This window comes from Alosa sapidissima, chromosome 23 (genome assembly GCF_018492685.1).
Source record: "Alosa sapidissima isolate fAloSap1 chromosome 23, fAloSap1.pri, whole genome shotgun sequence".
Taxonomy (NCBI): Eukaryota; Metazoa; Chordata; class Actinopteri; order Clupeiformes; family Clupeidae; genus Alosa; species Alosa sapidissima.
The window spans coordinates 770,169-883,971 of record NC_055979.1 but is presented as its reverse complement, the minus strand read 5'-3'; the positions used below and the strand labels follow the sequence as shown (position 1 = coordinate 883,971).

The 113,803-nt window shown below is 41.2% G+C and overlaps 3 protein-coding genes across 7 annotated transcripts; all 3 read left to right on the top strand.

Annotated features, from left to right (window-relative positions):
• Positions 1-23,564: 23,564 nt before the first annotated feature.
• Positions 23,565-41,984, top strand: psmd14 (proteasome 26S subunit, non-ATPase 14). The gene is made up of 11 exons (XM_042080145.1): positions 23,565-23,712; positions 27,399-27,450; positions 29,377-29,448; positions 30,164-30,283; positions 30,524-30,594; positions 32,821-32,971; positions 38,995-39,102; positions 39,317-39,391; positions 39,955-40,080; positions 40,877-40,939; positions 41,803-41,984. The coding sequence occupies exons 2-11, from the start codon at positions 27,403-27,405 to the stop codon at positions 41,899-41,901; spliced, it is 933 nt and encodes a 310-aa protein (XP_041936079.1). The 5' UTR covers positions 23,565-23,712; positions 27,399-27,402; the 3' UTR covers positions 41,902-41,984.
• Positions 41,985-42,907: 923 nt separating this feature from the next.
• tbr1a (T-box brain transcription factor 1a) lies at positions 42,908-46,676 on the top strand. The gene is made up of 6 exons (XM_042080132.1): positions 42,908-43,593; positions 43,764-43,918; positions 44,108-44,226; positions 44,505-44,663; positions 44,780-44,841; positions 45,813-46,676. Exons 1-6 carry the CDS (start codon positions 42,908-42,910, stop codon positions 46,609-46,611), a joined length of 1,980 nt encoding a protein of 659 aa, XP_041936066.1. The 3' UTR covers positions 46,612-46,676.
• Positions 46,677-48,851: 2,175 nt separating this feature from the next.
• Positions 48,852-110,890, top strand: slc4a10a (solute carrier family 4 member 10a). Of its 5 annotated transcripts, XM_042080123.1 has the most exons (27): positions 48,853-49,398; positions 55,983-56,012; positions 78,916-78,997; positions 86,657-86,800; positions 87,383-87,524; positions 89,059-89,219; positions 89,702-89,893; positions 90,005-90,093; positions 90,440-90,597; positions 92,766-92,853; positions 94,915-95,061; positions 96,365-96,465; positions 97,403-97,577; positions 99,780-99,913; positions 100,816-101,061; positions 103,004-103,109; positions 104,054-104,215; positions 104,505-104,618; positions 104,707-104,868; positions 104,963-105,214; positions 105,549-105,617; positions 105,917-106,090; positions 106,261-106,383; positions 106,636-106,700; positions 106,817-106,927; positions 107,510-107,548; positions 109,235-110,890. In XM_042080123.1, the coding sequence occupies exons 1-26, from the start codon at positions 49,351-49,353 to the stop codon at positions 107,520-107,522; spliced, it is 3,288 nt and encodes a 1,095-aa protein (XP_041936057.1). In that variant the 5' UTR covers positions 48,853-49,350; the 3' UTR covers positions 107,523-107,548; positions 109,235-110,890. The 5 variants fall into 5 exon arrangements, with proteins under 5 accessions (XP_041936053.1, XP_041936055.1, XP_041936057.1 ...); XM_042080119.1 differs by lacking the exon at positions 107,510-107,548 and having other exon boundaries at positions 48,852-49,398; XM_042080124.1 differs by lacking the exons at positions 48,853-49,398; positions 55,983-56,012; positions 107,510-107,548 and adding exons at positions 57,728-57,731; positions 70,245-70,254.
• Positions 110,891-113,803: the final 2,913 nt, after the last annotated feature.

Genomic DNA, 113,803 nt, shown 5'->3' with positions numbered 1-113,803 from the left:
TAATAGAACAGCTCTATAAAGGCCAAATCTCTCACGGCAATAACACACATTAGCCCGGGCTATCAGAGTTCTTAATTATGTAACTACAGATATATAAAGTCAGAAAATAACCGTGAGAAGGATTTTTAGTCAACATCAGAGGTATCAATTTGAATACCAGTCACTATCCCTCACGGGATCAAAAGAGCAGAGACAGACAGAGTACACAGCTTCATTACTTGAGTAAAAGTACAGATACCCTTTGCTAAATTTTTACTCAAGTACAAGTAAAAGTACAACAGTCAGATGTCTACTTAAGTAAAGGTACTGAAGTACTTGTTTTTAAAGGGAAACTTTAAAATTTCCCCCTCTGGAGAAATTGCACATTATGCTATTTCAAACTGTGTGAAAAGGTAATGATAAAGCACATGGATTTGTTTACAAGCTAGCGAACTGTTAGCATAAGTTTGGCAGAACTATGTGGATGTTACAAGGTAAGAAACACGATTTAAAACGAGTTTCTTGTTTCTCACTTCTCTTTCCGGGACGGTAGTCTCAATGTTGCAAGGTTGGTTTTCCGCCTGGGGACGCTAGGCGCAGCGGGGAAAGTCACCATTTTCACCGGAACAGGTCATTTAACCATCCAAATGATTTCTAAACGGGTTTATTAAGTTGAAATAGTTGCCAAGTTCCCCTTTAAAAGTACTTGAGTATCAAGAGTACAAGAGTAGCCTACATTTTCTAAATATTGCATTACTACTGCCACAGTGCTTACATTTATGTACAGAAATGTCCTTGTTAATGTTAATACCTTGGAGAATGTAAAAGGAATTGAAAGTGAAATCAAGTCATTTTCATCTTTTTACCATGTTGCCAGGGATGGGCAGTATTTCTAATGTATTTAAAATACGTATTTCAAATACAAAATACTATTTTGTAATTGAAACACTTGAAGCGAAAACTATCATTAACTTGTTCATAAAATTGAAATAGTCTGGCGAGGTGGGGCCACAGGTTGGCACATTCCCAGGATGGACCTGCTGCGTCTTCATCCATTGTTTCGTCCATGGTTTCATCTCTTATCTAAATCTGACCATGGAGTTGACTTTGGCGGAAAGCTGAAGGTGATTGCTGATAGGCTGTCCCAATCAGTGGCGCCTGCACAATCCAATCACGTTTGAGAGGGAAACAACAAATTGAGGGTTTCCGAGATTTTTCTTTTTTTTTCTTTTTTCTTTTAGAAGTAGTAACGGGTACTCACGGTTATGAATAGAAATGTAGTGGAGTAAAGAGTACAATATTTGCCTCTCAAATGTACTTGAGTAAAGTCATGAGTACTCCTCAAAAATGATAGTACAGATCCCTCAAAATTATACTCAAGTACTGTACTCAAGTAAATGTACTCCGTTACTGTCCGGCTCTGCAAAAGAGTACTATACTCTTACTTAATGAATACTTAAGGATGCATGATCTCTTGTCATAATAGATAGACTTGAAATGAAACGTGACGTGAAAATGACGCAGCTATGGACTATTACAGTGTGTACAGATTTGGAGGATGATTCCAGCACTGATCTTTGTCTTTCTGACTGGCCAATATCAGAATTGTGTTGGGCTGTCACCCTGATCACATCCTTCTTCCAGCCAGCCACAAAGCACGTGCAGCACTCACGCTCAGCACTGAGGAGTTTAGTAGGGCAGCAGCGGTCACAAGCCGGAAGAGAATGGGGCAAAAGGGCAGTATTAAGGCAGGGCCAGAGGACATGCCAGAGTGTGGGAATGACCTTTGGTGTTCTCTGTTGAAGAACAATAAAATGTTTTCACTTGGAACCCTCTCATAAGTCACTATGCTATTTGTCAATTTTGTATTAACAAAAAACAGCCTTGACCACTTTCTGATAACTTTGTAGCAAATATGGCTCTGTAAATAGGGGAGGATCTTCACAGGACCTTTGCATTCTAAAGAACCCAATAAGAATTCTTCCTTCAGTCATCTGTCAGGGAGAAGGAGTTAGTAGAGAAGCAGGGGAGAGAGCAGAGCTCAGAACAAATCTCTGTGCTGCTACTGCTTTGCTGTACTAGCTTTACCCAGTTACATCCCCCACCCCAGCCTAACACATCCTGCTGCATGCTTTGACTTCAGCCGATTAAGCCGATTTTATTCACTGTTAATGTAATTAATTAGGTTTAATTACATGAGCCGGGAATGGGATGCCTGTGTTTGCTTCCGGTGTTGTACATGAAAAAAACATGTAGTGTGTATGTATTAATTATAGCATCTCTGGAGTAGTGCTTTATAAGACAATGGCAAATGAAAACTGCAAACTAAAATACATGTCAGAATGAATACAGAGGTAAATGCATTTCAAAATTGAAATAAAAATGAATGGAGAGATAAATTTGACAGTAAAACACCCATTAGTAAAAAGAACTGAGACAAACAAAAATATTTTCAGAGAACCAATGTTGCAAACATTACACAGAAGTGATTAGACAGAGCTATAGAAGTTTTGATTGCAAAGGCATGTCTAGAAATTGATGAAAGTTTTTTTGTAGCAAAACACAATCACATTTCCCTGTTAATTCCCGGGACTGCCAAAAAGTTTGTATTTCTTAAAATATAACTGAGAGGCTCTCAGGTTGGTCTACACTTATACTTTAGCTGAGCAGCAATTCACATTCTCACATTCACATTCACAAAGATCAGTTCATTGTCATGACTAGAGGAATTCACAGGAATAAAAAAGCCACTGCTATCAACAAGGCTACCATGGGCATGACAGATCTGCCCGGTTGCAAACTAAGCTAGAATGAAAACAAGTCCATGGGGGGCCTCCGGGAAGGTATTGAGAAACACAGGAGGAGATAGCAGGGTAACAACCTCATGGTCACACACCATACGGCTCTACTGACACATAACAGCGACAGGCTACTCAATAAACCACAGCCACTGGCTAGCTACAACAACTTCACAAAATATATGATCTTTTGGATTAAGAAGGAATAAACATTCTTAGTAGCATATTCCACTGAACAGAAAGAACAGGCAAACAAGTAAAATGTATTCTGTATGCTGATTTCAAGCTATTCATGGGTTTCATCAGGTCCCTTTGCACAGGTGTATTAATTAAGCACCATGCAGTCTGCATTCATAATCTAGGTGTTAGATTTTACACCTATGGAAAGGGACCTGATGAAACCATAGGCTACATATCCAAACTTCAGTGCATACTAATGTTAGAAATGAATCTTAACAGATTAAAGCTCATTTGGGTATGTGATCTATAGATAAAGAGAGAGGTGAATATTCAACTTTCTTTTGTTCATTACCCATTTCACTGGGTTAATTTAGCTTATCTGGGACATGGGTGGGGCACTGAGTCACACTTTAGGATTACAATACATTGATGACCTGTTGCCTGTTGGGTCAAAAGACACAAAGCCAAATGGTCAACAACAGAGAGTGAAAGAGAGCAGGGGGTGAGAAAGGGGAGAGAGAGATTTGAGAGCAAGTGGGGTGTTGGACAGAAAAACCAGGATACAACACAAGCAAAGATAGAAAGCCATGAAAAAGTAAGAAAGGGACCTGATTCAGCAGGGTCATTGAGTGCACTGGCAGTCCCTTTGAGACCCCTGTGAGGCAAACAGGCCCCTTTTTGAATGAAAAAAAAAAAAACTGTCAAAGGAGTGACTTGTCCAATGGGCATTTTCTTCCTCAAACCCTGCTTCCTGCGTTGCTTTTGTTGTTCTTTTTGTTGCTCTGCTCATTCATGGCACACTTCAGAGTATATAAAACGGGCGAACAATTGATAATTTTTACAAACAAATTTTGGGAAGTTTGTATCATTGCACTTCAGGCTTTATTCTCAACATATCTCACTTCATAGTGTGCTCCCCTAAAATGTAAAAACTTCCCGATATTGTAGTAACTTCCAATAATGTCATAAAATATGATGGCACTAAGCAAAAGCAATAATGTAATTCAATTCAATTCAATTCCAAAAGCATTATTGTCCAACATGTTGCCATGTTATATATGTTTTGTGTGTGTATTGCCTTGGGTATGAAGGATTTTGTGTATAGTGACTTTTTGGCCAGAGGCACTCTATCTTCTGCCTGATGGTAGCAGCTCAAAACATCGGTAGAGGGGTGGGATGGATCCGAGAATGGAATTTGATTTTCTTTCCACGGCCTGAATGTACAGATCTGACAGCTGTTTTTGTATGATGCTGATGATCTTACCCGCCTGCTAGATTATCCTAGCCAGCTTTCCCTTGCATATGTTTGTTAGGAAGCAGTACCAAGATGTAATGTTGAAGAAGATGACAGATTCTATCAGTCTCTGACATACGGTTGATAAAATGTCCTGTCTGACATCAAATCCTTTGAGCTTCCTCAGGAGACACATGTGTTGCTTTGCTTTTTCTTAAACTCTGTCTACATGCTGAGTGAAGGACAGGCGATGGTCAATCTGAGTACCAAGGTACTTAAAGGGAAACTTGGCAGGATTTCCCCCTCTGCTGGAGAAATTGCACATTATGCTATTTCAAACTGTGTGAAAAGGTAATGATAAAGCACATGGATTTGTTTACAAGCTAGCGAACTGTTAGCATAAGTTTGGCAGAACTATGTGGATGTTACAAGGTAAGAAACACGATTTAAAACGAGTTTCTTGTTTCTCACTTCTCTTTCCGGGACGGTAGTCTCAATGTTGCAAGGTTGGTTTTCCACCTGGGGACGCTAGGCGCAGCGGGGAAAGTCACCATTTTCACCGGAACAGGTCATTTAACCATCCAAACGATTTATAAACGGGTTTATTAAGTTGAAATAGTTGCCAAGTTCCCCTTTAAAGTACTCCACCTGTTGCCACCACTACTTGCCACTCCAGTCTTAAAGGAGCGGAGAGTGGATGTGGGATTTTCAGACACCCGGCGTAAAGTTGGGTTTACTTGTAGCTGCTGGAGGTGATGCAGAAGTGTGTGTTGATGTATTACATGTAATGTATTAAACCCCATCTTGGTTTGTAAGATTACTGCAGCGGATCCAGATTATAATAATCTCTGTACTGATAGTATTGTATATATTGTGATAAAAAAAAATTATTAACCTTCACCATGACACTCACTCTCTTGAGCACCTTACCATGCACACCGAACTACAGGACTATACTGTTGGACTACTTTTTGCACCTTCACCATGACACTCACTCTCTTGAGCACCTTACCATGCACACAGAACTACAGGCCAGTCCCGGCCCTGTCACTGCAAGCGTCTCATGCTTGATCACCCTCAAGCACACTGTGGATTTTTTCATTTAATTTATATAGTATATTTAGTATTTAGTTTTGTTAGTTTTTCTTATCTTCTACTGTCTCTATTGTACAGTGGAGTTTTGTTATATGTTTATACTTATATTACCATTTCTGCTGTAAGTGCATATTATGTTGTGTGTGATGTCTGTATGCTACTGAGACCTTGAATTTCCCCTTGGGGATCAATAAAGTATCTATCTATCTATCTATCTATCTATCTAACAGAATATTATTACATTATTGGGTATAACCTTATTTTTTAACACACTTTTTTGTGTTTTGAAACAAAACTGTCACAATTGCCCTATATTGTAATAACTGGAGGCAGAGCAGAAAGCTAACAGACAGTATTTCTTCCTTCTCTCATTGGGGACCAAGCAGAGAATCTGTCTAGAGACCTTGTGTTTCCTTTTTTTTTATTGGGGGGCCAAGTAGCATAGGAAACCAGTTGTATATCTTCCCATTCTTATGATTCATCTTCTTTCCTGTTGTGGCATTGAAGTCTATCAGGTCATTTCCAAACAGAAGGCGCTGTCCTCTTGCCTCACTGCTGTGATAGAGAAGTGCTTGTTGGTTGGATATGGTTGGATTTTAAGTTTTTCACAGACCACAGATTTTGACCAGTTATCACAATATTGATTACCATTTAATCAGTAGCAAAGCCAGTAAACAGAAAGTGAAATCATATTTCAGTAGGTGCTTCATAAAATGGCACCAATGGACTCCATATTTGTGTCAGTAAATCAATTGTGTCAGTTCATTTTCAATTTCCAAGGAGGTCAAGCAGCCCAGATGGGCAAAGTTGTCATGGAAATATGATGCCACTAAGCACTAAGACCAAGTTTTGTGCTAACTGACCAAAGATTATCCCAGATATGAGGCCATTATCGGTTGCAGCTGTTAAATGAAACTTTAGTTGGTGCATTAAACTCTTACTGAATCCTTTTGGAAGTACTGAAAACACCTCTTTCTTGTCAATAAAGATTTTAAATACTGCCAGACCCACATGGGTAAAGTTACCAAACCGATAATGGCCTCATATCTGGGATAATCTTTGGTCAGTTAGCACAAAACTTGGTCTTAGTGCTTAGTGGCATCATATTTCCATGACAACTTTGCCCATCTGGGCTGCTTGACCTCCTTTTCGCTGCTTGCACTTGTCTGGGACTTTAAAACTTCCAAAAAGATGGTTCTAGAGAACTCAAGGCAGACATGATGCTTGGTGAAAAGATGGGGTCCTTTCCCAGTGAGCCAAATTTCAGTATTATGTACCAAGCATTTTTAGAGGCAACTATAAACTCCAATAGAAGGAGACAGGTGATCATAATGATAAAACAAGAAAAGAAAAAGTAGCAATCATCTTTAAAAATGGCGTTCAACATGTGTTCACTTAGGAGCTAGTTAGGAACCACATTTCAATGGCCACAAATGATCTGAATGTCTTGAAATTATCTGAAAATCTTGAATTTCCCCTTGGGGATCAATAAAGTATCTATTTATCCATTCATCTATCTATCTATCAAATTATGACATCCATTGTGATTGGCTGATCCTTCCAGCAAGAAATTGCCAGCCCAACCACCAGTCTGCATCAAAAACTTACCATTGCACTCTACATTGTCTGTAAAGTGGTACCTAATTGGCTGACTCAAGCTGGTGCCGGTGTTACATGTCAACTGCCTCCCGTGTTAACTTGCTGCATTGATGACATTTTATGATGGATGATGGATGATGTTTCTTCAACAGATGTGGCTGCTTGCAGATTGGTCAATTTCTGATATAAACTGGAGACGAACAAGTACAAATATGCTTGACATATTTAAATCTCAAACATGTCCTTGTAGCACAACACAATATCCTGGCCACGTGAGCTGATGTATGAAAATAAGAGAGAACAAACAAAAATCACACAGGAATTGAACCCATGACACGCAGAGCAAGACAGGGGTCTGGTCTGCAGCTTTGCATTCTACCCACTGCACTACATTGATCTTAAATTGTGAAGAGATGCTATTTGACCTAATAAAATCAATTAATCAATCCGTACAGCAGAGTTGTGTCATTAACTTTATACGCCAGTTTGGTTATTGTGATTTGGGTTAGCCAAGCTATGTTAAGTGTAACTGGCAAAGTCTCCAATATGGTCAGAAAGCTCCTACAAACACGCTAAATCAAGTAAACAGGATCTGTGAAGATCCAACAAAACACATGCCTACCCAGAATAATCACAATAATCAATTTACCAGCACGATGCATGCCTAATAATGTGTTGCAGTAGGAATATCCAAGGAGCTTTAAGTTGTCTTAACGTAGGCTACAGAGCCCATATAAGCTATGTGTAATATGCTATAGGTTATGTTAAAACTGGATCATAGCATGTTGAAATGTATCCTCAAAACTAGTAGACATGGGTGCTATTAGTTGAAATTGTGTCTTATGACATTATTGGGATTTATTATTATTGGAAAATTATTACATTACATATTACATAATTGGATTCTACAAATCTAAACAAACAGTCTAGATTCTACAATCTTCCCACCATATACCGTCTTTTTCTCTGTCTTTTTCTGGTCTCTCTATCTCTCTCTATGCCACAATGGGGCAGAAGAATGCCACGCGTATACTGAATATCTTTGTTGTGCCTTGTTGCCCGGTAACCCATCTACAATTTTGTCTTTTATAGCCAGGGCATGGTGCCACCACTGAGGCCATTGTCTAGCTAATCGCTCAACGACTTCTGGTCCACTTGTGTTAATTGAGGAAAGGCATGGACGAGGAAAATACAGCGCAAGGTATGCTTGTTTGGGTGAGGTGAGGTGTGGCCCAGTGGCGATGGTTGAAATAAAATCACATGGTTATAATGAGAGTGTTTATCCTGGTTTTGTAAGAACATGAACATATAGTCTCTTGGTTTTTGCTTTTGTGGTTATGTGGTTCTCTCTCTCTCTCTCTTTCTCTCTCTTTCTATCTCTCCTTTTCTCTCTCTCTCTCCCTCTCTCTCTCTTCTCTCCCTCTGTGAGTGTGTGTGTGTTTGTGTTATGTCCTCATACAAACACTCTTATAATGTAGCTCACGTGTAGACTTGTAGTGCGCGTACACACACCAATATGAAGACCTACCACTACAGGCATATGCACACACACACAAACAGAAACACACACACACACACTAATAACATACTAACATGCACACACTCACAGATGTGCAAAGTAGACTCACAGGCAGCAGAGCTAGCATACAATGGGCCATTTAAAAGCCCACAGCCTGTTTGGCTCCTCCCTCTGCCATTGAGAGAGGGATCAAAGCTGCTGGCCCTCTGCCCGCTCTAAGCGAGAGCCTCACCAGGCACACGCTTCCCTCTCACCCATTGTTCATGCCAACACAAAGACCAGGCGTGACACAAGTTCGGGGAATTGGCAACAACATACACCAAGCACCCACTGACCTTATTGTTTGCGCTCAGCGACTAAATGACATTTTATTCTAAACCTAACCCCTCTTTTATGGACTGCATATGGGGAACAATGCTGAGGTAATTAAGTGAAGAAGTTTTCCCTCCCAGACTGCCTTGGGAGTATAGATTCGTTTGGTTTTCATTTTAGACAGGTTTGCAGAAATCTGGTAAATACAGAACTACTTTCTTTTCTTTGTCCGTAGGTTGTAAAGTTGGTGGACCACAAGCTTTTCAACCATAAGTCACTGTGAGACAGTGACAACAACATTCTCAATTTTTTCCCATGAAAAACATGCATGTTGTATTACTGAACACTGAAATAACACAAAACCACATTTTCAAGGCAATTTCATCAAAACTACTATCATATGTGGTTGCTGCACATATGCCACTCAACAATGAGCTCTCATCGCTGAGAGTGCACAGGCTTTTTAGGATTGGTAGCATCTTTTCCAATCAATATGATTTAAACAGAGAGCAATTTATCCATCTCTTATCTTGATTGCCGAGCCTTGCACCCTGCCCATGTGGCGGCGGAGGTGAAGGTGGATCGGAGGCACATCTCTCCCTCCTCTAGCCTGGTTAATAACTAAAGAGGAGAAATGAGCCATATGCTTAGAGAGTTTGAGTAGAGCTCTAATAACTTGCCATATATTACATGATATTGACACAAATTAAGGGCTGAAGGAATGTGTGCACCAGCTTGAATAGAATGTTTGTTGGGGGGATGGAGTTGGAGTGGTGTTGCTGACCTAAATATTCTTGAAAGATTGGAGTCTTTTGAGTAAAGCTTGAATGGGGGGCATTAGTTAAAAGACTACAAGACTGGGGGCAGTCGTGGCCTACCGGTTAGGGCTTCGGGCTTGTAACCGGAGGCTTGCCCGTTCGATCCCCGACCAGTAGGAATGGCTGAAGTGCCCTTGAGCAAGGCAACTAACTCCTCACTGCTCCCTAAGCGCCACTGTAGCAAGGCAGTTCACTGCTTCGGGTTAGTGTGTGCTTCAGAACTGGTTTAAAGATAACTTTTTGGAGTGGTCGGTTCAAAGCCCAGATCTCAATTCTATAGAAACTCTGTGGCTGGACTTAAAAAGGGCTGTTCACACCCAATCCCCTTCCAACCTGGCAGAGCTTGAGCAGTTTTGCAAAGAAAAATGGAGTAAAATTGCAGTATCCAGATATGCAAGCCTAATTGAGACCTACAGTATCTATGCAGACTCCAGGCTTTAATTGCGACCAATACTTTTTATAGGCACTGCACAGGTAATGTACTAAAACGATAGAAACTGTGGCTAAAATCAGACCCTACATCAATCCCAGTAATCACCAAAAACATTTGAACAGATGTGAGTATGCCTGATGCCTCACTGCTTCCAGTGTGATGTATAAAGACAGATGTCCATCATCATCATCATCATCAACAGATATTGTGCCACAATGTGAAAGAGTATGCATTAATGCAACTCAATCCATTCACAGATGTATAATACATTTGTCACATCTATGGAAGTAAAACTTTTGATTTGTCTATATTTGTAATCTTGTATGTCTGACTTAACCATGTTTATAGCTCAAGTTTAAGTAGTTTATTGTCATGTACTCATAAAAGGAATTATAAGTAATATCTAAATTCCTAGCCTGGATGCCAGCCGTACTTAGCCCCGCCCACAACATTTGAGGTCGGGACTTGTTCCATTGTGGAGCAACTATTCGTGTGTTCCCGATCCATTGCAACAACCCGTAACTTATGAAATGATGTCACTTCCTCGTAAGAAGCGTTCCGGTTTGCGTTTATGTTCATCCCAACACATGAGTCAGAGAGCATGGTATTCACCTCGAGTAACGTGCGTTGTCTAGCATTTGTTTTTATTAGCAACACAGCAACATTGCTAGCCACTTTTACCAAGTTTGGACCAGAACTCTTGAACAGTTTTGTTTAGAGCTGAAAATGCAGTGTTTGACAGAGGACAGACGTCAAAACAGATGATAGATGACAAAATATTAGCTTTCAGTATGGTACGATGTCTTTGTAAGTGACATTTAAATAAAAAGTTTCATTCTTCCCGGTTCTTCCTAACAAAAACGCTGTTGCTAAAAGGTAGACATGTAGCTTCGCTATCATGTCTGTTGTACAATATACTGAGAGCACAATAACCAGAAAACAATGTTAAGGCATTTGTGGAGATGAAGAAGGCATTTGTGGAGAAGAACCCCTGTATCGGCTGAAACACACACCATAATCACATCCCAATTGTGCAGTATCAGACTCTAATTCTGACTAATTGAGTATGACAACATCAGGCTACTGAATTCCAGTCAGGCTTCTGAATTCAGTGCTTCACCCAGGGTAAGTGCAGACAGTGTAGTGCTTCTCAAAAGTTACTCTTTTTTTAATCTAACTTAGAAAACTTCAACCTCTTTTTGTGCTCTTTTTGTGTGAAATAGTTCTGTTTGATTTACTGAGATCAAAGTTGTTCCAGTGAATAGGCTGTGTGACACAGTTACCCCATGAAGATAGATTAGCTACTTTCAGGATCTTTGTCAAACGGAGGTCTGACCCTTTGGGTGATTCAGATATGACGGTGGCTGAACAGGTTGAACGTGGTTGAACACACATATGAACAGATTCTCTGCATGTTCTTTGCTTCGTTCAGACACAAGCTCATTTACATAATGTCCGTCGGAAATAGGGGAGTTGTGTAAGAGCCGGCTAAGTTCTAATTCGAAATGTCCAGTTATGCTGTTTGGCCCAAACACTTGACATCCGCAGAACATGCAGACGTACACCTACTGTAGGTCTGAAAACAGCTATTGTCTTTGGATGAATTGAAAAAGATTATTCTATTCTCTGACATACAGTAGGTGGCACTTGCAAACTTGTATTTTTTGATTTTCCATGTTTTAGCTTTCATTTTATTCCCTCATTGAATATAAATGTATATTTCACAAACAACACAGCAATCATGTAGTAAAAAGTTCTCAGTGAGACACATGAGTTTTAAGTGTGGCTCACTAAAAGCCGTTATAATTCATTGCGAAGTGATCCCCCCATGATCTGAGCGCACCCTACACACATGCATGCTGAATTATATATGGACTCTTCTGTAGTACAGGCCCATTGGGAGTCAGCAGAGCCTAAGGGCAGCCATGATTGACTCATTGCATCCCCCCCCTCCCCTTTATGGTTCAGTTATTGGATTTCAATTGGATTTCAGTCATGTTTCAGCTGACTTTTTGGAGCTCTCTCCAGTCAGTTCAGACCTAACTGCATTGATAAGGGGTAAGTGCTCCTGACTTGTGTGTTGAGGCAACCCTACCATCCCTGGTGAGCCTCTGGGAGATCACTAGAGATAACATCGTGCTGCCATACTATCAATGTAATGATCTTTTCCAGAAGTGAATGCTTGAATTCATTCTCTCTGCCATCAAATGCCTTTTTCGTTTTCCATATTGAATATAGGAGGAATTGTATGGTTGGGGAATACAATGCTTGGACTACATTGCAGAATGGGGGGGGGTGGGGGGGGGGGGTGGATACATTATGTCTAGGAAATCTGGCATCTGATGAGATTTGTCAAATTCTCCCAAGCTTACACAAGCCTCTTAGCGCCCACCCACTATTCTCCAACTCCAACATGCAAACCCCCCACTCAATCTCTCGCCACGTCCTCCAGGGAAGGGACTTGTAATGGAGTGCCATCCTTATCAACTGCTCTTTCACGCCTTAATCCTTATCTGCCTGTCATCTCCAGGCTGCCATTCTCTCTAATGCATGCTCAAATGTCTGCATTCACACGCCCAGATTCCTCAAGATTTCAAAATGAGTCAGTTGCTTAGCACGTACAGGAATGATCAATTGTGTTTTTTCTCTCTTTTTTTCTCTCTTGCACTCTTTCTCTGACACTCGTTAGATTTGTCAATGTCTGTGGCTTACTTACTGTATCATACACTGGTTTCATTTAGATTGTTTAAAGGCATTTCCTGTATGAATTAGCATGTTTCCTTGTCATAAGTGCTAAATGTAAACTTTGAACACTTGATATCCATCATTGTTTCTGTTGCCATCCCATGTGGCTGCAGGGAAGTGCTTAAAGCTGAATGCCTGTGTGTGCAGTCTGCTAGTGTCCTGTGTGGACGTATGAGGCTGAGCTATTTTGTTTGGAGCAGATCTATAGGCTTATCTCTACTCTTTGATCTAAAGCGGCAGCGGAGACTGAAACAGAGATGCAGGAGCCAGAGTGGGTGGCTGAGTGGGGGGTCTGGTATCAAGGATGCCATAAAAGCCCTGTGTGCGCGCACACACACACACACACACACACTTTCAAGCAAAAGGATAGACAGGAAGGAGCTTTGCATTGCTTGCATACCTTGTTGTGTGTGTGTGTGTGTGTGTGTGTGTGTGAGTGTGTGTGTGTGTGTGTATGTGTGTCTGTGTGTGTGTTTAGGCTACGGCATGGCTTTCACATCTTTCACAGCTATACTCTGTCACCGAGGAAATGCCTGCTAGTTGACAACAGCATTTCCCCTGGTCTCTGGTGGAAGTCCCCTGTCCAGGGCGATGGGGACCAGTTCTTTCCAGGCATAGATGACAAAGAGTTTCAATCTCACAAAAAGGCTCAAATTACTAAGAAATTGTAGTAAGTTGAAGTTGAATAAAGGTGAATACATATTTAGAATTGCTTTTAAATCTCTCTTCAGTAAAGGTTTCTGAATAGACAATACAAATGTTCATGTTCTTGACACTGGAAAGTTCTGGTAAATATTTCCTCAAAGAAAATGCCTATATCATCCAGTGTTGGTAGAGGCTGTTAAGGGGAGTTGAAGTAGTGATTTGTGGGTGAAGGAGCTCTGGTTAGGCTGTGCGAGTGAGCCTGGCAGTGTCTGGCTGAGGGCAAGCAACACAGACACACAGATGGGACAGCAGTTTTGCAGTGTCGAGTTCCTCCAGCGTCTACCCCGACCAAGGCAGGGGGAGGAGGGAGGCAGGTTTCATAGCGGTATCAGGTCTCAGCTTGCCCTCTGAAAACCCTGTTGGAGGTTCAGCGTGTGGGGGATAATTTGGATGGGGAGTATGTGAATTGGAGGCTGTGGGCAAACGAGATGCTTATCTGGGTGAAGGGTAACTCCATATCAAGGGTGAGTTTAGTGAAAATGGCAAGTATAGCAGGCCTCATCAAATTACTACTAATATTGATCATGAAAGCATAAAAAGATAGTGTCTTTCACAATGTATTGATTGTCAAATGGCTGGCTATTCCACCGGAAACTCTAATGGGGAGCTATCAGGTAATGACAGCTGAACAGAAGTCCCCGACAGAAGGAAAAGTCTTCAAGCAGGCAGTGGAACTCCACTATTGACTGAAGAGGTTTAATGTGTGCTGTGTGTATAACTAGCACAAAAAGGCTTTATCTTCCTGCACAGCCTGAAGATTCTCCACCACATTAATTATTGATAAGTCAGTTGTACTCATTCAATACTCAGTGTTTTCATAACCATTGATATAATAATGTTAACCCTATTACCTAAATTATGCATACTTCATTACACCACCTACATATACTAAACATACGCCTCAACTGGCCATGTCCATCCATACACTAGGACAGCTGACACAGAAGCCAGTGCCAGTGCCAGTGGGATTGGACACATGGTCTGGGGGATGGGAAGCCTTTTAATCTAATTCATGCATTACGATATTACAACCAGTACACCCACAATGTGTTGCCATGGTACCATGCACCGTGTGTGTGTGTGTGTGTGTGTGTGTGTGTGTGTGTGTGTGTGTGTGTGTGTGTGTGTGTGTGTGTGTGTAGTGTGTGTGTGTGTGTAGGAGAGAGTGAGAGAGAGAGAGAGAGGAGAGAGAGAGATCATGCATGATATGTGTGCGGTTGTAGTATTTAGGTGCATGTGTGTGTGTGTGTGTGTGTGTGTGTGTGTGTGTAGGAGAGAACGAGAGAGAGAGAGAGAGAGAGAGAGGAGAGAGAGATCATGCATGATATATGTGTGCGGTTGCATGCATTTGTATTTAAGTGCATGTGTGTGTGTGTGTAGTGTGTGTGTGTGTGTGTGTGTGTGTGTGTGTGTGTGTGTGTGTGTGTGTGTGTGTGTGTGTGTGTGTGTGTGTGCATGTGCAAGACTGTACATGGCTGCTTGCCAGTGTTTGTGTGTGCAACATTAACATCATTAATGGTATACACTCTAACCCTGTTCTTTTCCTAATGATTTCCCTGATGACACTCGACTTGATTTTTTGAGAAGCCATTGCAAATAAAAAAAACATTCAGCATCTCCATCTATAGCATTTCCCATCAATGTGTGCATGGCAGCAAGAAGCTCATGTTTCACAGTGAAAGCTCTCTCCCAACCCATTATGCCTCTTGACAGAGAAATTAAGCTCAATTGGATAGAGGCAGTGGGCGAGGGAGAATTGTGGTTTTAATCATCACATGCCCTGACACCAGGAGAGAGAGTTAGGGCAAGCAAGGGTGGCCAGGGGCCACAAGTGTTGTAGACCACTAGTGAAACATGTTTCATTTGTCAAGGATGAGAGGGTCAGCGCTGAACTTTAACCCCAGGGGTCACAGATGACCCCTGCCTCTAAAGACATGGCTGTCCCTGGGGAAGTAATTAAAAGCAATGTGACTCTTGTAGCCATGGAAACCGTGGCCATGCCTGCAATGATGACCAGAGTTGCTTGAGGTTGGAACTGAATTGGTTTAAGTGAGATATTTTTCAATTGAAGTATTTTGGATTACAGGTTTGGAGAGATCTTTGTAATTAATGTCTCCATTTCTAATAAGATAAATTAGTTTAGACCAATTGTGAGTGACATTCCTCGTTGAAATGAGAGAATTGACAAAAATTACAGTTAATTATTATTTTCAATGCAAATCACGATGCTACTTTGGTACTCTATTCTAGTTGAACGTTTAGTACATTGTATACAGTATGGTCAAGTCAGTTGATTAAGTGAGTACAGTATTATTAATCATCATTCAATTATCAAAATTATTCAGTTAATTATCAATTAATCATTATCAAAAGAGTAATTTGTAGAAACTTCCAGTGGGAGTTCCAATGCGCTGCTTCATTTCAGAGCTGAAAACTGCAATATAATGCCATTAGACAACCTGACATTACCTCCACAATGAAAAGTAATAGTCCTGCAAAAGTCTGACAGTAAGAATAAACACACATATATTCTATTTGTTAGGTCAAAAGTTAAGCCTGAAAATGTGTGTTGGAGTGACATCTACTGGTCATACCTACACACTTAACCATGTAACACAGTTCACTAGAGCACACTGTTGGGTGTGTGTCTTTGCTTGGTTATGTGTATGTGAATGTGTGTGCATGTGTCTGTGGGTGAATGTGCATGCATAAATGTAACTCTGTAGCTGTCTAGCTGCTCCCAAACTTATTCTCCTGGTCAGGCTAGGCTACACTACGCTTCAACTGATGTTTGTCAATTCTTTTATTAGGCCTACATTTCTTCGCAACTTCAAGCACTTTCAATCACTGTGAAACACCGTGAAAAACTGAAATAAAGTACACTACTGGTCAAAAGCTATTCAATACTCTGAAGAACATGCTTAGGTAGGCCTACAATATCTTTATGTAAGAATGTATTTTATACACTACCGTCAAAAGTTTGGGGTCACTTTCCATTCCACTCCATTATAGACAGACTACCAGCTGAGATCAGTTGCATTGTTTTTTTGTTTTTTTATCAGGGCAACAGTTTTCAGATTACATTATGTACTTACAAGCAAAAGGGTTCTTGACTGTTTTAGAAAGAAATGGCTGATCTTTAATGCAATATGTACATTGCCCATTATCAGCAACCATTCATCCAATGTTCCAAAGGCACATTCTGTTTACTAATCTGATGTCATTTTAAAAGGCTAGCTGAGAAAACATTGGAGAACCCTTTTGCAATTGGCTTAGTCAGAGTTTTTTTTCTTCTGGATTTCTTTTTTCTTCAGTAATTTTGTGTCAGCTATTCCCGGGACACTGAAAGATTGGGGTGTACTAAACTTGGTGGCACAGAACCATTGTTCCACTCCCCTGCCGGACTGGACCCCCAAAAGGAATTAATCACACATATATAAACAATCACACACACACACAAGCACAGACACACACACACACACACACAGGTACACACACACTCACACACAAGCACGCATGCACACACACACACACACACACACACACACACACACACACACACACACATAAACACACACGCATAAACACACACACACACACATAAGGACACCCGCACACACATACACACACAGTAGACATGCAGGCATACCCACGCATGCACAGACTCACACGCACAAATACACACAAATGCATGCATACAAGCATACGCATGCACACACACACCTAAACACAAACATGTACACGCATGCACGCACACACACACACATAAACATACCCACACACATACACAAACACGCACACACACATAAACACATACATGCAGGCAAACAGGCACTTGCACACATAAACACACACACAAGCGAACACACACACACACACACGCAACATGCAGGCAAGTAGACCCACGCACCCCCCCCCCCCCCCACACACACACACACACACAAGCGAAAACACACACACAGAGAAGCACATAGGCCTACCTACTGTACACAAAAGCAAACACACACATGCACACACTTATTTAGTTGCAAGGGTAGGGGATGGAGTGGGAGATGGAGACAAATTGACAAGCGTGATTTACTTTTCCGGCGGTCATATTTTGTATCGCTTTACGGTACATCTAGTTATTAACATTTACATTACATTATTATAATAACAACAACATAACAAACACATACCAAATATCTTAAAGGCTTAAAGACAGAAAAAGACCCATGTTTTCCGCAACAGCTAGTCTCTCCCTCTCTGTATGTGTGTGTGTCTGTGCGTACAGGGGGAGGGTGTGGAAGTGGATTGAGTGCATGGAGGTCTGTGTTGCATTAATCATAATGATTATGAAGACCTGTTGATATTGTGTTTTGCTCATAAACCACATCTTGAACAGATGGTGCTACAGCAAACTCCTATGCTCATGGAGAAGGAAGGGAAGAGGCCAGAAGGAAGGGAGGACCTCAGAGAGGCTGACACACTTTCTCTCCATCTTTCACTCAACCAAGCAAGGAAAGACAAAGAGAGAAATGTGAAGAAATGGTAGTTTTGGTAGAATTCACGGGTGTGAATGTGAAGACATTTCAATTAAAAGGACAAAAGAAAGATAGGCAAAAAATAAATCATATGAGCATTAAACCTAGTAAAAAAGGACTGCAACAAAATAAAAGACAATAGACAGGTGAAGATTGAGGGACCAACCTCAGCAAATGGCTAAAAATAGAGATGGTGTTCAGAGGAGCGCATCTCAATTAAATGAATGATTGACAGTGATGCAGACATTTGTGAGACAGGAGAGCCAGAGGGATGGGTTGGAAGGTGTTTTAATGTGGAGACAGATGGCTTCGCATCACATGCCTTGTTGCTATAGTCATAAAGCTACTGGGGCACACCCCATTACTCAAATCACACCATTTTGATTTCTTGAATGCCTGCTGTGTGCATGATTTGTGGTAGATACATTGTGCTATGTCCATGTCCTTTGTTTAGTCCACTAATAAGCCTAAAGTTTGTTTGAGAGGTCAAATCAATCTGTTTATTACCTGTTTTACCTGACAGGTCATAGCATGCCATTTATTTTTCACTGGCAGCACAAACAGTTTACTTGTTACTCTTTATATTTCCTAAATTGTCTTCTGGTATATTCGGTATGCATCCAAGTAGGATAAAAACATTTTTTAACTGTTTTTGATATGTATGAAAATGCATCTGTATTTTTAAAGAAATGTGAGTATGCCCAACTGTCAAAATGTCTTTTGTTTGTTTTAGTCAATAGGGGGCGATGTCTGTCCATATTCTCCAGAGCTGTTAGGCTTTATTTTGATATGCAAACTAGAAAGTTGAGTAGACAATCATGCAGGACTACAGTCTATACAGTATGTCCCAACCACCTGAAATAGGCAGGCAGGCTATAGTGAAACCAATTATGCCAGCAATGTCAGTCAAACAAACCATGCCATATTATCAATACAACATAAGTGTATTTTACATGACACTCTAAGGAGGGATGTCAGTAAGCCCCTGATGTCAGTGATGTCTGTCAGCCCCTCACCATTTGATTAGCCTTTCTTTATGCTAAGAACAAATACAGTGTGCCCTTTCATAAAAATGTGGGATTGCACATACAGTGTATATGGAAAATATTTACAAACATGACACTCAAATGAAAGCTAAAGCAGAAAATCTGTTCATTTGACTGCTGTTATTCTGTAAACTATACAAGTCAACATCTGAGTACTTCTGAGACTCTTTACCGAAGCAGAAATGACAACACACTACCGATTCACGACTGATTTGCCTTTTTTGGTACAGTTCTTATCTTTTATCTTGCAAGACTGAATATTGTTAGTCTTTTGTGTGTGATGAAGTCACAGGAATTCTTGTGTGGTAGTGATGATATAGAATAATGAAGCAAATGCAAGGGTAGCATTTCATTCACTTTACTGCGCCATATAAAAAGTACAGATAAATGAGCATGCATGTCTTACAATCCTTCAACAAAACTGAATTCCCAAAGGTCCAGGCAAACATATTTATGTGATCAATATACCACAATACTGACAGTGAACATTTTTAATGATCATTTTCATTTTTGATTATCATTTTGATATGGTGACTGTTGTAAAACACCAAATGCACATCTGTTAAATTAACTGTTAACTGTTATCATAGGCCATTGCACAGGCCAGATATTTCTGTTTTTCATTTACAAGCATTAATTGCTAGCTATTGTCTATTAATAGATAATTCATAGAACATTAATAGAACCGTTTTACTGTGCTAATCACCGAACACAATCTGCATATTTCCATAAATCTCATATAGGCTAATCCAATGAAATTTAAGCACAGACAAAATGTGGTGGTCATACTTTTATGAACAATTATTGAACATTCCTGAATAGACAACATAGATTATTGCTTGGGGCCTACATACACTTCCCCCACCCAGCCCAGAATGCCGTGATAGTTGAGGTTGCACACCAAACTGTGACTGTTTATCAGATAAGACAATTGCTATTCATCAGGTTATCAGTAATAGCCTGCTTGATTAAGTCACTAATATTTTCCAGTAGGCTATTTTTACCATTTATGTTTTTGTTACACTTAAAAAATAAGATATAAAACCAGAATAATAATAAAAGCAATAAAATGTGTAAAAAATATATATGAGAAGAAATGTATACACACATACACATGCATACAGAACAAACACATCAAGACGGTCAAGGATTTAAGAGAAGGCAAGGCTAAAAAGGTATGTCTTAAAGGAATTATCCGGAGTAAAATGCACTTTAGATCAATTTACGGATGATTGGGAGTACATACATTGAGTTGACATCAAAATCATGTCATTTAAAAAAAAAAAAACATAGTCCAGTATTTATTTTGAAATTGAAATGAAGTTGTATGGACTGGACTATGTTTTAAAAAAAAAAAAAAAAAAACGGCAACGAAATTGTGAATTTCCAGAGCGTGTTACTCCACACTCGGCAATCGACTCCTACTGACTTTCCCCTAAAGACGCCAGCTGCAGCAGCAACATTTCTGGAAAGGTACTGGCTTGATGAAATTCATTCTGGACTCTCTATCCGACCACATAAAGACCTCGGGATACTTCGGTTTGGCTTTAGGGACCCTCACTACAACGTAAGTGTAATGTTGTTTGGAACTGTAGAAGATGTATAAAAATAGCGTTTTGTAGCGGCGAAATTACTTGCCCTGGTCACTTCCAGGCTAACGAGTTTTGACTAAAAACGGTAAAATCGAACTTTCTCAAAACACATCCGAATGACATGATTTTGATGTCAACTCAACGTATGTACTCCCAATCATCCGTAAATTGATCTAAAGTGCATTTTACTCCGGATAATTCCTTTAAGATGTTTCTTAAAAAGTTCAATTGACTGGACCATCCTCAGCTCAATCAAGTATGAATATGTATTGTAGTGTCTGTTTCTGAATTGGTGTCAGTGCAATCTAACAGAGCCTCGTCATATTTGTTACAGAGACAGAAGGGAATAGAAAGACCTTTATAATGTCATGTCTGTTTCATCTGTAGCATATAGGCTTGAAAAAACTGATCTTCATATAGACCAATATTGTAAGATATAGCTTATCTTATAAGAAGATGAATCTTACACAAAAAACTGTCTGTCTCCAGTATTACATTTGGCAGATTCAAGGAAAAAAAAACAGAAATAAAAATCAAATAACTGACAAGTGCTTGTATATAATGACACTGTCATTGTTGAATAGCCTTGGAATATGAACCTTGCATTAACAAATCATGAGCCCCTGCATTTATATCACATTATCATTGAGTGGCAGTAATGGATGCAGAGAGAACATAGAGACAGAGGAAAGCTTAGCCTACTGAAGGGAATTTGGAGTTTCACACATTTTGGAATTTCACACATTCTAATTCACCATAGCACCTGTTTTTTGTGAAGAAGGTAACCTATTTTAGAATGGGATAAATTAGCATGATATGAGACACACAAAACATGGGATAGAGAAGAGATGGAGCAGATGACTGATCTGGAGGTGTTAGATTTGCCTGCAGCAAGTAGAAAAAAGAGGTGAGAGTAATAGCGGGTGAGAAGTGCTAGGCATCAGAATGGAGTGCCTCATTATCCTACATTTGACTTGTGCTGTATGCGGAACTCAGATAACATGACAGATTGTGTAGTAGAAGAGTAGATGAAGCTTTTGAAAAATGAACCAAATTCCACGTAATACAAAACATGCAGCAGCCAAGGCTTCACCTCTTGATGTAGGTATAGTTCTACATGTGATATGGCTCATATGACGGCATATTTCACATTTAAGTATGGACCCTTTCAAGAGAGTTCCATTATCAGCATCATAGTTGGCCCCACAAGACTTCCTTTTTAACATTCCATATGTTATCTTAATGCAGAGGAAGTAGATTGGGGCCCAAATAGAACGTTCAAGCATTGTTTTTGTTTTTATTGTTGAAAGGGTCTATATATACTCTTTTGAGGGAAATTTGGTCTCTGCATTTATCCCAATCCATGAATTAGTGAAACAAACTCAGCACACAGTGAAGTGAAGCACACACTAATCACGGCGCAGAGAGCTGCCTGCAACAACAGCAGCGCTCGGGGAGCAGTGAGGGGTTAGGTGCCTTGCTCAAGAACACTTCAGCCGTGCCTACTGGTCAGGGTTCGAACTGGCAACCCTCCGGTTACAAGTCCGAAGTTCTAACCAGTAGGCCACGGCTGTGATTTATGACACATTTCCAATTCTGCCCCCACTTGTGTGTGTGGCATTGGGCTAGCCAGCTACATTAGCCTATGAAAATCATTGGCCACCATCTCTGACATCACTGCATGACAAGGTGACATTAAGGAAAGCCAACTGCATCTAGAAGACTCTACCCATGTCCTACATATTTTGAATGGCTGCCCTCTGGCAGGCGTCTGCGCTGTCCTCTGGCTAGGACTAACAGGAGGAAGGCTACCTTTACTTTTGAGGCTATTAGCCTTTGAACTTGAATATACTCCCAGCCTCCTCCTGGGACTAACAACCCCACCCCCCTCCCCTTACACTCCTGTCTGTCCTGTTCTTTCTTTTGCCCTGTCTTATATGTTGTGTTATGTCTTATAGTGGGGCTGTTAAGCTCAACGATCTTGCTTTTTATGAAAGAAGCATGAAACTTTCAGGGTTTGTTCTTGATGACCTAAGCTTTAATTTAAGATCTGGAGGCATTCTCAGTTTGACCTCTGAGGTCAGGTAGAGGTCATTGACCTCTGTAATATGTTGTGACACTACAGGTGAATGGGGTAAAAAAATTAAATAATACATATCACCATGAAACTTTCTCAGTTGATTACTCATGTTAAACTAAGAAAAAAATGTATTGAAAGTTTTTTATATTTTAATGTTTAAATATGCAAATTAGGCCTTATCTCATTAAAAATTCCTAATTTGCATACATTTAAAAAAAAAAATAATTAGATTGTCTGATAAAGCCAGGCTCAAAATATTTTTGGTTGTCGTATGAGATGGGAAAAGAATTACTGAGGGGTTTATGGACATCTACTTCTATTATCCTGTAACTCACCTGTACCACTGTGATATGAAATTTCTAGGCCCGAAATTTAAAATGGGTGTATCTAAGGATCTAAATGTGATAGAAATGTAAACTAAACATGTGGGAAGCCGTGGCCCACTGGTTAGCACTCTGGAGTTGTAACCGGAGGGTTGCCGGTTTGAGCCCCGACCAGTGGGCCCCGGCTGAAGTGCCCTTAGAGAGGCACCTAACCCCTCACTGCTCCCCGAGCGCTGCCGTTGAAGCAGGCAGCTCACTGCGCCGGGATTAGTGTGTGCTTCACCTCACTGTGTGTTCACTGTGTGCTGTTTGTGTTTCACTAATTCACCGATTGGGTTAAATGCAGAGACCAAATTTCCCTCACGGGATCAAAAAAGGTCTATATACTTATACTATACTTAAATAAAGTATTTTGAATTGAATTGAATAACTCTGTGGCCTAAGAGAATAAATTAAATGCAGCCTAAGGTGAACAGATGAGTCTCTAAACCTCTCTTGAAAGACTCCAAACTATTGCAAGAAATATATTTTGGTTCAATCATATATTTGTTGTGTGTGTTTGTGTTGGATAAGCGACGACAACAACAGCTGGTCGGAAGTAATTATTCATGATCCGGAAGCACATCGGTTAGCTAGTTGTTTTGAATGAATTCGGGCTGATTCATTGCACACGAGAAAATAGTCGTTGTTCAGAAGGAGCTTGCCGAATATATTATACAATATAACAACAGGTAATGTGAACATATTTTTTCCTTTTTAAGTTAATGACTGATATGGTGTTGTCTGCAACGTTGTGAGACGTAGATATCTCTTTATCTGAACCCCTTAGTTACTTTAGCGTCTTGTGCTAGCTGCAGATGAAGCGGCTAGTTTAGCTAACTAGCTGTGTCAGGCTACGTACAGCAAGAAGAAAGCTAGATGCTAGCTATGATGGGCGCTATAATGTGGCTCATAATTCTCTGTCTACCGTGGCATGTTAACCGGTTTTGCAAGTGGTTAGTAAACTTAACGTTAACGATCATATAATCTAATTAAGTTAAATGTTGTCTTGGAGTTGTTCGCTAAGTCTAGCTGGCTAGGATACCTAGAAGCTAGCTTGCACCCCGAAAGTGTTCAACGGCACCGGTAACGTTATGAACTAATGAATAAGATAGCAAACCGTTGTATCGATACGGGTGATGAAATTTATTCGGTATTTGCTACTTCGCTTTCCCTAATTCGAGGGATTGAGATGATGTTTATATGAATATAATACGTTTTCCGTAACGTTAGAAGCTAATGATTAGACATACAAGGTAGTTAGCTGTCAAGCTAATTTAGGTTTGCCAGTAGGCCAATAACTATGCTAACAAGTTGTCAAGTCATGCTTTTCTACTGAAGAATTGACAGATCTGAAATAATATCGCTTTAACCATTTTGGTGTACCGGCTTGCCCGTCACGCAATGATGATCCTCCTCTTCAGTTAGAATAATATAACGTTGCTCCTAATGGTGAAACATCTTATTAACACGCATGAATCGTTTGAATAATGTGGTAACGTTATTATTGTCTTTGGACGTCATACTGTTAAAAAATAGTAGAATTTGAAATGATTTAGTGGTGTATTGCGTTAATGTGAACCTAGTCGCAAACTTCGCAAAGACTCAGGCTGTGCTAAAACACCTGGCAGTATTATTGATCCTAACCCTCCTGTTGTGTTCGAGGTCAAATGTGACCGATTCACAATTCTTTTCTCTCAAAAATATTGTTTACCTATTCTGACTACCATGAGGCTCCTTGACTTTGTTAACACAGGGCATCTGTCAAGTCAAGTCGGCTTTTATTGTCAATTTCTTTACATGCCCTGGTCATACAAAGAATTGAAATTTCGTTTCTTACTTTCCCATGCAGACATAGACATGCTTTAAATACAGACATAGACATACTATAGACATAGCCATAGACAATAAACATTAAATTAAAGTGCAAGACTGAAATATAGAACATGTATGTATCAAAATAGAAATATATATTAGGATATATATATATATATATATATATATATATATATATATATATATATAAAAAGAGGTAGTTGTGTTGTATATTTATATAGTCTTAACAGTTACATGAAGTTTAAACTTGTGCTTGTGTGACCTGTATATTTACATTGATATGCAGTAATTTCAAGTATATCAGGCTTGATGTGAAGCAGCAACACGTTAGGCTGCGCAGTCACAGTGCAGTTCCACAGGGCGGTGTTGGGTGGGCGGTTAGGGTAGACAGGATCCTAGTTTCCTAGGTTCCTGGCTGGCTGGTGGGTGGGGGGAGGGGGGGGGGGGGGCTGTCGGTGATGGGAGAGTGGGTAGAGTGTTCAGCATCCTGATTGCTTGGTGGATGAAGCTACTTGCCAGTCTGGTGGTGCGGGAGCGGAGGCTGGACACACAAAACAAATTTTGAGCATTTTGTATAACAATTTGAGTGTTTTATTTAACTTTAGAACACCCATGTGTATTTCTAGTCAAAAATGACCGGCCATTACATCACCGAAGCACTTCAAGTTTAAGCTATAATCTACAAGCTAAACATTGTTTACACTCCTACACTGTTACACGTGAACTGAACATAGTTAATGGACTAGGCTATTTCTGTTAGCACTTCATTGAAATGTGCTGTAGGCCTACGCTATATTTTGCACATGCAGTTTTGCATATTTCTCAATATGAAAAGTTCTTTATTTTTAACTTAACTCTAAAGATAATGAATATAAGATATATGGAGTATTTTTAAAAATATGCATATGCTACCACAGGTTACTCTATACAACCACAGGTGGCAGTGTGGTGACTATATAAAACATATTGATGTCAATGGGGCATTTAGCCCATGTTCAGGGTGGAAAATAAAAAAGAAAGATTTGCATAAGACAAGTCAAATTGGTGTTTTCAAAAAGAAGGGATCATGGAGAATAAGGAAAAACGTATTTAAAAATTCTTTGTATATTCCCACAAGGTGTTTGGGTGCTCTGAAAATGATAACCAAAATGATTTTTCAGACTTGTGAGGTCTGCTGTTCAGACCCTGAAGGGATTTATTTTCTGTTCATTGCTTTTTGTGAGAGTGTTTCTACTTATCTCAGTAAGGAAAATAAATCAAGAGCCTATGTTGAGTACAAATATGTCTTCTAAAGGCTTAAACAGAGCCCTGCCCAAAACTCCAATAAAATTTGTATCAACTTTGAGGGACCGCTATGACCATGCAGGATTATCCAGACCAAACGTGACGATTTTGCTACATACTATTCCTATTTATGTACCAGCATGCAAAATTTGAGCCTCCTACATGGTTTAGTTCTTGAGCTGTGGGCTTGTGAACTTTGACAAAAAAAAGAGGCCGGACAAAATCGACACCCCCCTCCCCCTGTAAAACTGGCTGTATCTTGGAAAGTATTGATCTTACATAACAGTAATTTTACAGTGTGTCTCCTGGGTAACATAGGTACACCTGGTAATTTTTTCAGATTTTTTTTGAGACCTAAGTGCGTGGGCCCTGGTTGAACTGACGTGGAATGACCCCATAAAATATGCAAGTAATCGCGAATAACTATAGAAATTCAGTGATTAATCGTGAGTTTAAAAAAAAAAAAATCGTTTCACAGCCCTAGTTTGCAGTCATCCTGAAATATGTGTAGCAGTGACACCTGATTTCAAAGATATAACAAGCCCACGATTTGCACCGTGGTAATTAAGATAATTAAAATCAAAACATTAATTGTTATCGATGAGAATTTTATCGTGGTTTATTGTCACACCGGTAAACATTCCTAGTTGTATTTTCTGTTTAGTAGCAAAATACGGTTTCAAAACAGAACTCGAAATTAGGCCATAAAAGTAAACAACATGAGAATTGCATTAAATATTAATAATGATAAACAATATTTTAATATGCAAAAATATTGGAGGGGTCGCAAAATGGTTTGCAGTCTGGATTAAAGACATTATTGTAAAGGTTTTTAATGAAAGGCTGCCATTGACATAATGCCTTTGATGTTGACAATGAGAGAAGACATTTTCTGCCTCCAATGCCCATCTCACAGCATTTCAAAACCAAATTCTGCCGGTTAGAGAGAAGGGGGTCACGAGACTTCGCACATGTTTTTTGGGGGGTTGGCAGACAAAAAGTTTAAGAACCAAGGTCGGAGGAACTCTGTCCGAATGCGCATTAAATGGGGTTCTACGAACTGTATGTTCTAGGAACTGCAAAAAGTTCCTACAGTGCGAAAGGGACTTTAGTCCTTGCTAAGGTCTCTTCTGCACTGTAGCTTGAATGTTCTCTTGCTGCAAGTCACTTTGGATAAAAGCATCTGCTGAATTAATAAAAGTAAATGTAAATGTATTACTTTGGCAGAATAATGATAACTGATCTCATTATTCAACAGAATCATGGACCGGCTGTTGAGACTGGGAGGTGGAATGCCAGGGCTTGGACAGGTAGGTTCACACACAAACTACATTCATGGAAGTAGTATGTCACATTCACATGTAGCTTGGTACTGACTGATGTGGAATGTAGCCTCTTACCTCTATGCTGCTTTCTTTGTAGATTTAAATGGTATTCATAAGGTTAATGAGAAAGTCTTTTTATAAGTATTAGCTGTGTCAGTTTTCTGCCGCTGCATGTAACGAAAGAAGACCATATAATATAAAATAGAAGCCTAATGAGGGAACACTTGTTTTCAAGGCTGAAAGTTCAACAAATATACTAGCTTACTGTGAATTTAAAATAAAAAATATAATTCATATTAATTCAATCACCTATCACCTAATGTCATCAAAACATATGCCTGGCCTCCAGGAAAGAACAGTTTATGTTTAATTTAGGCTGTTTAATATGATTTTGGTCATACTATAGAATTATTTCTTGCTGTCTGTTAATACAGAAGATAGGGAGTTAAAAAAAAAACACAAATTAAATCACAATCGCAATATTGATAAAAAAAATAAATAGATTATTTTCCAAAATCGTTCAGCCTAACTAGCTAGCTATAGGTATAGGGCAGCCGTGCAAAGTGTTGCTCTGATTAATCATAAAAGCATTACATTTGTCTGTCTGAGGTCAGGTACTTGGGGTCAAACACACAGAAGCTGGGCTCATGTCTGTAGCCAATTAACACCTCTGCTAGCAGTCTGCCTTGGCTTCACACTGAACAAAAGGGTGGGAGAACAAGATGGAAAGAATAGAGGTGATGGAGAGGAGGGATAATAGAGGTGGAGAACAGGCTGATCTGTTTTATTTGTTCCCAACCTCTCTTTTTGAATGTGTTGGCTCTGTTAAGCTACAACTGAGTGCATTATCCAATATTACCGTAATAATGAGATTGGTTAATTTAACTTTGCAATGTGACCTGAATAACATATAGAATTTTGATAGTCCAAATTTGGGACTATCAAATTCTAGTGGGACACTGGAATTGGGAGTATTCAAAGTTTAGGGTGACCAACTGCTAAGACAATTAAACCATAACGCTCTTCCATCAATAGATTTACCTTTACTCTGATTAAACCTACCCAGGTTTGTCACTAAACCATATACTTGAATAGTGAGGACAGCTGACTGCATCCTAATCTACCCTGTCTTTCAATATAAAGCCACACTAACCCTTGATCCTTAGATCTCTACTGTATATCTCACAATAGAAAATGTTTTGTGAAAGATTGACATGGCTGTAGTAAAGAAAAATACATCTATATCAAAGTTTAGATGATGCACCAGATGCAACTATTTAAAGAAGGCTGAGATTGTGTGTTCATAAGCGTGTCTATTGTTATGCTCAACTAAACACCTCTCTGCTTTCTCATGTCACAATTCTCTACCAACTTTTTGTCATTTTGCTTTTCTTGGCTTTCCTGAATTCTGATTTTAATTTTACTTTGGCAACCTTGGTACAATTGGATTCTCCTTTTATGGCTTATTCTGTGTGGCTTACACAGCCATACCTCTGTAATCATTTCAAGGCTGAAAATTGTTGAATTTGATTGAAATGGCTGACGGATATGTCATTAAAGGAAGCATCTCCAGAAATGGGCAGAGTTCAGGGTTATCCTTATGTCAGAGTTACATTTTAATTTTTTCCACTGCAACCTTTCATTTTTAACTTTTACTCAATGATAAAAAATTGTAGCACATAGCTGCAGTATAGGTTCTGGTATGAAACTTTTAGTTTGTTTTTATTTGTTTTCATTGTTTTTGATTCCATTTTTTTTGGTCATTTGGCACTGTACATGTATTCTACATTGATTGTTGTAAGTTGCTTTGGATAAAAGTGTCAGCTAAATGACTACCGGTAAATGTAAATGAATCTGAGTCTGTTGAGAAGAGATACTGACAGAGATTCTGTTTGCTGTACCTCATTCCAGGGTCCTCCAACAGACGCACCCGCTGTTGATACAGCAGAACAGGTGTACATTTCATCACTTGCCCTTCTGAAGGTGAGAGGAATATATACATACACACATTAGTGGTTAAAAAATTGCGGTTTGGGTACGTTTAGCGATTGGCCCTTAGTACTTGCACTAGCATGTAGGCTTAAAGCACTAAAGCCGGTCAAACTCGGTACTCCTTCAATCAATGCAATTTAGCTCTGGAGGGGGCGTTTGACTCATTGTCATGGTGAAAATGACCCTGGGTTCAAATTACTCCAGAATAACACTTTAAGTGTTCATCTGTAATGCTGGTTTGGCTATTCAATGATTCATTCATCTGCCAAAATTAACTTGAATTGAAATTAGGGGTTTACAATTATCGCAATCGCGATATAGACCAACACAATTACCTAATCGCAAAAGCTACAAATAATTGTGCACAGTTACATTTTGTCACATTTATGACCTTTATATTCATGTCCTCCTCCTTGGCTGTGCCACTTCTGGTTGGTTGGTTGGTTGGTAGGTGTGCACTATGCGTGAGGTGCACAGAAATTCTGTTGAGCTTCACAGTCGGTCAAGGGTGCTGTGCACCGGACATGCTCACCAATCAGGGGTCATTGAATCATCAATTCACTGATATTCAAAAATCAAATCACAATCGCAGCATCTGTCAGAAAAATCAGAATTTGATATTTTCTTAGATATTTTCCCCAAATCGTGCGTTGAAGTTATTATCGTTATTGATATATAATGTGTGTGTATTTGTGTGTGTGTATAGATGCTGAAACATGGTCGTGCTGGTGTACCCATGGAGGTCATGGGTCTCATGTTGGGGGAGTTTGTTGATGACTACACTGTGCGTGTCATTGATGTGTTTGCCATGCCCCAGTCAGGAACGGTGAGTGATACACACACGCGCAGCCTCAACACCCAACACTTGGCATACATAGGAAATGTCTCGGCATAGTTGTCTGAGACATGTTCTCGCTTTGTTCTGTTAGACAGTCACTCTCACACACATACAGATGCACACGCTTGGTTGTCTATATTTCTATGGAATCATATTATGCTTAGAGCCTGAATTTGTTTCCGCTTGTTTGAGCCGGGCATTCTGACATCAGCATGTTTCTCCACACAGGGTGTTAGTGTGGAAGCTGTGGACCCAGTCTTTCAGGCCAAGATGTTGGACATGCTCAAACAGACTGGAAGGTAAAGGCCAAGAGGGTGAACTGTCCGAGTTACAGCGCAGTTGCATGAGAAATGACAGGGCGTTATGTGCATTGGATTTAGATTGACTTAACTGATTTCGACCTTATAGAGACCTTGGAATACAGGTCTGATCTATCTAGCATTTTGAAATGTTAAAAAAGGATAAAGGAGTAGGGCTGCCACTTTTGTGAAAAAATCCTGTTCGATCTTTGAGACAAAAGTGTTCATTGAATCGATTGTAAAATCGATTTTCCATGTCTAAAGAAGTTTCCATTTTTAACACCAAATATAGACCAATACACGGACAACTAACAGGCATTAGGACGCACGTAAGGAGGGCGCTTGAGACGTAGCCTGACGAGCCAGACCCACATTAAAATGTATGGTCTGGGCACTCACCGTTCGCAGTGCTCAGTCCAAGGGGCGGGATAATCGGTTGTCTTTCAAATTCCCTCTGCACGCAATAGGACAGCGGCAGCGCTATGAGTCCCATGCATTTCCCACCAGCGGAGCTAGTTGGCTAGTTCAAACGTTTGCCAACTTAATAAAAGCTTAACTCGTGTCACACTGTTCGCCAACAGCAACATCCATCTTATTTGTTTTCAAGTAGCAGGGAATTCAAGCCAAACCGTTGCAACTCTGCCATCAATCACTAGGCGAGTTCGACTTCGACTGAGTCTGACTTGGTCTGGCTTTCTACGTAAACGTGATCTTCAGAGGCTAGCCGGGAGGAGTTACAACAGAGGGCAGCTCATCCCGGACAGGCAGGCTACAGTCTGGCTGACGTGACTCGCGGGAGATATCGCGGAATCTTGTTTGCAATAAACACAGCAGAACTTTCATTCTTACTCATTAAAATGAGAATGATGACTGACGAAATAAATTATTATGATGTAGTTTAAATAAACCACTGTTGTCATGCAGTTAACAGGCCTGCATTGTAGCACATAAATTCAATATCAAGTGTTTCCCCTATATGTGTGTCTATCTATTTAGCCAACAGCAGAAAATAACAGAATATCTAAACGTTTTCAGTAGGCTAGCCTACCATTGTTGCAGAAATCACATATTAGAAGGTATCCCTTCGATTTCTGTTTATTTTCGCATATTCCAACATAAGGAAGCAGCATGAGACTCCCGTCATAATCATCATGAGGACATTCCTCCCAAATGGCCCTATCACGTCTTTGAACTGACGTCATGAGGGCGTGTTTCAGCTTGTGCAGCTCGTGGAAGGCAACTGCAAGATCTGTCTGCAGGCTAAGACTCCCGCGATATTTTAAGGCCATGTGACATGGTGTCACGGTGGTAAGTCCCTCCCCGGCTGACAGAATTCGGACAGAATTTCTAACCAGCAAGCATTGCGTCCATCCCAGTATGCATTGTGTTCAACCCAGCATGCATCACATCAAGTCAGATCTGCACAGATCTGCCTGAAGTCGAACTCGCCTATTATGTTAAGCCCACCTAACGACTCTATACACAATTTCATTGGCCTGATTGAGTTCGATTTCTGGAGCTCACAAGCCAACGGAGAGTTGCTAGACTAGCCCTGGCAGCAAATGTAATTTGCCGCCGCTAGGGGCACGTCTAGATTTCTAGGCTACTTGAGACGCACAAGTCAGCAATATTTCTTTCTAGTAACAGTAAAAAAACAGTAAGCAGATTGGGCTTTCATAACATCAATGAAAAACATTACTGCAGTCTTCAACATGGCTATGTTTACGATTAGAAATGTCAATCGAAATGAAAAATTTCGCCTACGTAGGAATTCACGATCTCAGTTTGCATACCACCTTGTCCTTCTCCATAGTTTGATCTACAGTCCAAAACCCTGTTTCCAGTACGTAAAATTGGTGGGAATTTTCTTTTTAGCTTTCGCCAACTGCACTTTTGGAATTCTTTATTTTCTTTTTCTGCTTGTTTGTGAGTTTTGTTCAGTCTATGGTTTTGTTACATCTATCTTTTTTATCTGTTTAAATTGTTTAAAATTAATAGTGTACATATTTGGTTTAAATCGATTCCCTATTTTAGTTTTCGAAACTTGTGTTGGTTGGTCCAATCGATTGTGCAATTGATTTTCGAACGTAAAGTGACAGCCCTATAAAGGAGTAATAAGTATTTCTTGATAAAAGAAACGTAGCATCTGGAGAATTTGTGAATGTTGGAATACCGTTGCTCTGTTGATTACTCTTGAAACATATATATTGTGTGTGTCTGTTTCAGGCCAGAGATGGTGGTGGGCTGGTACCACAGTCACCCTGGGTTTGGGTGCTGGTTGTCTGGCGTTGACATAAACACACAGCAGAGCTTCGAGGCACTGTCAGAGCGAGCGGTAGCTGTGGTGGTTGACCCCATCCAGAGCGTCAAGGGAAAGGTACTCACTCACTCACTCACTTGTTTGTGACCCATCCAATATGCTACCAATAAGACTGGCTGCAAGTGTAGTAAATGCTTTCACAACCGTTTCTCTGTGCCCCTTACCTTGTTAGGAAGGTTTAGGCATAGGCAAACTTGACAGACAAACTTGATCTCAGTATGATTGGAAAAGTGCCTACATTCATCATTTCATAAGTCTCAGACCTCTCACAACTCAATGTGCTGACATTCATATTCTATGCTTCAGTGTATTTTGTTGACACAGAGATTTGTAATGGTATCTTTCAATACACTATGATCATTTAAGATGGGATGTTATGTCTTTAAAAGTGTGTGGTTAGACATTAATCTACTCACATTGCTGTGTGTTTACTGTAGCAATGACCAATGTCAGTTCCTTTGATCCATGGTCAAAGACCCATGTACATCAATACAAAGCCAGTAGACTTCCTTTTGACATCTTGTCCTACGGAAAGTGTTAAGAAAGAAGATGGTTTTTAGTAGATGTTTCTCTTCTCCTTTCTCTCATCTCGAGTCCTTTTCTGCTTAATTTTCGTTCCCACTATACATTTTTCCCGCCCCCTCACTTCCTCCACTCTGTGCTTCATGTTTTGTTCTCCGTGTCTGTGCTTGTACCCCACCCCCCTTGCGTGCCGGGAGCCCTGAGAGCGCCAGCGGGAGGCAGCAGGGCGCTACTCTATTAACACCTCCCTTGAGCTGTGAGTGGAGGTGTCATGCGATTTCATCTAGCCCTCCAAGGCAGGGGTAGGAGCGGGAGGGGTGGAGGTTTGGGGGTGCGAGTAAGGCTGTGCCACGAATAGGATGGATGGGGAAAGAGTAAGCGCTTTCAGACATACGTGTAAGACCGGAGGTTCTGCCGATGTTAAACCGTATATCTGAACGACATAACCGGTCATATGGAAGTCCGAATTTAGCCGGCTACATTATGTAAATGTGCTGTGTCTGAACGAGGCGTAGAACATGCGGTTAAAATTAACACCTAGTGAGAGGGCGTGTTGGTGACCTTTCGTGCGTCCATGTGGTTAGATCTGACTTAAATGCCAGTGTTATGATGGAGTGGCATAGTGCTGTCCAGAAAATCTCTGACGTGGAAAGATGCAGACATCACGGAGCTACTGTCCATGAGGGCATAAAACATTTTGATAGAACACATGAAGGGAACGTCACGTTGTAGCCTACAACTGCATAAGGCCAAACGAATTCAAAAGACTGAATCATAAGCAGAAGGCGCTGAAAAGGCAGTAGCCTAGCTACAGCGACGTTGTTGACGACAAAAACAGGAGTATTTAATAAATTGTTAGCCAACACGGTTTTCTGTTAATTGATAGCCTTCTCATGACCTCAGAGCTGAGCTCGCTGATATTTGTTGAGCATAAATATGGCTAGAGAAAATGAAAACGAAGAAAACGCAACTTTGTTCCAAGCTCCTTACGTAAATGCAATAGACACGAGCGGAGAGGATGCTTTTGGAAAAAATAAACCATGAGAAAACGAACAACTTCACTGTTATGTTAGTATTTTGTTTGTTGCTTAAAAACGTTGTATGATGGCCTTGAAGTCTTGAGTTAGCCTACTGAATTGGCTGGTAGCCTACCATAAAGTTTGTGCATGCTCTCTCTCCAACGCAAACCAGATTTGGGGTTCTATAGCCAAGTAATTCTGGTACATAACGTTGAAAACAGATAAATGTGTTTATTCGAAGCACACATACAAATACTGTAGGTCAATTTCAAGTGCGCACTTACGTGACTAGCCTACTTCAAGTATTAGCCTACGTACAATATATTTCTCTTCTTTAGCCTACATAATGCATGTAGCCTATGTTTTACTTTGTAAACAAAAAGCAGCTGTGACAGGCAGCGGCCGCATATATTCTGCGTCATATCTCTCATCTTGTGAACTCTACAAGCCCCCACCCCTCACTCGACAACCACACGGAGATTCTGTAATGTGCGTGTATGTCATTCACACATACATCAGTATAAGGTCCGCAGGTTAGCATCATATCTGAATCATCCGAAGGATAGGACCTCCGCTTGACAAACCTCCGCATATACTCCGGAGGTTATATCTGAAAGCGCTAAGTGTAAGAAGGGAGGGGAGCATGGAGAAAAAATAGTGGAAAGTGTAAGGTGGAGAGAAATGTGCAAGGCTGGGTGAGAAGAGAGCGCATGAAAGAGATGAGTGCATGAGTGCGGGAAAGAAACCCTTATGATCTAGTAAAAGGATTAGTGATAAGAGTGAGGAAGATGGTAAGAAATTCAGGAGAGAGGGGAAAAATACTCCCGATATGACTTTCTATTAGAGATGGACAGATTGAACAGCTGCTGACCGGAATTGGCCAATTTTCACGTGATAGGCCATGACCAGCGACCGGCCGGTCAGTCTGAGATGCCGATTTTATGCCGGTCAAATGCACTCGTGCGCCGCATGATTAACATTGCACAACATCAGCAGCACAGGTGCAGCATGCACATGTAGGAAGACTCGCGGATTACCCTGCAACACGTCAGCTTTATGGAAATCCTTCAGCGTGTGTGAAGAAGACAAGGAAAAGTAGGGCATGGAGGGACGACACAAAAAACCTTTTGCAGATAAAATCTGATAAGACACTTGAAACATCACCCAGCTGAGTTCGCAAAGTTTGAAGAAGCTAGCAAAGGCCAACACTCAGGGCTGGATGTACAAAGAAAGTGTTTCTTATGCACAGAAAGCAAACGCTGTGCTTTGCTATATTGCCTGGAATTTACTAAGATGTCACTTCATTATAAACAGCGCTCATCACCACCCGTCCCTACCCCCTTTATAACGCAAATTGCGTGTCCACAGCTGAACCACAAGTGCAGTTAAATGGAGTTAACCGATTGCGGCATTAAAAAGAATCAAAGTTTAGCGATCATACATGATAATAAGGTGTCAACAAGCAGCAACATACACAGTAGGCCAAGTAGTTCTACTCCTTGAAATACTCAAACTATTTACTGCATGTAGACCTAATACCGTAGTCTAGCAGATTGGGAAGTGGATGTTGTGAAAGTGAAAATACGATATTAGAAAGGCAAATAAAAGTTAAAGTTGCTTTTGACATGGTAGCCTACAAAGAAGAAAAACTGATCTGAATACTGATTCAGCTGTCTCTGGAAGTTTCTGTACTTGACACATTTAACCGGAATATGGTGGAGTACCTAATCAATCGCTATTAGCACTTCTCCCCTGTGTTTGTGTGTCACTCCCACTTTTCCCTCGCCCTCACATAAATGCATATGCATCAGTGCATATAAAAATATTTTCCATGTCAGCAAGTTCAAATGTATCATGAAAATAGTTTTTGTATTTTACAACAGCTAAGGGGCTGCTGCGTGGTGCCTAACAATGCCCATTAGCTTTTCTGAAATCAGTGGAACCAAGGCCTATTGGGGCTTATATAAGTATAAGTATATATACTTTTTTGATCCCGTGAGGGAAATTTGGTCTCTGCATTTAACCCAATCGGTGAATTAGTGAAACACAAACAGCACACAGTGAACCCACAGTGAGGTGAAGCGCACACTAATCCCGGCGCAGTGAGCTGCCTGCTACAACGGCGGTGCTCGGGGAGCAGTGAGGGGTTAGGTGCCTTGCCCAAGGGCACTTCAGTCGCGGCCCACTGGTTGGGGCTCGAACCGGCAACCCTCCGGTTACAAGTCCAGAGTGCTAACCAGTGGGCCACGGCTTATTGCTTAAATAGAGTTGTCATACTGCATAATTACAGTTTAGAAAGAGCATCTTTGCATATTGTCCAATGAAGTGTCTGATAATTTCAGGTGTATCATCAGATTTCTTGATTCCATTGATATACTTAGACCAATAAATAATCACTTCAATGAGATGAAGTTATACATCAGGATGTTTGATTTACTCCTGGGCCTGTTGTAATTCCATAGTATCTAAACAACAACACTGCTTGCTGGGTGTTTGGGCTGGAACATTTCCCTGTACATGTAGTGGTAGCACTCTGTGTGTGTGTGTGTGGGGGGGGGGTTGGTGCTGGTGTGTGAATGCCTTGCTCTTAATGGTAAAATATGGCTGTTTACCATGTAACCTTCAGCTCATGTTAGTCTTGTCACACATGTACTGTATGTGTCTATGAAGTGGTACTGATGGTGCACTGTAAAGGGCCACATGTTGAGAAGCATTTTTCCCTAAAACATGGTGTCTATGCGACCATCTTTTACCTGGTTGCCCTGGGAGGTTGTGATGTGTGTGTTCTGTCTGTAAAGCATCACTTTGAGGCAAATGGTAAGTGTCATGTACATGACTTAAGTGACCAACACCGAGGCAGTGGCCATGATCAGTATACCAGCTGTAAAGAATCAAACTGAGTACTTTGCATGTGAATTCTCCATTCAAATGCTTTCTCGCCCTGTTATTGTCTGAAAGGTCCTTTGTGTTTTTTTCATGCAGAAAATAAAGGGTGCTACCCTGTTACTCTATTATGTGTGCTAAACTCATCTCACCCTGTACCTTTCAGTACAAGTACAATTCTGTTGTACTCAGATAAAAAGGTTATGCAGATTGTCCCTATCAAGAATTCTAATGAATTCTTATTATAACTCTTGGCCTATAGAAGGACTGACACATATTTTGCTAGACCCTTTTCGACCGTAGTACTTTCTTTACTTTGTTTTAGTAGGATTATCAATCTATTTCAGACATCCATCTTGCTTGCTATTGCTATTTCGAACATTTATTGATCTAGAAGGCACCTTTTTAAATAAACGTTCTACATGAACCTCATAGTCTGTTAGGGATCTTTCACAAGATGTCGCCCTAAAGATCTCCTCAAGCAATCTTTGACCTGATCATCTAAGAATGCCTCATGCTAAAACTGGTGTGACTGTGACATGCTTGTGGTTTGAGTGGCACAGTAGTACCCCATGTAGTGGGGCTGCACTGTACGCTGGGCTCTGAATCTTATTTTAGGCGCTCTTGGCACAAGAGCGGGGGGAGGAGTCATATAGATGGAGATGCAGCCAACAGCCTCAGCTAAGAGCAGGACTGAGGAATAAGACTATGAATATGGTTGGCAAAAATCCATATTGTATGAAAGGTGCTATACAAATAAAGCTTATTATTATTATTATTATAAATTATGTAAATGGATACATGTTTGTGTGCCTCAATCTTACCTTTGGAAACATTCTACGTTGACTATACAAACTATATTGATATGAAATAAGATGTAATTCATTATTTTAATATTTCCTCAATCAAGTACAGGTTAAAATAGAGAAAAAAAAGGGGGGGGGGGTAGTTATTGATTTACATGCACATATTCCAAAGTGACATCTGGTAAACAACTTCAGGGAACAATGAATAACTTAGGGCTACCTTAAATGCATTCTCATGCAATTTTTATGGCTCCCTGTAACTGTCAGAAATTCACAAATGCATAAAGCACTGGATCACTGCTCTTCTTTTGTTCTCTCTGTCTGGCCATATCTCTGTCCTTCCACCCAGTTTTTATAGGCACTTTCTCAATGTACTCTTTTTCCAGCTGAGCTGTAAAGTAGTCTGGTACTCAGTTAGCTATTTCTGTTACCACAATATTTCAACCTATATCAGGAGCTCAGTCTGACCAGTAGTCACTCACTCTTCCCCCACCCCCTCTCCATGAGTCAAACTGGCCTGGAAATTGCTTCTTTCTTGCTTTTTTGGCCTTTGCCCTAAACCAGTTGATAATGTCTGACTGCCTCCATTGCAATCAGACAGTCCCCAAACTGGTTCTCACCTTCTAGTTCTTCTTCCCTCCCTCTTCTCTAGCTCGGCCTTTCTTTCATTTGTTCATTTGTCCTCCTTGATATCGGTCTCTCCAGTTTCTCATCCTTTTTGCCTATCTGATAAATATATTTGCAAATAGATTTATTTTTGTTGGTCTTCTAAGTCTAGAATAGTTCTCGTGAAGTGTATGTCTTTTCTTGCAAATCATGTTTGTCTCACACTGCTGTTTTTCCCATTCAGGTGGTGATTGATGCCTTCAGACTGATCAATGCCAACATGATGGTTCTGGGTCACGAGCCACGGCAAACCACCTCCAACCTGGGCCACCTGAACAAGCCGTCTATTCAGGTGATGACTAAGACCAGTTTCAGACCTGTGATGTACAGTACATTTGAAATGTTTGAATGGATGCATGCTCCTTGATATTTGTCAGGATAATTGAGCTGTAGTAATTGTGAGGGAAGTTGATTTGTAATTTACTATATTTGTACATTTTGATGTGGTCTGTTTCATATACACATCTTAAAAAATAATTTTTTGTGCTTTTTATGACCATTTTCAGGCATTGATTCATGGCTTGAATAGGCATTACTACTCCATTACAATCAACTACAGAAAGAATGAGTTGGAGCAGAAGGTTTGCAAGATCTCTTTCTTAGACATAACACATTCTCTGTTCACTATGTGAGAAAATATGCTGGAGTCATTCCTTGTCCAATCAGACTGAATCCAGGGAAATACTGTAGTTGCCACACCGTCTCAGCTTTAGAATGTTTAGGTCCCAAATTCAGACCTGTAAAATATTTGTGTTAAATCCCAATATTTTCATACATGATTTTTTTTTTTTTTTTTTTTTTTTTTTTTTTTTTTTTGGAAACATGAAAGCATTGCTTTTCAGATATTGTATTTTTCAGGTTGTAAAACTCAAGTAATATCAAGGGCTGAAACCAATATAAAGTTGTAGGATTTGAGCAGATCTTTTATAGGCCTTGGTTTTGGGACCCAGAAACGACATTATCTGATTTGACACAGAATGCCGTGCTTATTTTCCAAGCTATTACTAGAGTGGCACACAAGACCACGGATTTGTCTGTTCTGCCCTTTTCTCCCTTGTTACTTGTTAAGACATGTTACTGCAGCTGCATTATCAGTGCCAATTCATTGTTTGTGTGTGTGTGTGTGATTTTTAAATGTGTGCAGATGTTACTGAACCTGCATAAAAAGAGCTGGATGGAGGGACTGACTCTACAGGACTACAGTGAGCACTGCAAACTCAATGAGACCATTGTCAAGGAGATGTTGGAGCTCGCCAAAAACTACAACAAGGTAGTGACTACAAATCATACAGAAAGGGGGGTGGGGGTGGTTGTGGGAAACACAGTCTGTGAGCGCTGAGAGAGGGCAATCTAGTTTTAGCATTCGATGAGATGGGTTGGGATATGGGGGGATCGTTTTTGTAAGATTGTTTTATGACCAAATGTACATGTTAGTATCTTTTTATTGTTCCACCTACCTGCCCAGGGACTATGGGTGGAAATTAGCAGTATTTGCTATAACTTGTCACAATACATATCTCCCTGTTTTGTACAATTTTGTGCTCTGTCCCTGATGAAATAAATAAATGTGTTTATGGCAAAAATCCAAATCAGTATGTTGGTCAATAGAGATGATCTTAATTATTTAATATACCAGTAATTATTCAATGCTTTTGAAAACACCAGCCATTTTCTAAAGAAATAAACAGAAATTAAAAAAAAAAAAAAATGTAAGAATATGTTCATACAACAGTTACCACTGTAAAACAAAGGGATATGCTGGATTTATAACTCAAAATAAAACAAGAGTATCGTTGTAAATCATTGTATCATAATCTTTGGAAGTCAAAACTAAAATTACATTTCAATGAATTAGAATCATGGGTTTCCATGAAACTTTCATGTTTGTTCAAATTCAGTAATGCCCAAGCATGAACATGATGATGGCAGCGCATGTGATACAAAGACAATCCATTTCTGAAAAGAAAAAAAAGGGGGGTGGGTCTTTACCACCCTACCCTGCGCAATAAATCCTAAATCTAACCTTTGTGGTGATTTGATGTTGATTTTGTTGTGGTTTCTTTCAGGCAGTAGAGGAGGAGGACAAAATGACCCCAGAGCAGCTGGCTATCAAGAATGTCGGCAAACAGGTACGATACATACCCATCGTAGGCTGGGGTGTTTTTGGCTCCCCTGTTTTCTTTGCCGGTTTGGAGAGATGGGGCTGTCCCTAAAAAATCAAGTTATTAAAATAGGCTTAACATAGACCTAATAGTAACAGCTGTTTTGACTTTAGGCTATATCATTCTGAACTGTAATCTGAAAAAGTGCAAAATGGTTGAATTATGTTTATCATAAGCATTATTGAATGCTTAACTGGAATGGTGTTTTCCCGTATTATCCTATTTTTAAAGAAGACCTACCTGCGGGCATGTAATTGGACTACATTTTTTCTACAGAAATAGCATTTTTGCATGGGCACTGCAAAACATAGCAATAATAAGAATATCAACAATGAAAATATTGAGCTTTCACTACAAAGAACATACAAGCTATAACTGATCTGTGTATGATTTGTTCATTTGATATTCGATTGAGAATCCAAATGACTTAAATGGAAAAAATGGTTATTTCATTAATTGTTTATGAATGTGATACAAATAAGGCTTTGTTTGTCAGACTTTTGATTTTATGGTCAGATCAAAAGTAGAACATTTAAAAAACGGCCTCAGGGCAGAAACTGATTTTGATATTTAATTCTTCCGATTAGTCTTATTGATTCACTATTTTATTATATTAATCTAATTGACTGTATTGATATCAACTAATTGATTGAACACAAACACACAAAACTAGTGAAAAGGGCTAAAGGTGTAAAGTTGAAATTATTTTGCAATTTTATACAGCTGGACAATATTTAAGTATGCTTATGTTTTTTGTGGATGTTGATTGTATTATTGCCATTGCAGAATTGTCTCACTCCTGCTGTCTCTTCCCCTTTCTCTCATTGCAGGATCCCAAAAGGCATTTGGAAGAACATGTTGATGTCTTGATGACGTCCAATATTGTGCAGTGCTTGGCAGCCATGTTGGATACTGTGGTCTTTCAGTAAATCCTTTATCTGCCTGTCATTATTGTCAAATTCCAGTTCTTGTTTTGTCTTTTTAAAAAATAAACGTATATAAAAAGGGGTAAGATGGGTCTTCAGTTTCTATGTTCTGTAATAATTAATGATTAAATGTCAGACTTTCCACTGAAATCTGAAGCAGAGATATTTTATAATTCGGGTCTATGTTTTAGTATTAAGGTATACAAGTTATTTTAATCCAATGCTGGGGAAGTCCACATGCATTTGGAAACTAGGCTACTGTATAATCAATAGGAAAGTTGTGCTGGGTGTACTAATGGCGCATTGCCGGTATGGGGTGAAAGGCCGGTGTCTGGGGGAAAGCCTCAAGATTTCCTGAAAAAATACCTGCAGTAACATTTCTATACGAAATGCGTGCAATACAGCATGTTTACGAGCTTAATACAGTGCAATGTGAAGTTTATTTACACGTGTTTTTGCACCTAATGCAAAAGCATTTCACGAGTGGATACATTAAGCCGACATTTTAGAAATGTGATGAAGGGTGAACGTTGGCCTAACACTACTAGATATAAACAGTTTTTAAAGAATGAAATTATCTTGATGGCCTTTAATGTAAAAATATCGTTATCTTACGGCCCTAGATGTAGGAGTTTTCTTTCATTTTCGACACCCTTTCCCTCACGCATATGAGAGAAATATTGCAGGATTTAATCAACCTATCGATATGATCTAATTTAAGAAACTAAACATCTCGTCTGAAATAGCCATGTCTATCTTAAACGTAGCCTATAGCATATCGTAAATATCGCACCGCAACAGTATTTAATAATAGCCTATCGAATGTTGATGGAAGTTGAATTAATCAAAATTATCCAATTACGTGGGCTTTCGGCAAAACGACAAAAAAGGAAAACTGCAGCAATTGCGAATCTGAAGTGGCCAATAAGCCTCATGTGTGTAGCATGAAGGCGTCCCTTCTGCGCTCTGGGGTTGCTGCACATCAGAAGCCGCTAGATGTCAAGGAGGAATGCCGCTAAAGGTGTGTGTCTCGCCCTCTGTCATGCTCTCCGACGGACTAATGAAAATTGGCAGTGGTTACCTGAGTTATAACGATTCTGAATTGGTCAATGGGGACCATTACCATCCCATAATGTCATCTATTGACAGCTTTGAGAGAAACTCGCCTCTCAAGAGTTCCTCTAGTGAGCTGACGGATCATTCGCTTGTCGTCTCTTTATCTGATGTGAAGGACTCGCAGGGGGGTGAGAAGGGAAGCAAGCGGCCCACAGCGAAAGACGAGATCCCTGAAGATAGCCAATCTATAGATGGATCGAACGCCGAGAACTACTTCTCATCTCTGCTCTGCCACGCGCAGTCCCTCTCATCTTCTCCAGGTGCCATGTTTCCATACCCGGGCCATCATGGGCCAACTCACCCAGCGTTCTCTATTAGTCCGAACCCCTACATGTCGCATCACCCTGTCATCACAAGTGGACCTTACGGACTGCTGAGTCCTCGACAAGGATACCCAACCGCTGGTTACTCTTATGCGCAACAGTACGGACATGGTGAACAAGATGGTCAGTTATACCAATTTTCGGTGGCCCCAGATGGTCTGCTTTCAGGCAAGGCTCAAGTCTATTTGTGCAACAGGGCGCTGTGGCTGAAATTTCACAGACATCAAACAGAGATGATTATTACTAAACAAGGACGGTATGTATCTTGTACACTAAATATTCTAAAGTCATTAACAACATAGTTGAAAATGTAGCACACAAAACAACCAAACCAAAGGTTATTATTCCCGTTTTTAGTCAGATAATAGTTTATAGTTAGTTTGGTTAGGCTATAACACTGAAAATAACGTTACATTTTGTTCTTAGGCGGATGTTCCCATTTTTAAGTTTTAATATCACTGGCCTTGATCCGACGGCGAAATACAATGTGTTCGTGGATGTCATCCTTGCGGATCCAAATCACTGGCGTTTTCAGGGAGGGAAATGGGTCCCATGTGGCAAAACGGACACAAACGTGACAGGTAAATTCAGGAAAGGTAATGTCTAACATAAGACTGGACGCCATGCTGAAAATAGGCCACACTAGCATGATTCCATATTTCTACTTTGAATTTTTGACAATTATTCAGTGGTGGCAACACACACACACACACACAAAGAGAATGATTTGATGTGACTTTAAAATGTAATTGTTTTCTTAATCTGACCAGCAAATAGGGTGCACATGCACTCGGATTCACCGAACACAGGAGTGCACTGGATGCGTCAGGAGATTTCTTTCGGGAAACTGAAGTTAACAAACAACAAAGGCAGCTCCAGCCCTGGACAGGTATCAAAACATTTTCATATCTTAGTGTTTGAAAATCATTTGGGGTTTATTTTTTTACCTTACATATAGTATTAAGCTGATCACAGGCTGTTATTCATTTTCATTACACACTGTTAAATGCCTTAATTTGGTTTCTCTTCACCTCATCTTTGGTTCCAGGCTGCTATGGAGATCTCTATCACACCAAGTGTATTTTTTGGACATTGCAGGCGCGAAGCCTTTCGGTTTGAATGAAGGCGAATTTCACACCTCTATTTAATGTCTTTTTTTGAGTCCAGATGGTGGTTATACAGTCTTTACACAAGTATCAGCCCAGGCTACACGTGGTCGAGCTGAACGAGGATGGCACGGAAGACACAAACCAGCAAAACAGAGTGCAAACCTTTACCTTTCCCGAAACACAGTTCACCGCGGTCACAGCCTACCAGAACACAGACGTAAGAATATCCTGACCTTGGTATCGTTTTGTTGGCTAGTTCTAGATACATTCAGGATATGCACATAAATTCAGAAGGCTAATCATGTAGTTGACATTGAATTTTCCGCCTTTCAGATCACTCAACTGAAAATTGACCACAATCCATTTGCAAAGGGATTTCGTGACAACTACGATACGTAAGTGAAGCCTATATTTTTAGACGTAGGCCTATTGTGCTAATTAACCCACTGTGTCCTATTGCTACAATATTCATCAAATAATTAAAGAAAATAAATGTCTTGATTTTCGGTTGGTGTTGGAAGTTCCACTAGGCCTAATATTCATATTTGGTGGGCCCACAACATTATTTTTTTAAAACAATAGGCTACATAACAATTTATGTAAAATACTTAGGCCTAACAGATGTTTACTTTATTGCTCAATTACCAATGATATAGACATTATTTATGGTTCATATTTGCCATTTGTGAGAACATTTTTGATCATATGATCATTTTCGTTTTTGTGAGAAAATTAGGAAATTCAAGTATAAAAAAGGTTATAAAAAGATTTTTGATCATTATTGATGCTTATTTCTTAGAACTTCATCAGAACAGGTGAAAGTGTTTGAAATGTAACAATTTGTAACTTTGTGTGGGAATAGCAGGTGCAGAAAGACAACATTCCCGCACACAGAAACACTCAGACACGCACACATATACATATACACAGAGACGCACAGACAAACAGACACACACAGATACACACACAGCAGGCCCAGTTAAGAGGACACAGTTAAGGTACATATCACCTGTTATTACACTTGGGTCCATTAACCCGAATACCATGTAATAGTTATGTGTAGATGGACGTAGACTATCGTGCAGTCGATGAAATAAGTTATTTTATGTTATTCACAGAAAATGAGGCAAGGCCAATGAGTTTGAGTTAGAATAAATAATAAATAGTATAATTTCTCTTTTAGCAAACACTGAAAACGGGTCCCACAGACCCGAACAAAAAACAGACTTTTGTGACATGATAGCTCAATTTCGTTTCTTTGTTGTAGGCCTATACTTTATTAAGCGTATGGCTATTATTGAAATCCTCATTCAATCGTAGACGTTTGGGTCCAGTTTACCACATTTTATCTATATATTTCTACCAGAATATACTCCGGCCTGGACATTGACCGGCTAACCCCGTCTCCAGGTGATCCTTCACGACCGCAGATGATACCCGGGACTCGGTATGCTATGGCCAGCCCTTTCTTCCCAGATCAGTTCAGTCCCTACGGCAAGGCTTCCTTTAACCCTAGGAATGGATCTGCCCCTGGTCTTGACATTGACCGAACGTCTTCTCTAAATAACTTGGTGCCGCAGCAACAGGTCGATGAGAATACCACAACGTGTGCGCAGCGATGGTTCGTTGGGCCAGCGGGTAATCGACTTGACTTCCCCACATCTGGATACGACACGGCTGCACGAACAGACTTTGCAGGTGCGGCATCATTTTTGTCCTACACGGCGGGAGTGAAGGCATTGTCACTGGCCAATGCCAGTTGTTCCAGTCATGCATTTGGCTATTACACCGATCCTAATGGTTGGTCTTCGCGTAGTCCACAGCCCAACACTGCGAAATCCTCATCTGCTCTATCATGCTGGACACATACCTCCACCGATAACCGAATTGAAAAGTCAAGTTATTTGGAGAATAACGAGATTGCCGACGTGGAGAGGTCGTCCTTGCAGGTGCGCGAGAATTCCAAACCCAAGGACAGGTCGGAATCTAACTGGATAGAAACTCCAACCTCGGACTCCGGTGACTCTCGTATTTACGAGCACAGCAAACGAAGGAGAGTATCTATGCGGGCATCTTTGGAGACAGAGGGTCTGTCCTCTTCAGAAACTGATTCTACCGCCACCACCCAGAAATGCAAAAAGGATGTAAATTACACATGCTTTTAATCACAGACTTAAAATGACGAGAAACCTCAGTGCCATCAGGCAATGTAAACATTTGTTAACAAGGCCAAACGTATTTTATGTTTTGCTTTCACGATGAGATTCAGAAAGACAAAATAGAACAGCTAAGTCAACATAAATGTACACGGGATAGCCTTGTCTACTATAATGAACAGAGCAAATCAAGGCATTTCGATCAAAGATTGACATGATGGTGATGGGCATGATATAGCCCGCGGAGTTTATGTCAAAATACGACTAGGCCTACTAGTAGGGCTACTAGTTAATTATCAATAGTAGGCTACAATAATGGCAAATTATTTGTTTAATAGCTTAGGCCTAACTGGTTTCAATATGTTATGTGGGTTTGTTATTTGCTTTCAGCAGGCTATATCAAGAAAGCTAGTGGATGTCCTCACTATCTAAAGTTAGGCTATTCATACAGAAGGTGGTTGTGTTCTTGTGGTGAAATTGCAGGCTGTCCATTTCTATTCAATTGTTTTACGCCTATGAAATTAAAACGCCCAGAAACTGACTTGCATTTACGGGGCAGCCGTGGCCTATTGGTTAGCACTTCGGACCTTCGAACCCCGACCAGTAGGCACGGCTGAAGTGCCCTTGAGCAAGGCACCTAACCCCTCACTGCTCCCCGAGCGCCGCTGTTGATGCAGGCAGCTCACTGCGCCGGGATGAGTGTGTGCTTCACCTCACTGTGTGTACACTGTGTGCTGTGTGTGTTTCACTAATTCACGGATTGGGATAAATGCAGAGAGCAAATTTCCCTCACGGGATCAAAAGAGTATATATACTTATACTTATATACTTACTTAAGGCAGCAGGTAGCCTTCGTTTAGGGCACTTTCATTTCCAAATTCACAGCTTAGCGAAAAGTCATTAACCTAATCCATACTGGCCATACCGCGAGTCGGGGAATCCTCCAGATATGCTAATTGAATAGACGTTGAGAGGGACGAGTTATCTTACCAACCAAGATCCTTGCTTCCATCTTCTGGGAAAAGCATGTAGGCCTACATTTGAAATTACTCTGCAGCCTAAACGGCTATCCCGCTCTTTTTTAAATGAATGATCTATCACCAAACTTGTTCAATTGTGTAAACGTAGGTGTACAGGATACGATCGTTGTGATATTTTGGAAAGGTGTCCTGTCAAGAAAACCATTTGACTGAGAAAGCAAAGAAAAGGCAACAGGGGGTTGAGTGTTAATCATGTTAAACTTGAATAGTAGGCCTACTGTACAACCAGTCCTGACAACAACTCACAAGAGATCGCTATACCATGTTTCATTGGCAATTCCTGGCTGACTGAGTTAATTCAGTTTTCAAACACTATTGGTCTTGCCTAAATATATAGGCTAGACCTGCATAAATACCCAGAGAGATAGATAACATAACTGAATTAAGACTGGACAATTCAAATGATGAGAAACAGCAAGAATTTGCTTGAATTTCACAGTAGCTTATTGTGTATTGTGCAACTTAAATAGGCTATTGTTGGTTAGTGCGGTTATTTTTAAAATATTGACAATATAGTCATTTGTAACATGGGACATGTATTTCTGAAGATAATGACAGGAATCTGGTCAAACAAGACTGATTTCCTCATCCGCATTGCATTTAACCATCACAAGATGGAGCCAAAGTAGCCTATATGCGAACTATCATCAAGATGGCACTGTTAAGCGAAACGATAGGCTATTAGTATAAGTATATATACTCTTTTGATCCCGTGAGGGAAATTTGGTCTCTGCATTTATCCCAATCCGTGAATTAGTGAAGATCTGACTTAAAATAGTTATTGTGATATGTGTGAGTGCATTATTTCCTGTCAACTTTACGATCAAGAAAACATCCAAAACCAATCTCTCTCTGGAGTCTTAAAATGTTTAGCGCCATTTACACTTTGAACAAATATTCTGGGGATGTGCAGGCATAGTCATGTCAGTCTACAATAAATCAGTCTGTGATCTCTTTTCCACACGATATTCATGCATTTGTCATTGCAGAGGATCACATCTTACCTATAGAAAGAAAAACATTTCGCGGGATCTTACTATGATATATGTGATATGAGCGCGAGGCTAACTGTAGTTTGTCTTCCAATCTCAGTGCGTCCTTTGTGCGATTGAATATTGTATTCACATCCACACCACAAGTTAATGCAAGGCGTCAAGCGCCCCTGGTCATCTGTGCTAGTAACCCGTTGTCAGTGTCAGTCCATGTAATGCGAATGTCCAAGACTTCCCAGAGGCTGAGAGTATCATGAGAGATTGCACGCTTTCGACTAGGTAAAGAAATCCAAACACTTGTTCACCCAATGCCACTATCAAGCAAGGAATGCTATCGTGCGTGGGTAGTAGGATACACCTACACGGCTGGCTGTCTGATGATGCATACAGATCTGTACCGTAAAAAAACCCTGTCCGCGGTTTGATGTGTAGCGTAGCCTATAACCAATGTGTGCTCACGTGCAGCACAGTCGCGTCATGAGACACAGATTGCATGCGAGTAGTAGCCTACGAAAGCGTGAGTGAAGGAAAGGGCGCTCTCCAACCGGAAAAAAATAACGGGGGCAAGGTTGAGGTGTAAGCTGTATTGTAAACGACATGCGATAGCACTGAGTAGGTTGATGTGAAGTACTAGGCTATACATAACGTCCAATAACGCCTCCGGGAACTCGCAAGGAACAACGTCGACATAGACTACTGAAGACGCGAAAGGAGAGATGGATGTAAAGGATCAAGGAGCTCAGATGGAGCCGCTTCTGCCGCCGGTAAGATCATGCTCGTCGCATTTGACCATCGGCTAAACGTTCCTTTTTATTCATTTATCTAAAGGAAAATGTAATCCTTACCGTGTTCATTTTCACATCTCTGACTACGAGCGTCCGCGCGAGAAAACAGCACATGGCTTATAATTAATGTTATTGCCCAATGTCAAGAACAAAGAAAGACGGCTTACATTATTCATTTGGCTCCAATGAACCATATCTCGCGAAAAATATGGCATCTAGTGTTCGTCAGTGGTATGTAGTCTTTTACCACTGTGCACTGCCCACATTACCAACACATTTAGTGTAGTAACAAGGCGTTGTGGTAATAACAGGAGGAAACATTCCGAGCTGTATTGTTTAACAGGAATACGTTGTATTTTACGTATAAAACCCACCTTAAGGGTTTGATAGCTTATGACATTCAGTGGTCAATCACCAGTTGCCTCGTTCCAATCTTCAGCAGGCAACCCCCCCCCCCCAAATCTGGTTATACTGCATCCGTCCAGCTATGTCTCATTCCCGGTGTAATACTCTGTTGTCACGACAGGCTGTACAGTATCCTATTTTTAAAAAGAGGGCTTTTCAGACACAGTGGGATTATAAACAAGTAGTACCTAAATGCGCCTCTCTTTAAAAAATTCGCAAGCCAGTCATCTTTGCATCAACATGTTTGGGAATTCCCCTTTGATCGGAGTGGGTTGCACCTATGTTAGTCCTGCCTTCATTTCTTAAAATCCAACTTCCTCTCTCCTTTGAGTGCTTGCTGGGGAAACAGGTGGTCTACTCTCCTCTCCAGTTATTCATCATGAGGTTTCATCCCTGAAAGCTTTTACAGGAAAAATGCTTACTCACAAGAACTTTCATCACTCCATTACAACCGGTGCTACATAGTTACCACATTGAGACAGGTCAGAGATTTTCTTTTTTGGAAACAGTAGCCTATGAGAGAAAAATATAAACAGACTTTCTTAAGCATCCGTTAAGTGTGCCATTTGTTGATGAGGACCTCCAGAGAGAGAGCAGCCATTTTGTCCCAGAGTTGGCTCGCCTGCACCACTACAGTTTGGAAAGGTGAAGTGGAAATTAATATTGTGCCCCCCCTCCATCTTTGTTTACACCCTCGTGTAACAGAGTGTGATCTCTGAAAAGGTGATTGGGTATCTTTATGAGGAGCAGTGTTACTCTCTGAATGACATCGACCTTGCCACCTTGTCACAGACAGTCTTATTTTGTGTCAGCATCATTTCAGCATCATTACGATGGGTACAGGTACTGTATAATAAGTCACCTTTAAAGGTGCTTTGTAAAACACTCCTAGAAGCACAAACTATGCAAAAGGAAGACTGTTTTGAGTCATTTGTTGCTCTTTTGCCCTTTTACCGCTCTCTCTCTCTCTCTCTCTCTCACGCTCTCACACACACACACTTTTCTCTGTCTCTCTGTCTCAATCTGTCTTTGTCAGCCTGAGTCTGTCTTCATGCATTATCTATGTCAGTGTTTCTCAAACTTTTTTAGACCACTCACGGACTAATCACGGACCACCTAGCTAAAACAAAAAAACAGTAGACCTAGTTCAACAGTATATTACACAATAGGTCTACTCACCTACTCACAATAGGTCAAACAACCTTGCTTATTATTATTATTTGAATTGATTCTGCTATGGTTATTGTGTTTAGCAGATGTTTCGGCTAAACTTGACAATAACTTGACTAGTCTACTTTACTACGGACATTCAAACAGAACCGGCAGAACTGATGTTTGTCACACATCTATCTATAAAGCAAGAAGTGTCTGTGTGTCTGTGTGTCCGTGTGTCCGGATGTCTGTGGCACGCATATCTCACTGACCGTTTGTCAGATTGATTTCAAACTTGGCAGGTGTCTTGCTATGGGCATGAGTGAGTGCAGTGCCAGATGTTGTTTGAATAAGAAATGCAAAAGATATTGTTAAATATATCGATAAAAGAAGCACATTGGCTTTCACCGCTAGCCACTCCCCCTCCCACACACCACTGTACTGTAAGCTACCAGTGAGGATAGAAGCAGGGCTTTGGCAAAACTGGATCAGTGTAGGTTACACGGGTAAAAATTAAACATGTCTGACCTCAACAATAAAGTGAACTCCGGGGATTTCGCAACAACATGCCAACACACACAGGTATGCAGTGGCTCTTCAAAATGACGTAAAAAATTATGTGCAAAAAAACGGACACTCCGAATAGCCCAGGCTACTTTGGACTGTGTTTAGACTTTGAATAAGCAAACAACAATTCCAACTGCAAGGTTTTACATTGAAATGGGCGATAATGGTCCCGAATTTAAGAATGTCTCAGAATGCCACACATGCAAAGCATAACCAGCGACAAGCAATGAGTGGCAGACAGAGTGTGATGTCACTTATATGAATAGCCCAGGCTACTTTGGACTGTCTTTAGACTTTGAATAAGCAAACAACAATTCCAACTGCAAGGTTTTACATTGAAATGGGCGATAATGGTCCCGAATTTAAGAATGTCTCAGAATGCCACACATGCAAAGCATAACCAGCGACAAGCAATGAGTGGCAGACAGAGTGTGATGTCACTTATATGAATAGCCCAGGTTCTGGAGTTGGGCATGGCCAACAACAGTTCAGGCAACAGGCCCCAGAAACAGCCTATTCTGAAGGGGACTGAAACTGGCAAGAATGGAGCTGCTGATAATGTGTAATCTGAGAAGAATTATGTGCAAACAGCTTCAGGGACATTTTTGTGCAACCCACAGGCCTATTTTGACTTGTTGAAAAAGAATTATAATATGGGACCTTTAACACTTTCAGATTAGCCTGGCCATGCCCACCTAAAATCTCCTTTCTGTACTAATCTGGCACACGGAAATACACTGACATTTCGCTCAGACACAATGCCTGCAAATATAAAAATAGAAGAATCAGAAGAATGTGTACATTTATGTACAGCAAAGGTAGGCCTACATACGTAGACTGCTTCTGAAACTCAAGGAAGGATCCTTCAAGGCTGCTCTTTCAAGGAAGTTACATCATCAAATCTCACTAAAGTACCATTCCAGTAGACCTCTAAAGTTTGCCTACAAAAAAGAACCAAAGCTGCCATCTTTGCCCATAATATAAGGAGATCCGGATGTTAATTGAAGCTAACTACCTATGGCAAGTTGCATTACAAGTTAGCTCTGGGGTAGCAAAAATCTAAGTTTCCTGTCTTAACGTACCAAAGATCACAGGACCCATTCGAAGGCAGAGGACAAAAGTATGTTGAGCAAAACGTCTGCATTTCAGACTTCAGACGTCCCCACGAGAGTTTAACAAGTGCGATAATTCAAATGTTATTTTGAATGTTATCCCATAGGAAAAATCACAAGATACAGGATCTCAGAAATGGCAGGTTTTTTGTAGCCGAACTTCAGAGGTCTAGGCGAACTTCAGAGGTCTATGTCAAGCATCTATCAAATTCTACCAAGGACAAAACCCTTGATTTGACAGAATTTTCAAAGATGCCTGTGTGAATCCTCATCGTGCTTGGAACACCCATAAGCCATATTTATGCAGGATTTAAAAACTGTGCTATATAAGGCAGTTCACTTATGTATTTAAAATTAAACATTGACTTTCATTTCATTTCACATTTATTGTCACTGTGTAAAGTGAAGTATGAGCTCAGGTAATTTTGAGAACTTTGAACTCTTTGAGCTTTGACACCGCAATCGTTTAAAGGGATTTAGCAGGGGAATTTAAACCTGTTTCCTTGAGAATGATTGTGAGCCAATAAATAATTTCTCTACAAGGTTTTGCTTAATGATTATTGGTGTGTAGTTTATTCTAGCAAAAAAGTAAAACATGTATAATTAAATGTATTGAGGTGGAAGAATGACAGTGGTGCATTCTTTGTTTTTCAAAAAAAAGCAGACAGGAGCAGGGATGTAGTGGTAAAATAAGAGGTGGGTAAACTATGAATTCTGTGAGGTGGACTGTGCCATGCGGTATCGGATAAAAAAAAAAAATCAGAACATGTTTGATTATGGTGTAGGTTATTGTCCAATATTTATAACATATCAGTGGTATTTAATGGTTCCTAGAGTGTACATATTGTGAATGTGGATAATACAGTAATACAAAGTTGCAATTGGTGAATAAACTCTTTTGAGAGGTGGATAAACTTTATTTCTGAAATTTCAGAGGTGGATAACCTGTGTTTTACTTGTGTTTAGCCTCCACTACATCCCTGGACAGGAGGCATGGTTTTCAATAACGCACACCTGCCACTTCCTGCACACTCGCTAGTCAGTTCCATGTGTGTGTTTTCTGAATGCTAGGAATAAGCATTGCCTCGTCCCTGAAGGATCTGACTCGGCAGGACTTTCTAGCAAGGAAGGATTCTAGAGGATCTTCTAGAGTTTCCTGACTGCCGATGCAGTTTATTATCAAATTGTAATCATTGGGCGATGTAGGAAGTAACGTTAGGAATCCTTGAACAATGTGAGTAGTTGGGCTGTACCAATGATTTCAAAGTCAGCACAAAGTCTATGCCGTTACGATGCTAGTGTAATGCTAGTGAAGTGGTAAACCTCCTACAACAAGAGTCCTATGGCATTGTTTTGTTAGGTGAATGAAGCCATACATCTCTTCTATTAGAAGGTTTACCACTTACTCTGAGTGAAATGGTTAAGGTTTGTCACTAAGTTAAGGTTTGTCACTAAACCATGTACTTGGACGACTCCCTACCCCCACCCCAGTAGACTGCTTCAAGCATTCAAGTTATGCAACATTTTCTGCTGTGATTAAACACATTTGTTTTGGAAATCATTTATACTTTGAAGGTGTGGTTAATTGACGAGTTGAAGAGTTTTGCTTGTTTTCAAAGCTGGGTAGTTTCAATGTCTACAGCAAAAACAACAAATCTTCCCTTTTAGTGTTGTATTCAGAGTTGAAGACGCAGAGTGGTTGCTTGCATGCTCACCAGCTGAGCACGGAGATAATATTGACTGCCTTGCCAATTGAGTATTGGCTTGATTGGTTGGATATTCCAGGATTAACCTGTTAATTTTTTAACCATTCACAATCTAGACTAATCTAATCCATTCAGTAACTTGATATTGAAATGGCTGAAAAACTCATTGGAGAACTGCAGTGTTAGGATACTCCTCATACATGTTGGAGGCGATGTTTGCATTTCTTGCAACGCCACGAGCCCTGACTGCACCTTTAACCGTGGTTTTAACGTTACTTTATTATGAATCAGAATCAGATTGTGATTTAATAACATGGAAGAACATGTCTATCCTGTCTCAGTTTATTAACCTCTTAGCTAAAGAAATTTAGCAAAATCAATGATAAACTTTGGTTAATCGTTGAAAAATTTTGCTGCAAATAAAATAGAATCGGTTATAGCTATTATGAATTGTGTTTGCAAGGCGCACCCCTCAAAAACACTCACAATATGTGCTATATAAGCTGCCCATAGAATATGCTACTGAAGCTCATAAACACACTCACACATGCCTAGAAAGAGATGTTCAGATTGCAGTACAGTCACCAAAGCATGATGGGTTCCCATTGAATGAATCAGTTAATTTATTGACCTCACCCATGCCCCTGTGCATTTACAGTTTCTCCAGTCTTATCAACGCACTCTGTGCAAATGAAATCCAACAACATTAAATATGCATGAGTTATAAACAGGTCCCATTGATGTGTAGTCAAGGCTGCTCTCTTCCCCCTGTGCAGCTAAGGCCCTACGTGCTATGTGGTGTGACATTGGCTGTGATGGTGGTGGTGGAGAGTCACTAGGAAAACAGTGATGAGCTGAGCCTCCTCCTCCTACTGTCGCTTGTCTCAGCACCATCATTCTGTCACTTCAGCCTTGGCCACTTAGACACCATCGTAACTCAGCCACTGTGCAGCAATAATGTTGTGTGTGTCCCGCTTAGCTGTAACTCTCTCTCTCTCTCTCTCTCTCTCTCTCTGTGTGTAGAGAGATAGACTGTGCTCAGAATGCTGATTGAGTTTGTGTCTGGTGTGTGTGTGTGTGTGTGTATGTGTGAGTGTGTGTATGAAAGAGTGAGAGAGAGAAAGGAATTCGAGGAGTTTAATGGTATCCATGTGCTCATGTGTGTTCATAGAATTAGAACATTTGAAGAGGTAATTTTTTTAAAACTCTTGTTTCCTAATGGAAATTAATGAATTTAAAGTGATAGCATTAGTGTTAACATTTGTCTGTGTGTGTAGATACAAGCTGGTGTAATGGTCTGTAGTGTCTTTTATGAGAGTTTTTTTTGTGTTTATTTTGGGGACAGGGACGGTATGACTCATCCTGCAGTTATGAAAGCCAGGCTCATTACAAAATGCTGAGTAGTATGTTAAAGGATTTATTTGCTGTAAATGTCAACATTATATTTAATAGGCATGGTCCCTGTAAACAGAAGTCTATATGCTTATGGAACAATGGCATATGCCTGTTGAGGGTGAAGAGAACAGTACCATGGACAGCTCCCTCATCCATGTATGGAGGTGTGATGGAACTACAGGATTGTGGGTGACATTTGATTGTGCCAATGTTGTGCTCTTTACAGGTTCACAGTCCAGGAAGTGAGAGTGAATCGGTGAGTTCCTTGCCACACTCTCTCAGCTTTGGCATGCTGGCACAGACATGCTGTGTGTGACAGACACGTGCGCTGCTAAAAGGCTTTCGCCTGCTTTCCGCTTGTGTGCGTTGCATGCTGTATTCACATGCTTTTATTTGTTTATCTCACCAGTCCATGCTATCTGATGTGTGCCCCATCAAATTCTGTCCAGCGTATGTGGAGCCATCAGCCATAGAGTGAAATGCATTCAGCACAGAGGGATTGCTTTGTCTTTGTGTGTGGGTGTGTTTGTGCACACCACTGAGTTGACCTTGAGAAGGGTGTCTGTATACATGTATATGTGTGCTTGGAGCTGTGCATGTGGAGAACAGGCTCCCCCTTATGGCGCAGTGCTTTTTTCATGAGCTTGTGTGTGTGAAATATTTTTCCTGTATATTAATAGTAATATTCTGTGAGAGAGTCTGTGCTGTGGAGCCGAGGATATAGATGAGTTTAGGAGTATAACCTTTTAGATTAAGATACTGTCGATTAGATTCAACTGTATTGTCATTGTGCAGAGTAGAAGTACAAAGCCAATGAAATGCAGTATCTTCATTTCTACAGTTCTGTGTATGTGTACGTGTGTGTGTGTGTGTGTGTGTGTGTGTGTGTGTGTACTGTACGCGTGTGTATGCTGGTCAGTGTGACATTGGATTGGTTCCAGACAAGACAGACAGTGTCTCTGTGGGGCTGCTGGGCCCCTCAGGGCCACCATGTTCAGGGATCTGTGGGAATCCTTCTGAACTGCAGTACCCAGAGAGGAAACACACACACACACATTTGCACGCTTATTCACAGAGCCCCTCTCTACAGTACAACTCACTGTTATGGTTACATTCCAGATGGATGCTGTTTAGGGATATGTAAGCGCAGTGGTTGATGTGAGCAGTATATTGTATACTAAGTTCCATTTACATGAATGGGCCTTCCCAACGTTCCATTTATCACCTGGAGAGAAGAAATACTCTTTTCTGATTGGCTGGTGGGGTGGCTATTAATTCTGAATAACGGGACACCTTTGAAGTAGATCTGGTAAAAAAAGTTTAATCACTAGGGGTGTAAAGATTAACCGATACGTATCGGTATCCGTTTTTAACGTGTAAGATACGGCTACATCGATACGTGAAGCCCCGTATCGGAATAAAACTGAAATGAACCGGTCGTTATATCGATTTACTTGTTACGAATGCAGCGCGTTCATCCCACGTCCGGTTTTGAAACTATACGTGGCACGGAATTGTGGGTAATGCAGTTCGTTTTTGGCTACATTCATTGCCCAAAGTTGTCAAATGACATTACCCATACATCTACTGCAACTTAAGCACGTGACAACTCGCACTCGGTCGTTTGTTTTACAGTTTTTACTCTTTTGTTTTTCAAAATCCAGTGCGAAATTAAACACTAAACAGCAACGATAGTCTGTAGAGTATAGCCTTACGTTTGATGAAGGGATTTCCTTAATGTTAAATAATAATTTGGCCCTTGCTAAAAGGATGCACAAATTATTAGCCAATTATTTTGTTCATATTCACGCAGACTTGTGGCATTATAGGTTTCTGCATTAGGTCTACCATTGGAACAAAATAAACCCAGAGAGTTCATTGATATGTAGGCCTATTTTATTCTTTTTTTTTAAGTATATTTTTTTGGCTTTTATGCCTTTAATGCGACAGGATAGTGAAGAGTGACAGGAAGTAAGTGGGAGAGAGTCTCGGGGTGGGATCCGGAAAGGACCACGGGGCGGGAATCGAACCCGGGCCGCCGGCATATGGTGCAGGTGCCCCAGCCAGTTGCGCCACGGCAACAATTTTAGCAAAAATTACCTTAATTATGCAGGTTGAGAGTCGTTCTGATGGTCCTACAACACTTTTTGGGTTGTTTGGTGGGTGCTTCGTCTCCCCCTAGTGCTTCTCCGTGGAAAAAACGAATATGCAACTTTCTGGTCGCGGCCCGAATGCATCCGGATGTAACTCAGCGGAAGTATCCATTCTCGCCTCGAAAATGTAGTCAGATTGTAGTTTCTAAGAAGACTGCAAAACGGACCCCGACTTGCTGTTGAAGTTGAAAACCCAGAAACAGCGAAGGAATAACCAGACCTGCATAGGGCTTCTTTAAAGGCATAAAAAGGCCAAAAATATATAGGCCTACTTAAAAAAAAAAGAGATAGCAGAGCTCTATCGAGTTCTATATGTTATGGGTCATCCTAAAGTTAGGAACGTTTATTTAGGATTTTGGTGACTAAAACATTTCTGTTAAACACCTTTCCAATCTGAAGTTAGGAAAACACTGACTTTGGTGCGGCTGTTCTGTAATGACTTCCTAAACTAGTTACCATAGTTACCAAACAGATAGGACTTGCGAGTTTCTCCATACGATACAGCGGCCACTACCGCATATCGTCTACCCACTCCGTAGAGGTGAATAGCCTTGGGTAGCTAAGTACAATATTGCAGTCTGACCTCCTGATGACATTTGTCGTTTTCCTCCCAAGTTAGCCTCTCCATCCTCTTCTGCCATGTTATCCCAATTAAGCTAACTAGATGTAGCTAGCCGACCGGAAGTTTAAAGACAAAGTGGAAGACAAGAAATTGAAAAAATGGCCGGGGCTGAATAAGGTGAATAGATTTATAGAACCTTTCAACAATAAAAACAAAAACAATGCTTGAACGTTCTATTTGGGTCCCAGTCTACTTCCTCTGCATTAAGATAACTTATTACACGGCTCTTCAGAGTGCTGCAGAAAGTTCCATTCACATGAATGGGCCTTCCCAACGTTCGGGCCTATGTTAATCACCGCTATCACCGCTGTCAATGGCAACGGGTTTTGTGCTTCTGATTAATGTCTTTCATATCACTACGCAAGGACTGGAACTTCATTCAAACGTGAAAGCAGACGGTTGATCAGCTGTGTTCTAAAGAATGTTTGATTCAAGTTCAGCAGCGTGTGTTGTTGCGAACTATTTGTTTCTCAGCAAATGCCACGATGAACGGTAACAAATAGGCTAGGTTATGTAGGCTAAAGTCATATCATGGGGAGTGTATTATTTCGTTTTGGCAAGTAGCCGTATGATAAGCGGGATAATGTATAGAACGCCGGTCATTACTGGGAAAATAAGTCCCGACAGGGCGAACCGGACCCCGACGCGCAGCGGTGTTCTATACATTATCCCTTACATATGGAATGTTAAAAAGGAAGTCTTGTGGTGCCAACTATGATGCTGATAATGGAACTCTCTTGAAAGGGTCTATATGCCGTAGCCTAAACAACATTATATTTACAGTAATACGGTAGCCAAGTCATTTTTAAAGACACATTGTGTGAAGTTTCTTTTCTCGTTTTGGCAAGTAGCAGTATGATAATCAGGATAATGTATTACAATTAGGGGTGTCATGATTTCGATTTTAAGTAGAATTTGATCGAAATTACATCTCGTTCTCGAACTTTGAACTCAAAGGTAGAATTGACGATGTAGCCACACCCCCAGTGTCACGTCCAGCATACATGCCAAGACGCAAAAACACACACACGTGTTAAACTGCGGGGTCAACACTCCCACTCCTCTAACTTTAGGTTGCTTGCAGCCAATAAAATAAAAAAAAATCAATCGACCAAAATCGAAGCCCCCTCTTGCTGCTCACCGGTGTGGAAGTATTTTGTTGTTCATTCACGTCAATTAACACTAACACAATTAACATTAACACTTAGCAAGTGAAAAGATGATATAGCCTAGTTACAGTCCAAAATTACTTAAAGGCATAAAATGCACAGATATATGTGCATAGGCCTATTCCATTAACACTAACCTTGGGTCTATTTAGAATCTGCTGAAACAATCAAATTATCATTCTGTGTTGTTTCATTTCACTATGTTCACGTCTATGTTTATCTGTTCTGTTTACAACCTCGCGGTAGGAACGGTTTCAAAATATGAACCAGTTTCAAAATAAAAGTCCCCTGAAACATAATAGGAAAAGGCCAAAAACAGTAAAAAACATAAGGAATGCTTTAATAGTCATATCAAAATCGAATCGAATCGTTACTTTAAAATCGAAAATTAAATCAAATCTAGGATTTGGAGAATCGTGACACCCCTAATTACAATATTTTATTTTTTGGCCGTATCACACTTGTAGGCTATATTAATTTGACGAACTCAGTTAAATGAACTGTCATGTTGCATCCAAGCTGTAAAATACAGTCGTTCAGAGCATAGCAACATTGTAGAATATAACGGGTGGATTTTAGCTAGTTGGATGGCAGTAGGCTAAAATAGCGATGTTTCAAAGCTAAGGTTCATCAGAAGTCTGGGATATGCCCGCTTGACAACGGGAGAGATGGAACTAACGACAACTAACAAACTAACTATAGCAATCATCCATTTAGAACTAGTAGGCCTAACAGCAGTTTGTCCTGCAATTTGAGAAATTAGTTGATATGTGGCGGAAAGAAGTAGCTTAGGCCTATTTCTACAAACAACACAGTTTTAACGATTAAAACGTTTACATTATAACAGGAAATGAACACAACGCAAGTGGCAACAGTGAAATAAGTGGGATAGTGGACTCCACGGCGTTCAGTTCACAGAAATAAATGTACTTACAATGTTTTACAACCTCAAACGTGTATTTATTTCTGTGAACCGAACATTGTGTCATCCATTAGCCCTTTGCTTATTGCTAAACCAACTCTCAAACATCATATTCTTTAAACGTGTCAACAATAAATAGCTCTGTTGAGCTTTTGCTCTCAAGCAGGCATCAAGCCATATAAGATTAAGTTTAAAATGTCCACTCTCTTTTCAGTTTAATTATGAGTGTCTATTCACTCAGTCTGCAGTTAAAGCTATAGAATATATGAGACAATAATGATTACAGTGATGCAATGTAAATAATTGTGGTTAAATTATTAATTATAGTAATGTTAAAGTAATTCCATGTAAAAATGCTCTAATTTGTGTCTGAAAAGAGTTCAATTTTATAATAAATCTTAATCGGTGGCAGACCCATCGAACATAATATGCACTTACCACAACTGAACCCATAACCTGTTTGAATTATGCTTTACTGATCAATTTAATTCACTTAAAATTTGGACTGAAATACTACACTTCCCAGGATGCCCCAGTGGTGGCACAGGCAATGCTGAGACACCACAGGGGCTTTCATAGCATGCAGAACTCTAATCAGCACACACTCACACATTCTCACTCTCACACTATCCTCACACACACACACACCCCATGGGAGGAGCTAAGATTGCAGGTCTTGCTCGAGCTCATTCAGACTCTGTCTACTTCCTAATCTCCTATGCGATTGTCGGACGGACATTCTGAAACACTCTGGCTGTGCAGCTCCAGACACACCCGCACACACACACACACACACAAAGAAGCTTGTCAGCTGTGCCGAGGGAGAGAGCAAAGGGGAGAGAGGAGAGCTAGAGAGAGGAAGCCAGTCAGCAGCTGCAGTGAAAGAGAGACTACAGTCAGAGCGAGAGACGGAGAGGGAGTATGTGTGAGTGAGGTAGACGGCGAGCGAGAGGAAGAGGAATCTGAGCTGAGGTGGGAGAGTGTAGCATCAGATGGATTTGTAGCATTGCTGCCTGTCGCTGTGCTCGGGCTCATCCCCCTACCACAGACACGCACACACACACACACACATTCACACACACACACACAAGCCAGTGCATTGCCGGGCAGGCAGTATGCAGAGTGGAGTCTCCGCACCGCCTGGACGCTTCAACTGCCAGGTAAGACCAGGAGATGGAAAAGGATGGAGAGGAGAGAGGGAATTGAGGATGGGGTGAAAGAGTGAGAGAGAATGGAGTAAAGAGGATGTGAGGCTGGGAGTTGAGTGTTACAGTCACGTACCATTTCTCAAGGACAAGAGTGTGTGTGTGAGTGTGTGTGAGAGAGAAAGAGACGAGAGAAAGATGCGTGTGTGTGAGAGAGAGAAAGAGACAAGAGAGGAAGATGCGTGTTGTGTTATTGTTTGTTTACCAAGTGCAGTCATGTGTTTATTATTTCTGTGCCCTCTTCTTTAAATGATTTGGCATTAGCTAGTGCAGGGAGATAGTGGTGTTGTCAGCATGTGTGGCTTATTTGCCAATCTGGAGTCTTCATTTTGTTTTGCCAGTTTCTGAATGTGAGTGATTCACAGTATGACAGTACAATTCTCCTTACTGTGAAACATGATAGGGAGACAGTGGAGGAGATGGATGTATCAATAGCAAATTGGTTTTGTTCCATTTTTCTCTGTTTTCCCTCTCCCCCCTTTCTTCTTTTTCCTCTATCTCAATCTCTTTTCTTCTCTTGCTTCCATCCCTCTCTCACACTCAATCTATCTCCATCAAGCTTTAAAGAGGGTCTAGAGTGGGACAGGAGAATTTCCTTGCTGACCAGTTCAGACCATTGATCAGTTTGTGTGGAGAGGCATACTGGTGTGTGTACCCCATCAGTGGCTACTCTTGTTTATGTTGTGTGTCGTCTCTTCTTTGCTTGAAGTGCAGACAGGACAGACTACACTGGTACATTCTGTGTTATTTGCACCAGTGTATTGATCAAAGCTAAATATACATTGCTCCGCCTGTGCATATAATTGATCACACACACACACACACACACACACTCACATACACATAAGCTGAAGTGTGTGTATAATCCAGTAATCCAGTGGTCTGTCATGTGTGTATGATGTGCTGTGGCAGTGGGGAGAGGAGATGCTGATGCTGATCCTGCCATTGCCATAGTAACCACTGCCATCTGTAGGGATCAGTCCCTCCTCTCTCAACCAATCAGCTGCCTCTGATATTCCTCTGATAATCCCCCCCCCCCCCCCCCGCCTCTTGCCGCTCAGGCTATATGACACAAGCACTCTTAGCATGTTCCCTCTCTCTCTCTCTCTCCCTCTCTCCCTCCTCCCTACACGTGCAGTAGTACTCATTTGAAGACAGATAAAAGGACATGCATATGTAAGGAAAGAGATGTACACGTGGCAGTATGTTTCTGCTGAGCTGCTAGCATGTCGTGTTGGGTATGTTTCGTTGCTCTCTGCACAACATGGTGTCCTCACTGACAGTGCTACTCTCTCTCACTCTTGCTTTCTCATTCTCTCTCTTTCTTTTTCAATGTCGATCTATCTCTCTATCTTTCCCTTTCTTTTTCTGGTTGTGTGTTCTGAGCCCTGTGCATTTTCCTCCTTGGCTGCCTGAATGTCTGAGGCTGGACAGCAATTAGGAAGAGGATATCTGGGTCACAATCATGTGTCCTGGAAAGTGACGATTCAACCTCCATAGGCTCCAGGAAATTGATATGCAAGTGTGTGTGTGTCTGCAAACTCAATGAGAAGTAAAGATTATATTTCACCAGAAGGATACTGCACATGAATGAAAGAGGATTCTGGAAAGGTTCAATGCCTCAACTGGCAGGAATCTGGCAAACATGTACCAAATCAGGGCCGAATCCTCTCCAGACCTGACTTCCTCCTTAGTGAGGATGCACACATCAGGTATTCTCTGTGCAGCAGAAGCTAACTGTGCTCTCAACCCGTCTCTGTCCTTTCCCAAAATGCAGCACACTGAAGACCCCTGTCCTCATTAACACCCAGGCCTTTGAACAGGATGTGGCAGTATCCAGAGGGGTGTGGTATCACAGGCTATCAGTATCCTGCGCACACTGATTGGCTCTGGACATCACAGCTCAGTCAATGCACTGCACTGCAGTAGCATGGAAATTCAATATGTTTGGGAAAGACTTTCCATTTGAAACATGTGCATCGTAATGGACATCTGGACAGATGTACACACCATCACTAAAAGCATACATGTATTAACTGTACATTTGATGTATGTGAGTGCTGGCCCAGATTTGAACTGACATCAAGGTCTCACATATAATATTGCATGCATACTGGTTTTCAGGATGAGGATTATGTATGATACTTTAATTTTGAACTTGCCATGGTAAAATCTCTATTCAAATCCTATAGCTAAGGGAAGGCTTAGCATGTCTGTTTTAAATATTTCTAATTCTGAGCTGGGTTCATCTTGTTTGTTGACTTGTTTAAGTCCCTCTGAAAGACCAAATACCATTCTCTTAACCTGGCTCTGTGTAGACAAAGATCTTCTGTTAGCTGAAGCTTTTCTCTTGGTTGTTTTGCCTGCACCATCAAGGTCTATTAGATAAAATGTATTTTGTGAGCCATTGATCTCACCTCGCACAATGAATAGAATATCAATCTCTCCAAGTGTTAAAAGCTTGTTACTGTTTACCAAGAAGCACAGAGTTAATGAGAAAAAACATATCTCTGATTATATCAATTGTGTAAATGTAGTGCATGGAAGCGATGCACATTGTTTTTGTTCACGTGCCTGTTAGGGGATTCGGTCACCAGGAAAAGACCATCGGTCCCATTTTTAGTGGGGCCATTTGCACATAAACATATGTTGATGTATTGCAGACATTCAGTGGCCACACACTTTCCATGGGTAACATTTTAGCCTTAAAGAAAATAATATCCAATTCAAGTGAATGGTCAAGTCAAGTCAACTTTTTTTATATAGCACATTTAACACAACATAATTGATCCAAAGTGCTTCACATATAAAAACAAAAACAAAACAAACACAACATAATAATATTAATAATAATAACTATAATACAACTAGATGTACCGCAAAGCAGTACAAGATATAACCGCTGCTCAGTCCTGCACATTCTCTCCGCAAAAATAAAGCACGCTTGGTCGTCTCCATCTCCTACTCCAGGCCCTACTCTTGCAACTTTTCTGCATGTAAATGAGTGTGTGTGTGAGTGTGTGCGTGCCTGTGTGTGTGTTCATGTGTATGTGTACTGTGTGTGTGTGTACCTGTGTCTTTATGTGTGCATGTTTGTGTGTGCATGTTTGTGTGTACATGCATGTGTGTGTGTGTGTGTGTGTGTGTGCCTGTGCCTGTGCCTGTGTGTGCGTGTGTGTGTAGCTGATATGGCCCCCCGTGAACGGAATTTCATGAAACTTGCATGCATTTAGAGGGTGTCATAATGATCCTACACTTCAAATTAAATTTTGTGCAGTTTTGAACCTGTCAGCCAAAGATACCTGCGATTACAACACATCGTTTTTATCTTTTCATTTTTTAATATCTCGAGAACCATAAGGCTTAGGATACCAATTATCTTGGTATGTTGGTCTCCAGGGGCCATGTCAACACATCCCATATCCACTCATTTGAGGTATAGCGCCACCTAGAACTGGAAAGGCAACAACGAGGCATTGTAATGGCAGTAATCTTTGGCTGACAGGTTTATTTTGGGGGCAACTGGTTAGCGCTTCGGACTTGTACCCGGAGGGTTGCCGGTTCGAACCCCGACCAGTAGGCACGGCTGAAGTGCCCTTGAGCAAGGCACCTAACCCCTCACTGCTCCCCGAGCGCCGCTGTTGTTGCAGGCAGCTCACTGCTTCGGGATTAGTGTGTGCTTCACCTCACTGTGTGTTCACTGTGTGCTGAGTGTGTTTCACTAATTCACAGATTGGGATAAATGCAAAGACCAAATTTCCCTCACGGGATCAAAAGAGTATATATACTTATACTATACTTATACTTTATGACACCCTCTGAATGCATGCCAATGTGGACACGCACACACATAAACACACACACAGTACACATGCACACATATGCACACACACACACACACAGTACATATGCACACTCACACACACAGGCACGCACACACATACGCACATATACACACACGCACCCACACACACACACACATAAAAACACACACACTTGCAGGCAAGCAGGCACACGGACACACACACACACGTAAACACACATAAACACACAAACTCCATTACCCCAACACACACACTCACAAGCAAATCCACACACACACAGAAGCACACATATACACAAAAAGAAGCACACACTATGCACACACTCATTTACAGTACATACACAAAAGTAGGGGATGGAGTAGGAGATGGAGACAAACTGACAAGTGTGATTTATTTTTGCGGAGAGAATGTGCAGGACTGGGAGGCGGTCATATTTTGTACCGCTCTGCGGTACCGATCTAGTTTAGACTATACTTTATAGCGGTTTCCAACCTGCAAGTTGCTCTTTAAGAGAATCTCTAAACATGTCATAAGACACTTAAAGATCTTTCTTCCATTTATGGTGAATGGTGATAACCTTACCCAGAAACAGTTAATGAGATGAGATTTTAAAGTAAAAAAAAAAAAACGGATTGTAGCTCCTGGTTTGTCCATCGGGTCTCCCCAGGGAAACAGATTTAGTGATTGAGATCTCCATAGAAGTGGAGATAAATGTGGGAAGAATGCTGGAGGAATTCTCCAGAGGCAGTCTGAAATCTTTGCGGTCTATGCTGCACATGTTTCAGTGGGAGGATACTGAAGACAAATGTTCAGGTTTCATGCTAGTGTGTATGTGTGTGTGTGTGTGTGGTGAGTGCAGTCCAGAGCGTTGCAAAGTTGACAGAAGCCAGAAAATATACTGGACAGTTGTGTGTTCATCAAAGTGTACAAGGCAAAGTGTTCGACACAAAAGGTACCCAGGCAGGATAGAATAGGGTAGTGTACAGTAGTGTCATATATTCTATCCAGCCATAGACTCACATACAAGTGAAATAAAAAACGTAGTAGTGGAATATAAAGAATCATCCTTTTTCTAAATGATCACAGATTTTTATGTGATTTTTACATGAAAATGCACTGTACTGTTCTTCCTAGGCAACAACTTCTTCTTATTACAGTGCATGAAAATGCACTGTACTGTTCTTCCTAGTCAACAATAACTTCTTCTTATTACAGTGCATGAAAATGCACTGTACTGTTCTTCCAAGGCAACAACATCAACAACTTCTTCTTATTATTCCGCTTACCACTTTTTCCGTACGCAATTTCTCTTGAACAGTTTAACTTAGAAACTTCGTTCAAACTTTGTAACGTAGGTCTTCAAACTTTTATACTTTTTAAACTATTAAAGAAAAACTTTTTAAAAATCCCCATAGACTTAACATTGCCGATTGTGACATCATAAAACGGCCATTAAGCAATTAGAATCCTATGGCAGGTGTTCAGGCCACCTGCAGCCTCAGGCTTTAAGGATACAATCTGGGTCAATTAAGACTACACATCCTATTCAACTGTTTCCTCTGCCCAAAACTGTTTCAAAATAAAAGTCCTCACTACAATAATCCACTGTTAAACAATGTAACCCATTAAACTACTGAACTTTTTACATTCAACTTTTAAACGGTCTACTTTTAAACTATCATTAAACTATCTATCTATTAAACTAGCTGTCTATCAACAACTTTTAAACTATCTACATTCAACTTTTAAACTTTTAAACTATATACATTCAACTTTTAAACAGTCTACTTTTAAACTATTATTAAACTCTATTAAACTAGCTGTCTATCAACAACTTTTAACTTGTCATCAACTATGTCAACACTTGTCATCAAGTATGACTCCTACCCACTGTAGCTAGTTAGCATTGTTAACATAGTTAGCATGCTAGCATTGCTAACATTGTTAGCATTTTTAGCAAAACTGCTAAAAATTATTAGCTAGGTTAGCTAAGTCACATGGTTAGCATAGTTAGCATGTTAGCATAACTGCTAAATATGAATAGCTAAGTTAGCAAGCTAAGTCACATGGTTAGCATGTTAGTATTCTTAGTATTGTAGCACAACTGCTATAAATTATTAGCTAAGTTAGCTAAGTCACATAGTTAGCATTGTTAGCATAGTTAACAGCATTAACATTATTAGCATTTTTAAAAAAACTGCTAGAAAACATTAGCTAAATTAACTAAGTAACTTGGTTAGCATTATTATCTTTGTTAACATAGTTAACATAACTGCTAGCATCCCTGATAATCATATCTGTAATCATCCTGGACGCAAATCATCCTTAGCCTTTCTGTTATTAATGTTATGTTGTGTTATGTTTGTGGAAGCCAAGTCAATGTGATGTCTTGTTAAGTTACAGTATGTGTTTATGTAATGTACATCTGTTTGTCGTATGTAGTATTCATGTGCATGTCGTAGTGTTGCATTTTCTGTAATGTCAATGATGTTTGCAAATAAAAAAAAAAATTAAAAAAAATAAAAACAAAACAAAATAAAAATAACATAACTGCTAGCAAACATTAGAGCCATTCCAACTGTCAGTTATCATCAACTATCTACCTAAATAATTTAACCATTTAAACTATCCACCTATTTAACTGTTCAGTCATTCCAACTATATTAAAATCTACCTAGCAACCAATATAGTTTGTTTTTACCTCATATTTTTGCATTTTCATGCACTGTATTTCCTTCAGGAAATGCTTTTCTAGTTATTAATTCTAGTTCTAATATGCTTGTATAAAATTCATTGTCACTTTCAGCTTTTACACTAGCCAGATATTTTAGTTTCCTCTAAGTGCTCATTTTTGGACAGGGTTCTGTTATGATGGTTCCTCTGGCTCAGGAACATGTTTTTGTCTTTGACAAAGCTTTGTAGCCACAGATCACATCTGAGCACGACAAGTTGAACTGAGGATAACTGCGCCAAGGCTGTTCTGTGAGTCGTGAGAGTCACCGATGGCCTGGGAGAACAAACAGCATGCACACACAGAGAGAGAGAGAGAGAGAGAGAGAGAGAGAGAGAGACCCTCACATAAACACATCAGACACACACAGGGAATGAGAGATAGAGACAAAGAGACACCTTCATGCACAGAGATGGAGTGGCTCTCAAGGCTATCAAGTTTACTAACTCTGAGTTAGTATATTCAGTAGTACATTCGGGGTGCTGGGGGGGGTTGAAGGGGAGGAAGATGTCAAAGAGATGAGCGCCTGCTCTAGAGCTCTGCGTGTGTGCACTGTTCTCAGCTTAGCACTGAGAGCAGATATCTTAATTGATTTAAGATTTTAGTTTGGTGCATAGTGAGTCTGTGATCTCGGCTTCACTGAAAAAGAGGACTACCCTCAATGAACCTCCAAGAATAAATAACGGTTGAATGAATGAATGAATGAGTGAGTAGTAATTAAATGCTGTCTCTTTGTGCATGTGTGTGTGAGTGTAAGTGTGTATGTATATTTGTGCTTGTCAATTTGTGTACTTTCAGACACTGCACCTGCCTCCTTGCTGTCAGGTTGAAGTGAAAGACTTTGGCAGGAGAGAACTATTTGTGTGCATGCACGCAACAAAAACTCTCCCTAAGCTTGTGTTGTCTCATCTACACACACTGATAGCTGCTGTTCTTATGTAGAGCTATAGGCAGAGAGAGCTACTCAGTGAGACTGACAGGGACGGAAGCAGAAGAGAGAGTCATAGGAAATCCATTGGAACTGGTGAGTGAAGATATGACAGGGAAAGAAAAATAGTGGAAGATGAATAAGTAGCAGGAATCTGAAGAGAGATATACCCTTTTTAATGTATTTGAGTATGTGTATATGTAATGTACAAGCCAACCCAATATTTTGGTACTACTGTACAATGGTCATGCTAATAAAGCTTCATTTGAATTTCTGCCAGAGTGCGCTGCTCTTTAGTATTGATTTAAATGAGTCATTTGGCCTGTGCTTTTGGAAGTGGGTTAAGCTGTTCTGTGTGTGTGTAACCGGTACAGGCAGGCAGCTTTTCGGGCCTGTCCCGTGTGATTTGGCCGGGTGGGGTGAACGTGCAGTTTGATGAGATGCGAGGGGCAGGTGACATGGTGTCACGACTCACCCCTTGAGATCCCAGCTGAAGGTGAGGAGAGGAGATGCTGTCTGTCAAGAAGGGGCCAAACCTAGACAGCAGTCATGTCATTAGCATTAGTCAGTAGCAGGATGATTAGCCGTTCTACATGAAATTGGAGCCCACTTTGTGTATGAGAAAGTGTCAAAATGGCTGCCATTGATTTAATACCTCTGCACAAATGGATCTCTATGTTTGAAATGGTTGGTGTGTGTGTGTGTGTGTGCATGCATGAGTATGTTTGTGTTTCCCTGTCCCTGTTTCCTTTTATTATTCACCTTTCATCAAGTGGTGCACTCAGTTTCTCACTCACCTAAATATTGCAAAACATTATAAATATAAAGCATGATTGTGTGTAATGAGCAATATCTAAAAAAAAGTGTAGATTTGAAGGGCACACACATAGTATGACAGTAGCAGACTTAACAACCACTCTTGTGCAGGGCACAGGAAGGAAGCGGTGGTTGTCTTTTGCTTTGGATGAATGAGTGGAGCTGTGCAGATGTGCTGTGATGTATAGAATGCATTAAAGATGGAGGGAGTGATGGAAGTGGGATGGAGGTCAGCCAGAGGGAGAGCCATGTGAAGAAAAGGCCAGTGCAGCTCCTCCCACTCATGCACCAGCCTGTTGTGAGATGAGCTCTCTCTCTCTCTCTCTCTCTCTCTCCTCTCTCTCACACACACCCACATATGTTCTGTCTCCCTCTCTGTCCTTTTTTATCTCTCCCTCACCCTCTCGTATAGCACGTGCATGCTGGTATACAGGCACTCTCCCACCCTCCCTCTTACTCTCCGGGGAGGCAGCCTCTCTCTCTCTCTCTCCCTCTCCCACCCACCCACACATGTCTTTATTCATGAGAAATGCATAGCATTTTCAGCATCCTCCTCTCCTCTCCCTCCATCCCTCTTTCCCTGTCATGTCTTTCTGTCCCTCCCACTTCCGCTCATTGTGTCTTTTTCTCTCTCACACACGCAAACATATCTTACAGCATCATCACACACCCATCCCACTGTGTGACCCCTAATGAGTGTGTAGAGCTCAAGGTCAGAATCTGTGTGCGTGTGTGTGCTTGCATGTCTATGTGTATGTATGTGTGTGTGTGTGTGTGTGTGTGCTATATTTGATTGCAAATGTAGTGAGTGTGTGTGTGTGAGAGAGAGAGAGAGAGAGAGAGAAAGACTGTGAGCCCATATGTTATTCTGTGGGGGTCTCTTCTCATTTCTCTCTCCACCACTGCTCAACCTTGTAGGCTCCTGAGTCATGTGATGCGTGAAGTGCAGTGCATCCTGGGAGGACTTCAGATCTGCAGAGTGGGTGGGAGGGGGATGGGATGGTGTTTGTGTGTGTGTCTGTGTTGAGGGGGTGTTGCTCTCTAATGTTACGCCTCAGCTGGCATACAACACTGGAGCTATTAATAGAGCGATCAAACCTACAGGCCACAAAATTCTGTTGTATTCAACACGGCCCCCAAGATCCCCCCACCTCTCTCTCTCTCTCTTTCTCTCGCTCTCTTTTTCTGTTTGCTGCCTCACTCATTGTGTTATATTATGTGAGTGTGTGAGAGTGTTTATTTGTATGTTTGTTTACAATGTTGATGGCGGATAACTGGTTGAGGGCACATGTGTGACTGGGTGTGTTTGTAAATTTCATCAGAGGCGAGTGAGTGAGTGTGAGTGTGTGTGTGTGTGTGTGTGTGTGTGCATGCAAGTGCTTGAGTGTGCTTGAGTTTAAATGCCTGTGAGAGAAAGAATGCAGTGAATAAATGATCACAGTTTCTGCATGCATTAGTATGTATATTTTTCTGTATACAAACTCATACACACACACACACACACACACACTCATCATCCAACTGACATCAAAGCAACATCTCGAGTTCTGGTACAAAACAGGATAAGAGCTCTCATAATTCCCTTCTTTGACATCCTCTTCTGAGGTGTCCTCTAAAGGTTATGAGAAGAGGGATTTGTGTCTCGCTTTGATGATGTCATAGTGGCTATGGTGCTGGGGGGTGGGGCAGTTGGTTGGTAAATGAGAACGGGCTTTTCCCAAGAGGCTATTGGCTGGACCAGGCTGGTTTCCATGGTGACAGTGGCCCAGAATTCTCCTAGAGTTCTTATTTATGTTCACCTATAGGAAGCAGCTGGCCCTGATGCCAACATCGAAGAAGTCAAAATTATAAATGTTCATATGGTAATATCCAGAAAATAAACGTTTTATCGTGTAGCTTTGCCTTGTCTGTTTCCTTTAAGCATCACCAACAAACCATCTAACACCAGTTAACTTCATATCAAACAGCTCACAAAACACAGTATCTGCCATCTATTCCAAGGTGGCTGTCACATATATGTGATGTGATCTAGGAAAACCCTTCACATGTTTCGTTTCAACCATCTCTGATGATATTTCACCAACTTAAGATTCTGATACCATCCTGGCAACATTCTGGACATTGTCCCCTAGCAATATCCTGGATACTATCCTCCCAAAATCTGGGATGTTGCTAGGATGGTTCATATTTGGTTGGTATATTTATTTAACACAACTGAACAAATCAAAATCTAAAATGCATTTATGAGGTGATGGTGAAGGATTTACATAGAAGATTATCAATCTGATTTTAGAGCAAGAGAGGGTGAGAGAGAGAGCTAATAGGACTAATGATTTCTTGCCCTCTTTCCCACTATCCTGTCGTCATTTTCAGAGTGATTGCCATGAGCCCCTTGGGATGATTTAGTATTTTTGTGGCGCAACCTGTCTCCCTTTGGAGATGTGCTCTACCTCATCCCCTGTGTGAGGTGCAAGGAGGGTGACTCATCCCCTCTGGAAGCCCAACAATAGGCCACTGATGAATCGCCTGTTTCTTTGCCCAGCTCTGTTTCTGGCTGCTCTTAAAAGTTAATATCACTGAATCTATTTTTGCAATGAAACTGCCACTACTTTGATAGAAAAATCTCTAAGCATTAGAATGGCTATCAGTGTCATATCTCACCTTCATGTCTGTATACAGCTACATTTCTCACACTCATCTGGTGTTAATGTTATCCATGTAGATAATTTTTGTTGTGTGAGTGTGCTTTACTGCATATATTCTCCTGGGAGGTGGTGTGCTGTCTGTTGACAGCCGTGTCTAAGGGGTTGGCTGGTTGTGTGTTAGCCTGGGTGCCATTCCGAACTTAGTCCCGCCCCATAGAGATGCGCGGTTCGCGGTTACAGCCGCGGACTCCGCGGTTAAACCGCGGATCGGGCGGATGACGTGAAGAAATATAACATTTTAATTAAATTCGGGCGGGTGGCGGTTGAACCAATCAAACGCATCACCCATATACATTAAAACAACCAGCGGATGGCGGGCGGGTGCGGTTTTGAAAATTGGTCAAAAAACGTTGGTGCGGATGGATGGCGGATGGATGACTTTTTTTGGAAGTTTTGCTATGCGGTTACGGTTGAAATAATAGCCCATCCGCGCATCTCTACCGCCCCACGGGAAGTTCGGTCTGGCATTGCTCTATTGTGGTGGAAGTATGCTCGCCCTAAATCGGGCAGACCAATCAAATCAGGCTTTACCATGATGGACAGGTGAGCAACAGCGCCTGGTCTATCACGTCATCTGAGCACACTTAGATTAGGCTTATGTTTGAAATAAAAACGCTGTGGCTAGAAGGATACATGGCTTTTAAGACCCCATATGGAAAATTCATATTATTTAATGAGGTTGATTCACTGAAAACGATTATTTCTGAAAACTTTGGCCAAAGTTGAGATGTGGGAAAACTGGTGGTTTCACTTTCATCAAGGGAAAACAGCGCTGTTGCATTGCGACATGTTCCCTCGTTCGTTTGAAATCTCTGATTGACCACCTGTTCGAGGGATTTGCGACAGCCTTTCCCAGCTGTTTAACATGTTTGTAGCATATCACTGTTCAACATAATTATATTATTTAAAACGGAGGGGATATAGGAGCAGAAGAAAGTGAGATATTTGTTGATGTCATTCATGTTTTAGTTGCCGTGTGTATTTGGATTAGAAGTTCAGCGGTTCACATACCCCACAGATCTCTGTCATTCTCATGATCCCATCACATAGTCAGCCATGTGTGTGTGTGTGTGTGTGTGTGTGTGTGGGGCATGCCCTTATCCATCACACAGATAATCTCCTCCAGTGCAATTCACAGTACAGTATCACACACACACACACACACACACACATGTTCCCATTTAGTTCCCACTACAAAACACACTACAAACACACACACACACACACACACACACACACACACACACACACACACATACATCATCCATTTGCTCATATGTTCTTTTCCTAATTGAAGATTATTTTATGAAAAGATTCCCTGCCATTAACACGTTTCTAAAAACATATTTTAATGGTTCCTTGGGTGTCAGGATTATACAAGTTTTCATCAGTGATTTTTTTTTTTCTCAGTGGCATACCCCTCATGCCGAGGAGATGTTCTATTTGACAAAAATAATGCAGATAAAAAAACTCTTCCCTTCTTAGATAAACCCTATAGAGCCATTCTCCTTTGTGCCACTTCTTTCTCCATCAGACAGATATTGATAATCATGCAGACAGATATGATAGATTCACTCCCCTGGCCACATGATTTCATCTGTCTTTGGCTGAGTCTGTGTGATGAGTTATTGTCTGGGAGCAGGACTTAGGTTGTGCCTATGTGCGTGTGTTTGTGTGCGTGTGTTTGTGTGCGTGTGTGTGTGTGTGTGTGTGTGTGTGTGTGTGTGTGTGTGTGTGTGTGTGTGTGTGTGTGTGTGTGTGTGTGTGTGTGTGTGTGTGTGTGTGTGCGTGCGTGCGTGTGTGTGGACTGAGTAAAGGGACCTCTAAGCAAATAGCCAAATACTCTGTCAGTTATCATAGGCAGTCTTCATGTTTGGAGAAGACGATGCCACCTCTATCCTTAACATACATAGCCTATTTACTTATTTATTCATGTCTTTGTGTGTGTGTGTGTGTGTGTGTGTGTGTGTGTTTAGATGTTCATTGTGCTTCCAAAGACACTCCTGCCTGGCCAGTTCTCTCTGTACCTCTATCATTCTCCCCATCTTTTCCTCTCTATCATTCCTCTCTCTTTGGCTTTCTTTCTCTCCTATCATCTGTCATCCCTTCCCCCTCTGTCGCGTAACCTGGCCTTATAAAGTCATGTCAGCTCCCCAGGGACACCGCTTGTGTTTCAACTCATAGAGGGAATTAATCAGGGCCGAAACAAGTATAAAAGGACTCCCTCAGCAGCCACAATGGTACCCCTGTCCCTGACCAACACAGATAGCCAGATAAAGAAAAAAGCAAATAAAAAGATACATACTTATAAATGTGTGTGGTTGGCCATGTTAGTTGCTATGGTTACTGTCTCCCAAAGTCAGTCTCACAGAGCAGCAGAGTTTATTTTCGGATGTCTTCCTTCGGCTCCTGGAGAAGGAACATGCCAACCCTACCCAGCAGGACTCCTGTGCGTGTGCGTGTGTGTGTGTGTGTGTGTGTGTGTGTGTGTGTGTGTGAGAGAGAGAGGCTAGCACAGGCTGACTAAGCCCATCATTGGCAGGGATACTGGGGGTGTTATGCAATATCATGTAAAATAGGCTAAAGACTAACAACTCAAGCTCACAATCCAACCCCAGCGCATGTTCAGTAATTTAAGTTATATGAATGAAGGTTTTCTGAAGCAACTTTCCCTTTATTTCCATGTCATATCTCATGTTCAGCAATCAGTGTGTTTAAAGTCTATACGAGGTGTTTAGTGAACACTGAAACTAATCTTTATAATGAAGCATCACTTGACTAAACTAGATGGTGCATTCTATACCTTGTGAAGATTGTTATGTAAGAATCTGTGTTTATCACATGTGTGCTTTGCTCCTTAAATTCATTTATCATGATAATCCTATTGTGTGTAAAGATAATGACTGTGTGTGTGTGTGTGTGTGTGTGTGTGTGTGTGTGTGTAATCTCTTTGAAGGTGGTACAGGAGCCTGTTTTATTATGGAAATGGAAGTAGGTCAGCTGGGATTGAGGTTCTCCCTCTCACTGCTCCCCTGGGTAAAGGAGAGAGAGAGAGAGGGGGAGAGAGAGAAAGAGAGAGAGAGAATGTCAATAGGTCACCTGGAAACACAATCACTGAACTCCTGTTTTCTATCTACAAACTACCTGCATGATAAAGGCATCAACTTGGCCGTACACCATCTACAAAAGATATATATTACAATTTTAAATTTGCCCACAATTGGAAACAAACAAAAGAAAAGTTAATCAGACCATTGGATTGATTCTGAATGCATTAAACGTGAATACAAAATAGCTACTTACCTGAGTACACTGAGAGACCCAAAACGCAGGAAAACCTTGACAATGTACAGACTCAGTGAGCACAGTCTCTCAATTGAAAAAGGCAAACACAGGCAGACCTGGCTGGCCATTGAGGAGAGACTATGCTCGCACAGCAGCCTGGGAGCTGTGGAGACAGAGCTGCACTGCCTGACAGAATGCGCGAAATATGTAGCCTGACGAGCCAAACCCACATCAAGATGTAGGGTCTGAGAACTCATTGGCAGTGATCAATCTGAGGGGCGGGATAAACGGTTGTCTTTCAAATTCCCTCTGCATGCAATAGGATAGCACTACAACTCATGAGTCCCATGCGTTTTCCCACCAGCAGAGCTAGTTGGCTAGTTGATCAAACTTTTGCCAACTTAAAAAAAGCTTAACTCGAGTCATGATTCAAACACTGCTGTTCTCCAGCAGCAGCATCCATCTTCTTTGTTTTCAAGTAGCAGATAATTCACGCGTCGCAATTCAACCGTCGCAACTCTGCCGTCATTATGTTAAGCCCACCCACCGACTCTATATACAATGTGATTGGCCTGATCGAAGTTTGATTTTTCCAGCTCGCAAGCCCAAGGATAGTTGCTAGACTACCCTGGCTGCAAATTACATTTGCAGCCGCTAAGGTGCGTCTAGATTTCAAGGCTACGAAATATGAGGAAATACAGAAATCTTCACTCAATAAATTAAATATAATCTTTCCTGAGTTTCGAACCTGGACAAATGAGGTAAAATTGCCTTACATCCTAGGAGAGAATGAGGAAGTAGCCATTCTAGCTGCAAAATTTGTAGCAGTGTGCCATAACTTGAGGGACAGCCAGTGAGGCCACAACAACCAACAATGTATGTTTGTCATTATTATTAGAATTGTTTACTTTATTTCAATGTCTCATTTAATTTCCCAATTCTGTTAACCACATGGATCTCAATCAAATTTCTGAGTTTTTGCCTGAAATTGCACTGTGCCTATTTACAAGGGCATTGTTCCCACCTCTTTTGGGGCCTACAATCAAATGTTGGACCTCTATAGAAAGCTGAGAACCTGTAGTTTTCGTAGGAAACAGTCAAAATAACTATGTGTATGTGTACTCACACAGAGTTACAGAGGATAAAACACAACTGAGCCCTAGCACCAGGTCTTGTGAAGCTGTGTGCAAAAAGTAGATCAATATAGAATGAAAATATGAGTGCTTTAGATCATTATTTGCCAAGGTACAGTATGCTTATGCGTTTTGTAAAATGCCTATGGAAACTCCCCATAGGACTTTTGGTTAGCCAAAATGCATACTGACAATCAAATGCTTACTGCACATGAACCCCTTTGTGTAGAAGCATAATCCTGGTCTCAAATGAAAGTTAAACATGTTTGTCCTTCTATGTGTAATTGAGCTTTGGCTATAATGTTTGAAACGTTCATGCCAATAAAGCTGTTGAACTTGAGAGAGAGAGAGAGAGAGAGAGAAAGAGAGACGGAGACAGAGATCCTTTAAAGCAGGGCTATTTAGTTAGTTTGTAATGGGGGCCAGTTCATGAAAAGTATCACAACTGAGGGGCCGGAGAAATAGCCTACGGCTTGAAATATGACACTGACTCTATACTGCTAATATGGCTAATGAAATCTGTGATAACAGATCAACAGCAATGGAATCTGTGTACTGCTAGGTCCATAGGATTTCCAGTGAGTAGCCTACAAACTCAAACACTGTTCGGGTGAATTAAATATTAGTAGCTCATAAACTCCAATGTAATGCCAATTTACGTTGAAACTAAGATGGAACTTACGTTCAACTTGAGCAATCGGCTGCAGGACTACAAGAGATGAGAAATGCAAGCGAGACATGCAAGAGCGGAGAACTATGACAGAGTATTAGGGCCACACATGAAGATTTTTTTTTTTTGCCATGACGCGATTAAACTCGACATGTCGACATTAAAGTCAAAGTTTTGAGAATGAAGTCGACTTTAATCTCAGCATTTCATCTTGACATGTCCATCAAAATTAGTTTGGAGAGAGAGCAACCTCTCCAAAGTAGCTGCCACTGAATCCAGATAGTCAGTCTCAGACTCAATCAGTTGGCCGACGACTCAACAAAATGCCTTGTGTAGCCTAGATGATTTGGTGAAATTGTACTTCAGAATCTAGTTTATCAACAGCTTTAACTAGTTTTAAATGTCGAAAATAAAGACAAAATGTCAAGATTAAAGTCGACATGATATTTCAACTTTATTCTCGAAATTTCGAGTTTAATGTGGACATGTCACCAATTGAATAGCCCTGCTGTAAAGTCTGTTGCCAGTGAGGAGAGAGAGATGAGGGGGTATTCTGGGCTTATGAGCTTTGATCAGGGACCTAGCAGTGATGGTGCTTTTACAGGCACTGTGCCCTACAGAACACATGGACATAGGTGTATGCAAATACATTGTATTATACTGTAAGTGTTGATTATTGTAATGCACAGAATAAGTGGTGTGCCTGAGATGTTTTATTGTGTTGAAAGGTATTGTGTGTAAAATATTATTTGGCATGGCTCTTGGAGAACTGTAATTGAGTCATTTGAGTGGAAAACAACGTGCTTATGCTTTTGTTGAACAAACTTGGGATATATTGGTTGGCTAGGGTTGCAGATCTGCTTGCACAACTGCACAGCTGCACTGCAACTGCACAGCTTAAAAATGGTGTGTGTGTGTGTGTGTGTGTGTGTGTTTATGTATCTGTGTACGTACCTGTGTGTATGTCCTTTTGATGACTGTGTGTGTTTTCCTCAGAGGAATGATGAGGAAGCGGTACTGGACAGAGGTGGGACGCGTTCCATGCTCAACACCAACTTTGAGAAGGAGGAGCTAGAGGGTAAGCAGATGTACAACACTCCCCCCCCCCCACACACACACACATTCTCACGTATACATAAACTGTCATGGAAACATGCATACAAATGACATGTCATCACAGACATAGACATAGACTTATATACACAGTCTATTTTAGACTCTTCCATGTGAAAAGGTGTGTGTGTGAGAGAAAGACATACAGAAAAAGAGACAGAGAGAGAGAGAGAGAAGTGCTCAAAGGGAGACAGTCTCAGTGATGGGCTCAATGGAAAGGCTCTGATGCTATGGCTACCTCTGAGACTTCAGTAGTTTGCACATAGTAAGCGCTTTCAGATATAACCTCCGGAGTATATGCGGAGGTTTGTCAAACGGAGGTCCTACCCTTCGGATGATTCAGATATGATGCTAACCTGCGGACCTTATACTGACCTTATACGGACGTATGTGTGAACGACATACACGCACATTACAGAATCTCCGTGTGGTTGTCGAGTGAGGGGTGGGGGCTTGTAGAGTTCACAAGATGCGAGATATGACGCAGAATATATGCGGCCGCTGCCTGTCACAGCTGCTTTTTGTTTACAAAGTGTAGCCTATGCATTATTTAGGCTAAAGAAGATAAATCTATTGTGCGTAGGCTAATACTTGAAGTAGGCTAGTCACGTAAGTGCGCACATACAGTATTTGTATGTGTGCTTCAAATAAACACAATTATCTGTTTTCAACGTAATGTACCAGGGCTGCCAACTTTTCAAAAAACCTTGGAGTTAGATTTGGTGGGGCCAACCAAAATTTTGCTGCGGAAATTTTTGTTTGGCTCGTTCAGCATTATACCGTACAGTAAAAAAAAAGTACATTGGTTCTCAGGTGTAGGGACCAGGGTCCCAAAGTTAAATTAACATTGGTATCAAAGGGATCTAGCCTAATGCTAGGACCATGGGCGATGGAGGCATTCTGAAAGTGGGTGGGACATTTCAGTGGGGGGTATGGGGGTCCTCCCCCAGAAATTTTTTTTTGGACTAGATGCAATTTCCTGAATTCTGGTACATTTTACCAGGTTATTTAGATACTTCTATATAACAAAATAAAGCCAGCCTACGGAATTAATAAAAAGTAAATCATGCATAATTTAAAAATAACTCAATATATAGGCTACTTGGCTACGCAATAAGGTTTCCATTACAGCACTGCGGACGTTCAATGAACGCATGAAAGCGGATAAAGTAAATTAAATATCAAACTAAAGCGAAAATGTCATGCTTTTGAAGGCCTACCATTGTGCAGTCTAGCTGTGGTTAGTGACGTGATGCTGTTAATGGGGAGTTTTACATAAACCTATAGGTTATTATTTATTTGGCGTACAAACAGCACTGGTATTTCGCACGGCAATAGTGGGGGGGTCCAAACTAACAATTTTAAAAAGTGGGTGGGTGTTTTGTAAGAATTTAAGAAATGTTTGTATATTTTAACTTTTAAATGCATCGATCTGGTGCACTTTTAAAAAATAAATTCAGAGGTCAGACTTGCTTATTTTTATGGAAATATTTGTGCTGTAGCCTAAGCTATTTTGCACTTCAGAATTATAACCATGCATACACAGGTGGAATAGTTATGGTGATATTGCAATAAGTTCACAACCACAAAAACATATGGTCCATTTCCCAGTTCAGAAATGTTCAGCACTCCATGAAATTATGCAGAAGTGGTCACCTGTGTTTTTCAGCTAGTTCATTTAAGATAATATATTGGTCATTGTAATGGCCATAGCCTACAGGCTATTCCTTTTTCAGGATGTACCCATATCTGCATGATGTGAATGTTTGCATATGGCTTATGTCAGGCTTTATATCAATATTTGTGTCTCCTTATTTTCTTTTCTTTATATTTTTGCATTAATGTCACTAGAAAGCATGGTAATATAAATATATTCATTTATCTGTGTAAGTGGGATTGGCTGGAACCTGACAATATAAGAACCATGTTAGTGGGATAATCTACTGAGCAATTTACAAAAATGTATGTAGGCCTACTGACAAATAGTTTACATTAGAATACATTATAATTTCGCCCCAATGAGGCTATGTAGAAATGTGTTGCAATTTCAAAAACAGAGGCATGCTTTATATCCTCGTATTCGGTACGGTTTGCTGTTTATTGTGATATTAGGTTTGCCACATGTTGTGTGAAGGGTTAGTGAGATATTACAACCGAGAGTAATGGGTGTGCACTGTGTGCAAAATGCAAATATGATTAGCCTAAATTGCACGTCGGTTCAATGATAATTTTCTCGCGAACCATTTATCACAGCAACTAATCACTGGCGCTAATATCATTGGAAAGCTTAGATTCCGCTCGTTCACATGATGTGTGATATCATGTATAGGTTTAGTTTAGTTGAACCAGGTATTTGACCTACCACGTTGACACTTCAGCGTGAAAAATACTCAAAGCATAGGCCTACCTGAAGCCGGGGGAATGCGCCTGGGATGGCTTTTGAAGTAGCATCGCAAATGAGAGGAAATTTAGAAAATTCCACAGACAAGGGGTGCTCTTGAACCCTCTCACCGTCTCTGAAAGCATAACCGTGGCTCAACAGGTAGATCTATAGGCTAAACTCATTTTTCAGGCATCTGACCGACCGGGTTGACACTTCAGCGTGAGAAATCGTGGGTGTGGCGTGTGAGTGTGTGAAACTAATCAAATGCGTGTGTCTCACGGCCAATGCGTGAGAGTTGGCAGCTATGATGTACCAGAATCTGGTTTGCGTTGGAGAGAGAGAGCATGCACAAACTTTATGGCAGGCTACCAGCCAATTCAGTAGGCTAACTCAAGACTTCAAGGCCATCACAACGTTTTTAAGCAACAAACAAAATACTAACATAACAGTGAAGTTTTTTCATGGTTTATTTTTTTCCAAAAGCATCCTCTCCCCATGCAGGCGTAGGAACATATTTTTGACCATGGGTGCTGAATAACAAAATAATGGATGTCCGACGATTTCTCCCCTAGCATGATATGATTTGAATTTAGACAGCTACGCCATTTCAGCGCGGTGTATGAGTAGGCCTAAGAGCAAGAGGTTGTATAATGCCCTGGACAGCCACATTCCACTGCAACTATGCGCAGCACTTGACACTTCGACTCATCAATAAAAACTGCGCGCACACACCAGACCCAAAAGCGCACTTGACTTTACATCATTAAACTATTTCAGTATATTGCTTTTTTGATTGTCAAAACCACACCAGAGATGTTTGGCTTGAAAATATATGCTAATTAGGCTGCAATGACCTACAATGACAAACAATTTCTGAGTAGCCTAACTTATGGTGTCTCCACTCCACCAAGTGTCCTAACCACAGCTGTTTCTATCTAAGCGACTCCAATAGTGAAAGGATTTCAGTGTCATATTTCGGTGGCACTAGCTAAGCTGTCGTGGAACTCGAGATGACATGTCTACTGATAGGCAACAGGTCTCACCCACACGAAATTCTAATTGCAAAAGATGCATCCTACCTCATCTGTTGTACTGGAGTTATTCGAAATTGGGCTTTTCACAATCCAACGATATATCCAAAGTGCGAACTAGTTGGTGATGGTCTATGAAAACTGCCAGTATGCATGCTACACGGAGTTCTGACAGGGCTGCATGGCCTAATAAGCAGGCAAGATATAACCCACGATCGCCATGGTTTCGTTGTCAATTCGTGTTTGTGGTAATAATGACAGCAACAATAAAACCATCTGTATCTTACGATCTTCATCATTCTTGACAGATCACCAGCCTCCTCTGGATGGTCATATGCATAGTTAGCCTATACCTTTAGTTTGCATTTACATTTTAAACACGAATCTACTGTCTTTACTGCCGGGAGAGAAAACAATCCTGTATTCTTTTCTGTAGCCTAATTCTGCCTAAGGCTATCAATGAACAGAGAACCGTGTTGGCTAACAATTTATTAAATACTCCTGTTATTGTCGTCAACGACGTCGCTGTAGGCTACTGCCTTTTTGCCTTCTGCTTATGATGATTCAGTCTTTTGAATTCGTTTGGCCTTGCCATGCAGTTGTAGGCTACAACGTGCCATTTCCTTAATGTGTTCTATCAAAATGTTGTATGCCCTCATGGACAGTAGCTCCGTGATGTCTGCATCTTTCCAGGTCGGAGATTTTCTGGACAGTACGATGCCACTCCATCATAACACTGGCATTTAAGTCAGATTTAACCACATGGACGCACAAAAGAAACGTCACCAACACGCCCTCTCACTAGGTGTGAATTTTAACCGCATGTTCTACTCCTCGTTCAGACACAGCACATTTACATAATGTCCGGAGGAAATACTAGGGGGGGGGAGTAGTACAACAACCGGCTAAATTCGGACTTCCATATGACCGGTTATATCGTTCAGATATACGGCCCCACCGTTTAACATCGGCAGAACCTCCGGTCTTACACGTATGTCTGAAAGCGCTTAGTAAATATGACCTCAGAAGATCTGTAGTATCATTGTGCTTCGCACACAAAATAAGGCAGCTGTGTCTATTTTAGAAACCCTATGAATGCCATTGATGTGAGTGGTAGCTTGTAAAATAGTGTATAACTTTTCACTTTCCCTAAGCACCTCTGCAGATGTAAACTGATGTCTGGACTGTTTTCATGCTCTGCAAATAATACTTATGACTGAGGGAAAGGTGATGCTGGAGAGATCAGGGAATTACCAGTGATGTGCAGATGCCATCTGTTGTGTGGATATGGGTGTGTGCGTGGATGTGTGTGTGCATGTAATAGTTATACATACATATTATGTATGTGTGTATGTATGTGTGACATGACACATGCACTTACTAAGGGGGTTGGCGTTTTGATGCCAGTGCTGGAGCAGATTGTGACAGTGTGTGTTGGTCCTGAATGCTGTGAGTCTGATGCCAACTGACAAGTCAAACTTTGCAATTAGTCACTCTGTCTGCTGTAAGCTTGCTAAGGGCTTATGTCCTGCACTGACATGAGTGGGTTTTCAGTTACATTGGCCTGAAATGTCAAATATTCTGTCTTTGAAAAGAGTGCTTCTTAGAACTTCATGAACTTGCATTGTAGAGTGATGCTTAGAATTTGGTTGAATAACTTATTAGCTTAATAACAACTACAGTGACAGTCTGCTAAAAACAGTGAAAGTAACAGTAACTTAAGATTACTGTGAAAAATGGTTTATAGAAAGAGACATTATGATTTTTGAACCAGTGAAGGTGCGTCCATTCATGTAGAGTGCAACTGAATGGGATGGATCTTCTGTCTTGCAGGGCTTTTTGGGAGACAAGTTGAGAGATCATTTGTTGAGTATTACATCAATCAAACACATCCTTATACTGCTGGTACTGTCTGAAAATGTATTTAAGGGCGTACTCACACTATGCCATCCGTACCGTACCCGAGTATGCTTGACCCCTAAAGTCCGGTTCGTTTGACCAGTGTGATCTGTACCCTGATGAGGTGGACTCGGGCACAGTATGGTGGGCTTATGATTGCGCCTATGTAAAGATTCTAGAGCATAGCAGCTCAACCGTGCCTGTTTACAGTTTGATAGTATGCAGTGTGAGTGCGGAGCAAGAATGGGAGAGAACTGTACTCCGGCACAGTACAAGTGCACCGTGCCCAGTGTGAACACGCCTTTAGACATCAGATGGCTTAAGCTACACTGCAAAGATTCTTTATTCTTGTCACATCTGATTTACTGTTTATATTATTGCATGTATGCATGTGAGGCATCAAAGGTAAAATCGGCATAATAACACTGAAGAAGGGTGTCTGACCCGAAACGTCCGTGTGACGATTAAAAAGTGTTTAACTGTGAGTGCTATCCTTTATTTATAACGTTTATATTGACACTCAGGAGGATTTAGCACCTCCTATTATACAGTACACTAAGGTGTTGAGCGTATTAGTCCAGTTATTTACTGTATGCATGTTTACTATGAGTTGTTATCCCAAGTTTATAAAAAACGATTCTTTAATGTTTCTTTACAAACCTAAAGCAGAAAATGGACCATCTTTGACATCTGATGTGCGTTCTTTTTAGAAAACAATTTAAATACCAAAGCGCAAAACAATTGGTTTTTAGAAGCAAAAGCAAAACAATTGGTTTTTAGAAATGTCTCATAATATAGTGTCTCAAGAAGTGTATTCAACTTTTGTTTGTCAATGAAAGGCTGATGACGCATTTAAACAATAATCATTATTTAAGAAGGATCTATATAGCTAAAAGCCGTATTTAGCCATCAGTCACCAGTCTGAGCGGGGAGATGGCTTATTCATTGATTTGTGTCTGGCTGTAGCTGGGTAGGAGTGCTGCTTCTGTGTTTCCATTCTGTGCGTGCTGGATATAATCACTTTTACACAAACTGTAGTGTATATGTGTGTGTATGTATGTATGTATGTATGTATGTATGTATGTATGTATTGTGTGTGTGTGTGTGTGTTTGTGTTTGTTTGTATAGTATATGTGTTTTATATGTTATTACCATTTTATATGTTAAGTACCATGTTTCAGTTGTATATTTATTATATTTTAAGTTGTATATTTATTATTATTTATTTGTGTAGCTACTCTGTGAGGGTAAGCTATGTGAGTGTTTACCCATATCTGTGTATGTATGTGTGTGTGTGTGTGTGTGTGTGTGTGTGTGTGTGTGTACGTGTGCCTGTGCATGTGCTACAGGGCCAGGCCAGAGTCAGCATGGATCACATTCTGTCCCTCCCTCCCTCGCTCACAGACAGACACACACACATGCATAAACACACACACACTCTGCCAGTCATCGCTCCTCTGTCCTCTCCATACAATCATAGCCCAGGGAGGCAACGTGAGAGTCCACAACAGAGAGTAGAGACAGAGGAAGAGATAGAGAGAGAAAGATAAATAGAGAGAGGAAGAGAAAGATAGAAAAGAAAGGATGGGGAAGGCAAGATTAGAGGAGGATGGAGAGGGGGATGAAGACATGGATACGATAGAGAAGGAAATATGCCATTTTGCCAGAGAAGGTGAGTAAGATGAACTGAAGTGAACACATGTATGTGCTGTCACACACATACGAACAATGCAACTGCTACAACATACATATTAGTAATGTATACTGTATTATTGCGTGTACAGAGATTTGTGTTGTTATCATACAGCTATCGTACTTGTGGCTGGCAGTGTATGAGATTGTGCTCACTTGTATGTTTATTCTGTAGTTGTGCTGTGAAGCCTAATTTGATCTGATGGAGATGAGATGAGAGGGTGTCAGGGAGAGGGAGACAGTGAGAGACACATGGTGTGACAGTGCAAGACAGAGGACGAAATGGAGTCTTTTATTCAGTCTAAAGCTTGGTGTCAACTTCAAGCAGCATTTCTGGTGAACCCTGTTGTTTTCTCCATGTTCTGCCAGCAAGTATCAGAGCAGAGCGGAGCTAATAAATGCTTTAGTCAAACCTGCTGCTGTTTATTCCTGTTTTGGATTTGTGTGACCTGCTGAGAGAGGACATTGCTCTGTGAAATAGCAGAGATTGATCACTGTGTTCTCTCAGTCCAGGGCATGTACCTATTGATGTGGTAATGTCAAGTCGATACCACAGTGGTTTTTACATTGGGATTTTTATGTCTCTGTGGGCGTGTGTGTTTTTATATCTTTCCGCCAGGCCACCGTACACTCTACATTGGTGTCCATGTGCCACTCGGCAGAAGGTCCCACAGACGACACCGTCACCATGGACACAGACACAGGAAGAGATCCAGAGAAAGGGATTCTGGGATGGAGGATGGACGAGAGTCACCCTCATACAGTAAAAGAGAGCCATAAGTTACCAATAAATGGTGGACAAAGTGCATATTTACATTTAGCAGACACTTACAATGGCAATTGGACTACATTGGAGCAACTTGAGGTTAAGTTCCTTGCTCAAGGGCAAGCGGTAGAAGCCGGGAATTGAACCCACAACTTTTCATGCTACTGCATGCTAGCCCAGCTCCTTAACCACTACGTTACCACCTCTTATCAACAAGCAAAGTTATTGTGCATGAACTATAGCTATCACGTGACAAATGGGAGCATTGAGCTGACTCATCATTGTCTTGCCCATGGTGTTAAATTCACTCATGGTGTTGATTTGGCCTATCTATCACATTAGAGTTAGTTAGACTTAAGACTTTGCACTTTGCCCATCATACAAATTAGGGTCTACAAGCTTAAACATTGACTGTAGTTAGCTGTAGTTTCAATTCTGCAGTTAGCTGTAGTTAGCAAACACACATAGTAGTAGAATACATTAGCTTGCTGTCTTCTGTCCATTTGTAATTTACTCTCATTCTATCTCTCTTTTTTCCATTAATTTTCTCTCTCCCTCTTTCATCTTTCCTTTCCCCAGCGGACACCCCTTCCCAGAGGGTGCAGTTCTTGCTGGGGACGGAGGATGATGACGAACAGCACATCCCCCATGCCCTCTTCACCGAGCTGGACGAGATCTGCTTACACGAGGGAGAGGACGCCGAGTGGAAGGAGACAGCAAGGTACTGTACCAGTAAAACTCTAAAGAAGGGATTAGAAATGGGGCAGTCGTGGCCTACTGTGGGGCAGTCATGGCCTAGGGCTTCAGGCTTGGAACCGAAGGGTTGCCGCTTCGATCCCCAACCAGTGGGATCGGCTGAAGTGCCCTTGAGCAAGGCACCTAACTCCTCACTGCTCGCCGAGCGCCGCTGTAGCAAGGCAGCTCACTGCTCCGGGTTAGTGTGTGCTTCACCTCACTGTGTGTTCCTCACTGTGTATTCTATGAATCAGTGTCTCCCCTGTATAATAAACTAAGCCTACTATATACGAGTTGATCAAATTAATTTTCATATCTAAAACTATTTAACCGCCTTTTCCAAGTATGTAGCCTAAATTACTGAAACATTGTGTGAAATAGCAGACAACAAACACTAAGAAAACATCTAGGCCTAGTGTCATGCAGCTGGTAGCACCACACATATTACAGGGCTTAAAGCAAGGACATTTTCTGTGTCTGAAGTCAGACATTTTTGAAGACCTAAGGCTATCTATAGGCTAATTGCCTACGTTCAATCTCGCCCCATGCCTGAATTCAGGCACAGTGTAACCTTGATACCTAATGTGCATTGCTAAAAGCTTTAGAGCTGTTGTCATATGCATATGCTATTGTGCCACCTGCCATAAATCAATTTGTAAAGGCAATGTAATTTTTAAAGGAACGTTATTAACCCTTCTTCTATAACGTTCTAACCAACCATTTAGAGGAGAGGCCTTGGAGCACGGGAACGGGAAAATTATGTCAAAATTAAAATAATTCTGTTTTTGGTGGGGAGGTGGATGAGTAAAGCAAAATATTAAATTCATTGACTTGGCCTAGATAGTGACACTTGACCATTTGGGTGAGTTATGGATCAAATTGTCAGAGCATATTTTCTGTTATCTGTTTTGTTATCTGTACAGATGCATATATTGCTGCATGAAATGACTAGAGCTGTAAGCACATATATTTCTATACATTTTATATAAGTATAGCATGGCGCTTTGGTATTTAAAGAGATTTGTAGTGAATTTGGGCTCTTCCTCAGGCCTGGGCTTAAAGGGATGTGTCAATGTGACCATGTTCCATTAGTTGACCCGTGCCCGACCCAGCCCTGGATTATGGGATCACTGGGCCCACTATCACAGGACTAATGAGAGGCTAAAAGCCGCAGGTTTTAGCCCATCATCTGCCAGTGTGTGTATGTGTGAGTGTGAGTGCAAGCAGCCGTGTGAAGGTGTAAGCTCGTGTCTCCTGCTGCTATGTGTGAGTGTGTATGTGTGTTGTGACTTTGTGTCTTCATGAAGCTGGTGGATCTCCTTGGTGTTGTGGCAGTGTGTCAGACTCTGAGATCACTAATGTTGACACACTTCAGTTCAGTTCATCTGTTCAGTCCATGCTCTCCATATTGATGAAGCATATACTGCTGTGGTCATTATTATTTCCTTATTTCTTTCTTTCTTTCTTTTTTTTCTTTTTTACTTGATGTCCCTCTCTTTCGCTCTCACTTGTTTGTATAGATGGCTGAAGTTTGAGGAGGATGTGGAGGATGGTGGGGAGAGGTGGAGTAAGCCCTATGTGGCCACCCTCTCACTGCACAGCCTGTTTGAGCTGCGCTCCTGCATCCTCAACGGCATTGTCATGCTGGACATGAGGGCCAACTCCTTGGAGGAAATAGCAGGTAAGGGCTCCATTTGCTCATTCTCATTCACTCAACCACTCACAACTGAGAGAGACAAGCTTGGGTACTCCTACAGCAGTAAACCTCAATGCATTGTAAGCAGTCTAATTCTCAGAGGGCTCATTCCAACCCAAGAAATCTTAGTTAATCACACATGATTTCTACTGACTGAGTAGAATCAGGGATGCTCCTGCTGCCTCTGTAAAATGAATGTTTGTACACATAGAAGAGGTAAACAGAAAGACACAATGCAAGATAGAACACCCTTCAAGAGTGATATGAAGTTAAACATATGGTTAGTGGCAGTGGTAAAAATATGGTTAGAAATAGTACATTAACATGAAAAAGATAATATCATTAGTCTAATATCAGAGTCTGAATTTGTAAATTACGGAAAGTCAGTTTAGTTGTTCAACAACATTTATCATGGTTTTGTCTATGAATCTGTCAGTGTGTGTTCACATGCCTCTCCCTGCCTGCAGACATGGTGTTGGACCAGCATGAGACGACAGGGTCCCTGGGGGAGGATGTACGCAGGAAGATAAAGAATGCGCTGCTGAAGCGCCACCACCACCAGAACCAAAAGAAGCTGGCCAATCGCATCCCCATTGTGCGCTCATTTGCCGATATTGGCAAGAAGCAGTCAGAGCCACACTCCATGGACAAGAATGGTGGTGAGATTTCACACGTATTGTCTGACTAGCCATAGATCACACTCCCCCCCGCTTCACTCACAAGCTGTTCACTCACTCACTCACAGTGCTGGTGTGTCTGTGCTTTCCCAGGTCAGATGGTGTCCCCACAGTCTCAACCGACTGCCACGGAGGGCCGGGGTGATGGCAGCAGGGAGAACAGCTCAGTTGACTTCAGTAAGGTAAGGCCCACACAACACTCAGGCCATTCAAAATGTTGGTGCAGTCTCTATACTGATGTATGTGATGAGGTATATCTGTGTGTTTATTTGAGTTGCCATTGTCAATTTAAGAAAAATAATATACACCATTTAAGTAGAGATAAGCAATGATGTCCCCTGGTCTTTTTAATGTGCTATGTATTGCTTTATAATTTTAATTTAAAATATAAATGCTTTATGTCAGAGTTCAACCCATCCAGTATGTACCATGTATGACGTAACTGTTTGTGAGCAACCATGGCTGTTTATGCAAGTGTATTTATGAAGGAGTGTTGTCCCTGTCCATCCCGTGTTTTGGCCCCTGCAGATAGACCTTCACTTCATGAAGAAGATCCCCCCTGGTGCAGAGGCCTCCAACATCCTGGTGGGCGAGTTGGAGTTTCTTGAAAAGCCTGTGGTGGCGTTTGTGCGCCTTTGTCCTGCCGTGCTGCTTAACGGTCTGGCGGAGGTGCCCATCACCACCAGGTGAGAGACTTGTCCACTCAGACACTTCATTTACCCCCACACACATACACATGGGGCAGTTGTGGCCTACTGGTTAGGGCTTCAGGCTTGGAACCGAAGGGTTGCCGTTTCGATCCCCGACCAGTGGGAACGGCTGAAGTGCCCTTGAACAAGGCACCTAACCCCTCACTGCTCGCCGAGCGCCGCTGTATCAAGGCAGCTCACTGCTCCGGATTAGTGTGTGCTTCACCTCACTATGTGTTCACTGTGTGCTCTGTTCACTAATTCACGGATGGGATAAATGCAGAGACCAAATTCCTTGTATACGCAAGTATACTTGGCCAAGAAACCTTTTTACACATTCTGCCCACAGTTGTGCCATATACTGTATCCCTTCCCTCCAACACAACATTTAAGATGAGAATTAGGGGTGTGAATCTCTCATGTAAAAGACGATACGATTCGCATCTAGATACATGGACACGATTCGATACAAGAAAAGATACATGTTCATAAAAAACGATTCAGTACGATTCGATGCGATGCGATTCGATGCAATTCGATGCAGTTCAAGAATGGAAAGCATTCTGAAAGATTTTTTATCATTTGCTCAAGGTGCACATTAATTTTATATGATCAGTTATCATGGTCATGGTTGTCAATTAGACAAAAAAATGTGTGAATATGATTATTTAAACTGAGGTTTGTTTCATATACTGTACTGTATTGAAATGAAAAAAGAATAGTCTACATTTCAGTCAAACACAGCAGCCAAATACAACATATTTTTTATAGACTTTATAGATTTTATAGTTAGCCTATATCTGATTGTTTTCATGGAGCTGTAGCCTTGTTGAGGTAAGACAATACCGAAATAAAATAAAACAGTGCTTAAGACACTCTTGGCCTTTTCTCATATAGCCTACAAGAATAAAACAGGCCTACATATCAATGAACTCTCTGGGTTTATTTTGTTTCAACGGTAGACCTAATGCAGAAACCTATAATGCCACAAGTCTGAGTGAATATGAACAAAATAATTGGCTAATAATTTGTTGCTGTTTAGTGTTTAATTTCGCGCTGGATTTTGAAAAACAAAAGAGTAAAAACTGTACAACAAACGACCGAGTGCGAGTTGTCACGTGCTTAAGTTGCAGTAGATGTATGGGTAATGAGGTCATTTGACAACTTTGGGCAATGAATGTAGCCAAAAATGAACTGCATTACCCACAATTCCGTGCCACGTATAGTTTCAAAACCGTACGTGGGATGAACGCGCTGCTTGGAACGTAAATGAGAGTCTGAGTGAGCAGAAAAGGTTGTGAACCGATTCGTAACAAGTAAATCGATATAACGACCAGTTCATTTCAGTTTTATTCCGATACGGGGCTTCACGTATCGATGTAGCCGTATCTTACACGTTAAAAACGGATACCGATACGTATCGGTTAATCTTTACACCCCTAATGAGAATGCTTTCCTTTCAAACACAATGAAGAGTTTGGTTCCAAAACACTATATCCTCCATTTTAATGAATTAATGAATTTATTAATTATTTTAATGAAATTGTGTGACACACACAAACACACACACACACACATTCCCATACTTACACCTATCCTTTGCACAAAGCTTGTGTTGATCTGGCCTGACCTGCGGACTCTGCATAAACAGTGTCATGTTTCATTACAGTAGTATCCTGCCCTCAGGGCACTCTGTACGGTTGTGTGTGTGTGTGTGTGTGCGCACTACACTTGGGATGGTATAATCTCTATTAAGTCATAATTGATAAATAAATTATCAATGCTCTGATCCAAAGACTACCAGGGGCTAACTTTTTTTTTAGTTTAGTTGGAGAATGCCTTTTTTTAAATGGATGGATTATTTTGAGGTTACTGACAGTCCTGTAGGAAATGTGTTTTCTGCATTTTACCCATCCAGGGGTAGTGTACACACATTGATACACACACACACAGACCAGGAGCAGTGGGCAGCCCTTAATCCAGTTGAGAATTAGTTGAGAGTTAGGTGTCTTGCTCAAGGGCACTTCATCCCCCAATCACATTTTTCCAACCAGTCAGGGATCGAACCAGCCACCCTTTAGTCACAAATCCGATTCCCTAACCAGTAGGCCATGGATGCCCATGGCATCAACTTTTCCTTAATAAACATGACACCTTATCCTCAGGTTTCTGTTTATCCTGTTGGGGCCGATGGGGAAGGGCCCTCAGTATCACGAGATCGGCCGCTCCATCGCCACGCTGATGACAGACGAGGTCAGTAGAAGCCGTTTATCTTTCACCCACATGTTCAGTTTTTATCATTTCCCTCTGAAAAAAAATGCTTTTGCATACATGATACAGCTTCCCTGTGTGACATTCCAATGAGTTGACGGTCATATTAAAATGCAGTGGTCTCTTAATTTTGAACATGACTGTCAACTCATTCGAATGTCACTCAGCAACCGTAGGATGATATGAGAAAAATGGGCAGTGGTCTCTTAATTTTTTCCAGAGCTGTATATACTGTACAGGTGAGTCTCAACAAATGAAAATATTGTGGAAAAGTTAATTTTTACCCCCTAATTTAAAAAGTGGATCTTTCATACTGTATATTCTAGATTCATTAGATATGAAGTGAAATATGTCATTTTTGTTGTAATCTTGATTACGGCTTATGGGTCATGAAAACCACACACTGAAAGACCGGGGTACACGAAACTTGGTGGGCATGTAGCCCCACATGGATAGCATGGAACCATCGTTTTTCATTTTGATCTGTAGCCCCCCCGCTGGACTGCCCCCCCCCGGAAGGAGGGTAGGGCAGACACAGTTTTCTGTGAATATCTCGAGAACCGTAGGGTTTAGGGAGACCCCCTTTTTTGTATCATTATGGATCATTATGACACCCTCCGAATGCATGTCAAGTTTCGTGGACTTTCGTTCATGGGGGGCCATACAATAAATTAATTAATGTGTACATTTAGTGACCGTACACCAAAAGTTTTCTGTGAATATCTTGAGAATCGTAGGGCCTAGGATTCAGTTTGCCTCCAGGGGTCATGTTAATCCATTCCATATGCACACATGTGCATAAACAGATATTCACACACACACACATACATTCACAGTAATCATACGTATGACACATATGTACGCATGCATGCACATGCACAGTCACAGGCACACACACAGGCACACCCACAAGCACATGCACATTTCTCAGAATTATGAACAGGCAAGATGGGGGTGGGGTTGTATAAAATGTATTTTACATGTGAAATCTATGAACTAATCATGTTTTGGTACTTGTTGTCTAGCAGATACCAGTGAGAATTGAGTGTGCATAATGCAATTCAGTGAGACAGTTAGAATCCTATGCCTTTCACCTTTTGTTTTTAGCCAGCAGCCAGACCAGCAGATACCCTAACTTTGCTGAATTACTGAATTTATGTACACAGACATAAAGACAAACACACACACATACACACACACAAAAACACACACACACAGTACACATGCACACACACATACATTACATGCACACACACGACACGCACAAACACGCACACAAACACATAAACACACTTACACACACACACACATGCACCCACACATACAAAAACACCTACATACACAAACACACGTACACACACACACACACACTCACACACAAAAAAACACACACAAAACAAATATACACAGTTTTATTTATGTACAGATACATAAAGACAAACACACACACATACATACACACACACAAAAACACACACACACACTACACATGCACACACACTTACATTACATGCACACACACGACACGCACAAACACACACACAAACACATAAACACACATACACACACACACACATGCACCCACACATACAAACACACGCACACACACACACACTCACACACAAAAGAACACACATAAAACAAATATACACAAAAACAACCACACACTCTGCAGACACTCAATTACAAACACACAAAAAAGGAACAACGTAGGAAATGAACACAATTTGACAAGCGTGACTTATTTTTCTGGAAAAAATGTGCTGTACTGGGCGGCGGTCATATTTTGTACCGCTCTGCGGTACATCTAGTTACTCTTGGTTTCACTTTGGTTAATATTGCACGACAGGGGAGAGGGTCTGCAGTAACCTGACCTATTATTTATTTTATTTTGTACTGTGAACACACGTGTATGTAGGTATAGTCAGGTGTGTAATAGGGCTGATTTACACCTGTCACCAACAGCAGCATAGCTGAATGAACAGCCAGTGTAGCCCTACTATTGGTCTCTGTCTCATGGCTGTGTCACGGCTGTGTTCCCAGGTGTTCCATGATGTGGCGTATAAGGCCAAGGAGCGCAGTGACCTGGTGGCCGGCATTGATGAGTTCCTGGATCAGGTGACCGTGCTGCCACCAGGAGAGTGGGACCCCACCATCAGGATAGAGCCCCCGAAAAATGTGCCCTCTCAGGTTAGTCACTAAACATACATACACACCTATGGTGCACACCAATTCTGTTATTTTTTAGCTATATTTCTGTGCTTTGTGCATGTATTCACATAGGACACTGACTGCAGTGAGTGGGAGAGAAAGAGATGAGGTGGAATGAGGAAATAACTGGGGGTTGGATTTGAACCTGGGTCCCTTGTAGGCACTGGGACCCGAATGTGGTACAGACTGGACTTGCTCCATTGAGAAGCCTCTCTGCCCGTATGAGAGATGTGTGCACCAATCAGATCGTCTTGGCGGGCTTTATACAATGATTGACAGATGAGCAACAGTGCCTAGCCATTCACGTCACCTGAATGCTTTGGTTGATTTTGTTTACAGCAAAAAGGCTGTGGCTAGAGAAGCTAAACATTTAGATTTCAGAGAAGAGAAGGAGGTTTTGTCTGTTCTCTCTCCCTATGATTCACATACAGTATTACGTTGCTCTGATTGGTTAGTTCTATCCTCTTGTGTGCAGAGGCATTTCCCCACCTCTATAGGTTGAAACAACCCAAGGGTGCAGTACCAGACTCAAATTCTAAATAGAATTCAGTCAGGCTAGGCCAGATGGACAAGGAAAGTGTAATTAACACCGTTGTCATGCTGTGCCTTGCTATATTAAGTGGAATTTACTAAACATTAATTTAATTAGCTAAATAGCATTCATCCCTGCCCTCTACAGTAACTTGTAATGCTCACAGCTAAAAAGTATCATTCAATCACAAGGCGCAGTTGAATGGAGTCAACCTACAACAACTTTAAAGGTGCTCTAAGCAATGTTACACGGTTTCTAAACTAAAATATTTGTTGTCACATACAGCAAACATCACCTCACCATCTGGTAGCTGCCTGTGCCCTGAATACACTGTAAAACAAATGTGGTCTCTGTGGACAGCCCAGGCTCCAAAAACGGCAACAAAAACAACTTGGTCCAGCCTGGACAATAAAAACATAACAAACTGTTCCAACCAATCACCAACGAGATGCGGGTTTAGGAGAGTTTCAATTGCATGAGAGGGAGGAGGAGGGAGTAGCGAGCTAGCTCACTGTTTTGTTTGTCATGCTTTGCCAATGCCTTAGTACATCACCTGATTCCCATAACAAAATTACTCTGGGATGCTTCATTCTATACCGTTTTCCAAGCCAAGGGGCGTAACCATCAGTGAAATTAAACTCTGGCACATTATGATTGGTTTCTTGGTTTTCGTTGATTTTGGAAATTGTTGTGAATGGAAGGATTGCCAGACGGATCTGCAAAGTTTGTGTGTGTGTGTTTATGGTGCAGGAGAAGAGGAAGTTGCCACCGTTACCCAATGGCGTCACAGACCTGGGAGAAGCAGAGGAACACGGCGGACATGGAGGCCCTGAACTACAGCGCACAGGAAGGTGTGTGTGTGTGTGTGTGTGTGTATGTGTGTGGACAGTACAGGGGACACATTCTACACAAAAGTGCAGCAGAAATACGAACTTGTTTAGCATAGGGGAGGTTGTTTATACAGCACAGGTCATGGTGGCCCCCGAAACCTCTCTCTGTCCTTTTGTCCTTCAGTCTCACTCTCTTTTTCCCGCCATTCCTCTCCTTCACTGTAAATCTGCTGTCTGTGTGAGAACAGTCAGCCTCCCTCTCTCCTCTTCCTTTTCCTACTCCTCCTCCTCCTGCTCCTGCTGCTGCTGTTCCTCAGCCTCTTTCAGAGTACTTCAGAATGAAATACAACAGAAGAGACATTCCAATGGAGGCTCTTTGTCTTAGCTCACTTTTCTCTAGATTTTCTCCCATGGTCCCACTTTCTCTCTAACAAGCGGAGTTCTCCCTCCCTGGTCATTTGTCTTCAAGTGATCACTCATTGAAATGCTTTTAAAAATATATCTGCTGTTGGAGGGCTGTTTAGGATTTTACACACCATGTGGTTCATGTAGTCTTCGCAAGTTGTGTTGGAGTAGATTAGTGCACAGAACATGCCCTTGTTGGTGTCTGTGTGTGCCTTATGTTACACTGTAAAATATTCAGGCATTTTTAGTGCTTTAGTATTCAAAAACAGCAAGGATGCAGCCATACAATACAAAATTAATGGAGAGCGAACATTGTTATTGGAGAAGTGAAATTGTCCTGATCAGAAAGTCTAACCTAGGCATCACTATTGGCTATTAAGCAAGGACATGTCAAAGGTGTCTCAAACGTATAACAGAAAATATTGGTATGTGTAGCATTGATTTGTAATTGTAAAATGTATAAATATTTGTATATAAATAAATTTAAATATACCTCTCTCTTTTTTACCTGTGTATCTTCTCGTTATCCTGTCTGTTTTGCCATGTGTGTCAGGCTCTTTGGTGGCCTCATCCTAGACATCAAGCGCAAGGCCCCCCACTACTTGTCAGACTACACAGACGCACTGAGCCTGCAGTGTCTGGCCTCCTTTCTGTTCCTCTACTGCGCCTGCATGTCCCCCGTCATCACCTTTGGAGGCCTGCTGGGGGAAGCCACCGAGGGACGCATAGTAAGACACACACACACACACACACACACAAAATATGCACATGCATATAGATACACATTGTCAGAGATGTGATATCCAACAACAAATCAACAACACAAGAATAATGAGCTCATACACACATACCGTTCTCAATTATTTATACCGTAATCAATTTAATAGTGTTTCCCATTTTTGCTGAGCAAGAGTTTTGTGTGAAAGAAATTAAAGGCCTGAGATCTAAAATAAACTAGATTTACCGTAAAGTGGTGTAAAATACACTAAAAAACACTTTGTGCGTGCGTACATGTGTGTGCGTGTGCATGTGCGTGTGTGTGCATTTGCCTGCATGTCCACTGTGTGTGTGTGTGTGTGTGTGTGCATGTGTGTAAGTGTGTGCGTACCTGTGTCTGAATGTGTGTGTGTGTGTGTGTTTGTGCATTTATGCGTTCAGGTGTGTGTGTGTGTGTGCCTGCATGTGTGTGCATGTATTATGTGTGTGTGTGTGTGTGTGTGCATGCGTAGTGTAGAGTCACTAAATGTACACATATATATTAATTTATTGTATGGTCTAGAACGGAATTCCACAAAACTTATACATCAAATGAGTGTTTATGGGATAGGTTGACATAGCCCCTTAAGACCAACATACAAAACTAGACTGCATTTCCGGCGGGAACTGCGAAAGTGTGCTTGCCCTGGTCCGGTCACCAACGTGAGCAGACAGTGACATACGCTATGCTGAACCTGGCTTGATCCAAGCATTCTAACAGTGCCTTTCAGTGTTGGAGCAGTGGCAATACCTCAAAAGCTCTATTCAACTATTGCCTGGAAACATTGTGTCTGCTCTGAGACATTGTGCATACATGGAAGGCATTGTGATAGAAGGTGAATGGTGTGAGTTACCAAATACCCGTGGGTGGCTTGCCAAATGATGGAAACTTTTGGAATGTTTCTTTTTTTTTTTGCCTATGCACCCTCACACTGGAGTCCCCAGTTCATATACAAAATTTGGTATCGATATGTGACAGTGTTCCTGAGATATGGACGACTTCCTGTTTCGGAGCTTCGCCGCCGATTTCGTTTGGCTGTGACGGGCAAACGCTTTCGAAAATCAAAAATTCTTCCGCTAACATTTGTGAGGCTTGGTCCAAGGATAATGTACGTCAAGTTTCGTGGCGTTCGGACCAAATTTGTGACCTGTGAAAATTTAGTTTCGCTTTCTGTTCAATCCAATATGGCGGACGAACGGCACGCCCACCTGACGTCATCTTCGCGACCAACTTACACCGGTACTGACCGGACGTTTTGAAGTTGGAACGGTGTCTCTGTCTCAAAGGGCCTAGGCGCTAGGGCTGACAAAAAATTAGGGATACGGGAAAAATAATAATAAAACTTAAGAAGAACAATAAGTGTGCTGCTTTGCAAGCACACTTAAAAATGTGGTCCTCGTAGCCCCTACGGTTCTCGAGATATTCACCGATAAACTGTGTCCGCCCTACCCTCATGTCCGTCGAGGGGGCGACGTATCAAAAGGAACACCCCGGGTGCACCCGGTCTTTCAGTGTCCTGGGAATCGTTGACACAAAATTACTGAAGAAAAAAAAATCCGGAAGAAAAAAAAATCCGGAAGAAAAAAAACTCTCACCTCTCACTAAACCTATATGACTCGCTGTCCGGTGGTCATACTGTAACAAAAGCATGGGGCACATTTTCACATCATATATACAAATGCATGGTGCACTGATAGAAATCACATGGTATGATTTCGATCTCTACAGTGGAGCCTCTGGCTTGTCTTGGCATTCACTGTTGAACGCTTTTGAGAAGGAGGTGCAAACTTGACTATTTTGATCTATTGATTTATTTTCTACCATTTATCTTGTATTGTTTTATCTTATTTATTGTATTTTAAGTATTATAATAATATTATATTTATTTATTATTTATTTATTCATTCATTCTATTCATTATTTTTTTATGTATATACATTTTCCATTTTCTCACTCTATTATGCCTGACTGGTTAAATCTTTCTCATGTTCTGCTGTGTGCAGATTCTGTGTCCTGCACAATAGCCAGTTCCCTACAGTAGTATGTGTGCATTTCTTCTGTCAATGTCTGCACACTGTTAACAACTCACACTGTTTGCTGAAAAGACTCACACACAGACATAAAACCAGCAAATTCATTCAAACACATATGCGTTAATTTTCCGTCTACCCAGAGTGCCATTGAGTCCCTGTTTGGTGCCTCCATGACTGGCATTGCCTACTCCCTGTTTGCTGGACAACCCCTCACCATTCTGGGAAGCACTGGGCCTGTGCTTGTGTTTGAGAAGATCCTCTTTAAATTCTGCAAGTAAGTGGCTATTCGGGTGCATACTGTATGTGTGTGTATGGTCAGGGAGACCAATTGATTGATTGAAAGTTGGGTAGCCTATATACGAGTTGTAGTGATATTGTTATTGAAACAGGAACATGCAGCTATTGATGGATTTATGAGCATGCTCTGCCCATAAATCTGCTCATGCTCAATCAATACAGCCATCACAGCCCCATCCACTCTCTAAATCTCTAGGCTCAGGGCAAACCGTCCTATTTTCTCTGAAGAGGAGCACTTAATAGCAATTAGTGCTAAAGAGGTAGTCGTAGGGGGGAAGAAGTTATTAGTTAATACCCTCCAGAATTATGGTAAAGTTTGCTAAAGTTGACTAAAAACAGATATAAAAAATAATCTTTTGGTGATTTATTATAATGCAATGAAAACAATGAGGAAAAATCCAACCTTAAAGGGAAGCAAAGTTATTCTGAGAAAAAGGAAAATCTCATAAAGAAATAAATATTTTAGCAAAAACACGTTGCCCACTGTAATACTTTCTTAAGCAAAACATTACTTTGGACATGACTGCTTTATTTTCTGTTGCTGATGGTGTTAAAGTGGTTTCTTTCACTGCTTTCATACTGATAATAACCAACTGATAACCTTATCAGCAAATTGAAGTTTGTTTTACATTTTGCAAGGGCCACTCCATTTGAGAGCATAAAACTGAAAAAGCCCACACCTTGTTTGTTTTTTCTGTGCTTGTGTCTGTATGTGGGTGGATATGTGCATATGTTTGTATTAATGTGTGCATGTACATGTGTGTGTGTGTGTGTGTGTGTGTGTGTGTGTGTGTGTGTGTGTATGTGTATGTGTTTGCGCATGCATTTGTGTGTGTGTGTGTGTGTGTGTGTGTGTGTGTGTGTCTCGTGCATTCACAGGGACTATGACCTGTCCTACCTCTCTCTGCGTGTGTGCATTGGTCTGTGGACGGCCTTTTTCTGCTTGCTGCTGGTTGCCACGGACGCCAGCTCGCTGGTGTGCTACATCACCCGCTTCACAGAGGAGGCCTTTGCGTCCCTCATCTGCATCATCTTCATCTACGAGGCCCTGGAGAAGCTCATACACCTGGGCGAACACTACCCCTTCAACATGCACAATGACCTCAACAAGCTCACACAGTACTCGTGAGTACACACACACACACACACACACACACACACACACACACACACACACACACACACACACTCACACACACACACAAAAAATGTTTGTATACACACATACACAGGATTTCATCAACTAGTTGACTATTATAACCACCAGTCGACACTAGTTGGCACTACAGTGTCACACAGTTATGATATGTAATTTTATGTACAGCTGGACTGAAGTACAATAAGAGCACTCTACCGTTACATACTGTAACAACTTCACTTACCAGCTGCTGTTATGAAAAGATTTTCAGCTAGTAATAATCAGTAGTCATGTAACCCCTTAAACACACACAAACACTCATAATAATCTTTTTTTTTTAAGTATATTTTTTGGGGCTTTTATGCCTTTAATTGACAAGATAGTGGAGAATGACAGGAAGTGAGTGGGAGAGAGAGTCGGGGTGGGATCCGGAAAGGACAACGGGGCAGGAATCGAACCTGGGTCGCCGGCGTATGGTGCAGGTGCCCCAGCCAGTTGCGCCACGGCTGGAGCACACTCTTAATAATCTTTTGATGACACTTTTGTATTGTATTGCTGACTCTGTTCAACTTACCATTGACAATCTACAGCTTTCATTTAATGTTCCTCAAGAAGCTCTCATTAATCTTAAATTAGTACTAAATGAAAAGAAAACTAAATATATGCTATTTACCTGCACCATACGCCGGCGACCCAGGTTCGATTCCTGCCCCGTTGTCCTTTCCGGATCCCACCCCGACTCTCTCTCCCACTCACTTCCTGTCATTCTCCACTATCCTGTCAATTAAAGCAAGGAACATTGAGGTGTGCAAATAACCACTGTGGGTCCAGCATTGATAGAGTCTCTGAATACAAATATCTTGTTATCTAGCTGGATGAGAAACTCACATTTAGTCACCATATCACCATCCTAGTAAAGCAATTGAGATATACAATTGGTTTCTTCTACAGAAACAAAGCCAGCCTCCCTATGGGAAGTAAGAAACAAGTTGCTGAATTAGTTTCCAGAGTGTAGAGTTTTGAAGAAGACCCGGGTTGCGTCTCCGTCTAAACGGCTAAACCAAAGATCCTTGATTACCTCTCTGGCTAAACTGTCAAATTAGAATGTCTGCGCGTGACGTACCGGAGTTCTATCACACCACCACCCAGCGGTCTGGAATGCATATCCAATCGAATATCACATACTCTTGCGTCTTCATATAAACAAAGATTTCCTCCTGAGAATGCTCGTCTAAACGCGAATAAAAAAATGAAGACGAGACGCCACTTCTGCGTCTTCTCTTTTCATCGTCACCGTATAAACGTAGCCTAAGTCTACCACTCTGCCCTGGGAATCATTACTGGTTATGGCTATAGCACTCATCATTGTGTCCTCTATGGTAAAGTGGGTTGGTCATCTATGACAGAGAGGAGACATAATCATTAGCATCTGTTAATTTGCAAAGGTATTGTTGGGAAATTACCAGGTTATATTTCAAACATGCTTGTTTGGAATTCTGGTCCCTATCAGACCAGATCAAATGACTGTTTGATGCTCAAGATTCCTCGTATCCATTTTGAGTTGGGAAAGTTGGCCTTTTGTTATGGTGCCCCTACCTCCTGGAATAATCTTCAATGTAATATAAAAATGAACTCTCCTACATTCCTATAATCAATTCAGATCTGTACTCCTTCCTATGTCAAATTGTACCTGTTTTAAGTACATTTTATTGTATTATTGTTATTATTTCATTATTAATATTTTAATATGTTATGTATTTTTATTTTTCCCTTCCTCCTCTATAATGTTATGTAGGTTATGTTATTATTTATTTTATTTTGTTTTATTTATAGGCCTGTGTGTATAGGCCTAGAATGAATGAATTCAATACTTTTTTATGCTCTGAAAAAAATGTGGTAATGCATGTTTGCTTATGTGTGTTGCTGCAGGTGTGTGTGTGTGATGCCTAAGGATCCCAGTAACGCCACATTGCAATACTGGGAGCAGAACAACATCACAGGCACTCTGGTCGACTGGGGAAATCTGGATGTTCAGGTGTGTGTGTGTGTGGGTGTGGGTGTGGGTGTGTGTTTGTCTGTGCTTTATTTCCCTTTACCCTTGGGGCCCAGTCAAGGGAATCCTTCTGGCTGTAGAATGCATGCAGGAGAGGGTCACAGACGAACATACACTGTGTGTCAAAGTGTGTATGGGGTGGGCTGGCTTGAAGGCATAAACCCAACCAATACAAAAACAAAGCTTTCATTTTACCTACATTGACTGTAAACTCTGGCAAAATGAAGGACTTGGGCAGCATCCTTTTCCTGGCTGGGTGACGTTTCCTCCACAGATGGAGATTAGGGACTGGATTTTGCCGGATTTATTTGTTCTGAATCAACCCACAGACACTGCCCTTCTGTGCATGTCTTTGTGTGTGTGTGTGTGTGTGTGTGTGTGTGTGTGTGTGTGTTCGGTGAACTGACATGACACTGCACATTTCTGCAGATTCTCGTCATCATGAAGGTTTCCCTCCTGAGGATGTAGGAGTGTACTGTATATGTCTCTCTCTCTCTCTCTGTCTTTCTCATCGTTGGCTTAGCCAAATAAATCCAAACACAAATCCAATCTACTTCAGTTCAGTTCATTAATCGTGCAGCCTTTTTTTTACTCTAAATCTTTGGTGCAGCTCTGACTCTGCAGGCCCTTATTCTCACAAGTCATGTGCATTTTATGCAAGGGCAGCTCAAGGACAGTTACCCAGAGTGAGAAGTCATGCTACATAAAATGGACAGTTCTGGTCTTTGGCCATGATTGGCTGAGCTGTATTCAATGTCATTACAAAGCTGTAAACTGAGGCATCTTGAAGCTTAAATACTAATATAGTTTGTGACAACCATTGAAAGAGGGAGAACAGATCTTATCACAGATTTGTTCTCTTAAAACCAATGCACTGTGCATTGAGGACACTGTATGGTCTGAAAGTGTGTGTGTGTGTATTGCAGGGCTGCATAGACATGCAAGGGCACTTTGAGGGAACTGCATGTGGTCATCACGGCCCGTATGTCCCTGACGTTCTCTTTTGGTCAGTGGTGCTCTTCTTCTCCACTGTGGCCATGTCCTTCTTCCTCAAGGAGTTCAAAACCAGCCGCTACTTCCCCACCAAGGCAAGTCTGTATGTGTGCAGGTCGATGGCTTTGTACAGTACTGTATGTGGTGTGTATGGGCAGGTGGATGGCTTTGTACAGTATGTGGTGTGTTTGTGCAGGTGGATGGCTTTGTACAGTACAGTATGTGTGTGTTTGTGCAGGCACAGCTGTGTGTGTTTGTGCTGGCACAGCTGTGTGTTTGTCCATTCTTGTGAGTATGTCTAGTGAAGCTTTTCTAAAACCCTTGTGACATAGGCAAATGTGTACAGTGCAGTGAGGCCTGATTTCCTCTGGTGTCTGTTCTCAGGTCAGGCAGGTCATCAGTGACTTTGCTGTGTTCATCACTATCCTCACCATGGTCCTAGTGGACTATGGCTTGGGTGTCCCCTCTCCAAAGCTTCAGGTTCCCAGTAAGTTTAAGGTTAGTGAAGGAAACGGCCTGTTTAACACTTGATCTGGGTGGCTATCATGACACTCTTCAGTAATGTCAGTCATGTGACCTCCCACAGCCAACCAGAGATGACCGTGGGTGGCTGATCAGTCCTTTAGGTCCTAACCCATGGTGGACAACCATTATTTCCTGCATCCCAGCGCTCCTCTGCACCATCCTCATCTTCATGGACCAGCAGATCACCGCCGTCATCATTAACCGCAAGGAACACAAGCTGAAGGTGTGTGTGCGTGTGTGTGTGTGTGTGTGTGTGTGTGTGTGTGTCTTTGTCTGTAACTAATGTGTGTGTGTGTTTGCATGTGTTGCTTTTATAGAAAGGTTGCGGATACCACCTGGACCTGTTTGTGGTGGGTGTGATGCTGGGCATATGCTCAGTGATGGGGTTGCCATGGTTTGTGGCGGCAACAGTGCTCTCCATTTCGCACGTCAACAGCCTGAAGTTGGAGTCAGAGTGCTCAGCGCCTGGCGAGCAGCCCAAGTTCCTGGGCATCCGCGAGCAGCGCTTCACTGGACTCATGATCTTCACCCTAATGGGCTGCTCAGTCTTCATGACCTCTGTGCTCAAGGTCAGGGAGAGGGAGGGGGAGGAAGGGGAAGAGAGGGAAAAGGGGAAACAGATTCTGGCTTTTAAAGCCCACTTCATTATGTCTGAAATGCTTTTAAATCATAGATTTCTAACTGTGTAGTTTAAACCTCTCTGAATTTTTTAACATATCTGATTGAAAAAAAGAATAAAAAAATAGTTTTCCAGAAATAAATCAGCACGTAATTTGAGAGGTTCGGTTTCTCACTGGTTGTCCAAATCGTTCCTTTGTCGGATTTCACCAAAAATATAAACAAATCCCTACAAATCACTATAAGGAGCTATAAGTCTTATCAGATGATTCTCTTCTGTTACAGTTCATCCCCATGCCTGTCCTGTATGGGGTGTTTCTGTACATGGGCGCTTCCTCCCTCAGGGGTATCCAGGTGAGTCACCGGCCTTCCCCTGCACCCTCCAGACACAGCCCATTTCATTTAGCTAATTTCCTTTAAATGCATGCACATTGCAGGGGCTCTCAAGGGCTCACAGTGAACACCCAAAATAGTATAAACATCATGGTACTAGTCATCATAAATACATTTCTTCCCCACTTATTTCCTGGTATAACCATGACACTTTTGTTTTTCCCAGTTTAATGCTTTATCTTCTGCTGTGAAATATTATGGGTGCACTATGCACCTTCTTTACAGTATATATTATATATGTGCATGTGTGTGTGTGTCAGTTCTTTGACCGTCTGAAGCTCTTTGGGATGCCAGCAAAGCACCAGCCTGACTTCATCTACCTGCGCCACGTTCCATTGCGGAAGGTCCACCTCTTCACCATCATCCAGCTTACCTGTCTGGTGCTGCTCTGGGTCATCAAGACCTCCAGAGCCGCCATAGTCTTCCCTATGATGGTGAGCTGTGTGTGTGTGTGTGTGTCAGTTTTCTCCACAATGTTCTGCATAGATTTGCAATTGTGTGTCTGTGTGTTTTTGTATGCCTTTGAGTTTGGGTTTAGTGTGTGTGTGTGTTTGTACAAGTGACCTTGCAAGTATTGTTAACATTGTCCTCTCTGTCTGTGTAGGTGTTGGCTCTGGTATTCATCCGTAAACTGCTGGACTTCGTCATTAGCAAGAGGGACCTAAGCTGGCTGGATGATCTAATGCCAGAGAGCAAGAAGAAGAAGCTGGAAGATGCAGAGGAAGAGGTGTGTGTGTGTGTGTGTGTGTGTGTGTCTGTCTGTCTGTCTGTCTGTCTGCCTCCTTTTTTGTGTGTGTCTTTCTGTCTCTGTGTCAGTACATGTCTGTTTATGTATACTTTCATCAAATTAGAGTTATGTAATACTGTACAAGCAGCCATTCTCCCTCAGAAGTGGCCACAGACTGCGTAAACAGATCCCCTCACATGTTCTCAGTATCTGGTATGGCTGTCCAGTTAATGTGGCTCTTGTCTCATTCAGGAGGTCCACAGTGGAGTGTTAGAGGACGAGGGAATAGTCCAGGTGCCCCTGGAGGGACACTACAAGTGAGTGAAATAATTTGCTCATTTAGGATGTGTTGATTTATTAACATTTACCTATGTAATGTGGTGTTTAACAGCAAGTACATTAATATTTCTGTTCATATTTTTGTTCTTACCAGGGATGACCCCTCCATAGTTAACATTTCTGATGAGATGACAAAGGCCTCTTTTGGTAATGTTTTTAAAGGCCTCAACCCAGAGAACACCAAAAAAGACATGACCTCAAAAAGGTTTGACCTTCTTCTCCTCTTATTTGCACATTCCGATTAAAAGTTTTATTCCACATACCGGTAGTTGCTTTGGAACATCTAGCTTGATTTTGTGCTACGCCTCTGCAAAATGAGTTATTTATTTTTAGATCAAATTCACATTGTGCATCTGTGGTGTATGCAAATCTAGTTTTCTTAAGTCTTAAGTCTTTTGGAGCACAGGAGCACTTTGCTTTTTAATGTATTTCTCTACATTATTCCATGTGCCAAGAGGGGGTTGCTTTTAGACCCTATCTCTTCAATAGCTGTGCCATAGAGACTTAAAACTTGGGCAATTTCAGCTGAAACATTTTTATGCATTTTGTTTTCACTTATGACTGAGCTCCTCGAATCCTAAGGAGTGGAATGCATCTTCCAGCACTTGATTTTTTGCAGCTGTCGTTGATGTGTTACTGTTCCTCTGTATAACTGTTGCCCAGTCCTGCTACCTCCTCTGTAGTGTATGTAAAAAGCGAAGCTCCCTCGGTCTCTGAGAGAACTTCTGACCTGGCGACAGCTCACATCTCCTGACTCTTTTATCTCTCATCCCATCTCACATGTAAGCTCCCCCACCTAAACTTCCTACAAGGTGATTGGCTACAGGTAAGCCCCTCCCCTCTCCCCTCACCTGGGGTACACCCGTTGCCATGGTGATGCCACTCTCGTCCACCCCCTCCCCCACCCTCCCTGATCACTGTCTTTTTTTCTTTTTCTTCTCTTTTGAAGAATGCAGTTTATTTTTTGCTTCATGACACAGAAATTTAATTCAGTAGTCTAGTCTATGCCCTAGGTCATCTCAAAAGAAGAATTTATCACTAGAAAACTCCTACTTCCATTTAATTGGTAAACAGTATCAATAGTTTCTACATCAAAAACAACAACTTGCCCATACTATGGCAGCATCCTCAGGAGGAGTCTGGCCTTGATCTGGCAGAGATGCTGTTCCGTGTTGCACTCTGCACTCTGTGCAAAGCCCATTCAGACGGCTGCTTCCTGTGGGCCAATTAGCACAGTTTGTCTCGTGGCAAATGTTTGTCTCTGCATTAAACTGCCAAGGCTCTGGCTAGCCAGTGCAGTGCTTGAAATCAGATAAGTAGTGGCAAAGGCTGTAGTGGCAAACCGTCTCACTGATTGCTAATGACATTATGTTGTAGACGTCTGACTTGGTCTAGTCACTGCCAGACAAACCTGTTCACTCTCAGATATGCCACTGGGTCAGGCCTGAATAAACTGCATCAGGGTAAAAAAAAGCATCTCCATGGGGGCTCGAAAATGTCTGTCTCTGTCTCTGTCTGTGGTTTTTCCATTGGAGTGTGACTCTTTTTGCTCGTTTCTGTGGTGGTGCTCTGCGAGTGTGTCTGTGTGCACTGCATGAGACTGTGTGTGTGTGTGTGTGTGCATGTTTGTTTGTGAACGAGGGGGAGATGTGCAAGGAAGCTCGGTCATAACGCATGAGTGCTCGAGAGAGAGAGAGAGAGAGAGAGAGAGAGAGACAGAGAGGGTGAATGAGTGAACGAATGAGTGGATGACAGTGAGAGAGAAAGAGAGAGATAAGAGAAAGAGAGAGAGAGAGAAATCTTCATCCATGAAGTCATGGGAAATTGGAAATGGTAGATGGAACATTTCTGCATGACAATGTTGATGTTGTCATTGTCTCTGAAACACTCAAAACTGACAGTTCCACACTCATGGTTCCCTTCAGCAATAACTCGGAAAAAAGCCACTCCTCCATAGAGGCATTTATCAACTACCCGAATGGAGGTTTCAATTGTGAATGTTCTCAGACATGGCTGAAGGTGTTGATCTCAACGCCTTAAGCTGCTGAGCCATCATAACATCTGTCTCATCAACATCTGTCACACTTGTTGTCTCAAGATTAATTGTTGGATCAGATCATATATAATTAGGTTTGCCATTTTTCTATACCAGCCTTGCTTATTCAAGTATATTTTATTGGACACCTTTAATACTGAAATCAATATAATTTACCATTCATGGTTACTTAGTTAAGGAAATCATAATTCATGTGGAATAAATGCAGCATGTTGTCCTTTAATGCATAATTTAGTTTCTATCTAGAACTGTTACCCACTGTGTACTTAAACACATTAAATGTTAAAATGTTTCATATATGCAGCAATGTAGGAGGAAAGACAGCACTGAATAGACTAATGTGGCCTGTCTGCAGGTGTTGTCATGTGAAGAAGGACATTTGTGGGCTGACAGCCCTGAATTGCCATGGAAGTCATAGTAACACCCATGTCGTTTTACCTCCCATTTTTCTCTCAGTTTTCCCGGAGCGATGAGCCGAAGACATGATCGCCAAAGAGATGTCGAAAAAGGCTTGGACAGGGAGACCAGTTTGTGACATTTTCCCTATTTCATCAATGATTAATAACCTACACACACACACACATGTGTGTGTGAATGGACAGACATCACCTGCATGCATGTATTAATGTGCCACATTCCAAAACTTCTATACGTTCCTTTCACATTTGTCTGTGTTTGTACAAGTTGTGGAAACCTCCAGGAAACCATTGCACCATTTTCCATAGTCTTTGTGTGTGTGTGTGTGTGTGTGTGTGTGTTTGTGTGCGCGAGTGCTTGTTTGAGAGTTTGTGTTTTTCTGTGTTAGAGTGTGTGTATGTGTGTGATGTATCAGTACTTCTAATGGAAGGGATGAGGACACAGGAGTTTTTCAGTGTGAAGTTCCATACTGAATAATGGTCCAATAACATTTTCAAACTTTTTTTTTTTCAAATGAATAGTGTGTATTTTGTATGTTTTTTTAATTTTTCGACTTTCAATATTCTCCTTTTGAAAATGATCTCGTATATTAAATATATCCATTTTTTGTATGTAGCTTATTTTAAAGTGCTAGAAATAGAAATTAAGAAATGTACTCAGTAGATATTGTGTTTATGTCTGAAATGTTCTTATAGCAAATATATCACAAAATTACTGAAATCTTTGCAATTGTAATAAATGTAAACTGTCAGTATATTAGCAGTATATTTCAAGAAGTATGTTCTTAAATTCTTGTGAAGCACATCTTGAATGCTTCACCACATCCATACTTTTTAAAGTGGGTGCTGTTTTATTTTATTTTATTTCTTTATTTTTTGTAGCAGAATCTTTGCCCAAACTCACTGTCAATCTTTGTTCTTACCTTCCTCTTTCAACCCATTAGAATCTCAGCTGACTTGTCGTAACCCTTTTTAGGAGTTGTGAGTTGGCATGTTTTGAATGCAGAATAACCAACCATGTACAGATGATAAGGGGGGGTCGGGTCAACAGTACATATAGTATATAGAAAGCTTACATATATATTTTGTTTAAATGGGATAAAAAAAGACCTGTTATGCCTGCATACTGTTCCATCTATGTTGTCAGTCATGTCACTTAACTTCTCCATGCAAGCTCCTGATTGGCGGCTGACATATCTGTTCCATAAATGTGTGCGTTTAACTGTATCAAACCTGCTGTGTGTAATGGTCAGGGAGAGAGAGAGAAAGAGAGAAGGATGCAATAATTCTTTGATAAGATGGCATTATATCAAGTTTTGAATGGAAATTTGTATCTGTACATTCCATCTTGTACTTTCGTCCATGTACTGTATAAAGTGTCATGACTTACCTGTCTATATGTAATTTAAATCAGATTTAGAGAGAGTAGTATGGAAGTATTGGGCCATTTCCTTTGGCTTCTCATGCTTGAAACTGCCCAAAGAGGCAGGTGGTAGATTTTTTTTTTGTACTGTGCACTTTCATGTTTTTTTGTTTTTTTGCAACTGATTATTCAGCTAAACCTTCAAATCAATACTGATGTTGCGTTCAAATCAGTATTGTCTTGTAGAAATAATTGTTTCCATTGTTGACCAAATAGTTATTGTGACTTTTTTCAAAAAGTACATGTGAAAGCTAATAAAGCTGATTAACATTGGCTCTGTCCTCTCTCTGTGTGTATAAATCTTGCGTATAAATGAGACCACTTTACTGTTTTTAAAATCATGTGTATAGGCCTAAGTGTAAATGTGTGTGTCTAAACATGCTTTATTGAGCTTACACTTTAATGAGCTGAATTTGAGCTTACAGTTCTTTCACCAACTTACAAAATAGATACTTAAGCTTAGTCCTCAGATAGAGGAGAGTTCCTGCTTGCTCTGTTAAAGGAGAATTCCTGTGTGATATTGACCTAAAGTGTATTGAAACATGATACCGAGTGTGAACGTATGTCTCATAGCCCATCTCGGCTTGTCCCCTGTACTCCAAAATCTGGCGCTAGTTAGCCGATGCTACCAACAGCTTTTTCAATAGTGGTGCTTTGGCATCGGGCTAGCCATGCAAATAAATCACTGTTTTACACCCATTTACGAGGCTCAATGTATCTCCACACTTCATTGGTAGACTTCCGAGGGCCCTGACATTTAAAACGAGACATTGAGAACTTTGAAAAAGCACTGGTAGTGCTTAGAATGTAAGAATGAACAGGTATGATAAGGGATCAGATTCCAAAAATAATTCAGTGGAAATGCATGGATTCCAGTTAGCAGCAACTGGAATCCATGCATTTCCACTGAATTATTTTTGGAATCTGATCCCTTATCATACCTGTTCATTCTTACTCGTTGCTCGACTTATCGTGACTAAATTCAAGATGGCTGCAAACGCTAAACTTCGTGAAGATACTGTCTGTATAAATCGTCTTGTAAGTAAACTACCAGTGCTTTTTCAAAGTTCTCAATGTCTCGTTTTAAATGTCAGGGCCCTCGGAAGTCTACCAATGAAGTGTGGAGATACATTGAGCCTCGTAAATAGGTGTAAAACAGTGATTTATTTGCATGGCTAGCCCGATGCCAAAGCACCACTATTGAAAAAGCTGTTGGTAGCATCGGCTAACTAGCGCCAGATTTTGGAGTGCAGGGGACAAGCCGAGATGGGCTATGAGACATACGTTCACACTCGGTATCATGTTTCAATACACTTTAGGTCAATATCACACCGGAATTCTCCTTTAAGGTATTTCTGTCCCTCCCAAACTGCATTGAAATGGTATGTTTAGCAGCCAAAATTTCTAAATTTCCAGGGGGAGAAATCTCCGGCCCCCCTCTAACATGACTCCCCCCCACCCCGAAAAAAATTGCCTGATTGTGCCCCCCCTGAATTTTGGCTTGTATAAGTATAGTATATATACTCTTTTGATCCCGTGAGGGAAATTTGGTCTCTGCATTTATCCCAATCCGTGAATTAGTGAAACACACACAGCACACAGTGTACACACAGTCAGGTGAAGCACACACTAATCCCGGCGCAGTGAGCTGCCTGCATCAACAGCGGTGCTCGGGGAGCAGTGAGGGGTTACGTGCCTTGCTCAAGGGCACTTCAGTCGTGCCTACTGGTCAGGGTTCGATCCGGCAACCCTCCAGTTACAAGTCTGTAGTGATGGGGACGAGACCGCCTATGCCGAGTCTTTGAAGGGTCGAGACCGAGTCTGTTGGTTTCCAAATACAGTCGAGTCCGAGTCAAGACCGAGTCTTTGAGGAAGCAAGTCCGAGTCGAGACCGAGTCCTTTAGGAGTCGAGACCGAGTCGAGACCAAGACCATAAAAAAATGTCAGTTTTCATATTCATAATTTAATATCACCCCAGTTAATAATCAACCATTAGGCCTACAGACTAAGCTAGATTGGGAATTGTTTAGAGGAGCAGTCTTAACGTCTTAATATGGACTATGCTGACCTACAGACATTCACCGGCAGCAGAGCCATAGAGATAAATAAACGGCTGTGACGGCAGTATCTTTGCATTGCACCATGGGATGTCATTTTTAAATAATGCCGGTCAACATTGCATTTTATTATTATTATTGTTGTTATGTGTTGCGTTTTTTTTATATGAACATAAAAAAAGCGTTGGTCTCGAGGACTCGGTCTGAAATTACGAGTCCTTGTCCACCCACTGTGGTCCGAGACCGAGTCAAGACCGAGTCTTTGAAGGAACGAGTCCGAGACGAGACCGAGAAAGCAGAAATTGGTCTCGAGACCGGACTCGAGTACTACATCACTACAAATCTGAAGTGCTAACCAGTAGGCCACGGCTTGCATGACGCCCCTGACTGTTACTATGGTCAGTTAAATGCCATTTGTTGTAGGCATACTACAACAAACTGACAGACAGATGAAAGTCATCCCATGCAAGTTTTTTTACCTTTATAACAGCTTTGAAGTAATTTTATGGTAAACAACCTTTTATGATAAACTAGCTTGGTGTGTCTTCTACAGCCGTACCCTATCCGTCTATGGAGAACCAGCCCTGTAACTTAGCTCTCCCCTGGCCCAGAGAGTCACAAATTGCTTTACACCAATTCTTCAATAGCCTATTACTATATTTGCATGAAATTGTAATATTTCCTTCCTAGGGACAATGCAACCGGAAAGTTTTCAGACCCTTTTAAGTTTTCCACATTTTGTTATGTTTCAGACTCATCTTAGAATGGATTCAATTAATTCATTTTTGCATCAATCTCCGCACAGCGCTCCAATCGAAATCGAGATAATTGTCTGTAGACCTGCCAGACAGGATTGTGTCAAGGCACAGATCTGGGGAAGGACACAAAGCATTTCTGCAGCATTGAAAGGGCCCAAGAGCACGGTAGCCTCCGTCATTCTCATATGGAAGTTTGGAACAACCAGCAGTCTTCCGATCTTGGCCCTTAGCCAAACTGAGTAATGTGGGACGAAGGGCCTTGTTCAGACAGGTAACCAAGGACCCAATGGTCACTATGAATGAGATCCAGAGTTCCTTTGTGAAGATGAGAGAAGGTTACAAAAGGACAAGTATTGGACAAGCATCAGGTG

What these genes read in the sequence shown, in the direction of transcription:
- slc4a10a (XM_042080119.1), top strand. Translation starts at nt 49,351, where the DNA reads ATGGATGTAAAGGATCAAGGAGCTCAGATGGAGCCGCTTCTGCCGCCG. An exon ending in TGGAAGATGCAGAGGAAGAG is followed by an intron (nt 106,384 to 106,635) that starts GTGTGTGTGTGT and finishes TGTCTCATTCAG; the next exon opens with GAGGTCCACAGTGGAGTGTT. An exon ending in CCCCTGGAGGGACACTACAA is followed by an intron (nt 106,701 to 106,816) that starts GTGAGTGAAATA and finishes TGTTCTTACCAG; the next exon opens with GGATGACCCCTCCATAGTTA.
- psmd14 (XM_042080145.1), top strand. Translation starts at nt 27,403, where the DNA reads ATGGACCGGCTGTTGAGACTGGGAGGTGGAATGCCAGGGCTTGGACAG. An exon ending in ATGCTCAAACAGACTGGAAG is followed by an intron (nt 30,595 to 32,820) that starts GTAAAGGCCAAG and finishes TGTCTGTTTCAG; the next exon opens with GCCAGAGATGGTGGTGGGCT. An exon ending in TCCAGAGCGTCAAGGGAAAG is followed by an intron (nt 32,972 to 38,994) that starts GTACTCACTCAC and finishes TTTCCCATTCAG; the next exon opens with GTGGTGATTGATGCCTTCAG.
- tbr1a (XM_042080132.1), top strand. Translation starts at nt 42,908, where the DNA reads ATGCCGCTAAAGGTGTGTGTCTCGCCCTCTGTCATGCTCTCCGACGGA. An exon ending in ATTATTACTAAACAAGGACG is followed by an intron (nt 43,594 to 43,763) that starts GTATGTATCTTG and finishes TTTTGTTCTTAG; the next exon opens with GCGGATGTTCCCATTTTTAA. An exon ending in AACGGACACAAACGTGACAG is followed by an intron (nt 43,919 to 44,107) that starts GTAAATTCAGGA and finishes TAATCTGACCAG; the next exon opens with CAAATAGGGTGCACATGCAC.